Source organism: Neofelis nebulosa, chromosome 2 (assembly GCF_028018385.1).
Source record: "Neofelis nebulosa isolate mNeoNeb1 chromosome 2, mNeoNeb1.pri, whole genome shotgun sequence".
NCBI lineage: Eukaryota > Metazoa > Chordata > Mammalia > Carnivora > Felidae > Neofelis > Neofelis nebulosa.
The window spans coordinates 201,496,170-201,638,899 of NC_080783.1; the positions used below are offsets into that span (position 1 = coordinate 201,496,170).

Sequence of the window (142,730 nt, forward strand, 5' to 3'; positions counted from 1 at the left end):
CCTCTCTCTCTCTCTCTCTCTCTCTCACACACACACACACACACACACACACACTCTCTCTCTCTCTAAACATTAAAAAAAAACTTTGGTGACAGGTGGTAACGGTACCTTTGTGGTGACCATTTCATAATGTATATAGATATCAAATCACTATGTTATATACCTGAAACTTAGAATATTGTAGGTCAATTATGCTTCAATTTAAAAAACGAATGGAGGACACTTAGGGTGTTTTACTTTGCACTGATGCAATGGTAATTCCAATTTGATATTTTTGTCCAATGGTAGAAGGCAGTGTATCACCACCCCTTAGCAAAACAAGACAGGACAAAACATTCTCTGAAAGCAGGAGTCTAGCTGCTACCAAGTTCTTGTTCTGGAGCATTCCCAGATGAAGGGCCCAGAATGACGTTTCTACTTTACCCTATACAGTACTAGTTTTAATTCACTTGAGAGAATGGTAGTTCTGCTTAGTGTTTCTATAACATTCCATAAAGGAAGGAGAAAGGAGAAGAGAAAATGAAAATAATACAGAGACAAACAATTTGTTATGTTCAGGCCAAACCCCTGTGATCCTTATAATCAGAAAATTTTACAGCTGGAAGAGAGGTACTGAGAAAACTTGGGGCTCATACGTTAAAAGACTTGTCCAAATAACTACAGCGATTTAATGGCAGAGCCAAGATTCTTCAGTTTTTCTGTACTCCGGTCTAAGGGTTTTTGTTTGTTTAATGTTTGTTTTTGAGAGAGAGGGAGAGACAGAGCACGTGCAGGGGAGGAGCAGAGAGGGAGACACAGAATCGGAATCAGGCTCCAGGCTCCGAGCTGTCAGTGCAGAGCCCGATGTGGGGCTCAAACTCACAAACTGTGAGATCATGACCTGAGCCGAAGTCAGAGGCTTAACTGACTGAGCCACCCAGGTGCCCCTGTTTGTTAAGTTTATTTATTTTGAGAGAGAGAGAGAGCGCAAGGGAGGAGCAGAGAAAGAGAGATCCCAAGCAGGCTCTGCCCTACCAGTGCAGAGCCTGACATGGGGCTCAAACCCATGAACTGTGAGATCATGACCTGAGCAGGAATCAAGAGTCGGACACTTAACCGACTGAGCCACCCAGGCACCCCACTCGTCTAGTTTTTGACCTCCAAACTAATGGTTCTCAACCATGGTTACACATGAGAATTATCTAGAGCTTTTAAATGCCCAGGCTATATATACTCCAAGCTAACTGAATTAGAATCTTGTGGCAGGGGCACCTAGGTATCAGTATTTTTTAGTTTCTGATGGGAAGCCATGGTTAAGAACCACCATCCTAGACCATGATGCCCCCTTCCCCCCCCCCTCCCAAAGACAAACAAGGCACAGATAAGGATTCTGTGAACACGTTTATTAAGACCACCTACCACAACCTCTTGGCAACTACCACAAACTCCAGGCCATTTGAAATCTAGCCAAGGTCATATTTGCTACCCATGACCACTAGGTACCACGACCACTAGATTACATAGTATTATAGAACAGAACTATGATAGCTTCATTTAACCCAAACTGAAATTGTTTTTCACAATCAAGAATGTTTTCTTGCCTGAAATGTTACAAATGATGCATTCGAGTCCAGCTTTAATCTGGAGCTGAAGGGGCCATAATTGTAGAACCAAGCAATTAGCCCCGAAGCTGCTGCTTGGGCCACTGACACCGCAGTAGCTCCATTCTGTTTTCCAAGGAATGGGCAGCAGCGGCCCTTATTCCACCTCCAAACCAGCCCTCACCCGATCTCCAGCTTCTTGCAGGTCTCGACGTTTCTCAGGACAGCACATAACCTCATAGCTACTGCATCAGGACGTTAACTCATAAAAACTTACTACAAAAGTTTTTAAAATGTTTATTTGTATTAAGGAGTGCAAGAGTACAAAGAAACTTAGGCATTTGGGCCCTTGTTTCCCTACTATTCACATTAGTTTGGTAAAAGGAGATTAACATTAAAGGGAGTGGAAGAAATGAATATAAATATATCCAGGGTAGCCCAATCCTCTAATTCACTAAAGGATGAACTGAAATTGGCCCAAAACACATTTATGTGTGAGTCTACAGAAATTACATTCCCTTTAACTTCTCTAGACCTGTGTGGAAAAGGGAAGTGGACAACATTTATATTACAAGACAGCAATCTTTTATTGAAACATTTTTTTTTTTTTTTGTCTAAAACTACGCATGGAGATTAATCTCTTGTTCATAAATTAGGGTAAATCTAACATCACTATTCCAAACCAGTATTATTTACAAAAATGAACCTTTTCTGTATCACCAGGTTCATGGAAATAAATTTTAAACCAACTTCAGTCTAGCCTTTAAAAATCTTCCTGCCATCAAAAGGCCAGCAACCCTCATGGGTAAGGGGCAGCCTTCTGACAGCAACATTCATCATTCGCCAGGAATGTAGAACCACAAGTGAACAACAACAAAAAGTTTAAATCATTCCAAACAATTCCTATTTGCTTTCCAAAAGCATGCTTTGTCTAATTCTCCCTTTCTATACAGACATGGGGAGAGGGACCCCAGAGAGCATAGTAACGTTAATTAAATTAACCTCTTATAAAAGTGAACAAGATGGTTTAGTGTGTGTACAGATGAACTGCTGCGGATGACATTAGGAAACAATAAAGTAAACTTTAAGCCCCAGTAACAGGAACCCCAATAAGTGGCCAGCTCACATAGACACTTTTAATCTGGATCAAATGTGCAGTGTTTCACTTTCCAGTTAAATACACTGTCATAATCTTTCAAAGCAGAAAGAGAATAGGCTTCTTGGGAATTCAAATTAAAATGTTAAATAATAAAAAGTACTGGCTTATAATATAGTTTCTGACAGACTCCGCTGCACTGGGTGTCAGAAAGAAATTCTATCTCAGTTGCTAGTAAAAAGGTGAATCTAGTATACACACAAAATGACAATATTACAAGACTGTAGTGTCACCTGTCAAAACAAGAACATCTAGAATGGAATTTTCAGTAAACACTTGGGATGAAGGGTGATCAGAACACAAGAGAAAGCAAAATCCACATAAATTAATTCTGAATTTGAGAAATCAATAAAATGTATATGTAAATTGATAAATACTGTCTCCATAGGTCACTAATTCCAAGGACTAGTTAGTAGTTATTTTCTAACTAAATTATTACAGGACATTCTGGTGTATGCTCTCTTCTTGTGATCAGTTTGTTCTGGCAAGACTCCATGAAGCACGTGCCCTTGAAAACAGCTCAGCAGAAGGCGGCTCTGAGGCAATCACTTCATTTATAAATTTGCCAGATAATAAGTACCAAGATTACAATAATCACTGACAGGACAAGCACCAGGATACAGATCTTCTTGCGAGATTTTTTCTGAGGAGAAAAATATGTAAGGAGACACTCGTGAAACAAGTAAAATTCTTCTTATCTAAGACTCCAAGATGTTTCATAAATCTGCCTCCTTGTAATTCAAAATGAATTCTATCCATGCATGAATACGGAGAGAGGCATGCCCCAAATCTCGACAGTTATCAGCAGCAGGAGGCAACAGTACGAGTTCTAATTCCTAACACATTTTTGCAAAGGGATTGTTTATACCTCTGCTGCTAGGCATTAGTTGTAATAAAATAAGTTACTTGTGCATGTGTATTTTAATAAACGTTTTATGCCTGTTATAAAATTTTATGTTTGTTGTAAAAAAATACAGACAAGCAGAAAGAAAATAATCACCTACGGATAAAACTGCTGACATTTTGATTCTATTTCCTTTCCTTATGATCTTTTTTATCGATGCATATCGTTATTTGACAGAATTGGGATCATACTGTATGATGTTTTTCTCACTTAACATTTTAGCATAAAAATTTAATTCCCACACAATATAATATTGAGTGGATGTGTGTAATTTACTTCATAATTCCTTTACTGTTTGACACTAAAGTTGCCATCACTCAGTTTTTAAAAGGAAACACTATTATTAAATACAGATTTCTTTAAGAACATTTCTGGGTAAAATATAACTAACCCAGGAACATGGAAAATGGCTGAAATGCCGTCTATTTCTAAAAAGCGATATAGCACCAAACAGAGGAAATGAACAGTAGCTCCTTCAGCGTGTTTGAACAAAGATCCAAATAAATGTCACAAATCCGGAGTTTCAGCTAATATGTAAAAGAGTATCACTTCATACAAAGTACAACAATTAACTTCTACTTATTCATAGGAAAAGAACCCCCAAATGATAAACCCCTAATGATTCACAAATAGCAGCTGGAATCGATTTTATGTCCATCCTCTGTAGCAAGAGTCAACACAAAGTATCTGCAAAGTCCTACTTTGTACCTATTACTATACTAATCGAAACAAATTTTAGCTGCTCATAATATAAAATTAGCCCTATGCCAGATTTAGGTATCATGCTACCTTATGGGGTTAGCCTCGTAGCAGTGAAGCTCCTGTGTAAGTTTATTCAAGGTTTGATGTCTTTTTGTAGATTTCTCTGTGGAGGAAAATACTAAAAACGGAACTGGGACAGCAGTTATGACCACTTGCCTCCAGCTCAAGCCTAACAGGCAAAAGGTTGCAGCTGTTCTGAACGTGTCAATGAGCCGTGATGGCCCATAAATCTGCAGCACAGTGACTTTCTTTGGTACCTGCTTTTACCTGATAGTAGGCAGCTCGCTGTAACTGATCAGTGGCTCTTTCTACATGTACCTCTGAGCTTTCCACATTGGCTTCTATGCTGTCTGCAAAGAAAAAGAAGGGCAGTGGATGTTTTTACCACACTCGATGTTTCAAGATGGCAAATTAAACACACTCCTGATATTGTGGGTTCTGGTTTGACCACCATCTATCCAGCTATCCAGCCATGAAATCAAAAGTTACTAACTGGGTAAGAGAATAGCTCTATTCTTTGGAAATAAATAGTGAACTCTTTTTGTGGTAAAGGGTTATGAAGTATGCAACTGACCCACAAATGCTTCAGAAAAAATCGTGTATACACATATATATTTAGAGAGAAAGACTTAGAGCAAATATAAAGCAAATGGGGTAGAACGTTAATAAGAGGTAAATCCAGGTAAAGGTTACAAAAGAGTTCCTGTAGTATTTTTATTTTTGCAACTTTTCTAAACTTGAAATTATTTCCAAATAAAAAAGCTTAAAAAAAGAGTTACTAATCCCAAAATTGTGCAAGTTTCTGGAGATAAAAGCTGGGAAGCCAACAGCTATTTTCCTAAACAGCCAAAGACTTAAAAAGAGGCTATGGAGGGGCGCCTGGGTGGCTCAGTCGGTTGAGCGTCCGGCTTTGGCTCAGGTCATGATCTCACGGTTTGTGAGTTCGAGCCCCGAGTCGGGCTCTGTGCTGACAGCTCAGAGCCTGGAGCCTGTTTCGGATTCTGTGTCTCCTTCTCTCTCTGCTCCTCTCCTGATCACATTCTGTCTCTCTCTCGCTCAAAAATAAATAAACATTAAAAAATAAATAAATAAATAAAAATAAAAAGAGGCTATGGCGAGTTGAGCTGAGTACTCACGGGGGTCTCACTTTTGCATCTACATTTGACACTATAAGAGAAGGGCTAAGAAAATGAATTTAATAATTTTAATTTTTATTTATTAAAAAAAATTTTTTAAACATTTATTCATTTTTGAGAGACAGAGACAGAGTGCGAGCAGGGGAGGGGCAGAGAAAGAGAGGGAGACACAGAATCTGAAGCAGGCTCCAGGCTCTGAGCTGTCAGCACAGAGCCCAATGCGGAGCTCAAACTCGTGAACCATGAGATCATGACCTGAGCTGAAGTCGGATGCCCAACCGACTGAGCCACCCAGGTGCCCCAAATTTAATAATTTTTAAATGGCATTCCTAAATTCCTAAGACACATCTTACTGACTTCCTCATACACAAATACTACTATTAACTCACCTTATGGTAAAGGTATCAATGATACATACCAATTAGATCACCCTGATCATGGATCATCATGGCCAAATCTTTAAATATCTGATTGACATCCAAAATGTCAGCCTAAGGAACACAAAAAATAATTAATATTAGGCAACATGTTAGACAATTCAGTTCCTCTACTTAGCTAAAATTTTGGCTATAAACATAACACGTGTTTCTAAGGCTCATAAATCATGCTTTCTCCACAAACTGAAAATGAAAATAATGTTAATTAACATTTACTAAATGCCTACTATGTGCCAAGAACTATACCTGGTAGATAATTCAGCACAGACTCTTAGAGTCTGAATGTCAGCTAGAAAGGACCCACAGTCTTGCTGTGTGAAGTTAATCCTCCACAGTCTTGTACCATCTTGGGCCAGCCTCTCTAAAATGTGGATAATGATGGTACCCATCTCATACTAAAGCACAGAAGTACTAAATAAATTGATATAAAGTTCTCAGAACTGTGTGATAAGCATTTCATAAGTGTTAGCTATTATTAATCATTACTTAGTTGGTACCCATGACAACAAAATGAAACATATATTATCCCCATTGTACAGAAAACTGGGGCTCAGAGAGGTTTATGACTTGTCCCGAGGTCTCAAAGATAGCTAGTGGCAGAGCTGAGAACGAAAAGTTCATGATATTTTTATTATGTTACTATGCCTCTATGATATTTACATTAACTATTCAGTAACTGTATGAAGTCAAGTATCTCTGAGGATAATAAGGCTCAGAGAGGTTATATAACTGGTCACAAAGCTGGTCAGTGAGGAAACTAAGCATTGGGGCCAGAATATCTCTACAGCCTACGCTCTTTTTTTTTTTTTTCCTTATAAGTAGGCTCCAGGGAGCCCAGCATGGAGCCTATCACGAGGCTTGAACTCATGATTCTGAGATCAAGACCTAAGCTGAGATCAAAAGTCGGACGCCTACCTGACTGAGCCATCCAGGTGCCCCAAGTCCAGGCTCTTTCAATTGCAATATACTGCTTCTCGGAATGGCACGATAAAAAACAATGCCTTGAAAGCCATGACTTCCTAATCATAGCTTAGCAAGACTAGTTCTTACCAGCACCTCAAAACCTCAATTACTTGCTAAGAGTCTACTGTGGTTGGCACAGTCTGCTAGTTGCTGTAGATACAGAAAGACTCACTAGCTACTGGGGTGGGATGGAAGGGGGTGGGATCAGTACTTTTCTTTATAAGTCATTATATAGGAAGTGAGTAGTAAATAGTACAGTAAGGAGTGTAGAGAAAGGCTTGCAGAAGAAGTAGGACTTGAGTTGTACCTTAAAGCAAAAGAGAAGCCACATAAACAAAAAGTTAACAGAGTTAAAGAGCAAAGAGCTCAGTTTGGTTACAACACAGGTATGCAATTGTGATTTATAATAAGAAGTATATATTTAGTCTTCATCCTGTTCCTGGAGCAGAGCTGTTAAAACCCTTGAAATTTCCTGAGTGATAAGAGAGATAAAATTATCTCTCGTTATTCATAAGAAACCCCTTTCAACCACACCTGAGCTTATGTTAAGAACAAGGCTTTTGGGGGCGCCTGGGTGGCTCAGTCGGTTAGGCGGCTGACTTTGGCTCAGGTCATGATCTCGCGGTCCGTGAGTTCGAGCCCCGCATCGGGCTCTGTGCTGACAACTCAGAGCCTGGAGCCTGCTTCGGATTCTGTGTCTCCCTCTCTCTCTCTGACTCTCCTCGTTCATGCTCTGTCTCTGTCTGTCTCAAAAATAAACGTTAAAAAAAAAAAAAAAAAAAAAAGAACAAGGCTTTTGGAAAGCCCCTCAGGATGGGGGCTGGTTGCCAGGGGAACCAATCTTCTCATCAGAGGGGCTGGAGGTTGACTCAACCACCAATAGCCAAAGACTTAATCAACCATGCCTACATAACGAAGCCTCCACAAAAATACTAAACAGCAGGACTGAGAACACTGCTGGGTTGGTGAGCACAGAGGTCCTGGGAGAGTGGTGCACGTGGAGATGGCATGGAAGCTCCACACCCATTCCCCTGTGTATCTCTTCATCTGGCTGCTCCTGAGCTGTAACCTTTTATGATAAAGCAGTAACCTACTGTTTTCCTAAGCTCTAAGCTGCTCTAGCAAATTACTCAAAGCCAAGGCCATGAGAACCTCCAATTGACAGCCTGTCAGAAGCACAGGTAACAACCTAGACTTACAACTGGCTTCCCAAGCTGTGGAGAGGATGCAGTCTTGTGGGATTGAGCCCTTAACCTGTGGGATCTGATGCTAACTCCAAGTAGATAGTGTCAGAATTGGGTTAAATTGTAAAACACCCAGCTGGTGTTACAGAATTGCTTCATGTGGATAAAGCCCACGTTTGGTGGCCAGAAATGTTAGAAATGCAGTGTGAGAGTCGAGGAGACACATTGTTTCTCCATTAGAATAGGGTTTGTGGGGCACCTGGTGGTTCAGCCCGTTAAGTGTCCAACTTCGGCTCAGGTCACAATCTCACGGTTTGAGGGTTTGAGTCCTGCATTGGGCTCAGCACTGATGGTGCAGAGCCTGCTTGGGATTCTCTCTCTCCCCCTCTCTCTCTGCCCCTCCCCCACTTGTGTGCATGCGTGTGTGTGTGTGTGCGCACGCGCATGCGTGCACGCTCTCTCTCAAAATAAATAAATAAACTTAAAAAAAGAAAAAAGAATAGGGTTTGTACAGTAGATGTAGGAAATGACTGGAGAGGAAAATCCAGCCCCAGTTAAGGCATCTGGACTTAATGTTGCTGAATCTGTCAAGTGCCCACTATGCTCCTGACATCCACCACCTTACACTGCTTTCCTTAGCTCCATGTCTCACTCGACTCTCTGCTAGAACAGTATTTCTAATGTCAGAGAACCAAGTTGATGATTAGTTGTAGTAGGTGAAAAAGAGAAAAAATAAGACATCTTTGAAGACAATAAAATCATCACAGTTGAGGATGAATTGTTCCATCTCAACACAGACACTTAAAAAAAAATTAAAAAAGAAAATAAAAAAGTGAAAAAAATTACAAATAAAAATTAGTAAAAATTATATACGTGTGTGTGTGTGTGTGTGTGTGTGTGTGTGCGTGTGTCTCAGTCACTTAAGCTTCCAACTTCGGTTCAGGTCACAATCTCACCATTCATGAGTTCAAGCCCCATGTCAGGCTTTGTGCTTACAGCTCAGAGCCTGGAGCCTGCTTTGGATCCTGTGTTTTCCTCTCTGCCCCTCCCCCACTTATACCAAAAAAAAAAAAAAAAAAAAAATCCATGCCCAGGGCTTCTTGTGGATATCTGCCCATTTTTAACATACAAAAAATAGGAATTTCACAAAATCGAAACTAATAGTTGGTGGGTAAGGGAGGACAGCTGAGCGTTTGGAAAAAAAATCTCCAAGTGACACTAAGGTACAGTCAGAGTTCAGAGCCACTGCCACAGCTGAAGGTCATAGAGGCGCTCCAAGTTTCTCCTCTCTACAGCCCCCCTCTCCCCACTGCCCCCAGGGATGGCAGTCTTTTAGCTGCGTGGAGGAGAAAACTCCTTAAGTTTAAGAATATACTGGTCATGGGGTTGCTGTGGGTGGCTCGGTTGGTTGAGCATCCGACTTTGGCTCTGGTCATGATCTCCCAGTTTGTGAGTTCGAACCCCACACTGGTTCTCTGCTGTCATTGCGGAGCCTGCTTCAGATCTTCTGTCCCCCTTTCTCTCTGCCCTTCCCCCACTTGTGTGTGCTCATGCTCTCTCTCTCTCTCTCTCAAAAATAAATAAACGTAAAAAAAAAAAAAAAGAATATGCTGGTCACTACGTAAGTTAGGGTTAACCTGAAAATCAGGTAAGAAAGGCCTCAAGACCTTTCCCTCAACCCCCACCTCAAAAACTGTTCCTGTTTCTCTGCACTGAACTATATCCACAACCTGGGACTGGACTTTGGGAGGCACAAAAATTAAGCAAACTTTTTGGTCTGCCTTTATTCTGAGGTACTCAGATTAAGCAAAGGGGCTCTCTCCATAGACTCCTACCTGATCTGGAAGTTGACATAGAGGTCTAGGGGCAAAGTATTAACGAGCAATAAAATATATGTTTGCCTTGCTCTGTTCTTCATGCCTTGCTCTGTCGTTCTCGTGGATACCATGTACGATATGGTAATTGAAGAAAGGATTTGAGTCTTTTTGGGCACCGTGGCCGGTACTGTCGTAAGAGTAGTTCAAATTCGCCATGATTACACTGAGATATAATATACAAATCACATAAGGGCTCATTTCATGCTTTTTCATAATCACTGAGAGAAAATCCAGGTGGGTTAGAGTGCAGATACACGGAGTCAAACAAACATCACAACCTGGCTCTCACCTCCAGCTGCCGAATTGCTGTTTCTCTCTCTTTAATAAGTTCCAGATCCTGTTCAGTGATGGCCACCTCATCCTCCTGGCTCTGCATCTGGTTCCACTCCTCATGGCTGCAAGGAGACAAGCACATTAGTTGATTCCTCCTCTCTAAGGTGTACACGAGACGCCTACAACATCTCGACTACCAGCAGAGCCTATCCAAGGACACTACTAGGGCTCGAACGCCTCTGGTATCAATACAAAGTCCTTGAGGGCCATGTTCTTCCTATCTGGAGGCGAAGAGCTGATAACACCAAGAAAACAAAGTCTCAGCTCCCATGGGCAAAACAGAGATGAAGCAGGATTATAAGGGACGGGACTCCTTGCTGTTTTCCAGCTGGGGGTACACGTTCTGCAATCTTGCCAGGGCTTACTAGACAAGGAAAGCAGACAGAGACTTAAAGTCAATGAAGCATACTGGCCCATCCCCTCTCAAAGTGCAAGCTGTGTTGGTCTCCCGGGTACTAAATGAGTGGAGGAGAGCAGGCTAAGCGATCTGTCAGTGCTTTTCCAATTTGTCTAACAGAATCACATCCTCTGGTTTTCAGAAAATTCCTTGAGGTTATGCTTTGGGTTAAATGCCTCTCAAAAGAAAACTAAAATAAAAAGCTAGTGAAATGTTTTAACTCTTCTTTTCAGGTACCATATTTAGAAAAAAGGCACACTACATATTATACTAGACATAAAACACTTTGGAAATCCAGTATTAAGCATTTTCCCAATAGTAGGCATAAATCAGACATCATCTCCACAGTATTTAAAGGGTTTCCTCCATGCGCGAGAGATACAAAACTGAATAAAACAGATCCCACCAGGCACACCTTTGAGGTGCTCACAGTGTAGTGAGGAGAGACAGATACGTACCTATGATAAAGCATTTTAAGTTCTGAATACCACAAATACATTTCTATGCAATTGGTTAATTCAGTTTGGAGAAGTGAAAAAAGAAGATGTCTTTCAGGTGCAAATTGTTTGCTTTTTTTCTTGTACTGCTCCTAAAAGAATGAGTTGCTTCCGTTTTAGAGATGGGTAGACAGAGACCCAAGAACTTTGAAAAACTTAAATCTGAATTAGAGGTAAAATCCTAATCTGTAGATTCATGTGTTAATACTTACTCCTAGGGAGCCAAGCTCTCTTCCCAACACAAAGACATCAGGGATTCCTTTGGCTTTTTTATTCACCTTGAAATTATTCCTTCCCTAATTCAAAGATCTTAGAAAAGCCCACGGTTTTGACTTTTTAACTTTATTTGGTGGATTATAAATTACTCACCCCACATCTCCCTTTATTTTTCCTTCTTTTCTGTATTGTTTTTTTAAATTAGAGGGAAGTAAAACGTACAGAATCCCATCTCTACCAGCCAGCAGGCTGTATGGATAATTCCTTACCCATCAAATGAGACAAGCTGCTCCTCTCTTTGCCTCTCCTCCGCCTAGAAAGCAGATGGCATTATTGCTGCTGTTATCCAGAAATACGTCACAGACACACAAAACAATGCTTCCTTTCGCTACAGTATAAAGAAGCAACATTCCTTGGCTCCAACAGGATCTGTAAGATGACACAGGCCTCTGGCAATCTGTCTCGACTAGGAAATGATTGTGAAGTAGCTAAAAGCATATCTGGGCTCAGAACGGCACCCCTACTGAACAGGACAGAGAGAACATGGGTAGGAGAGAGGAGTCATGATAACCTATTTTACAATCTATATGGAGGCAGAATAAGGGAAAGAGTTTGAAAACTTGCAAGGAAACAAACTTTCACAACATGTGAAGATTTTTTTAAATGGACATTTATGGCATATCAGGCACTAAAGTGGCAGACTCAGTTCAAAAATCTGTCTAATGCATATATTAAAAACAAGAAAAGATTTTAAAAGAGCAATCTATTCCAATTAGAAAAATTGCCTTTTTATAATAGCAATAATTAAAAGAGCAAACAAAATGGAGAAAATTTCAAAATTCAACCCATCCAGAGGAACACTGTGAGGTTTTTTTGGTTTTTTTTTTTTAATTTTTATTCTTTCCCCAGATCAAGAAAGAAACAAAAACATTGCTAGTGTCCTCAAGCCTACCTATGTGCCCTTCTCCAATTACAAACCCCCTCCCTTGCCCTTAAAGTAATACTACCCTGACTTTATGGTGATCACTTTCTTGTATTTTTAATACAGTGATATGTATCCGTATTTAATATCATTTTACCTGATTTTGAACTTCACATGGAGTTACACTGTTTGTATTCTTTCATGCTTTGATTGGATCACAACCAGATTGTGCCAGATCCATTCCTGATGCTGAATGTAACTGTGGTTCATGCATTTCCTTACTTAGCTGTATATTATAGTATGTGAACACACCATAATGCATTTATCTGTTCTACAACAGATGGACATTCGGAGGTTTCCAATTTTTGACTGCTACAAAAAATGCTGCTGTGAACATTCTAATACATATATCCTGATATAAAAATTTACAGTTTTCTCTAGGATAGAACTGATGTGTTCTGAAGTTACAGGCAAAGTGTTTTCCAGGGGTTGCTTCACTTCAGACTATAACTGGCCAGGTAGGAATGTTCCTGTTGTATCGTATCTATAACAACTACCCTCAGTGTTCACAGAACTTAAAATTTTTGCCCTACTTTTGGACATGAAATAGTACCTCATTGTGGTTTTAATTTGCAGTTTCATAACTACTGAAGAAGTTGAGTACCTCTCCATTTGACCATTATTTAAAATAATACTAAGATGTTATTTGCCATTTTCACTGTGTTGATGTTTACACTCATGGAACAAAAACAATGGTGGATAAAACTGCTGGCATTTTAATGCGAATGCAAGGCAGTGGCACCAAACTGCACTACTGTTATTGTATTCTTCATCACTATACACAAAAAAGCCAGTTCGTCCTTAATGAAGCCATTAAAATTATAAACTAAGTATATCTCAAGACCTCAATACAGGTCTTTAAAACATTCCGTATGAGACCTGAAGTACACACAAAGCACTTCTGTGCTGTACAGAAATCCAATGCTTGTCTCCAGGAAAAGCACATGTGTAATTGAGCTGCTGGCTGAACTAGCTACTTCCTTTTAGGGGACATCATTTTACATATTTAATATAATTTATATATAAAACTGTTACAAACTTTAAAAAATATGTAAACTTTTAATAAAATTTGTCTATATATATAATTACAAACTTCTGTATGTGTGATATATGTATAACAACCTATGGTTATTCACATGGGTATTTGGCAGATAAGTTCTTTTTTTCTTTTTTTATGTTTATTTACTTTTTTTTTTTTTAATTTTTTTTTTTTCAACGTTTTTTATTTATTTTTGGGACAGAGAGAGAGACAGAGCATGAACGGGGGAGGGGCAGAGAGAGAGGGAGACACAGAATCGGAAACAGGCTCCAGGCTCCGAGCCATCAGCCCAGAGCCTGACGCGGGGCTCGAACTCACGGACCGCGAGATCGTGACCTGGCTGAAGTCGGACGCTCAACCGACTGCGCCACCCAGGCGCCCCTATGTTTATTTACTTTTGAGACAGAGAGAGACAGAGCATGAGCGGGGAGGGTTAGAGAAAGGGAGACACAGAATCCGAAGCAGGCTCCAGGCTCCGAGCTGTCAGCACAGAGCCCGATGCGGGGCTTGAACTCCCAGACTGTGAGATCATGACCTGACCTGAAGTTGGATGCTGAACCAACTGAGCCATCCAGGCGCCCCTGGCAGATAAGTTCTTGAAGATAAACAATGTAAGCTTGTCACCTCAAGGACAACAACGGACAGTGTGTGTTGCCAGTGATAAAAAATCTAGCTTCCAGGGGCACCTGGGTGGCTCAGTCAGTTAAGCATCCAACTCTTGATCGCAGCTCAGGTCACGATCTCATAGTTTGTGAGTTCCAGCCCCTGATCAGGCTCTGTCTGAGCTGATAGCGTGGAGGAGCCTGCTTGGAATTCTTTCTCCCTCTCTCTGGCCCTACCCAACTTATGCTCGCTCGCTCTCTCTCTCTCTCAAAATAAATAATAAACTTAAAAAAAATCTAGCTTTCAAATAAAAAAACCAGAATGCTGGAAAATTTGTATCTACCACTTGTGAACTTAAGAGTTTCACAACTCTCTCAAAGTCTCTTAAAGATTTTTCTGATAAAACTGAAGATAACTATATTACTTTTTGATATTGTATACTGAAGTATATCAACATTTGGAAGACCTGCATAACTTGGGGAATCAATATCTTCCAAATGATAAATACATGATATAAAAATCATATGTGGATAAAAGATCCAATCAAAATACAAAACAGACCAACACATTTGGATGTACCAGAGTACATCCAAAAGCAGTTATTTTTAATGAAAATCTAATTTATATTTATGTTAATATGTAATGGGTTTATTTTTGGAAATGAATAAACATTTTTAAAACTTCACAGTTTTAATTTCTAGTATTTATCAGTAGATACCATTCATACAAATAAAAGCTCTCTGGCGTCCCTAAAAATTTTAAGTGTAATATAGGGTCCTGAGATCAAAAAGTCTGAGAAACCACTGCTCTATTGGGTTGTATCTTTTTCATATTGATTCATGGGAATTCTTTCTATATTCTGGTTACTACTAATCCCTTGTCAGGTATACATATAGTAATATCTTCTCTCTGTTTGTGGTTTGTCTTTTCACATATTTACCACTTTCTTTGCTCTTCATTCCTTTCTGCTTTTCAGACTTTCCATCTGAGCTCACCGTCCTTCTCCCTAAAGTACATTTTTTAGAATGTTAAGGTGTGCTGAGAGTAAACTCACTTTTGACTGAAAATGTCTTTAATTAGCCCTCATTCTGGATATGTATTTTCACTGGGTTTAGAATCCTACGTAGGCAGTTATTGTCCTTTAGGACATTAAAGACAGTCCTTAACTGGCTTCCACTGTTGATATTGAGAAATCAACTGCCAATCCGACTACTGCATCTTTGAAGGTATTCTATAGTTTCCCTGGCTATTTTTACAATTTTCCTTTTTCTTCGGAGTTCTGAAGTTTCTCTCTGATGTATCTACATGCAAGTCTTTTATTTATTCGTTTTGAGATTTGTTTGCCTTTTTGAAACTGAAGATTAGTGCCTCTCATAAGTTCTAAAATATTACCAGCCATTATCTCTTCAAATATCACCTCTGTTCTAAGTTTCCTCCGCTCTTACTCTGAAACTCCAATTAAAACTAGGTTAGATCCTTCACTTCATTCTCCATTTCTCATAATCTTTCTTCCTATTTAACTTCTTAACCCCGTCCTACATGCTAATACATAATATCGTAAGATAGAAAATATCAGGGCACCTGGGTAACTCAATTGGTAGAGAGTCCAACTTCGGCTCAGGTCACGATCACAGTTCGTGAGTTCAAGCCCTGCATCTGTGCTGTGCTGACAGCTCAGAGCCTGGAGCCTGCTTCGGATTCTGTGTCTCCCTCCCTCTCTCCCACTGCCCTGCTCATACTCTGTCTCTCAAAATGTGAATAAACGTTAAAAAAAAATTAAAAAAAAAAGATAGAAAATATCTTCTATTTTCTAGTTAAATCATCAATCAAGTTTTTAGTTTCCATATTTTTCAATTCTAGAAAATATTCTGACTCTTTTCCAAAGTTTTGTACAGTTTCCTGCTTCCTGTAGATGTTTTCAAAATTCTTTTACTTTGGGGCACCTGGGTGTCTTAGTCAGTGTCCGACTTGGGCTCAGGTCATGATCTCACGGTTTGTGGGTTCAAGCCCCGCCATTGGGTTCTGTGTTGACAGCTCAGAGCCTGGAACCTGCTTCGGAATCTGTGTCTCCCTCTCTCTCTCTGCCCCTCCCCCACTCGTGCTCTGTCTCTCTCTCTCAAAAAGAAAAACATTAGAAAAAAAATAATGACTTAAAAATTTTTTCTTTTATTTCTTTAAACCCAGTAAGTTACAGTTATCTTCTAATTCTAATATATGAAGTCTCTGTAGGTCTATTTCACCTCACTGTTGTTCCTCCTAGTTCTTGTTCAGAGTTACTTCTTTGTGTACTTGGTTATTTTTAACCCAGTGCTGGTCATTATGCTACAAAAATTGTTTGAGGGTATTCTTCCAGGGTTAGGCTTATCTAACAAGAAAGGATGTGTCCTCGCTTCTGCCTGGCACCTACGTACTCTACCATTGCAGAACCACTTGAAGCTTGAGGCTTTGGGGCCATTCATGTAGTATGAATTTGGGCAGTAAACTTGCTTCAAGGTTCCTTTGTGCTACAACTTATTGTCTGAATGTCCCCTCTCCCCTGCTGTCCTCCACCACCTGCTCAGCTCAGTGCTAATGCAATCTTTTTGTGGGAAAGAAGGGCTTACTTTTGGCATACCCATCCCGAAAAGAATATGGCCTTTTAGGGTCCAGTTTAATTGGAGCAGCACCTTCTTTTAGATTCCCCACCTTGTGTGTACTCTGGGTTTTGACTTTTGTTCCCCCTCAGGCCATAAAAACATCAAAATTGAAGTTCAAGTTTGTCGTCCATAAATGTACTCCATGCAAAAGCAGTTTCAGTGCTCAGCTTACCTCTCTCTATGGATTCTCACCTTCTCTTAGGTTTTGACCTTAATATTTTCGTGACTCTTTTATACTTCTGATAAAATTTCGTATTAGTTCATTTCAAAGAGAGGTCTAGTCCAAAAAACCTTGCCTGCTATATTCTAGAAAATAGATTCATTTTCTTCTTTTTTTAAGTCTTTAAGACAAATATAATAGCAAAGAAATTACATGCAATTCTACCTGTCACTTTTTCAAAACTTTGTGCATATTCCTTTCTGGTCTTTGACCATACGCATACATATTTTATTTTAGTTTTTATTTTAAGTAGGCTCTTCACCCAACGTGGGGCTTGAACTTATGACCCTGAGATTGAGAGTCACATGCTCTACTGACTGAGCCAGCCAGGCACCCTGCATACATATTTTGTATATAGGTTGTACCAATCTGGCATTTTCATAGCAGCTAATGTCTCTGTTTATTATCATTGAGGTGTGTGTGGGGGGGGAATGGGGATAATAAAAGCTAATGGTCAAAATGGTCAGAGTCAGGAGGAAAAAAAAACCCAACAACATGGAAAAGAACATCATGAAATTGCAGAGGTCTTCTTTTGGGAATAAACTTACCGAGAGACGAGATCCAGCTCTTGCTCTGGCAATACTCTCCTTTTCTTTTTCAGATACCCTTCTCTGCACAGCCTGGAAATTATTTAAGGCTGCAGAGAAGTCATTCATGAGGCGTTCTTTCTGAAGTTTCTGCTGGCGCTAAGGAAATAAATAAGGACTTGAAATTTCACATTAACCCTGAATAATTTGGTTTTAATTCCCATTAAAAGCAAAACTAGTCCCCCTCAAAATTTCTAACCAAAAAAATTACCATAAAATAAGGTCTTCCTTAAATGAATACATTTGTTCTTTGCTAATTTAAATCCCTCATGAATACCATAGGCCAAGTTTGAATTTTCCTTCTTTCCTCTGACAAACCTGGAAACTGTGTGTCATTTACCTTGTAAGGTAATTTCAGAGAGAATTGCAATTGAGAATTTTGGTTCCCTGGAGAATCTAAAAGCGGAATAAATAACTTTAGGCCCAGAATGAACCCCAAAGAGATTGTTTTATGTTAAAACTATTCATCTATATGGAGTACATAGCTTCCCCCCACCCAACTATGATAATCATTTTCCTTTATACTGTAATGAGGCTTAAAATCTTTGAGAACCTGAAAACTACTTTATTACAGGCTCTCTTTGCTAAGCTTACTGATTCTATGTCTCAAAAAACACATACTGAAAGGACTTGCTATGTGCTGAGAACACAGAAGTAAAAACTCATCCCTGAGCTCAAACGGCTTACCATCTACTTACAGATAAAGGATACAGACACACAAGTCACAACTCATTATAAATAACTGCTATAATCAATGAATACTATAGGAGTTCAGAGGCAGGTATAATCAGTAAGAACTCAAGTGGTCAAAGATAAATGGCAAGCTAATCAGTTTGGGATTCAACTTCTGAAGAACACAGAGCAACAAAAATGTCTGAGCAAGAAACGTTGATGGGTACAAAATGATAATTTAGAAGAAAACGTAGTCTGCCACGGTGTACAAGATGGGATGGAAAAAAGAAACAAGTCAAAAAGAGTATTGCAATATTCTAGGTTAAAGGTTAGGAGGACATTGTATCAGTAATGGGAACGCAAAGACATGAGTTTAATAAATTTTATGAGTTAGTGACTGGCTGTGCAGCAAGGGGTTAAAGTCAAGAATGACTCAAATATCACACATGGGAGAGTTATGGTAATACTGAAAGCAAATTTAGATGAAGAAAGTTTCTCCTTTTGTGGGATTTTTTATTTTCACATAAACATTATAACAATAAGTGGGAAAAGCCATAATTCCCTAATCTCACTATCCAAAACTAATTTTTTTTCTTTTTTGAGTAGGCTCCATGCCCAACGTGGCACTTGAATTCACAACCCTGAGATCACGAGTTGCATGCTCCACCGACTGAGCCAGCCAAGGTGCCCCATAAAAATACTATCTTTAAGTATATCATAAACATTTTCCATGTTATCATACTCTTCATAATTATGGTCTTCGTTACATAATATTCTACCAAGTTGATCTAGTAAATTTTATGTAAACATTCCTTCTAGATTGTTCCCAGTTTTTAACTATTATAAATAAAGTTAATGTGAGCCCCGCTGTAAGTGCTAATATTAATACAGTGTTTACAATGTATCAGTATGGTTATAAGTACTTTACATAATAACTCACTTAATTCATACAACAACCTATAAATTAGGTACTATATATATTTTACAGATCAGAAAACCAAGGCACAGAGAAGTTAACAATTTGCCTAGGATCACACAGTCAGTAAGTGGAAGGGGTAGACTGCAAATCCAAAAAAATCCGTCTCCAGACTATAGTTTTTTTTCTTCAAACTTTTTTCCTTAGGATAAATTTGCAAGAATGGGAATATTAGGTGAAAAGGCACAAACTTCTTTATGACAATAAGTATTATCAATCAGCTTAGTTAAGGGGTTTGGGTCAAATGGGAGGAATTCAGTATAAGACAACACATAATTTTTGATGAAAGCAGATTAAAGTGGGATATTAGAACAGGAATTGGCAATATGGGCCTAGTCCTTAGAGGTTAGGGGCTAGGGCTGGGAAAAGATCTGGGGGTCAAGTTCATAAAGGTCACAGAGAGCTCATAAAAGTAGATAAGCCTCTTGAAGGAGAAAGCAGAGGCTAAGAAAATTAGAGGGTCAATGGCAGAGCCTTGGGACATGCCCACTTCTAGGAAGACGGAGAGTCAGAGAAGGAGGCTGAGACTCCATCTAGGGAAAGAGAAAAGAAGCCAGCAAGGGATACCAGAGTTGGGGGACAGACTGAAAGGGGATCGTGGAAAGAAGAAGAAAGTTTCAGTATAGGCAAGATGGGCTGTTTCAAATGAAACAGAAGAGTGACTAAACTCTCCAAAAAAAGCCGGCGGGGGGGGGGGGGGGAGGGGGTGGTGCCTGGGTGGCTCAATCGGTTAAGCGTCCAACTTCGGCTCAGATCATGATCTCTTGGTTTGCAAGTTCAAGCCCCACATTGGGCTCTGTGCCGACAGCTCACAGCCTGGAGCTTGCTTCACAGTCTGTGTTCCCCCCTCTCTCTGTCCCTCCATGCTCATGCTCTCTCTCTTTCTCTCAATAATTAATAAACATTAAAACAAAAATAAAAGAAAAAAGGGGGTAGGCACCTGGGTGGCTTAGTCGGTTGAGCGTCCAACTCTTGATTTCAGTTCAGGTCATGATCCCAGGGTCGTGGGATTGAGCTCCGTTATCAGGCTCCATGCTGAGCACAGAGCCTGTTTAAGATATTCTCTCTCTCCCTCTCTCCCCCTGCCCCTCTCCCCTGCTCGTGCTCCCTCTTCTCTCTCTAAAATTAAAAAAAAAAACAAAACTCAAAAAAGGCCACTATATTTGGCAAATAGAAGATCACTGCTGATAGCACATAAGGGTGAAAAAAGACCGAAAGCAGGATATATGGTCTGATACACAGAACTGCAGCAAAAAGATGGTGGTAAGGCTAAGACTGATGAGATGAAAAAAGAATCGAAAGGGAAAAGGGTATTCAGCACAACAGGGGAAGGGAATCAAGGAATTACAATTGTAGATCTATTTTGTGTTCCTAGTGATCCAAGATAATGGAAGGGAACAACAGCATGCATGATCCAAAAATAACTTCTTTTTGATTTTGAAATACACTTAACCCTTTTTTTTTTTTTTTTTTGGTAGCAGATTTAACTATTTTTGTTTAGGCTACTATTTAACTTTTCAGTACTTTCAACACTCAGCTTTCATCAAACCCTTAGACTCCTTTTTCATTACTACTAAAACCATCCACAAGCCCAGCTGGGAAGAGGAAAGGGGTAATTTGGGAACAATATGGGGATATTGGACGGCAAGGGGAACTGGTCCCTAAGTGAAATATCAGTATGAGTAACAACTGAGCAGCACACACAAGGATAACCAAAGCTGATTACATTAAGATCACTTTTTATCGTAGCTACTTTGTAGCACGACAAAGCATCTAGTCTTGGCTCCTCTCCTGTGCAAGGGGGCGCCAAAACTCCAAAGACTAAACACAGGCTTCAGGTATGGGTTAAACTAACATTTTCAAGCTTTTTTTTTTTTTTAATTTTTTTTTCAACGTTTTTTATTTATTTTTGGGACAGAGAGAGACAGAGCATGAACGGGGGAGGGGCAGAGAGAGAGGGAGACACAGAATCGGAAACAGGCTCCAGGCTCTGAGCCATCAGCCCAGAGCCTGACGCGGGGCTCGAACTCACTGACCGCGAGATCGTGACCTGGCTGAAGTCGGACGCTTAACCGACTGCGCCACCCAGGCGCCCCTTACATTTTCAAGCTTTTTGATGGAGACATGCAGTAAGAATGAGACATCTTGAGGGGGGGGACCTGGGTGGCTCAGTTAGTTGAACATCTGACTCTTGATTTCCACTCAGGTCCTGATCTCATGGTTCATGAGTTCAAACCCCCTATCTTGGCTCTGCAATGACAATTCAGAGCCTGCTTGGGATTCTCGCCTCTGTCCCTCCCCAGCTCATGCGTGCACCCCACCCCCCCACTAGCACCTCTCTCAAAAATAAATAAACATAAAAAAAAAAAAAGAAGAATGTGACATCTTGACCTACTACCATATATACACATATGTATGAAATAGAAGCTTCCTGTAATATATATTTCCCTTTATTACATGGCACACATGTTTTTTCATGTTTTAAGTAATTAATTAATTTATTTTTAAATGTTTATTTTTGAGAGATGGAGCACGGGGGAGGAGCAGATAGAGAGGGAGACACAGAATCTGAAGCAGGCTCTGCGTTGACAGCAGAGAGCCCAACGCAGGGCTTGAACTCACGAACCATGCGATCATGACCTGAGCTGAAGTCAGACACTTAACCAACCAAGCCACTCAGGTGCTCCTATTTTTGAGAGAGAGAGAGAAAGAGCATGCATACATGTGCTCTAGTTGAGGAGGGGTAGAGAGTGAGGGGGACAGAGGATCTGAAGCAGGCTCTGTGCTGATGGCAGAGAGCCTGATGCGGGGCTTGAACTCAAGAACCGTGAGATCATGACCTAAGCCACAGTCAGATGCTTAACCAATTGAGCCACCCAGGTACCCCTACATGGTATACATTCTGATATTTCTACTCTATTTCATTTTTAAAAACATTTTTAATGTTTATTTGCTTTTGAGAGAGAAAGAGACAGAGAGACAGAGGCGTGAGTCAGGGAGGGGCAGAGAGAGAGGGAGACACAGAATCCGAAGCAGGCTCCAGGCTCTGAGCTGTCAGCACAGAGCCTGATGTGGGGCTCAAACTCACAAACTGAGAGATCATGACCTGAGCCGAAGTCAGATGCTCAACTGACTGAGCCACCCAGGTGCCTCTATTTCATTTTTTTAAATGATCACAGCACACTAGAATTATTTCACATTCCACCTAGCTACAACTCACACGATGAAAAACAATCCAGAATAGGGAAGTTGTAGGCCTTGTCTTTAGAGCCATCAGAGATAAAACATCATAAAAAAATTCAATAATAAAAAGCCAAATGGAATCACAGTAGGCTAAGGTAGATGGAGAAGGTTTTTTTCTAGGAGGAGAGGATTTGAGGTAGACCATGAATGATAGGGAATAACAGGTCAAACCACAATAAAGAAGGAGGCACACTGACTTCAGGAACATGTGAAGAAAAGGCCTGGCACATCAAGGGAACAATGAACTCCAGTAAAAAGTGTGTGTTTTTAAAGGATTTCAATGACCACTGAATAAAATAACTTGAAAAGAGACATCTTTTCCCCTGAGCACTTCTTCAACCTGAGGCCTATCAGTGACTCATGATGGGATATGAAAGTAACTGCAAAATAGAAAGGAAAAACATCTGATTGAAATTATTTACAGAGACTGCATGCAAAACAAAGCAGGACCAAACATAAAGCTGCTAGCCAAACCCCAGAGATGCAAACGCTGAGATTCCTTTCCAGTTAAGCTCATTTTATTAATATATTCAATGTTATTATTAAAAATAGCCGCAGATATTGAGTAGCTACTAATTGCCAGGCACTCTGCAAGATCTGGTGCATACATTCTTCCTATCGTCACAACAGTCACATAACCCCATTTTACAGATAAGGAAACTGAGGGTCAGAGAAGGTCTACCTAGCACCAAAGGCCAAGTCACTTTAGTTTCACACACTGCCTTCCCGTTAAAACGAAGTCCTTTCCTATTTTTTCAAATTATTTTTAAATTTACATCCAAGTTAGTTAGCATATAGTGCAACAGTGATTTCAGGAGTAGACTCCTTAATGCTCCTTCCCCATTTAGCCCATCCCCCCTCCCACAACTCTTCCAGTAACCCTCTGTTCGTTCCCCATACTTATGAGTCTCTTCTGTTTTGTCCCCCTCCCTGTTTTTATATTATTTTTGTTTCCCTTCCCTTATGTTCATCTGTTTTGTCTCTTAAAGTCCTCATATGAGTGAAGATATAGGATTTTTGTCTTTCTCTAATTTCACTTAGCATAATACCCTCCAGTTCCATCCATGTAGTTGCAAATGGCAAGATGTCATTCTTTTTGACTGCCGAGTAATACTCCATTGTATATATATCCCACATCTTCTTTATCCATTCATCCATCAATGGACATTTGGGCTCTTTCCATACTTTGGCTATTGCTGATAGTGCTGCTATAAACGTGGGAGTGCATGTGTCCTTTCAAAACAGCACACCTGGAGGCGCCTGGGTGGCTTGGTCGGTTAAGCGTCCGACTTCGGCTCAGGTCATGATCTCGCAGTCCGTGAGTTCGAGCCCCGCGTCGGGCTCTGTGCTGACAGCTCAGAGCCTGGAGCCTGCTTCCGAGTCTGTGTCTCCCTCTCTCTCTGACCCTCCCCCATTCATGCTCTGTCTCTCTCTGTCTCAAAAATAAATAAACGTTAAAAAAATTAAAAAAAAAAACAAAAAACAGCACACCTGTATCCCGTGGATAAATGCCTAGTAGTGCAATTGCTGAGTCATAGGGTAGTTCTATTTTTAGCTTTTTGAGGAATCTCCATACTGTTTTCCAGAGTGGCTGCACCAGCTTGCATTGCCACCAACAATGCAAAAGAGATCCTCTTTCTCCACATCCTCGCCAACATCTGTTGTTGCCTGAGCTGTTAATGTTAGCCATTCTGACAGGTGTAAGGTGGTATCTCATTGTGGTTTTGATTTATGTTTCCCTGATGATGAGTGATGTTGAGCATTTTTTCATGTGTTGGTTGGCCATCTGGATGTCTTCCTTGGAGAAGTGTCTATTCATGTCTTTTGCCCATTTCTTCACTGGATTATTTGTTTTTTGGGTGTTAAGTTTGATAAATTCTTTATAGATTTTGGATACTAACCCTTTATCTGATATGTCATTTGCAAATATCTTCTCCCATTCTGTCGGTTGCCTCTTAGTTTTGCTGATTGTTTCCTTCACTGTGCAGAAGCTTTTTATTTTGATGAGGTCCCAGTTCATTTTTGCTTTTGTTTCCCTTGCCTCTGGAGACGTGTTGAGTAAGAAGTTGCTGTGGGCAAGATCAAAGAGGTTTTTGCCTGCTTTCTCCTTGAGGATTTTGATGGCTTCCTGTCTTACATTGAGGTCTTTCATCCATTTTGAGTTTATTTTTGTGTATGGTGTAAGAAAGTGGGTCTAGGTTCTTCTGCATGTTGCTGTCCAGTTTTCCAAGCACCACTTGCTGAAGAGACTGTCTTTATTCCATTGGATATTCTTTCCTGCTTTGTCAAAGATTAGTTGGCCATACGTTTGTGGGTCCATTTCTGGGTTCTCTATTCTGTTCCATTGATCTGAGTGTCTGTTCTTGTGGCAGTACCATACTGTCTTGATGATTACAGCTTTGTAGTATAGCTTAAAGTCTGGGATTGTAATGCCTCCTGCTTTGGTTTTCTTTTTCAAGATTGCTTTGGCTATCCAGGGTCTTTTCTGGTTCCATACAAATTTTAGGATTATTTGTTCTAGCTCTGTGAAGAATGCTGGTGTTACTTTGATAGGGATTGCATTGAATATGTAGATTGCTTTGAGTGGTATTGACATTTTAACAATATTTGTTCTTCCTATCCAGGAGCATGGAATCTTTTTCCATTTTTTTTTGTGTTTTCTTCAATTTCTTTCAGAAGCTTTCTATAGTTTTCAGTGTATAGGTTTTTCACCTCTTTGGTTAGATTTATTCCTAGGTATTTTATGGTTTTTTGTGCAACTGTAAATGGGATCGATTCCTTGATTTCTCTGTTGCTTCACTGTTGGTGTATAGGAATGCAACCAATTTCTGTGCATTGATTTTATATCCTGCAACTTTGCTGAATTCATGAATCAATTCTAGCAGCTTTTTGGTGGAATCTTTTGGGTTTTCCATATAGAATATCAGGTCATCTGTGAAGAGTGAAAGTTTGACCTCCTCCTGGCCGATTTGGATGCCTTTTATTTCTTTGTGTTGTCTGACTGCAGAGGCTAAGACTTCCAATACTATGTTGAGTAACAGTGGCGAGAGTGGACATCTTTGTCTTGTTCCTGACCTTAGGGGGAAAGCTCTCAGTTTTTCCCCATTGAGGATGATATTAGTGTTGGGTTGTTCATATATGGCTTTTATGATCTCGAGGTATGCTCCTTCTATCCCTACTTTCTTGAGGGTTTTTATCAATAAAGGATGCTGTATTTTGTCAAATGCTTTCTCTGCATCTATTGAGAGGATCATACGGTTCTTGTCCTTTCTTTATTGATATGATGAATCACATTAATTGTTTTGTGGATATTGAACCAGCCCTGCATCCCAGGTATAAATCTCACTTGGTCACAGTGAATAACTTTTTTAATGTATTGTTGGATCCAGTTGGCTAATATCTTGTTGAGAATTTCTGCATCCACATTCATCAGGGAAATTGGTCTACAGTTCTCCTTTTAGCGTGGTCTCTGTCTGGTTTTGGAATCAAGGTAATGCTAGCTTCATAGAAAGAGTTTGGAAGTTTTCCTTCCATTTCTATTTTTTGGAACAGTTTCAAGAGAATAGGTGTTAACTCTTTCTTAAATGTTTGGTAGAATTCCCCTGGAAAGCCATCTGGCCCTGGACTCTTGTTTTTTGGCAGGTTTTTGATTACTAATTCGATTTCCTTACTGGTTACGGGTCTGTTCAAATTTTCTATTTCTTCCTGTTTCAGTTTTGGTAGTGTATATGTTTGTAGGAATTTTTTCATTTCTTCCAGATTACCCATTTTATTGGCATATAATTGCTCATAATATTCTCTTATTATTGTTTTTATTTCTGTTGTATTGGTTGTGATCTCTCCTCTTTCATTCTTGATTTTATTTGGGTCCTTTCCTTTTTCTTCTTGATCAAACTGGCTAGTGGTTTATCAATTTTGTTAATTCTTTCAAAGAATCAGCTTCTGGTTTCATTGTTAGACTGGTTTTTTTGGTTTCGATAGCATTAATTCCTGCTCTAATCTTTATTATTTCCTGTCTTCTGCTGGTTTTGAGTTTTATTTGCTGTTCTTTTTCCAGCTCCTTAAGGCGTAAGGTTAGGTTGTGTATCTGAGATCTTTCCTCCTTCTTTAGGAAGGCCTGGATTGCCATATACTTTCCTCTTTATGACCACCTTTGCTGCATCCCAGAGGTTTTGGGTTGTGGTGTTATCATTTTCATTGACTTCCATATACTTTTTAATTTCCTCTTTAACTGCTTGGTTAGCCCATTCATTCTTTAGTAGGATGTTCTTCAGTCTCCAAGTATTTGTTACCTTTCCAAATTTTTTCTTGTGGCTGATTTCAAGTTTCATAGCGTTGTGGTCTGAAAATATGCACAGTATGATCTTGACCTTTTTGTACTTGCTGAGGGCTGATTTGTGTCCCAGTATGTGGTCTATTCTGGAGAATGTTCCATGTGCACTGGAGAAGAATGTATATTCTGCTGCTTTAGGATGAAATGTTCTGAATATATCTGTTAAGTCCATCTGGTCCAGTGTGTCATTCAAAGCCATTGTTTCCTTGTTGATTTTTTGATTAGATGATCTGTCCATTGCTGTGAGTGGGGTGAAGTCTCCTACTATTATGGTATTACTATCGATGAGTTTCTTTATGTTTGTGATTAACTGATTTACATATTTGGGCGCTTCCACATTTGGCACATAAATGTTTACAATTGTTAGGTCTTCTTGGTCTATAGACCCCTTGATTATGATATAATGCCCTTCTGCATCTCTTGATACAGTCTTTATTTTAAAGTCTGGATTGTCTGATATAAGTATGGCTACTCTGGCTTTCTTTTGTTGACCATTAGCATGATAGATGGTTCTCCGCCCCCTTAGTTTCAACCTGAAGGTGTCTTTAGGTCTAAAGTGGGTCTCTTGTAAACAGCATATAGACAGACCTTGTTTTCTTATCCATTCTGTTACCCTATGTCTTTTGATTGGAGCACTGAGTCCATTGACATTTAGAGTGAGTACTGAAAGATATGAATTTATTGCCATTATGATGCTTGTAGAGTTGGAGTTTCTGGTGGTGTTCTCTGGTCCTTTCTAATCTTTTGTCGCTTTTGGTATTTATATATATGTATATATATTTTCATCTTTTCTCCCCTCAGAAGGTCCCCCTTAAAATTTCTTGCAGGGCTGGTTTAGTGGTCACAAACTCCTTTAATTTTTGTTTGTCTGGGAAACTTTTTCTCTCTCACGAAGTCCTTTCCTATTAAACAAACATACACACATATACACCCCAGAAAATACCTACCTGTTCCGAAGCAGATAAGGGAAGAGGCAAGGCCCCTAACTCCTTCAGTAACTCATTTGTTTCCTTGGCAAGCTGATTTGTGGAGTGCTGTAACTGCTGCCTGAGAGAGAAAAGACATGATTCAGGGTATTCCCACCGCTCAAGAGCTGTCACACTTTGTGCCAGCTTGTGCTCACAGTGCCTTGCGATGTAGGGAGTGAAACAGTACTTGAAGGAATGGGTTCCCAGAGGCCCAGGTCCCCCCACACACAAAATTCCACAAATACGACTCAGTCAAAAACATGTCACTCAGTAGAAAGAACCTGCCTCGGTGAAACCTGCGGATCAGGTATTTTAACTCTTCACGGAGACAAGAAAAGCCTATCAGCAGTTCTGATAGAAATTTAAGAGCAGCTGCCCCCACACCTAACTCGAATAGTTGGAACACACTGAGTTCTCACAAAATTTACGTTGAACTGCCCGGCAGTTCTGCACAGCTGCTGCCTGTCACAGGCCACTGACTGGAGACAAAATCCAGACACTGGGGGTTGGAGGAAATATGCACTAAAAGCACAGTTTCCACCCTAGGGAACAACCTCCAAAGATCTACACCCACGTTCTTGCTTAAAGCTGGTGCTTTTTCAGCTTTATACTTGGCTCCCTACTGTCCTTCATGCTTGACTTTCTGGCTCTTCCCTCCAAAACAAAGAAGCCCTGTACTGTGTAAAAACACATACAGAGTATAAGAGAAGGGAAATTAAAGAGGAAAGAATATGCATTATATTAAGCGGGATTGGAAAGTAGTGGAAACCCTAAAAGAGCTCCTTTTAGTCATGGTTTCCTCTACTCTCTCGCCATTTCTACAAAGGTTTTAAGGGAGGACAGAGAAACCACGCTACTAATCGTTAGTGTTTTTTCACTGCAAAGGGGCCTCCAAGATTAAAAGACAAGGGAGTCAAAACAAGAGGCAGTCAATTAAGGGCCTGAACCTCCCAGACATGACTAACACATGACCAACACGAAGATTTTTCACATCTCCCTAGAAAAAGCTCAGAGTAGTAAGTCAGTCTCTCAATTCACACCATCAAGGACAGGAAACAAAGAATACCCTTCAATATATCTTAAAGATGAAGAATAAAACTTCTGAAAGCAGAAACGGGGTCAAGGAGGATGTAATAAAAAGATTCATGAGTCCCTACTACCAGTCCATTCTCCTCTCCCTCAGACGCCCCTCCGGTCATTCAGAATACATTTTTCTAGTGTTTATAGTTGGAAATCCCACTAGACTAGATGACCTCTGCAGATCATCAGGAGTCCTGTGCCAACAAGGAGGCTCATTTAGGCAGAATATAGTTTAACAGTGGTAGGAGTTCCCTTCTCTACTTCCTCAAATTCCTAAACTGCCCAAGGAAGAAAGAATCGGAGTTCAAGGATTTTGAAAGGCAATGGAGATCACAAACCATGAATATATTTTGGTGCCCCTCTTCTAGATCCAACTATTACTTCATGTCCCACTGCCTGTCATTCTGACTCCATAGGCCTGAAACCTAAGTGAGCTGCCATGCAGCAAGGACAGTAAGTGCATCCTAGAGGGCCCTCACCAAACCCAACCTTGTTAGGAAGCTACTCACAGATTTTCCTGTAGTTTGCTTGAATCCTGCTTAGTTCCTAGTTGGCTCATCAAATTCTTTATCTGAGCAGCTAGGGAAAGGGGGAAAAAGATTTATTTAAAAGAAAAATACATTCATCATGAGCACCCTACTTCTTAGATCGCTGGTCTCTCTCCACATTCTGAATAAATTCATGCAACTAACAAAAAGTATGCTGTGATCAAAACTGTGGCATATACATTCCCTTCTAAAACTAACCGAGGTTCACCTTTCTCCTATAGAGTAACTATGTCACCAAGTAGGGGGTGGCAGTTTCGTTCATCATTCTCAAAGAACTTCCAAAATTTTCTAGATTTCCCATGGTGCTGGTTTAATATTTCAATACCTTTGGAAGGGGCCTTAATACCAAATATCAACTCCTAACAGTGAAAATTTAAATTCATAATACAATAATTTTTCTATAGCAAACATTTTGGGAAAGACAATGTACATTTGTTATCAATAATAAATTACTATCAACTGAGCACCTCTATGTGCCAGGCACTATATCAGGAGCTTTGTAAGCGTTATTTTATTAATTTTCATAGCAACAATCCGAAGTAGATATATCTTCATTTTGCAGATGAGGAAATACATTTAGAAAAGTTATATCAGTTAAATTTACAGAAGTTAATTATGTCAAGACACACAATAAGTGTTAGGGCAAAAAATTCACTCACAGGTACATCAAACTCTAAGGCCTATGTTCTTTTACTTATGTTGTCTTATAGTCAAATATGTGTTTTTGTTCACATAACGTTCTCCATCTTTTCCTAGATATTTTGCTAACACTAGCTCATGTTTAAATTCTAGATATTTAGGCCTCTAACCCTGGACTAGGAAAGCAGAGGTCCAGAGGAAGTGATCCTCTATCAGTAAGAAGAAAGACTCTAACACCAGCCTGCCTGGGAATGTGAATGGCCCCGTATACCTTACTGATTTGTGTAACAGAAGTAGAGTGCTGATTTCTTTTCTTTTTTTCTTATTCTAAATATTTTTGGGTTTTGTGGGTTTTTTTGAAGTGTAGTTGACCCTTTGATTTCCTTTTTATCCTGCTCTCTGTTCTTTTGCTGGTTGGCAGGGAGGATAAAGAAAATAGATTCATTCATTCATTCACTTGAAGAGATTGGGATTTTGTTTTATTTATTTTCTGTTGTTTGCTTGCTTGTTGTTTTTTTCTTTTAATGTTTATTTTTGAGAGAGAGAGAGAGACACAGAGCACAAGTTGGGGGGAGAGGCAGGGAGAGAGGGAGACAGAATCTGAAGTAGGCTCCAGGCTCTGAGCTGTCAGCACAGAGCCCAACACTGGGCTCGAAACCACAAACTGTGAGATCATGACCTGAGCCGAAGTTGGACGCCTAACCGACTGAGACACCCAGGCACCCCTTGCTTGCTTGCTTGCTTGCTTAAGAGCATTCATTATCTTCTATTCCAAGTTGCTGGGGTATAGAACATAATAACAGTATATTCTTTTACCAGAGGAATCGTGGTTATATTCAAGTTTCACCAGAACTTTAAGAGATAATATAACACAATAGGTATATGGCTCCTCCAACCAAAACACAGTTTCCTTTGTGAGGGGCTTTCCTATTCTCTCAGTATTAATGCCAAAGTTTCATTTGTGAGATATCAGACTGCTAAATGACTGGCTTAGTGGAAGATGAGGAGGAAGTATATAATATATATTATAGGGGCAACGTATACAATGCTTCCATATCCAGTAAGAAAGAATCTTCACTTACTAGAACTTTGAATTTTAAAAATTAGTAGTTCCTGGGGCACCTGGTTGACTCGGTTAAATGTCCAACCTCAGCTCAGGTCACGATCTCATGGTTCGTAAGTTGAAGCCCACATTGGGCTCTCTGCTATCAGTGCAGAGCCCGCTTCAGATACTCTGCCTCCCTCTCTCTCTGCTCTTCCCACCCCCCCCCCCAACTCTCTCTCTCTCAAAAATAAATAAACATACAAAAATAAAAAATAAAAATAAAAATAAAAATAAAAATAAAAATAAAAATTAGTAGTTCATGGGATGCCTGCATGGCTCAGATGGTTAAGCATCTGACTCTTGATTCGTGGCATCCAGCCCCATGTTGGGCTCTGTGCTGACAGCACTGAGCCTACTTGGGATTCTCTCCCCTTCTCTCAAAACAAGTAAATAAACATTTAAAAAAGATTAGAAGACAGAAGAATTTAAAAATTAAAAAAAATTACTGTTTTCTTATGATAGGGTGCTCCTTAAAATAACAAAATTTGGGGTTTGGTCTTTTTTTTTTCATTTTATTTTTTATTTTTTTAAATTTACAATATTAGTTAGCATATAGTGCAACAACGATTTCAATAGTAGATTCCTTAGTGCTCCTTACCCATTTAGCCCATCTCCCCTCCTACAACCCCTCCAGTAACCCTCAGTTTGTTCTCCATTATTTATGAGTCTCTTCTGTTTTGTCCCCCTCCCTGTTTTTATATTATTTTTGTTTCCCTTCCCTTATGTTCATTTGTTTTGTCTCTTAAAGTCCTCATATGAGTGAAGTCATATGATGTTTGTCTTTCTCTGACTGACTAATTTCACTTAGCATAATACCCTCCAGTTCCATCCACATAGTTGCCAATGGCAAGATTTCATTCTTTTTTGATTGCCGAGCAATACTCCATTGTATATATATACACCACATCTTCTTTATCCATTCATCCATCGATGGACATTTGGGCTCTTTCCATACTTTGGCTATTGTTGATAGTGGGGCTAGGTCTTAATCGTGCCCCTAATTTGGTCACCAAGAATAGTAAAAATGCAAGCTGAGGTTTATTAAGTACCAGTTACCTTACAAAAACACTGATAAACTAATAGCTTCCAAGTCTGATTAGAAACAATGATTAAGCCAAATCTGATTGTTGGGTGACTCTACTCCCAAGTAGAAACTGAACAAACTCATCCTTAGCAATATGTACAAGTTACTTCTCTCTAGCCAAAATCGCTGTATCATACGTGTTATAAAACAAAAAATTCCAAAGTCAAGAATATATAAACTTGTAGCACTTCAAATTATGATTTTATCTTATTTTGGGACTGTTTTTTTTTTTTTTTTTTTTTTTTTTTTTAGCAAAAACGTAACTCCAATTTTATAACAGAAATATAGTGTTCAAGTGATTAAAATTGTGCCTTTTGACCAACTTCATAAAATATATTTATTCTATTAAATGAGGGTTCCTTTTAGCTTAATGGTTCCACAGGAAAATGTAAACACCATAATTTTGCTAAGACAGCATCCTACAAGATAAAATTTTTCATCACTGACATATGGAATTTCCCCTTATCTCAGTCAAATAGGAATCAGGATACCACTAGAGCTATCAACTGATTATCCATACAAATAATTTATAAGAGGGCATTAGCATTAATTGAGGATTTCTTCTGTGCCAGACAATTGGTTAGGTACTTGATGTGATATAATAGAAAATATATTGGGTCTTTGTCCCCAGATCCTGGCACAAAGCACCTAAAACCCTTGGAATTTTGTGCACAATGGGAGTGTCTTTTGTTATTCATAAAGACCCCCTTCGGAGCACACTGAGTTTATGCTCCTGGGGTGACTTAAAGTTAGATAGCCTTAGGCTGGGTGGGGCTAGTCAGAAGAATGACCAAGTGATTAGAAGGTTAGAACTTTCAGCCCCACCCACAGACTTTAGGGAAATGGGGGGCGGGAGGGTGATAGGCACTACAGATTAAGTTCTATAAAAACTCTTCAAGTACACTCGATGAACTTCTGGGTTGGTCAACAGCTGAAGATACACAGACGGTGTCAGAGGGTGTCCAAGCCCCTTCCTTGAATGGGCATCTCTTCTACCTGGCTGTTCTCGAATTATGCTCTCTTATAATACACTGGTAATCTAGTAAGCAAATGTTTTCCTGAATTATGTGAGGTGCCCTAACAAATTAATCAAACTCAAGGAGGGGCTCATGGGAACCTCTGATTTTACAGCCCACTGGTCAGAAGCACATGTGACAACCGAACTTGTAACTGGTATCTGAAAAGGGATAGTCACATGGGACCCAGTCCTTAACCTGTGGGATCTGATAATAACTCCAGGTAGAAGTGTCAGAATTGCGTTAAATTGTAAGAAATCCAACTGGTGTTTGAAGAATCTCAGAATTGTCTGGTGTATGGAAAAGCCACACATCTGATGTCAGAAGTATTTAAAGTGTAGGAAACACAGGAGTATTTTTCCTTTACACTTGATAAGCATTATCTTATTTGATTCCAAAAACCCTTTGAATAAGCATTATGCTCTCAATATTATAGATGGGCTCACTGAGGCTCACGAGCACAACAACACTCATTTATTCATCCATCCATCCGTCTCTCCATTCATTCAGAATACCAGTTTACACTGTCCTATGCTCTAGAAGAATCTGCTCTCAAGAAGGTAACATTTTAGGAGCACCTGGGTGGCTCAGTCTGTTAAGCCTCCAACTCAATTTTGGCTCAGGTCACGATCTCACTGTTTGTGAGATCAAGCCCCACATCAGGCTCTGTGCTGATAGCGTGAGCCTGCTTGGGATTTCTCTCTCTCCCTTTCTGTCTGTCTGTCTGTCTGTCTGTCTCTCTCTCTCTCTCTCTGCCTTTCCCCCAAGCTCGCTCTCAAAATAAATAAACATTTTTTAGAAAGAGAAGCTAACACTTTAAAGAGACAATAAGTATATATCTGGTGGTGATAAGTACTATAAAGAAAAATAAATTCAGGTAAGGGCTGGAAAGACAGGGCAAGGAGAGGGTGCTCGTTTTACATAGGGTGGTTAGAGAAAACCTCTCTGAGAAGGTGACACAGAGAAGAGATCTAAAGGAAGTGAAAGATCAAGTTATGCAAATATATGGGGGAGAAGCTTTCTAACAAAGAGAGTATTAAGGCAAAGTCCCGAGGCAAGAGTGCTTCCTGTGAAGGAGGAACAGTGAGGAGACCATTGTGGCTAAAGTAGAGCAAGCAAGAGAGAGGAAAAGTGGACAAAGAGGCAGAGGCCAGATTATATAGGGCCTTGTAAACTAGAGCAAGGACTTCAACTTGTAATGAAATGGGAAGCCACGGAGTATCGTAATAACCAGAACTCAAGCCCAGGGCAAATTCCAACGGCTATATTCTTCGTGCCGCATTATGTTTTCTCAAAAGGCTGACGCTAAATGGAAACAGAATGAAGTAACACAGGGCAGGTCTCAATTCCAGTGTTCCACTTAGCCCCACCCTGCTTATCTGATAACTCCCCAACTGAACAGCTCTCTGCTCCAGGTAGGCTGATGCCCTTGCTCTAACCTGTTCTCTTCCCAACTCCCTCCCACCTTTGGGAACACTCCTGTGTACTCACCAGAGTCCAGCAGAGTGCCAGGCACCCAGTGGGTACATAAGTCATTGCTGACTGAGTTAACCTCCCTTTTATATCATGACACTTTATTTAAGACAAAAGCTATGAATGAACATGAGCGAGGAATAATTGAGACCTGACCTCTAAGCCAGATTTGACCACTAACTAGATGTATGGCACCAACCAAGCTCATTTCATGTAGTTGGGTTTCTTGTCACCAAATGTCTGTGGCATTCAGGTTTAACTTGCATATATTGAGTACTAACTATCGTTATAATACTAGTTGTGGGGGTGAGGTGTTTTCTCATTATAAAATCTTGTTTTTTCTTTCTTTTTTCTTTAAACATTTTGTAGTATTTATTTTTGAGAGAGAGAGAGAGAGAGAGAGAGAGAGTGAGAGAGAGAGAGTGGGGGAGGGGCAGACAGAGAGGGAGACACAGAATCTGAAGGAGGCTCCAGGCCCTGAGCTGTCAGCACAGAGCCCGACACAGGGCTCAAACTCACGAACCATGACCAGAGCTGAAGTCAGATGCTTAATCAACTGAGCCACCCAGGCACCCCCCCCCCCTTTTTTTTTTAAGTTTATTTATTTTGAGAGAGAGAGACAGCATTAGTGGGGGAGGCACAGAGAGAGGGAGAGATAGAGAATCCAAGTAGGCTGTGTGCTGTCAGCGCAGAGTCTGATGTGGGACTCAAACCCAAGAACTGTGAGATCTTTACCTGAGCCGAAACCAAGAGTCAGTCACTTAACCAAAAGAGCCACCCGGGCGCCCCTCCTCATAAAATATTTACAACTATGTGAGAATGAAATGATCTCAGAGTATTCCCATCACTCCTCAGTGCTAAAATTCAACAATATGAATAAGCATAGTCCCAGAACGATGCTATGTAACCAAGGAGTGTTTTTGGCAAGCCAGAGTTTGGCTTAGAGAGGTTCCACGTGTGTACAGATGAGACTGGACTGAGTTTGTGCCTCTGGAGGGCAGGGACCACATTCTACTCATTTTTGTATTTGCGTAACCGCGCGCGCACGCACACACACACACACACACACACACACACCCCACACACTCCCCCCTCCAGAAAATAGTTGGTTGAATGTATGATGACACATTAAGGTAGATCTTTAAAAAGTTCAAGGAAACAGAGCTCCTATCATTGACTGTCTTTATAAAGTAGAGCACTCTCCTTAGAAACGCTAGAGATATGTCAAAGTATCAAGTTATTAATCATCTATCAAAACTTATTAAATACCCAGGGCACCTGGCTGGCTCAGTCAGACGAGCATGCAACTCTTGATCTCAGGGTCGTGAGTCAGAGCACCACGTTAGGTGTAGTGATCACTAAAAAATAAAATAAACTTTAAAAACTTTATTAAATAGGGGCACCTGGGTAGCTCAGTCGGTTGACTGCCCGACTTCGGCTCAGGTCATGATCTCCCAGTTTGTGGGTTCGAGCCCCGCATCAGGCTCTGTGCTGACCACTTGTTCAGAGCCTGGAGCCTGCTTCAGATTCTGTGTCTCCTTTGCTCTCTGCCCCTCCCCCGCTCATGCTTTGTCTCACTCTGTTTCTCAAAAATAAGTAAACGTAAAAAAAAAAATTTTTTTAACTTTATTAAATACCCTAGAGAGCAGTGGGAATTTTCTAGCACATGGGGGGGAAATCAATTAAAATCAGCTGTTCTTTGTGTATTCTCAGCTGAGAACTTTTTCATCTAGATTCTCCTGACTTCTCTTGTTTGTTGAGGTTACCTGAATTTGTTGGGGGAGGGTTATGAAAGTGCAGGAGAGGGGGACTTATAAGGCCATTTGCTAGCTAAGCACCAAAATCAATCTATGCCTCCAACAATTCTTTCTAAATTCCTGAATATTAAAGCATTTTCCTAAAAGTTTCCAGCAAGACTCAGGTATCAGATACCCCAAAACTCAAATCATAAGGGGAGTAGTGTCTTACTTTACTAGAATCCAAAGAAACAGAATTTTTTGTATACTGCCCTCCATAACCACCAACACCAGGGGGTTACTAAAAACTAATGACTCAATGAGGGGCGCCAGGGTGGCTCAGTCAGTTGAGCATCTGACTCTTGGTTTCGGCTCAAGTCATGATCTCAGTTTGTGAGTTCGAGCCCTGGGTCAGGCTCTCGGCTTTGGGGAGCCTGCTTGGAATTCTGTCTCTCTCTCTCTCTCTCTCTCTCTCTCTCTCTCTCTCTCAAAAATAAATAAATAAACATTAAAACACAAATAATGACTCAATGAGCCATCTAGTTTCCATTGAAGAATTTCACCCCTTAATGAGCTTAAGGCATAAAAAGGAATAGAATGTTCACATATATAGTTATTTTCACTGGAGTGTACATAAAATATCAAAAAGTAAAGTGATACTTTTTGGAAAGATTTTTATTAAATGGGTTGAATCTAAAAGGGTTTTCTGGTCATCTTGACTAATGAGAAAACCCTTTTTCTAAGCATTCTAGTAAATAAAACTTTTACCTTAGACTGATTTGCTACAACCTTTTGGATGAAAAGAATCCTCTATGAAATGCTGCATAATCCTGGAAACCAGATGACTAGGCCAAATGGAAAGACAAGTCCTTCAGTTCTGTGTAAGCAATTTTGTTATTTTTAAAACTAGACCTCAAGTTCCATCACCGATATCCTATTTTTAAAAGCATGTCCTGGCTAAAACTTTTATGAAGACTACAAAACAAATCAACTTATTATACATTACAGTTGATATCCACACTGCAAACTACTCTATACCGAACACTCTTTATGTACTTTCAGCTGGTATCAGTTTTAAGCAGAATCTGAATCTCCGAATGAACCTTAATCCAAATCAAGGTCTAGTCATATCAAAGCAACTACTGTCATAGTATATTAAAAAATATATATAAATTCAAGGAAAAAACATTATTTACACCAAATGGGAAAATGAAGGCCTATGTGGTGATTAAGACAACAAAGTCATCTCAGTGTGTTACTCTGAAAATTAGGTTTATATTCTGTTTTCATACAACGAAAATGACCTGACTTTAAAAAAAGTAGCCACTCTATTATAATAGGAAAGCTCTAAACCAAACTGAACATGAGCACTAAATATCAAAGGTCAAAATATGTAATGGTTAATTAAGAGCACAGGCTCTGAATTAAGACTGCCTATGTGTTACTCCTGGCTCCACCACTCCTTGGTGTTATGATCTTTTCTTTTCTTTCTTTGTTTTTTAAGTTAGCTCTATGCCCAACGTGGAGCCTGAACTCATGATGCCAAGATGGAGAGTCACGTGCTCCACTGACGGAGCCAGCCAGGCGCCCCGACTCAGCTTTCCTATCTTGAGCAAAACACTCCACTCCTCTGTGCCTCAGTTTCTTCACCTAAAAAATGGGAATAACAAGAGAACTCTCATACGGTTTTTGAGAGAATAAAATAATACGGGGCTAAATTTAGAACAGTGTCTGGCACAGAAAAGAACTCAATGAAGGATAGCTATTATTATCAGACTCAAGACCAAGAACGACATACTCAGCAATGATAACATCAATTAAGTACATACTGAATGCCAACAACATAACCATTGCTGTGCCAGACACCAGAGCTAAAGAGAACTATACAATGCATGCTGTCTCTATCCCCAGAAAACTAAAAGTAATCTCTCTAATTAGAATGACAAGGAAAAAAAAAAACAAAACAACAAATTAAAGAATACTGAATATAAATAAATGCTAAACTGTGAAAGAAAAGTGCCTGTAAATTCAAAGAAAAACAACATAAAAGGATAGTTAACATTTCTTAAACATTTACTATGTTGCAGGTGCTGTTTTAAGCAATTTTCATAATTACCTCATTCAACTCTCAAAGCCCTATGAAGTAGATTATTTTTTACTCTACTTTAAAGATGAGGAAATTGAGAAATAGAGCAGTAAAGCAGTATGTCTACACAGGTAAGTAAGAAGCAGATCTCGGATTCAAACCCGGGCAGTGTGACTCCTGAAACTGCTCACCTAGCTACTAAAGCGTAGTGGGGCAGGAGATTTGACCAATAATATCACCATTTACTGAATGTCTACTATGTGCCAAGCACTCTACTTTCAAATGCCCCATTTTAACAATTCCATTCATTTCACACCTGGGGTTGCAACAAAAAAGGGAAATAAGCTGCCCAAGGTTAACAGTGCACAGAGGGGCGAGGACTCAGTCACCGAAGGGCTGATCTGAAAGCTCATGCCCCTTCTGACTTCACTTTCTTTCAAAAGCAAAGGAAGGCTTAGTTGCAAGGGGTAGGATTTAAGCACAACTCAGAGGATTTGTATAATTTATATAGTGAGGTAGGGAAAGATATTAAAGAAAGGAGGAACAGAAGGTGCAAAAACTTGAAGCAAAAACCAGTGTTTAAGGATGTTAAGAAAAATAACCTGCTTATAGCAAAGAGTGAAGATAAGTAGAAAATACGGCTAATTTGGGTTAAGATGACAGAGACTGAGTCGGTAGAGCAAATGACTCTTTTTTTTCAATTTTTTTTAATGTTTATTTCTGAAGGAGAGAGACAGAGCGTGAGTGGGGGAGGGGCAGAGACACACACACACACACACACACACACACACACACACACACACACAAGCCCAAGCAGGCTCCAGACTCTGAGCTGTCAGCACAGAGCCCGATGCAGGGCTTGAACTCACGAACTGTGAGATCATGACCTGAGCCAAAGTTGGACGCTTAACCTACTGAGCCAACTGGGCGCCCCTAGAGCAAACGACTCTTAACCTTGGGGTGGTAGGCTCAAGCTCCACCTTGGGTGTAGAGATGGCTTAAAAATAAAACCTTAAAAAAAAAATGATGACAAAGAGTGAAAACAAAGCAAGTTACGATATGATGCAGCAGACAACAGAGAGCCACCACAGGCTCTTGAGGAGGTGAGTGGTATAATCAAAACAGGATTTTAGGGGCGCCTGGCTGGCTTGGTCAGTGATTTCGGCTCAGGTCATGATCCTGCAGTTCATGAGTTTGAGGCCTGAATCGGGCTCTGCGCTGACAGTGCAGAGCTTGCTTGGGATTCTCTGTCTCCCTCTCTCTCTGCCCCTCCCTCACTCACGCTGTCTCTCTTTCTCTCAAAATAAGTAAATATACTTTAAAAAACAAGCCAGGATTTTAGACATACTGCTGATACATTATCAGGATGAATAAGAATGGAAACAGAGACACTGAGAGTTTGATGCTGTGATACACATGTTGACATCTTGAAGATTTACGAGACGGCAATGAAATAAAAAGCAAATGGCAAATGCGAAAATAACTTTGAAAGACCACCCATGGGATTTCACAGTAATCAGTTTTAAAAATTCAACTGCCTTTTATTTATTTATTTTTTTAGTTAAAAAAGTGTTATCAATAAATAAGCAATATTAAAGAACAGCAATGCTGCTCTTGGAAGCAAAGCTAACTTGGAGGCTATTAGGTCTTTTCCTATATCTGACACAGCAATACTTGCCCAGACCCTTCACTCCATAATAGGCAGAGTTAAGTATATTTCTTCTGTACCCCACACATACTGATAACAACCCTTGTTGTACCAGGCAGTCAGCCTTAGCTGTATCTATATCAACTCACGTGGTGGCCTGCCATATTTCGGCTGATATGCTCAGTAATTCCAAACCTACATCTGTGGCTGGAGAGCTGAGAAAAAAGAATAGCTATTCTCTCAAATTTTCAATGGGTAGAGTGCTTGCAGGGCTCTCTGGACATGGGTATATGTCTGTGAGCTCAATTTCAGAGTGTATACTTAGTATGTCTGCCATGTCTGGGAGAGGTTTGGGGAAAGTCACCAACCTCATAACAGGGTAGAAGCAATGTCACCCTACTAACTTCAAATTCCCCATCCCTCATCTAACAACCCTAAGGGAAGAATTCCAACTCACGCTGACTAGGGTCATAAGATGTGGTAGGTACCACCCAGTACAAGGAAACTGAGGCAGTAAGAGTTCAAAGATGGTAGAAAAACCTCATTCACTTTAAATATACTATTTGTTAAGCATCAAAACCCTAGGGGTGCCTGGGTGGCTCAGTCAGTTGAGCGTCCGACTTCAGCTCAGGTCACGATCTTGTGGTCTGTGAGTTCGAGCCTCGCGTCGGACTCTGTGTTGACAGCACAGAGCCTGGAGCCTACTTCTGATTCTGTGTCTCCCTCTTTCTCTCTGTCCCCTCCCCCGCTCATGCTCTGTCTCTCTCTCTGTGTCAAAAATAAATAAACATTAAAAAAATTAAAAAAAAAAAAGCATCAAGACCCTAAATGATAAGATGTTTGACTACGTCCCTGACTTCTTTTCTTACTATGCTCCCCTTCTTTTTTTTTTTTTTTAATTTTTTTTTTTTTTCAACGTTTTTTATTTATTTTTGGGACAGAGAGAGACAGAGCATGAACGGGGGAGGGGCAGAGAGAGAGGGAGACACAGAATCGGAAACAGGCTCCAGGCTCCGAGCCATCAGCCCAGAGCCTGACGCGGGGCTCGAACTCACGGACCGCGAGATCGTGACCTGGCTGAAGTCGGACGCTTAACCGACTGCGCCACCCAGGCGCCCCGCTCCCCTTCTTTAACTGCAGTCCGGCCACACTAGCTTCCTTGCTATTCTTTGAACACATTAAGGTCTTTGCTCTTACTATAACCTCTGCCTAGAATGCCTTCCCCCGGCTACTCACATGGCTCTCTCCCTCACTTCATTCAGGTGTCTATTCAAATATCACCTCCTCACAGAGCCCTTCCTTAACCATCTGATCTAAAATACAGAACACCCACCCTCTTTCTCTCTTCATTCTCCATCCCCTTACCCTATTTTCTTCATGGCATTTAATCATTACTGGATATTTATATACGTATATACACACACATAGGTACACACACATTCTCAGGGCAGCAATTTTGTCTGTCTTGTTCATCACTCCAATCCCAGCGCACAGAGGGTGCTCAAAGAATATTTGTTGAACAGTACATGTATGAATCTATCATATATTTGGGACTGAGATAAGTACTAGAAATAAAAAGATGAATAAGTCATGCCCCATGCTTCTTCAAAGGAGCTAACAATCTAGCAAGGGAGGTTAGACACACCACATGAGAAAGTTCTATGGCCTCAGGTATTCCCCACTTTCCTATGGAGAGTTAAAAAAAAAAAAAGGGGTCATTTGTAAGTTGAAGGGCTTCTACAAACTGTAATATTAATTAAAAATTATAAAAAAGCTAATTACTGGTCATAAGAGACAGATGTGGTTTCAAATTCAGGTATTGCCATTTATTAGCTCGGTAATTATTTAAACTTTCTCAGTCTGCTTCCTAACCCATACAAAGAAATAATATTGGTAGCTACTTCACAGAGTAGTTAAAAAAAAATAAGATAATGCATATAAAGCACTCTTTGCATTGCCTGGCACACAGTATGTACTCAAATATAACCTATTAATGTTATTAACAGTTGACTCCAATGATCCCTTGAGCCCAACACCCAACCAACAGCTAAATCCTGTCAAGTCTATTACCAAAGAAGCCTATCCTTTCCTTCCTTTTCATTTTCACAGCTCCTAATTGGTGTCTCTAATTCCAGTCCCTTCCAATTCAATATATATACTCCTAAAGAATTAAATCCAAGCCCCCTTAGTTTAACACTTATAGCCTTTCAGGTTTGGGCCCCAAATTAACTTTTCCAACCCAATTCTCCACTACTTTCTGGAGTCCACTCCCGCAGCCAAATTAAATCACTCTACTTTCCTATATATACCCCATACTTTCCCACCAGCATGCCTTGTGCATTTTATTCCCTTCTCTACTGTCTAAAATTCGAATCCTTTCCACCACTTTCTGGACCTAGCTCAAATGCCATAATGCCTTCCCAGGTTCCTCCCAAATGAAAATGGTATCTTTCTCCCCTGAACACCTGCACAGTGTTATTATATACCTCTTCTGTAGTACTGATCACTTGCAACTTTGTATTTCGGTTGTTACAACTCCACAGGCTCCCTGTTGAAAGAATCCATGCCAGTTCCTACACTTACCACATGCCTAATACTAAAAAAAAAAACCAAAAACAAAAACAAAAAACACCTAGGATGAATATTTCAGACATTAAGGTTACATTTAGCCTCAACAATAAACTTTCAGCCTTGAAGTAGACTCTTGTGACCTAACTGGTATTACAGCTCCCTCACAAAAGGAGGAATTAGAACACAAAATACTATACTTTCTAACCAGTGGTCATATTAATTTTTTTTAATTTCTATATTATACAGGCCACATATTTATTCTTCCTTCCACTGCCATATCACCCAGTCTCACACTCTTCATCAGAAACTTTCCCCCCTCTTTATATAGAACGTAATTATAATTCAGGACCAGCTGAGTTCTACCTATTAAAAGAGTACAGCCAAGCTCACAAAAACACAATAATAAATGAGGATTCTTTCCAAGTCAAGTTGTGCTGCTGACCTGTTTATAAGGCTCTGAGATGATTTGCAAGCACAAGAAACAGGCTGTATTTGACTCAATCAGTTCAATCAGTCCTACTCAGAACCTAACGATGGGGAGGTGGTTTTAAGACAAGCAATGACATTCTGAAATCCGCCACTAACTCTGTCATGTCTTACTTGCTGTGTGAATGTGGCCAAGTCCCTGAGCTTCTCTGTGTACGAGATTTGTTCAAAAAAGCGGCTAAATAGGGAAGGAATGCAAAAACTTCATCGGCTTGAAATCCAAAAATACATGCACATCTTTTGCTACAAAAGACAAAATCATGTAAATCCAAATGTTTTCGGTGAATTCTCTTTATTAAAACAGAAGTCACCTCGTCCCTCAAATACAAGTTATTGTATCTGATTTCCAAATTCATCACAGGGAGAGCTGGGTATTAAGTCACCCAAACACATGCCCTCTCCACTTCCCTTAATTGAAAGCTGCTAATTTCCAAGGAGCAAGAAGCTGAGCGGAATGTAAACCGAAAATCTACATCAGTAAACAACTCCTGATCCAAACTGGCCAAAGAGGAAAGAGAGGTGGGTGGGGGGAAGGCGGATGACAGGAAAAACTCGGCTGACCACTGCGCCGCCAAGTCAACTCACTCACTCACTATTCCCGAGGTGACACACACACTCCTCCCACCCTAGGGCTGTCAGGACTGCTGTTTCGGCCCCAAGACCGTGAGAGGAGAACACCAGAGAAGAAACTCAAGCTTCAGCTGGGGCTCGGGACCCTCGGGGAGGCTGGGCCTGATAAGACTCGGGGATGGCAACCCGCCGCCCCCACGGGAGAGAGCCCGAGATGGGCTCAGGTGTGGCCTTGGCCGTAGCCTCGGCCGGGCTCCGCGTCCCGGCACCCTCACCCAGGCCTGTCCCCGGGACGGCCCCTGCCCCCCAGCCCTGTACCGCGGCTCACTGGCTTGGCTGATCCGCTGGATGTTGCCGCTGCACGTCTGGATGATGCTGTTGAAGTCCCGGAGCTGGGGCCCAGAGGACCCCGGGGTCCGATACATGTCTAAGGGACCGTAAGACATGATGAGGAACTGAGGCCGACTCGCCCTGCAGCCCTTTCCTACCGGAAGCAGCCACCAGACTGGACCCGCACCCTGACGGGGGAACCGAGAAGAGAAAGGGCGGGGGAGGGGGCTAGGGCTGCGTGCGCACTAGCCCCACCTCCCTGCAGCGCGCATGCGTCCGTCCCGCCCCGGGCCACTGCGCAGGCGGCGCTGGATCTGGTGCCCGAGACAGTAGCTTAGAGACAGGACGCATCCGCTTTGGAGGAATGGGGCGGGGCGATGACGTCATACGGTTGGGGCTCGGATTGGAGGAGCTGGTGTGACAGTGTTGTTGCTCGCCAGAGCACGGTGACAGGAGGCAAGAATTTTTGATTAGCATAAAATTGTACCGATGATCTCAGCCCTAACATCCTAGTCTGAGAATTCAGGCCCAAATATAGGAGAATTCGACAACCTTGACCCTCAGATCCGTAACCAAACTCTTGAAATCCCTCACACTACTTCCAAACTCTAGGGCTTTCATAGTATTTGCGGAGCACTTTTATGGTTTACAGACGGCTTTTATTTCTTCCTCCACCCCTCTTCTAATCTAAACAATAAAGCGATGATAATATTTTTTATTGAGAACATACTATGTATGAATCTTCACTGCAATTCGCTGTTCATAAGCTCTATCATAGCAAGGGACAATGTTCTAACTATATTTTTACCTTCGGGATAAATAATAGACAATCTTTTTTTTTTTTTTTTAATGTTGAAGCAAAGTAATTCGACAAAGTAAGTTCTTTTCTTTTGCAACACTTAGAAAATTAAGACCACAGCAGTCAATTTGCTTTTCTGAGATTTGACTGCAAAACCCAAACACTAAGACAACTCCATCCTCATGTTGCTTCTTCCCTAAAATGCATTCTCATATTCCTAAACTCATTCTCCATCTAAATCTTTCCCGGGGCGCCTGGGTGGCTCAGTCGGTTGGGCGGCCGCCTTCGGCTCAGGTCATGATCTCGCGGTCCGTGAGTTCGAGCCCCGCGTCGGGCTCTATGCTGACAGCTCAGAGCCCGGAGCCTGTTTCAGATTCTATGTCTCCCTCTCTCTGACCCTCCCCTGTTCATGCTCTGTCTCTCCCTGTCTCAAAAATAAATAAAACATTAAAAAAAAATTTAAATCTTTCCCAAATAGCCTCTTAATTTACTATGTATCTCAAACCAGGATTTTTGGGAGAACTAGACTCTCAAATTTTAAAAATCATTCTGTAAGTTATTTGGAATGTATGACCTCAATGTTCCCACAGAAGACTGCATTTTGTGAGCTTATCGTAAATGGGCAGACGTCGGTAGGATTTTGGTTTGGGAAGAGATCAAGATAGGGAGAAGTGAAGGGGGAACTGGTAGCGTTTATTTCCTGAGTTCTCCACCCATCCCCACCCCAGCCTATTTTGAAATGTCTGGGAAAGGTCAAAGAGAGGAAGCTGTTTGCCTGTTTGGGAGGAGACCCCAAATGAGGGAATAAGCCTGCGTTCAGCCTTAGAGATTTTGTAAGCAAAGCTGTTTCTGTGCAGCATTTATAAGAGCATTTCTTTCTGTACAGAAAGGGACAGATGACATTTGGGGGCTCTGATTCTGGTTAGTAAAACGCTACCATTTCTTAGATCCATATGTCAAATCTTATAGCAAATCATGTCAATTGTACTTTTTTACCTATAAAATAGTCTTGAGTGTTTTTCATTTACATTTGACTCTATTTAAGGTGAACTTCAGTAAAGGTATTTTTAATCCTAGGAACTGAAGACATAGGGTTTTGTTATTGTTGTTTTTTTGTTTGTGTTTTTCTAATGTTTTATTTTTGAGAGAGAGAGAGAGAGAGAGAGAGAGAGAGAGGCTGGGGGGGAGGAGCAGGGGGCGGGGGCAGAGGATCAGAAGCGGACTTTGTACTGACAGCAGCCAGTCCAGTGCAGGGCTCAAGCTCACAAACTGTGACATCATGACCTGAGCCGAAGTTGGACACTCAACTGATTGAGCCACCCAGGTGCCTGTATTTTCTCCATCTCAATAAAAAGTGGTTTTCTATCTGTGTCTTGTGCTATTGTGTGCTATCTGCCAAAGCAATACATTTATGTCTTGCAAATACTAGATGTCAAATGCACATTTATTATATTTATACATAAATAATAAAAAATAACTACCATTTTTTAAATACCTATCCAGGCAATGTGAACACCTTTTACAATTCTTATCGGTAACCCCCAAGATAAAGCCTATCTGATAAAGACCACCTGTGGTCTGACAAACTTAGGCTTATCAACTTCATGCTGCAAGGGAGACTGCACACCAGAGAAATCACGGGGCATCTCACCTAGCACAGGAGGAGATAGAGTTATTCTAGGATTTGGGGGAAAGATGGGGTGTAGGTAAAATTTAAAAGCAGTGTTTTGATAGCCTCAAAGCACAGCAGGCTACATGTAAGGGGATTATCATCAGGCCTGAGCTAACAAGAGGACTCGGGATCTTGTTGCCTTGGAAACTACAACGTGAGGATAAATGTGGAATGTTGTATCTGGAAACCCCTTATCTGAAGCTCTGCACCTGGGTTGGAAATCGAGGCTGCTCCTCTGTGTCAAAGTAACTCAAATCCTCCAGGCAGGAGTGGAATATTCCATTCTTACTGATCTTTTAAATGGCAAATATTCTGAAAATCTGTGATTTTTCTGCATTATGTCCTTTTGTTAATTGACAAAAACAATTCTCATGGTTTGCACCCATCAATGTGAGATTAACTCCTTGGTAACAGATAAGGAATCTGGTGTTCTCTAGAGGTTCTGGGTACTTGCCCAATGCTGTACAGCTATTAAGTTCAGAGCTGGGATTCATACATATTCTATGACACAACAATTCTACCCCTAACTAAATACTCAACAGATATGAATACCTATGTGTTCCAAAAACCAAGTATAGGAATGTTCATAACAGCATTTTTTAGGACTAAGCATTTTTATGAATTTATTTTTATTGAGTTATAATTGACATACAATACAATGTCATGTACAGATATTAAGTGTTCAGATCAGTGAATTTTGACATTTGTATGCATCCATGGAACTAGCACCCATATCAAGATATAGAATATTTCCTCATAGTCCAGGGAAGTTTCCTTGAGCTGTGCTCCTTTCTATCACATATTTTATGGGGGGGGGGGGGAAGGAATGTAGCAAATGGGTCAGAGTTGTACAAAAACAAAAACATCAAAAACTGCAGGTTTGTGCATGTTGCTATATCAAGTTGTGCTCCTTTCTAATCAATTTCCCTCATCCCCAGAAATCACTTTCTAATTTTTATCACTACAGATTTGTTTTCCCTATTCTTGGACTTCGTAGAGATGGAGTCATATTTTATGTATTGTTTAGTGTTAGGCTTATTTCAATTAACATAAGATTTTTGAGACTTATCCATGATATTGCATATATCAGTGGTTTGGTTTTTTTTATTGCTGGGTACTATTTTATCATACAAATATACTACAATTTGATTATCCATTCTCTTATTCATGGACATATGGATTGTTTCCAGTTTGAGGCTATTATGAAGAAGGCCAGAGAAGCATTTATTTTTACTAATTCCCACCTGGAAATAACCTGAGTGTCCATCAACAGTAGGATGGATAAATTGTAGTGGTATTAGAGAACACAAAAATAAATGTCCTACTGCTATGTGAGCAATGTGGGTGAACTCATGCAAACATAATACATAGTGGGACGCCTGGCTGGCTCAGTCAGTGGAGCATGCAACCCTTGGTCTCTGGGTTGTGAGTTCAATCCCCATGTCGGGTGTGGAGCCTACTTTAAAAAAAATTAAAAAATAACATAATGCTTAGCCAAAGAAGCCAGACAACAATGAGTACATTCTGTATCAATCCATTTTTCTTAGATTCAAAATGAGCAAAATCATATTATTAAAAGTCAGGATAGTATGTAGTCAGTTTTAAGAAAGAGAGGGAGTACTAGGAATGGGCACATGAGGTGAGCTTCTAAGATGCTGGTAGCAGTCTTTCTTGATTTGGGTGGTGATTATATGCATGTGTTTACTTTGTGAAAATTCATCAAGTCATATACATGTGATGTGTCCTCTTCTGAAGTATGCTATGCTTCAGTAAATAAGTTTCGTATTTTAAAAATAGAGTGTCATTATGACCAATATGGTAATCTTTCTAGGGAATGGGAAGGAAGGGTCAATGGAGATACGGTACTCACTTAGGTTGCAGTGAAGGCTGCATTCAAATTAGGACTCATCATACATTGCTAGTGGAAATGCAAAATCTTATAGCCCCTTTGGGAAACAGTTTGGTAGTTTTTTAGATGAAACAAATTTACCGTATGATCCAGCAACCCCATTCCTAGGTATTTTACCCAAGAGAAATGAAAACACATTTTTATATAAAGATCTGTACATAAATGTGTAAAACAGCTTTATTCATAATAAACCAAAGCTGGAAATAACTGAAATTTCCATCAGCTACTGAATAGGTAAACAAATTGTGGTACATTCATACAACGGTACACTATTCAGCCATAAAAAGGATCAGACTACTGAAACATGGAATGGATTAGTGAGACATGCCCAACACGGACGGATCTCAAAAGCATATGCTAAATGAAAGAAGTCAGGCACAAAAGTCAGGCACACAATCATATTGTGTGACTCCATTTATGAGACATTCCGGAAAAGGCAAAACTGTAGGGATAGAGATCAAATTAACGGTTCGGGGCGGGGGGTGGAGGGGGGAAATGGAGTTGGGGGCAGGGGATTAACTGCCAAGGGGCATAAGGGCAGTTTTGAGGTTGATAGAAATGTTTTATGTCTTGATTGTGGTGATTACACAACTGTATACATCCATCAAAACTCCTTAATCTATATACTAAGATGGGTAAATTTTATTGTATGCAAATTATATCTTATTAAACTTAAAAAAAAAAAAAAAAAGGCAGTGCGATGAGAAGAGCCAGCGCAATGAAGTGGCATTCATGAGGTGGGTAGTGTGGAGTTGCAGAAAGGATATACAAGTTGTGGGTTGCATGAATGTTCTGAGGGCCTAAAAGTGATCTTGGGATAAGGTAACAATGGAAGCAAAAAACAAGTGAACATCCATGTTTATTCCAATGTGTGACTCTATGACTTTCCCTCTCAGGAGACAGAAAATGTAGATTCTGTAGAAGCCATCCAAAATAATCGCTTGCAAAATCTAGCGCATGCTATGTGCCAAGTACTGTCCTAAAGACTTCTTATATTATTTAATCCTCACAACCCTAAGTAGAGACAGAACTCAAACCCAGGCGGTCTGACTTCGGAGCTAACCATAGCCTGACACGATGTCACTTTTCAAGTGGAATTGATAACCCTGTTGCAGAGACAACCTGGCAAACGGGAGTAGGCAAAGTAGTCGTTGATTCCGGTAAGAGCTAAGGAATACGAATTGCTTTCCCCAAATTGATAACTTTCATTTTTGGCTTCAAAATCTAGAGGTTTTACTCAATCGTATAGGCCAAAGGGCAATGTGGTAGCCAGCCTACAAGATGGACCCCAATGATTCTTACCTCCTGGTATGCACCCACATAGGTGACACCGTCCCACATTGAATAGTGTCAATAATTTGACCTCTGTAACCAGTAAGCTATTGTAGAAATGATGGAGAGTGGCATCTGAAGGTAGATCATGAAAGACATTGCAGCTTCTACCTTGCTCCTCTTGGTTTTAGTCTGATTCCAAAATCTACTCCCTTTCTTGGCTGATTATATTTTTTTTATTTTTTATTTTTTTAACGTTTATTTATTTTTGAGACAGAGAGAGACAGAGCATAAACGGGGGAGGGTCACAGAGAGAGGGAGACACAGAATCTGAAACAGGCTCCAGGCTCTGAGCTGTCAGCACAGAGCCTGACGCGGGGCTCGAACTCACGGACCGCGAGATCATGACCTGAGCCAAAGTCGGACGCTTAACCGACTGAGCCACCCAGGCGCCCCAATGGCTGATTATATTTTTTAAGATAGCCACCACAATAGCTATTCAACATGCTTTTCTACTTTGTCATCTTCTCATTGAGAAGGGATTTATGTCCGCTCCCCTCAAGTCTGGATGGACTTCTGTTCAACCAATAAGAGTACTGCAGAAGTAAGGTAATGTGACTTCTGAGGACAGGTCAGAAAATGTATACATCTGCAGCTTTGTTTACTGAATCCCTTCACTTGTGTTTGGGAGTCTGGAGCCACCACGGAAGAAGTCTGATTACCTTGACGCACCATGCTGGGGAAGGCCAAGCTATATATGGAGGGGTCCCAGGTCAGTGCTCCAGTCAGCATTACTGGACTTCCAGAATCCCAGCCCGAGCACTAAATATACAAATAAACAACCTTTAGAGACGATTCCAGCCCCAGGAAGTATCCCTCAGCTTTTGAATCTTCCCAACTGAGGACCCAGACATTGTAGAATAAAGACCAGTCAGCCCCACAGTGCCCTGTCCAAATTCTTGATCAACAGAGTCTGTGCGCATATTTAAATGCTTGCTTTAAGCCACTAAATTTTGGGGTAGTTTGTTATATAGAAACAATAAGCAGGATATCCTGCAACTCCTGACAGTTTGGGCCTTCCCAAAAACGGCCCCTCCTCCAAGACCTTTGAGCTGGCCGTTAGTCGAAGACAGCTATACTGCAGGTAACTTATGATCTTAAACCGAAAGAATGGAACTAAAGCCCTAAACTTTGAGGGTTGAGCGGCTGAAGGCCTTCCTGAAGAACTAAATATCCTTCTCTGTTTATACTCTATACTTCCCCTACAGTGATTTTTAAGGCTGAGAAAATGGATAAATAGATTTACACAATGAAGATGGTCATAAACATAGCCTACCGCCTTTTCTTTTTCGGGCTGCTGTAACAAAGTATCACAGACTGCATAGCTTGTAAACAACAGAAATTCATTTCTCAAGAGTTCTGGAGGCTGAGAAGTTCAAGATCAAGGGGCCAGCAAGGTTACACTCTAGTGATGGCCCTCTTTCTGGTCCACAGTCAGTGCCTTCTGGCTGAGTCCTCACATGGTGGTAGAGATAAGATATCTAATTCCATTTGTGAAGGCAAGGCCCAAGCACCTTCCAAAGACAGGCTCCACCTCTTAATACTATCGTCTTTGGGGGTTAGGATTTCAATACATCAATTTGGGGGGAGAACCCCCCCAAATTCAGGCCATAGTACCTACAAAATAAAACTTTCTTCAATTTATTGAGAGAAAATAAGTTGTCGCTGAGTCTACAGAATGACCAGGATGTGGCAGTGACAATGTCTGAGAGGCACCTGTTATTAATTTTAAAAATTACCAGCACCAAAGATTCAAACTAATACATTCCTCTCCTTGAGATGGTATCTCAAAATCTTCTCACTCATACCTTATGAAGATTCATCCTGTGTTGTATTTTGACTCATAATGGTGAATATAAAATCAAGGAACAGTGGTGGTGTCCAATATTTCACCAAATAGAAGCCCCATGAGGAAATAAATTTTCTTCACTGTTGTATTCTCATTGCCTAGCATAGCGTTTATAACAAAGCAAGCACTTAAACTGGAAAATAAAATCACAGAAGAAAAAAAGAGAATGGGTTTATTCTCTGATGGATATGAAGCTCCCTATTACCACAGTTAGGCTTTTAACTGTTTAAGTCAACAAGCAAGACAAACTGTTTTCTAGGCTGAAGGGCATAATGGGATATGCCTACTGGTAAACCGGCAATCAATCAATCAATCACCCAACAATACTTGACTCAATGTGAATTTTTATTAACACACGTTTTTCAAAGTTTGTACAAACCAAAACATTCCTGTGTTTCAAAGTGTCCATTATACAAACATACAAATAAACAAAAGGTGTTACCAAAAGTTAGCTACTCAATTTCATGGTAAAACAGTGTCATGATTTTTAAAAACCAAAACTTCAAGACTGAGGTTTCTTCCTTCACTTTTTGGAACTTGTGGAAAGTTAGAAAATGTGTGAATCTGCTTTGTATTAAATGCCAACACCTTAAAAAAAGATTTAGTATAAAACTAAGTATGTGTTTTTATATTGTCATTTCATGAAACAGAATTTCTCAAGTCTTCCAAATTAAAAAAAAAAAACAAACCCAAAACCATGACTGTAACTTTTTTTCATAATCTTTTCCCCAGAGTCAAACGTAAATGCATCTGAAAAATATTATCTGACAGTTTATCTTTACCTAAAAGTTTCTCATTCAAAAAGTTACAAAAGTGTTTAGCACTGTCGTCTCCCTTGCTTGGAAGGGAAAATGACCTCCCCTACTAGAGTGATAGATGAGCAACGTGGTCCATTGTTTCTTTTATCAGAAAGAAGCCACCCATTTCCACATTTCTGTCCAATTCTGTGCATGGCTCCACTTGTGAGAATGTTATCACAGATTACAAGCACTGGCTTTTAGGAAATGCCTAGCAAGTTAAACTGACTGCTTACAATTTTGGTGCACTGAGGTACAAAGTTCATCTGTCCTCATGGTTACCTCGAGCCTCAGGACCCCTCTGCATTAATGATTCCAAGGTAGTTGATTTTACTGTGTTTCACGGCACATCACACACCTCTCATTTCTTTCACAAACATCCCATGGAGAACCTGAGAGAATGGCGAGAAGTGCAAATCTATCTCCTCTCCCGGAAAAGTAAACCCATGTGCCTGCTCAGTCAGGAAGGGAAAGGTGGACACAAACAATTCTGGCTGAGGCCAAGCTGCTTCTGCCAAGCACCTGTCTTCAAGAAACGCCCTTTTCCCACTAAAAGCAGGGAGTGTGCAGGCTGGGATGGATGAGGAGGAAGGGGGAGAAGGTACAGTGACAGCATTTCTCCCGCTCAGACTCAAGAGTCCATACTTGAGCAGCTCGTACTAACCCCCAAAATGCTCTGTAGTTCAAATATTATCCATTTTGAATCTGCTCATTAAAAAAAAAAGCTCTCTGACAATGGCCCAATGTAACGACCGATATAAGTAAAGGGTATTTTTTTTTCTTTAAAAAGAAGTGGCAGTGTGAGAATTTAAAATCAGTCACATAAAACAATCTAGAAAGGGGTAGGGGAGGGAAACGTCCAGTAAAACCTGGACAACCTTTCTTTCTGCCCTTACTTAAAAAGACAGACTGTTCAAATCTTTGCTACCTCCCCTAAGCATCTCCTTAAATGCTCTTCCAAGAAGTCCTCCAAAAGGCACTTAACTCCACACTGATGCACTGAATTGTTGCACCATAGCAATCAGTTTTTAAGACTCCAAGGTAACAAGAAAAGGTCTTATTCCTTTACTAAAAGGTAGAGAGAAGGGCTTTTTTTTTTTCTTTTTAAGAGGCATCACTTTTACAAGAACAAGCTAGGCTACCATTATTCCTTTATCAAGAAAAAGTTTCTTTTTTTTAAAAAATAAATAAAATTCTGGCTATACATAGTACAAAGTCATACATAATATACCTGGAAAAAAACCCAAGAGTATACCCTGAAGCAAAAGGTTTATTGGAGAGAGAAAGCCTCTTCCATTGTACCAAGTCTTAAGGTGGCAGTTTTCAAAGTTCAGAGGGTGGCAGTGATATGTATGTAATTAATGCCAAACTATTTGCTCATGGGTATGGCAGGATGTGATGGACCAAAAAAAAAAAAAAAAAAAAAAAAAAAATTCTGCACATAACACTGAACAGTGACTGCCACACACACACACACACACACACACAGAGTAGTGCCAAAAGAGAGAGAGAGACAGAGAGTAGTACTCGGGGTGGGGTTGGGGGGAGTGAGAGTATGAGACAGAGAGCTTGGAACCCCAAACATCCAAGCATGCAGTCATGACACAGCATAAACCAGGTGTTTCCATTCAGCCCACCACAATCCCACAAAGAAGGATAACTGTAATAAAATAGAGATTTCTTAAGAAAGCTTGCAATTCACAGAGAACAGCCAGGTCACCAACCCTCACCCAGGAACCCCTTCGCTGTTGGCTGGGAGCCTCCTCATGGTCTCTCACGGAGAGGTGATAGCTCCTGACTTCTCAGACTTCTTGCTCTTGGACAAGGCAGCTGCCTGCTTCAGGAGCTCTCGGTTTTTGGCCTAAACAAAAAAATCAGTGCAAGGATATTTTAACAGGACAGGACATGTTTTTCATGCAGATGCTAAGGCAGACAACGTAAAGGGTCAGCAAGAGAACAAATTCTAGAGGCAGAAATCAACAGAAAGCTCCAGGGCTTGGTTCAGGGGAAGGAAGTATTTGCTAGAGGTTAATCAGCACACTTCAATCTCCTGGGATCCACTGTTACAAAAGGATGCTTTGTGCAACACAAACAAACCGTGGAGTGCCTTAACGTGTTGGATAAACAGAATTTATAATCCAGACATCTGGAATCACATCTGGCTTATCCAAAACTCAAAACGCACATTTATTAATTCCAGTTTTTGAGGGAAAGAGATCAGAACACACCCAACAACGAAATAGTAAAAGACAGCTAATAAGGTAGATTAAATATGATTTTGTCAATATTTTGAAAACAAAAAAAAAAATCTAAGAGATAAATCACTTAAAATACAATCAGCTAAATACACCAGGGTTATCACATAAAACAAGCAGACTCGGGGTACCCGGGTGGCTCAGTTGGTTAAGTGTCCAACTTTGGCTCAAGTCATGATCTCGTAGTTCATGAGTTCGAGCCCCACGTCAGGCTCTGTGCTGACAGCTTGGAGCCTGGAGCCTGCTTCAGATTCTGTGTCTCTCTCTCCCTGTCTGCCCCTCCCCTGCTCATGTTCTGTTTCTCTCTCTCTCTCAAAAATAAATAAACATTAAAACAAACAAACAGGCAGACTCACCTGTAATTGCTCTGTGACTTCTTTGTGGGTCTTCTCCATCTGGTTCATTTTGGCTCTCATCTGAGATTCTTGGTATTGAAAATCAGCCTTCAACTCTGTGATCTGAGAGGGGGGAAAAGGCAGACTGACTGAAGAAATCTCTGTGCAGTACAATGATGAATGTTCTGGCAGCAGAGAGCTAAATGGTTCCTCAAATTAATGAAATCCAGGGCTCTTCGGAAGATCCCTAACTAAGCCAAAGCCAGGGAATTCTGTATCCTATTTATCCTAAAGATTTCTTAAAAATTACACAAAATCCTGACACAGCCATTTCTGATACCTCATCACTGACAGGTTTTAAAAATTTTATGTATTTAATACCTGCCAATAATCCTCCAAATAAATCAGTGATTACAATATGACACAATATGACTGACTGTGAGAAGCCAGGAGAATAACAGCTATTGCCATTTACTAATTTTTTAACCCTGTTCTAGGTAAACTGTTTGATATTTACACACACACACACACACACAATTTTTTTTTTTTTGAGTAATCTCTACACCTAAGATGGGGCTTGAACTCACGACCCCAAGATCAAGAGTTGCATGCTCTTCTGAGCTAGCCAGGCACCCCAAACTGTTTGATTATATTATTTCATTCAATCCTATGATAAACCTGTCTGTGGCGGGCAATATTATTTTTCCCATTTTACAGATGGGAAAACAATGGCTTAGAATGGCTTAAGTTGGGGTGCCTGGGTGGCTCAGTCGGTTAAGCGTCTGACTTCAGCTCAGGTCATGATCTCACAGTTCGTGAGTTTGAGCCCCGTGTTGGGCTCTGTGCTGACAGCTCGGAGCCTGGAGACTTCTTCAGATACTGTGTCTCCCTCTCTCTGCTCCTCCCCCCACTCACACACTGTCGCTGTCTCTCAAAAATAAATAAAAAACATAAAAAAAAAAAAAAAAAAAAAAAAAAAAAAGAATGGCTTAAGGAACATGGCCATGCTCATACATGTTAGCAAGAGACGAGCTAGAATTCAAACCCCAGGCCTTCTTCTATTGACTATGCTATTCAAGGAGCAGGGAGGAGATATCTAAGAGAGGGAAGTGATGTGTGAGCTGAGTTTCGAGGTACATGAGGTACAGCTGGCACACAAGGTAAGGAAAACGACATCCAAGCACAGGAAACTGTACAGGCACAGCCAGAGAGTGTGAGGTAACTGACAGCTTGTTCAAATGACTGATGAGCGGGGTGCCTGGGTGGCTTGGTCAGTTAAGCGTCCGACTTCGGCTCAGGTCACGATCTCATGGTCCGTGAGTTCGAGCCCCGCGTCGGGCTCTGTGCCGACAGCTCAGAGCCTGGAGCCTGTTTCAGATTCTGTGTCTCCCTCTCTCTGTGACCCTCCCCCGTTTATGCTCTGTCTCTCTCTGTCTCAAAAATAAATAAACGTTAAAAAAAAAAAAATTAATCAAATGACTGATGAGCATGGAGAGTGACATTGATGCTGTAGATAGGCAGGTATGTTGTAGAAGGGCCTGTGTTCCAAGCCAAGGAGTGTGACCTTGATCCTGAAAGTGCTGAGAAACAATCTATGTTTTTGCTCCTTTTAAAACCCTCACTTTGCAAATCAGTAGAAACAAGTTGTTCATTTTGTCTCTTTTGCAAAAACCCTTTTATTATGTGCTATTCTGATCTTGTCTATGAAGAAAATATACTTGGGTCTGCTTTCATCTGACAGTCATGTTGTAAAGTGGAAAGTATACTGGTCTCGAACTTCCCATGAATCTCTATCTTACTGGCAGAAGAAAGCATAGCCTAGTAGAAAGAATGGCAGAGTCAGGAAGACTTGCCATTTACTAATTGTGTGATGTGATATGTCATTTAATATCTTTGGGTCCGTTTCCTCATCTATAAAATGAGGTTGAAATTAGATGGACAGAATGCATGTAAATATTTTAACAATATAAATGCCTTTGTTAGCCACTCAGAATGAATCCTAGCACTCCAAACTTGGCACAAGAAAACATACAGCCTCAGAGCAAAAAAGAAAACTAAGAGAAGGATTGGAACCCTAAGAGAAAAAATATTGGAGGATACTTTTCATCTACAAAATGATGACAATAGTAATTCCTATCTCAAAGGTCTGTTATGAGGATAAATGGATTAATACATAGAAGGCGCTTAGAACAGAGTCAGGCACATACTTAAGTATCCAATAAAAGTTTAGCTATTATTGTTACTAATATATTAAGACAAAAAGAAGATACTCTTTGGGAACTTAAAAGTAAGAGGGGCACCTGGGTGGCTCAGCTGGGCGTCCAACTCTTAATCTGGGCTCAGGCAATGATCGCAGGGTCTTGGGATCAAGCCCCATGTTGGGCTCCACATTGAGCATGGAGCCTGCTTGGGATTCTCTCTCCCTCTGCCTCTCCCTCTCTCTCTCTCCCCCTCTGCCACTCTCCCCCACTCTCTCTGTCTCTCTAAAATAAAAAAGAAAAGAAAAATAACCTAAAAATAAGAGAAATAGACCTGAATCTCAAGAAGGATGTAAAAAGTTCCCTTAAAGAAGGAGGATGACTGTTAGACCAGGGTAAGACTTAACTGAAGATGTTAATGTGTTTAAAGAATGGGTCACTCAGGGAGTTGTCAGTAATGGAAGCAAAGTGATGTAAGAGTCATGGAGGAAGGCCTACCCGACCATTGTCCAGGAAGGAGGGAAACCTGGCCCACATATTTTAAGTATTACTGTCTCACGGGCATGGCCATCCCAATACCAGAGACGGAGGTATCAGGTTCTCAGCCTGAGAGCATTAAAAATTCCAATTACATAACAACCTCCTCTTGTCCCAACTCCATGTTCATTCAGCGCCTTCTGATTACAACTTTCCAAGGCAGTTCATGCTGAGAAATGTAGCAGTCAGTTATGCCCCCCTGTGAATTAAGGGGGGCACTGTAGTTTCACACATCACCTCTGTAAGCCTGGTAAACATGAGTGAAACTTCCTCCGAATGTTGAGAAAAGTCAACTTTCTAAATGCACCTGACCAAGGCAGAGTGAGGGTTCTCTCTCACAGTAACAGCAGATCGCGAGTCACCTTGGCAGACAGTAAGCCTCTCCCACGATACCCCAACCTTGACACTGGATCCCTCAAAGCTTCAGTGGTCAGTACCAAGTAAGTATCAGTTAAACACAGTTAGCACCATGCCCTATGGTACCACATGCTTACCCTTGCACCATTCTGGTCTGAGAGGCATTAACAAAACTGTACCTTCTTCTCTTTCTCTAAAATCATTTGATCCTTTTGATGCAGCATCTTCTTCAGAGTGGCCACTTCTTCCTTCAGTTGGGCGATGATGACAAAGTGGTCAGTGCCTGGTGAGTCCAGGGCCAGGTCTGGGGAAAAGCTGAGTAGAAAAATGGAGAGGGAAAAATCGTAACTTGGAGGGATAAACTTTTTTTTACTTGAGGACACACCATGGACCACTTGACTACAAGCTCCAGAGTAGGAGCAACTATTTGAATTCCCAGCAGGAAGTACAATGCTCCACACACGCCACACTCAATAGCATTTGCTAAACTGCACAGGCGAGGCGATCATCAGATCTTGGTTCTTTATGTTCTGCTCCAAAGCACCATGTATGGTGCAGCTGTTAAGAAGCTGCTGCATCCCATTCCAGGAGCAGTCAGTCCCTTTTAAAAATTAGAAGAAGATGAAATTAATAGGAAGGAAGCCAACTTCCCCTACACTGCAAATGGCCTGTTGACTACCACTTCCAATATCAAGAATCCAGTGATAATCAGGAAAGAAACAGGTGATAAAATCCAGAGTCACACCATAACCTGGGGTTTCAACAGATTCTTCTCAGTAACAGTACCTGAGCACTTCATTTTGTTAAAGTGCCAGGTGAACTCTGTCTTTTTTGGAGAGTTTTGTAACCAGGCCTAGTTCCAGGGAATCTGTGAATGCCTGACGTTGCATATAGAATTCGGTGTATACATACAATGGATGGTTTCTAGGGTGAGGATCCACAACGTTCCCTGGTTGGTCAGAGATGTCTTAGGCCCAAAACAAGTTAAGGAATCACTGCCAGAAGAGTCAAGTCCTGCCCTTCTCCAGAGACTGCCCAAAGAAACCTCCTTACCCTTCCCAGGGCAACCTTTAAAGTAAAACACAAACCTGTTTTTCCTAAGCAGTCAGTGGAATATTGATTCGAGACTCCCTAGATCAATACAGCAATGACTCTAGTTCATCTTGAACTACAGCTAATAACCAGCATTTCTCTACATGGGCAGAAACTCCAAATAGCGAGTGGAATCACTGAACATCCTCAGTTACCAAGTCAAACATTTCTATGGCTAGAAGACATGGTTGACTGCTAAGAATATTCTCTCTTGGTCTACATGAGGCATGTAAGAAGAACAGCAGAAGAAGAATGAACTGGTGCTTTCTTAACTCATGAATATGCAGAATTACTGGGTGACGAAAAGTAAAAGCAACATAATAAAACAAGGTAAGCAGGAGAAAATGCTGAAAGGACCCATCAAAGTCTCCTCTACCAGTTTCAATACCTGCCAAGGGACTGTCTTCCCTCAATCCAAAAGATTTTCTTTAAACCCATAACTAGAGTGACAAATGAAACAGTGTAATGGGCTAGTATAAATCTTGTGCTCCCGAAAGCTTCTAATGCTCTGCCCACCTGCTTCTCAAGAGAGGATTTTTCCCATACCACTATTGTTGACAAAACCAGTCATGTCTGTCCTGTTAGGGCCTGACCTTTCTAACTGTCTAACTTCTGACTAATAAGAACTGTTGGAAATCAAATGAAAACAGATGGCTAGGTTAGCAAGGCAGAAAATCAGATCCAGTCTCTTTCCAAGTATCTCCAACAAAAGGGTAAGGCCACACAAAGTAAGTCTAATTTTTCAGGCATATTTCAAATGGAGAATAAAATAAAACTAGGGTTTTATGAGGAGGGGCACTTGGCTGGCTCAGTTCACGGAGCATGTGACCCTTGTTCTCGGGGTGGTAGGCTTGAGCCCCACATTGGGTGTAGAGATTACTTAAAAACTCTTAAAAAAAAAAAAACTACAAAGAAAGGAAAGGAATATCCTTTAGAAACAATCAACAGGTATGCCTTATCGCCAATGGAACAACAAACAAATAGATCAAAAACTAGCTGGTACGTTTTCTCAGGGAAGGAAAGCTAGAAATGAACTCAGATCTTTCTCAAAGTGAAAAGTTCTTGCTATGGAGCACCCGGGTGACTCAGCCAGTTAAGCATCCAACTCTCGAACCTGGCTCAGGTCAAGATCTTACAGTTCGAGGGGCACCTGGGTGTCTCGGTCGGTTAAGCATACGACTTCGACTCAGGTCACGATCTCATGGTTCTTGGGTTCGAGCCCCACGTCGGGCTCTGTGTCTACAACTCAGAGCCTGGAGTCTGCTTCATCTGTGTCTCCCTCTCTCTCTGCCCTTCCCCTGCTCGTTCTCTGCCTCTGTCTCTCAAAAATAAACATTAAAAAAAAAATCTTACACTTTGTGAGAGAGAGCCCTAGGTCAGGCTCTGCACTGACAGCATGGAGCCTGCTTGGGATTGTGTCTCTCTCTCCCTCTCTCTCTCTCTCTCTCTCTCTCTCTATCCTCTCTTGCACATGTGCACTCTTTCTCTCTCTCAAAATACATAAACTTAAAAAAAAGTTTTTGCTATGATTTCAGCAAACTAGAAAATATGAGAGGGAGGCTATGAATTTTGTGGGATACTAAAAAAAAAATGACCAAGGCATTTAAAATTTTTTTTTCAGTTTATGTATTTATTTTGAGAGAGAGAGAGAGAGAGAAAGCATGCACCCGCACATGCATGTGCGCACACAAGCTGGGGAGGGGCAGACAGGCAGGCAGAGAGAGAGAATCCCAAGCAGACTCCATACTGTTAGCACAGAGCCTGGTGTGGGCCTCAAACCCATGAACTATGAGATCATGATCTGAGCCAAAGTCGGCCGCTTAACCAACTGAGCCACCCAGGCGCCCCCAGAGGCATTGTAGAAGTATAAAACTATTCGAGAAAAGGTTTTATAAAAAACCTGAAGTGATGCATTCTCTCAGTACAATATGGAAGGCTAATGGAGAAAGAAAGAGAGGAAAAAAAAATCAAATATGTCTCAATATTTAAAAAATAGGAGTGGAAGGGCGCCTGGGTGGCTCAGTTGGTTAAGTGTCTGACTTCGGCTCAGGTCATGATCTTGCAGTTTTGTAGGTTCGAACCCCACGTTGGGCTCTATGCTGACAGCTCAGAGTCTGGAGCCTGCTTCAGATTCTGTGTCTCCCTCTCTCTCTGCCCATTCCCTGCTCATGCTCTGTCTCTCTCTCTCTCTCTCTCTCTCTCTCTCTCAAATAAATAAACATTAAAAAAAATAGTAAGAGTGGAGAATGGTAGAATAGAAAGGAGAATGGAAAGCTGTTAGAGAGCAGCTTGCAGAAAAGGGGATAACAATGAAAGGACAAGAGCCTATATGGATATTTTCAAAGTGGGGCCAGGAAAGTGGACTACGATCAACTGAAAGCTAAGAGGCGGCTACAATAGATAGTTCAGAAACAAGACCGGTAACCTTTGGTACAGAACTGAATTCAAGATAGATATTCAGTAAAAAAAAAAAAAAAAAAAAAAATGGGGGTTTGCATAACATTACAAAAGGACCATCAAAAAACAGCTTGTCAGAATGTTTTAAAAGTGAGGGAAAAGAAAGAAAAAACTACACAAAAGTAAAAATAAAGGAAAAATGTAACAACTTTTGCTATGAACTTTTAAAAGAAATGCAAACAAGTGGAATTGGTAAGTTAAGACTGCTAATGCAGGAACATTCAAATGGAACTTGTATGTGTATGAAAATAACTTTTGTAGAAGCAGAAAAGTTTTCCAAATTTTCAAGTTATCAGGGCAAGTTATTTTAATAAGCTAGCATCTACATTTCAAGAAAAAAATGATCTCTTAGATCTTTTCCAGATGAGATTGTTAAAGACCATGGTAAGGATCAGTATTTCCTACTTGAGGAAAACAATCATTGCTGGTGATTAGAAGTGATAAAACACTCTCAACAGGGGCACCTGGGTGGTTCAATTGGGTGGGCATTTGGCTCTTGATTCTGGCCCAGGTCATGATCTCCCAGTCATGGGACTGAGCCTTGCGTCAGGCTCTGCACTGACAGGGAGGAGCCTGCTTGGGATTATCTCTCTCCCTCTCTCTCTGCTCCTCCCCCACTCATGCTCTCTCTCTCCCCCAAAATAAACATTTTTTAAAAATCACTCTGAACAGAAAACTTATGTTTTTAGCTTTGTATATCCATAGCAATGGACAGCAAGAATAATGGCAGTATCTTAAGAACAAATAATCTAAAAGAAGGTAAGCTTTAAGGACTGGCTGGTTAAACTAAAGTTAAGAATGCACTTTTTCCAGGTCATTCAAATACAGCCTGGGTCATAAGTGAGCACAGAATCTAAAGGCTGTGGGTCTTGGCTTAGACCTTTATTTTATTTATTTATTTATTTAAAGTTTATTTAGTTTTGACAGAGAGAGACAGAGCATGAGTGGGGGAGGGGCAGAGAGAGGGAGACACAGAATCTGAAGCAGGCTCCAGGTTCCGAGCTGTAAGCACAGAGGCCAGTGCAGGGCTTGAACTCACGGACCACGAGATCATGACCTAAGCTGAAGTCGGAAGCTCAACTGACTGAGCCACCCAGGCACCTCTTGGCTTAGACCTTTATAAAGGCAGGGAATTCAGAAAGGTTCACTCCTTGACATGGTTTTTGTAGGATCAGGCATGCTGGCAGGGGTGATGGGACAATCTTCATGATGGTCAGGATATCTGCTCAAGTAACAGTGAAGCTGATGGTCTTTATGGTTCCTTTCTCCATATAATTTGAACATCCAAGTTAAACATTTCCAGAAGGTTCCATTTGACAAGTATAAAATCAATGATACTAGTGGATAAAAAGGTACCTTGTAGAATCTGAAATCAACTTAATAAAAAAGGTAACAGTAAAGAATAAACTTCATAGATGCTTTGTGTACCCCTAGATGAAATTCGGTCCTGGCAAGCCTATGTGCTAAGTCTACTCCCATTCCCACCACCTGCTGGGAGGGAGAACTGACACTGGGAGTTTTCAGAATGGAGAGGATTTCAAGGCTTTGGAGGAAGAGTATGCCAGTGTCTCACTTCAGGATGCCTGGGCCTGGACAAACAGGAAAATGGTGGCCCCAAGACTCAGCTGGGAAGCAGCCCACTGCACCAACACAGACGGGACACTGTGGATATTAGGACAAAGCAGCTTGCAAGAGGAAGCATCATTCAGATGGAGAGAGGAAGGCAAGGAGTAAATATATGCTTTTAAGACAGGCTTAAAATGCAGTGAAAATATTCAAATGCATCTCATTCTCTGCTGATTCAGTAGCTGCCCTGGGCTTTCTGCATGCTAAGGAAGCATGAATTAGACTAAGAACACTGCCTTAACTCCCAACTTGTCTCTGCTCCACCTCTCAATACCAACTCTTGCCCTGCATGGAGGAGGCCACAGGCACAGAACACAATGAAACGCATATAGCTCCTGACTTCTTAGAATTAGTGTGGGAGAGTTGGGGCGCCTGGGTGGCTCAGTCGGTTAAGCGGCCGACTTCGGCTCGGGTCATGATCTCGCGGTCCGTGGGTTCGAGCCCCGCGTCAGGCTCTGTGCTGACAGCTCAGAGCCTGGAGCCTGTTTCAGATTCTGTGTCTCCCTCTCTCTGACCCTCCCCTGTTCATGCTCTGTCTCTCTCTGTCTCAAAAATAAATAAAAACGTTAAAAAAAAATTAAAAAAAAAAAAAGAATTAGTGTGGGAGAGTTATATGTTGATCGCAGAATTCAGTTGCTACTAAATCGTTATATGTGCTTGTCTTTTAATGACAAGATTAGAGTTATAAACAAATAGCAGCACTGCTTGCTTATTCATAAGATATCAAGTGGCTAATGGAGTGACCCTCGGAGGCTCAATAACAACCCTAGACTAGGTCTAAGGCACACCCTGGAATGTATTCCTGTTTCAGGAACTGTATATGCAGTAACTCAAATGGAAGCATGCACACATACCAATTGGCTTACCTGTCTCCGTTGGTTGTGATTGATTCAAACTTGGATTTTTTCTTTGGGATTTCATTTTGAATTGAAGATGTAGAAAGTGTTTTCTGGCTTTTAATGGCAAAAACAGAGAAACACAAATTAGAAATCAAAGATTTATAAAACATCACAACAAAAGTTTGTTCAAACAGGACCAATGTAATATCACAGCTCCTCCATGAAAGAGCTAATTATTCTTGACTATTAAAATCCACTGAGGTGTTGATTTCATAGGTCCTGGATGCATGGGTAGCTCACTTCCAGAGACCTCCAAAATTCTTACCTTTAATTAAATATTATCTGCTTTATTAACAACTATGGGAACAGAGTCAATAAAATTTTAATAAGACGTGGGGTGCCTGGGTGGCTCAGTCGGTTAAGTGTCAGACTTCAGCTCAGGTCATGATCTCATGGTTTGTGAGTTCGAGCCCCTCATCGGGCTCTGTGCTGACAGCTCAGAGCCTGGAGCCTGCTTCAGGTTCTGTGTCTCCCTCTCTCTCTCCCCCTCCTCTGCTCATGCTCTGTCTCTTGAAAATAAATAAACGTTAAAAAAAATGTTTTTTAAATTTTTAATAAGAAGTAAAACCTACCTTACAGTTTAAGAAAGTACTTTCACATTTAATGTTTCATGCACATCTTCCAAGTCTGTGAGGTATATACAAGGCACTATTTCTACTCTGCAGAAACTGAGGCTCATCAAGTTTAAGTGACCTTCCCAAGGATATATAGCTAGTCAATAGTGAAGCGAGGACTAGATACCAGGTTGAACCCCTAATCCAGTTCTTCTTCAGGATAGTTCTGTGAATCTACTGATATCTGAGTCCCACAAACCACTAAAAATCGGTTATAGACTCAATGAGTTCACCCTCGAGTAAGACCCTTTCTTTCTTGATCTCTTTTCAATTTTTGATACCACTGACCATGCTATCCTTAACCCCCCTTCCAACTTTACTGAGAAATAACTGACAAATTGTATACATGTAAAGTGTACAACATAACATTTTGATAAACGTGTACGTTATGAAATAATCACCAAGAATAAGATAATTACCACATCCATCACCTCACATAACTTTTTTTTTTTTATGGCAAGAATGCTTACAATCTACTCTCAGCAATTTTTTTAATGTTTTTATTTATTTTTGAGACAGAGACAGAGCATGAGCAGGGGAGGGACAGAGAGAGAGGGAGACACAGAATCCGAAGCAGGCTCCAGGCTCCGAGCCGTCAGCACAGAGCCCGACACGGGGCTCGAACTCACGAACCGTGAGATCATGACCTGAGCTGAAGTCGGATGCTTAACCGACTGAGTCACCCAGGCGCCCCAGCAATTTTCAAGTATATAGTATCATATTAAGAATAGCCACTCTGCTGTATATCAGATCCTTAGAACTTACTCTTCTTATAACTTAAAGTTTATACCCCTTGACCTAAATCTCCCCATTTCCTCCTTCCCCAGCCCCTGGCGACCATCATTCTAGTCTCTGTTTCTAAGAAATTGGCTTTTTAAAAAGATTCCTTGTAAAAGTGATACCACAAACTGTATGTGTGTGTGTGTGTGTGTGTGTGTGTGTGTGTATCACATTTTCTTTATCCGTTCATTCATTGTAGGGCATTTATATTGTTTCCATATCTTGGCTATTATGAATAAAGCTGCAATGAACCTGGGGGTGCAGACAGCTCTTCAAGATACTGATTTCATTTCCTTGGGATATATATATACTCATAAATGATTGCTAGATCAAATATATAGTAGCTGTTTTTAATTTTTTGAGGAACCACCATCCTGTTTTCCACAATGGTTGCACCAATTTACCTTCCCACTAATGGTGTATAGGGTTCCCTTTTCTCCACAACCTTGCCAACATTTGTTATCTTTTGTCTGTCTGTCTGTCTGCCTTCCTTCCTTCCTTCCTTTCACAATCTCTGCACCCAAAGTGGGGCTCCAATTCACAACCCTGAGATCAAGAATCTCATGCTCCACCAAACTGAGCCAGCTGGGCACCCCTCTTGACTTTTTCGTAACAGCCATCCTAACAGATGCGGGGTAATATTTCATTGTGGTTTTGGTTTGCATCTCCCTGATGATTAGCAATGTTTAGCACCTCTGTATGTATCTATTGTATATATTCTTTGGAAAAATGTCTATTCGGGTCCTTTGCCCATTTTTTAATTGGATAATTTGCGCTTTTTTTGTTATTCAGTTGTATGAATTCTTCATATATTTTTGATATTAACCGCTTATTAGGTATATGGTTTGCAAATATTCATTCCATCCTTCTTGAGTGCTTCTGTTCTGAATTCTGTTCTCACCCTCCAACTTGAATTCTATCATCAAAGAGCATGGTTTAAACAACTACTTATCATATGGGCTGGAGATGGTGTTCCCCAGGTCACCTGTACCATAATCATCCAGGATGTTTGTAAAACAATGCAGATTCATGGACTCTATCCTAGGTCCTACTGAATTAAACTCTGGGATGACGTTGCAGGAATCTGTACTTTATAATAACTTCTATTCCTACTGACTCTTATGTGCTCCAAACCTTTCTTCTGAGTTTTAGGCTAAAGCTCCCACAAAATTGTTCTTGATGCTCCAACCTCAATTTAAAAAAAAAAAACAACTGAACTTCTCTTTTCTTCCTGTATTCTCTTTCAGTTAAAGAATATACCTATTCATCCAAGTAAGAAACCTGAGAATGATTCTTTACTCACCCAACTCCTGCCCATCTACCTGTTCATTAAATTATCTAAGTTTCTCATAATTCTCCCTCTAAAGTATCTTCTTGAATCTGTCTCTTTTTTTAATTTTTATTTTATTTTTGAGAGAGAGAGTATGAGCAGGGAAGGGGGCAGGGAGAGAGGAAGACACGGAATCTGAAGCAGGCTCCAGGCTTCTGAGCCTGACGTGGGGCTCAAACTCATGGACCGGGAGATCATGACCTGAGCCGAAATCGGATGTTTAACCAACTAAGCCACCCAGGCACCCCCTGAATCTGCCTCTTTGATCTCTGGTGCCATGGCCTTAGTTGAGATTCTAATATTAATACCTCTTACTGTGGACTCTTAAAAAACAGGTTCTTAACTAGCCTCCGGTCTCTTTTTCTTCCAATGTTTTCTCCACAATAATCAGGGTCAGCTTCATGCTCCTTAACGTTTTCAGAATCCCTTTCTCTCCCATTCCCTGGCTCCCAAACATAAGCTCCAGCAACATAAAAGGACCTGCAACTCCTCAGGGCCGTGTGGTCTTACGCCCTCCATTTCTCTGCACACACTATTCCCTCAGCCTAGGATGCTTCTGCCCATCCGTGATCTGATGGTTCCAACTCATCCTAAAATCCAGCCCCAACCCAGCTCTTCTCTGAGCCTCTCTTGCCTGACTCCCCAAGGCAGTTAATTACTACTGCCTCTCATGCCTGCATCTTGATGTTTCCACTGTGGTGCTCATCGAATTATAATGCAATGATTTGATTACAGGTCTGTCTTCCCTACCAGACTGCATACTCTTGGTGAGCAGCATGATTCTTTTATTCATCTCTGCCTTCCTAGCAGAGTCACTGGCCCATGAGAGTACTTAATAATAATGAACAAACAAAATCATAATGGTAACAATAACAAACAGTAATTAAAATATATTGAATGCTTCCCATATGCCAGTTATAAAGCAAACCACTATTCATGCACTATATAATTTATCTCCACAATTCCATGAGGTAATATTATTATTTCCCTATTTTAAAGATGAACAAGCTTGCCCAAGATCCCACACAGAGAACCTGGCAGAGTCAGGATTCAATCGAAAGCCAGAACTCTCAACAACATTACAGATACTCTGAAAGGAAGCTTAAGACAACAATGAAAGGACATCTTTTTGACTGGATTCCCACCAGGACAAACCTAGAACAGCTACCAACCTCCTGGCCAACTATGCATTAAAAAAAGCTGCATCCCTCAGAAAGTGACATGCCCAGTCTTCTAAGGAGATAATCCACTCCAAGGGTGAGGGGAGCATTATAGTCAAAGCAGAACAATTTCACAAACTTTCCAGACACAAGACAAACCAAGTCAGTAAATCCTAATACCTTATGGAAATCTCTCTGGCACTTGGAAGATACATGAACTGTCCAATGTGACAAAGGAGATTCCTCCTAAGGCTAGTAACTAGAGAGAAAAGAAGAGGAAAATTGATACCAAATGGTTTCTTCCATGGCTAATTGTGTATTCCGTCTGACCAATAGGTACCTCTAGTCCTATCTCATGCACCTTGGGGATACCTGTTATAATGGCTGCCACCACTCAGTCGACTATACTGTTCCTTCTCTTGGTGGCTGGCACGGGAAGAGCTGCTCAGGTGTTTCCTCTGCTCTTTGGTCTTCTGAAGGACCCGTTTGTAGGACAGCGTGCACAGCCAGCACAGCAATTTCCCATCTACCTGAAAGACAAGGAGACAAACATGAAGAAGAGAGAATGTAGTACAGAATGGAGCTACTGGGAGCTCCGGACCTCTGGGTTAAGTCCCAATTCTGCCACTTAGGAGGTGTGTGAACTTAGGCAAGTCCTCAACCTCAATTAAATCCCCCTATGCCCTTGTGAAGCAGCTACTGTGATTCCCACTGGAAAGGTGATGACATTGATGCCTAATAAGAGTAAGTAACTCGTCCAGGACCATTCAGCTAGCCCAGGTCAGTAGGACTGCAGAGCTTATACTCCGACTATCATCATATGCTACCTCGTGATTCCTAATTCAGCTTCTCCAGTATCTTAATTCAGGGAAAAGGTGCTCTGGTTGGCAGACAGGAGTATTCTGGTCACTGGAGAGTTAATATCCTCCCATGATAAATTAATGAATTTGGTTCACAGGAGTCAGTTCTCATGAGCCTAAGCATCTCTGAAAAGTACCTCTGGACACTGAAAAAGTTTCTGTACTGCATTCCTTCATTAAAAAAAATATTTACTGAAGAGATTGCTAGTTGCCAGAGGTGGGGAGTGGTGGGTAGGTGAAATGGGTGAAAGTAGTTAAAAGGTATAAACTTCTAGTTAAAGGATAAATAAGTCATGGGGATGTAATGTACAGTATGGTGACTATAGTTAGTAATACTATATTGCATATTTGAAAGTTGCTAAGAGAGTAGATCTTAAAAGTTCTCATCATAAGAAAAAAAATCCCATTAACTGTGTATGGTGACAGATATTTACTGGACTTATTGTGATGATCACTTTCCAATATATACAAATATCAAATCATTATGCTGTACATTTGAAACTGATATATGTTGATTATATCTCAATTTAAAAAATAATCACTTCACTTTTTAAAATTAATTATTTATTTTAGAAAGAGAGAGAGTATGGGTGAGCGAGACGCAGAGAGAGGAAGAAAGAGTATCCTACAAGGGGCAGAGAGAGAGAGCAAGAGAGAGAGAGAATTCCACGCAGGCTCCACACTGTCAGTGCAGAGCCCAAAGCGGGGCTCGAGCTCACCCGACATAGGACTTGAACTCATGAACAATGAGATCATGAGATCATGACCTGAGCCGAAGTCGGATGTTTAACCGACTGAGTAACCTAGGTGCCCCACTTCACTTACTTTTTAAAAAGTAGAAAATGAGAAGCACAATTTTTCTCAGTAAAAAACAGTAAGCTGGAGATATATTTCAGATTAATATTTTGACAGTGTCAGGTAAAAGAGGGGGAAGAAATAGTTCTCGATAAAGTATGACTCTTACCAAAACAAGTAAATATATATATATACATATATATGTATGTGTGTGTGTGTTGTGTGTATCTGTGTGTGTGTGTATGTATATATGTATGTTTGTTTGTTTTGGGCACTTACCATGTGCCAGGCCACTGGAAATGTGGCAGAGAACAAGATGGACAAGGAGCTCACGTTCTAGTGAAGGTAGACAAACATAAGCAAATAGACAAGATAATTTCTCACAATGTTATGCTGTGAAGACAACACAACAGGGTAATATGATAGGGGGTGAGTGAGTTAGTAAAGGGGCTCTGTGAGGAAGTAGCATCTGAGCATGAGGAACCAATTAAGACTGATGGGTGTTATCAGGCAAAATGATAGCCAGTGCAAAGGTAGGAATGAAACTGGCACATTTGAAGGGCTAAAAGGTGGTCAGTGTGGCTGAAACAAGGTGACAGGCGGGAGGTGTAACGTCAGGAGAGACTGAGAGGCAGGTATGGGCAATGTGCACCAGGGAAGGGGGTTGGGATTTGTTCTAAGTGCAGCTGGAAGCCACTGGACGGTTTTAAACAGAACAAATCTAAACCATTTTTAGTTTACTAAGGTACCATCACTCCACCTAGAGCTCTCCTCTATGTCATCTTGGAATTTTTAACTTCAACAGATAGAAACACTTGAAACAGTCAGATAGTGAAACTGGTAATACAAGTGTATCCTAAGTCACAATCTCTCCTTTACAGAGTTCTATAGAATTTTGCCAATCATCGCTTTACTTATACAGGGTACAGATCACTGTTAATTAAGATTCTCATGAAATACCAGCTCATGTAATATTAGAATATAATGGTCCAGGGACGCCTGGCTGGCTCAGTCAGAACATGTGACTCTTGAGCTCAGGGTCAGAAGTTTAAGCCCCACGTTGGGTGTAGAGATGACTTAAAAAAAAAAAAAAAAAAAATATATATATATATATATATATATATATTTTCATGTATATATATATATGAATATATATTTATATATACATGAATATATATAAATATATATATATATATATATATTTTTTTTAAAGAATACAATGGTCCATATTTGCTAAATGAAAACAAAGGCTGAAAATCTTCAAGTTCAAGAACAACTAGGACAGGAACGGAGATTTCTTTGTTATATGTCTTTTTTTTTTTTTTTTTTTTTTAAAGATTTTAAGTCATTTCTACACCCAACATGGGGCCAAAACCCACAACCATGAGATCCAGAGTCGCATGCTCTACTGACTGAGCCAGCCAGTGGCCCTGTTGTGATTTCTTTTTGACACAATTGACCAAACTTAATTTCTCAGAAAGGAAAAAAAAAAACAAAAAACACAACAACAAAACAAAACACAGAGATTTACCTTCTTTCGATCATCCTTCCTGTCAAATGCACATTGCTGCTTACACTGTTCACATGAATAGGGTGGTCCATACTTCTTCTCTGAATTTGTGCAGCGCTGGCATTTGTTGCCGATAAATGCTGCAATTATGTTGCAATACTGACAAGGTTTGGGCTTAAAGAGAGGGGAAAAAAAGGGTCAACTAAGTATATTATAAAATACCACTGCATTTTTTAAAGCAATAATTCCTATTATACAGTTCATCAGTCATTGTAAAAATGTATTCCCAACTTCATAAATTTCCTTCTACACTGATCAAATGAAGCCCAATTCCTAATACTATGTAAAGTGATTTTCTGCACAGGACTATTGATTTTAAAACAAATAAATTAACAAATAACAAAACCCCATTAGAGTATATGCTGGGACTTCTGTAAGAAATTCAACAGAACCAGTTCTTTGGAGAAACCAGTAAGTGCTTCCAAATTTCTGGAAAGGCCTCTTTGCCATTATCACCATATAAACAGGCTGGGAGAATGCCTGCAAGGACATAATATAGAACCCTAACACTGAGAAACCCCCTCCCCCCCAAAAAAGTCATCAAAACGAACAGTCAACTGCTACCAAAGACGTCACATTGTAGGATCCATCTTTCCCATCCTCTTTCCATACTGGTTTCCAAGGCTCTCAAGGAAAATTAGAACGACAATCCCGCCATCATGAACATAAACACAGAAGTTCTCAGTAAGTATTAGCTAGGTTCAAAAGCTCAAGGGCTAGATAAACTTTTCTGAGAAAGTATTTACACATAAGATATTCTAATAAAAATATGGTAGTTATATAAATAGTCCACAGAATGTAAGGTTCCAAGAGACCCAAGAACTCACTGTTAGGTACAGAGAAACTCTACTTACTGTTCCATATAACTGCACATTCTGTGCACACTTCTTGCATATTGTATTGGTTTTACTGTTAAGGAAAAAAGAGACACAATGCTTTTATGAGAAAAAAGTTGCTTCACTTACAATATCTGAAAACTGATTCCTCCTTAAGCCCACAGAATTTGCTCATTGCTAAGTGCCAAGGTGATATTTGGTCTGGACACCTGGTTAACTTAAAGTTAAGTATTTGGCCACTAACTCTTTTATTTATTAATTATTTTATGGTTATTAATTTTATTAGCTCAGATAAAATGAGGTTTTGGTTAAAGTGGACAGTGAGTTATTTCTGAGTATCACATCTCTAAGTATCACTAAACAAAATTAGCAAATATGGACAGGACCCTCAAAAGAATATTATGTTAGACTGAAATGGACTAGCAGTAATTCTCAATTTAGATGAACAGCTGAGAAACTTGAGGTGAGGAATGAAGTATATGCATTTGGAATACTAACTCAGAGATTCTATTCATGTCGACTTTACTCTGTCTACACCCTCCTCTGTAAGTAAAAGCATATGAAAATCCCAGATGTGGGGAAATGGATGCTATGATTAAATATTTTGTCAATATTTCCAATTTCTCTAAGAACTAAGCACTGATCAAAATAAAAACGTCTTCGGTCTTGTGAAGGTCCAGAGACCTGTATTATCTAAATACCTGAGCTGATAAACTGCCTTAGGGGAAAAAAATCATCTTCAAATAAAGTCCAATTCTTCACAAAGAGAGGTACAATAAATGCTTGATGTGCAAGAACAGTTAAAACAATATTCTGGGGCTGAAAATAAAATCACATAAAAATGCAGTCTCATTAGCTATCTTGTGATTATTTTCCCATAAAGTCCTATAAAAGTGACCATAAAGTTAAAACAAAGAAAGACCTCAAAGTACAAAATATTTAAATTAAAGTGAGATATTCAAGTAAAATATTTTCCAGGGCCATTTTCTGCCATTTTAAAGAGACAGGACAAGATGTGAGGCGTATCGAAAGAAACCTCTAGAAAAAGGATTCACATCGGTGATTCCGGAATGTTGAACTTTTAATTTATACTTAGATTTATTACTGAAGAAGTGGGATTTATATGTATCAATATATACAAATGCTCCTGACATCTTGGAAAACAAAGAAGTCATTTCGGAGCACGCAGGTGGCTCAGTCAAGTGTCTGGCTCTTGATCTCAGCTCACGTCATAATCTCGCGGTTTCTTGGATTCAAGCCCCACGTCGGACTCTGCACACTGACTGCGCCAGAGCCTGCTTCGGATTCTCTCTCTCCCTCTCTCTGCCCCTCTTCGACTTGTGCTCTCTCTCTCAAGATAAATAAATAAACTTTAGAAAAAAAGGAAAACCACTCCTATGATCCATCTTGAATCTTTTTTTTTTAAGATTTTATTTTTTTAAGTCATGTCTACACCCAACCTGCAGCTTGAACTTACAACCCCGAGATCAAGAGTTGCGTGCTCCAACAACCGAACCAGCCAGGTGCCTCCATCTTGAATCAATTTTTATGTATGGTGTAAATTCATATCTCACCCTACACCCAAAAATTAGTTCAAGGTGGATCATGGACCCAAATATAAAAGCTGAAACATAAAGCTTCTAGACTATGTTTTATATGTTTCCGTATCTATGAAGGGCTAAAACAGGTAAAACTGATCTACGGTGGGAAGGAAAATCAGAACAGTAGTTGCACGGGGGAAGCGAGAAGAGTGGAGATTGAGTGGGATGAAGCATGAGAGGACTCTGGGCTGACGGTAATGTTCTATATTTTAAAGGGTTGAGGGTTACAGGTCCATATACTGTTTGCGAAACTCATCGAATGATACACTTAAGATTTGAGCATTTCACTGTGCGCAAATTTTACCTCTAAAAAAATAAAGGACCATAAACAAATATCAAACTTTGTTAACGAAATGCATGCTTAAGTATTTAGGATCAAGTATACTGATGTCCACAACTTTAAAATGAATCGGAAATAAGATGGATTAATACACTGAAGGGGCACCTGGGTGGTTCAATTGGTTGAGCACCCAAATCTTGATTTCAGCTCAGATCACAGTCCCAGGGTCTTCAGATCAAGCCCTGCATAGGGATCCGCACTGCACATAGAGCCGGCTTGGAATTCTCTCTCTCCCTCTGCCCCTCTCCCCCGCTCACTCTCTCTCTCTCAAATTAAAAAAAATACATTGATGATAGATGATGCACATAAAGTAAATGTAAACTGTAGAATCGAAGTGGTAGGTATATGAGTGTTTACTGTTTAATTCTTTCAACTTTTTCTGGTTTGAAAATATCCATAATAAAATGTTGGGGAAAATGTTCCCAGAATTGAAATAAGGCTGATTAAAATTAGGTTTCTAGGTCTATGTGTGAGCTAACAAATAGACCCCACCCTGCTTCAAGGAACTGTGACCTACAGTTGCAGGCCCACAGAACTTAACTATACCCATAAACAACTTTGCTGCTATTGAAAACCAATAAACCACTCTGCTGCTGTTAAAAAAGTCTCCCAAAGATATGTGTTCACTTACAACTAAATGTTTTTCACATTTTTAAAAATGAGATTTACATAAGGCAAGTAAATTTCAAATGTGGCTAAGGCTAACAAACCCTTTAACAGAATAGGCACATTTCCAAAAGTGTCTTCTTTTGGCTTAAAAATTCTTCAAGCTTCGAGTATAAGCATACTGAAACCTAAGGCTCATGTTTTACAATTGTGGTTTCTTAGTGTCATAAAGATCATAACCACAATATAAAATGATCAAGGATCTGAAAAGTAACTTTAAAAACTTAAGCAAGGGGCACCTGGCTGGCTCAGTCAGTGGAGCGTTCGACTCAGTCTTGGGGTTGTGAGTTCGAGCCCCTGTTGGGTGCAGAGATTACTTTAAAAAGTCATGAAAAAATTTTAAGCAATCCATGGATAACTAGGGAACAATATGTGTGTTTTATATTCATCAATGTGTTATAATAAAAAAAAAAAACACCCTGCAGAATCCGGGTATAATGCAATCAATTACAGATCTGTACATTGAACAGCAACTAATTAAGAGGAAAAAGCCTGCAAACATCTTTCGTGGTCAATAAAAACTGTACCTCTCCTGCTGGTACTCAGTCCTACAGTAGGTGCACTTCACAACAGGGTGTGCAATCCGACATTCCTGAAATGAAATGAGGATATAATTTAAAAGGCAGTCAGAAATGGAAACAGCCTTCAGTAGGAGGCAGAAGACCTGGGTACTATTCCCAGCATAGCCACTGTGCTTGAGTGAGTCACTTGAACTTTCTGTGCCTTATTTTTCTCTTCTGTAATACTGGCATCACTGCCCTGCACTGATGTGGAAGTTAAGAAAGAATTTATATGGAACTAGTCATAAATTGTAAAACCAAAGTATGTATGAATAAGTCTCAGACTGGGAATCAGAAGCCCTGGATTCTAGTTCCGGTTCTGCCACTTCCACGGTTTGATTTTTGACCAGGTTCACTTGTGAAATGAAATGCTAAGTTAAAATCATTATTGCTGACCTATATGAAACTTCCTTGAAGTCAGTATATATATATCTCAAATGTATATATATTTTTATTTATATAAAGACCAAAAAAATAAAGGCACCCAAACACTTGCGTTCTCTCCTACCCAGTAAACAGAGTGACAAAGTCATAGCCATTTGAGGCAACGGTGACATACAATTACGAGTTACCCATACCAGAGACAAACTCTGGATTATCTGAGAATATCTCAAATCACTCGCAGGACGGCTTCGTGACTTTTAACTGTCACCTCACAGCACTTCTATTAATTTAAAAAGGCAAAGCAGGATGCAAACAACTCAAACGAAAAAAAAAAAAAAAGAACTTGGGCCTTCAAGGGTAAAAACTGAATAGTAGCTGATTAGGGCCAGGATCGAAGGTCACCAACTGGATGCTGAAAAATCCTTTTACTTCGTGCGCTTAATTTGGGGCTTTTCTATAAAGCCTCGCTACCTCCGTCTCTCAGACTGGCCGGAAAGTGCCCGTGAGGCGCCCGAGTTGGAGACTCTCGTCCTAGGCAGCACCCAACTCTGGAGTTCAGTCCCCAGGCAAGGCAGGCGGTTGCTCAGTGTGCAACCAGCGGCGGGGAAGCCAGCCCAAGAGGGAGCTCGGTACGGCCGGTCCGGGTCAAGCCGGGGACCCGCTGTCCCCTCCCCAGACCTTACGGGGTCCGAGAACAATCCCTCGCGGTTGCTAAGCACCCGGACACGCCTGCCGCGGGGGCCTGGACGGCGCCCGGGACTCCCCCACGTGCCCCGCTGGCCCCCAGCGGAGCGGGTGCGGCGCCTCAGCTAGGCGGGCCTGCCACGCCCCGCCCGGGGGACCCCGCCGGGCGGCCCCGCAGAACAGGGGGCTCCGGGCCGAGCCTCTAGCGTCCCAGCTCCCGGCCGCCGCCCCAGCCCGCGCACCTTGCACAGCTGCTGCCCCTGAGACAGCGCCTCGAAGGGGAAGCGCTGGTGGCACTTGGTGCAGGCGTAGAGCGCCGCCATGTCCGGCCCGGGCCACGCTCACCGCCCAGCCGACCGGCCCACCGCTTTATCTGACAGTCTAAGGGACAAGCTGGCGGCGGCGGCGGCAGCGGCGGCGGCAGCAGGCTGCGGGCTGCGGCGGGCGGGCGGGCCGGCGAGTGCGGGCGGATCTGGGCGGGCGCGGCGGCGCTGGTCGCCCGTTCACTGGTTCACTTCGACGTCCATCAAGCACAAAGGGGCAGAACACGGAGTTTGGGACAATTCTGATTCGGCCTGAACTGGAGTACGCCACTTATGACGCGCGCGGCCTCGATTATGTAAAGCGCAGTCACGCGGGGGCGCCACTAGGTGGTACCTTCCCCGCCCGGGACCTCGGAAGCTCCCAGGCTCCTCCCACTTCGCTCTTTGTTCCCGCCCTCGCTCCGCCTCTCCCCTGATGCGATCGCAACTGCACCTCTCGCGATACCTTAGCGGAGTTGTGATGTTTTGGTTTCCATGGAGCTGCCGTCTGGGAGTAGGAGGGGTGCGGTTGCGCCAAGAGCTGCGCATTGTTGAACTAGAACTCGAGCAAGATCCCGAGCCTGAGAAAGGTGGGGGGCTTGTGAGAGAACTCCACCATCATCTGGACAGGAGGGGCCCGCACTAGGGAGGGAGAAGAGGAAACCATGAGAAACAACGTAAAAGGGGTGCCCTCTGTCTGAGATCCCTGAAAAGAGGGGGGGACTGTAGGATCGTTGACCTCCAGAGAGAAAGGGGGAAGCCCCAGAAACAGGATCCCTGTGTTGAGAAAGAGGGATGCTAGAGTGATGACAGCCGCCCCAGGACGAAGTAGAAAAATACTAAGGCGAGGCTCTCCACCCCTTACAGTCTTTCCGCTCTGGTGGCCTCCCTCAGAGTGCGATGCAATTGGCCCAAGGCCTGCTTCCTACTTTGTGTTCCCAGTTGCAACCCCAGCTTCTCTTGCAGACAACCAGCTGGGCTTTCCCGGCTGCCCCTGCCCCTGCCCCCTCCCCCACCCCACCCCCTCTACCCCCTCCCCCACCCACCCCCCCACCCCCCAAGGCAAGCCACACCCTCCTGGCTACTCTGCCTCTCTTCAGCTTTCAGCTTGGCACACATAAGGGCTGCCCAAGGAATTATGAACTTCTTATTCTTGAGACTTTGGCAAAACTTCCTGCAATACTGACCTTTCCAAGTGCCTGCCCCATAGATGCTCCTGGGCTTAGAATATTTTTGGTTCTGCCAACCACCTATACAGTACTAATTGAAGTTTTCCTTCAACGTGCATTTTTTAACAATTGAGGACGCACTTATAGTTTCTAAGTCCCTGGCCCAACAAAATTTACTGTCTCTGAAACCCAAATCCAGCCCTTTTCTTGGGGGGGGGGGGCTGCCCAAAGATGCGTGTTAATCAAAGGATTAGGCTCTGGGGTCAGAAAACTAAGTATGGTTCAAAATCCCTGTCCCACATTTACTAGTTATATAACGTTGGACTTACCACTGAACTTCTCAGGGCCTCGCTTTCCTCAATTGTACAACCAGATCATTGTGAGGATCAAAAACAGTACCTGGAAGGTAACGGGAAGCTACTTAATAAGTTTGGTGTTTTAGTTTGGAGTGATGGAAATGTTTTGGAACTAGATAGAGGTAGTGATTGTATAACATTGTGAATGTACTAATTGCCACTGAATTGTTCACTTTAAAATGTTTAATGTTATATTATGTGAATTTCACCTTAAATCATTTTTTAAAAATGTAGCCTTTGTAGGCTCAGGAGCTAGACTGCATGGTTTTGAATCCCAGCTCTATCGCTTAGAAGCTGTACTACTTTGGTCACATTAACAACAAAATAAACAGACCAGAAACAGTACATGGAGGTTGGTACACTAGGTAAATGTTCATTATTAGAAAGAAAAACTGTGTTTCTTATTAAGGAAATGTTGGTGGATTTGTAAACACAGCATCATGTAAACACAGCATCCCTTCTACTCACATACATAACCCCACCCTGGGCTTTGGGCCTCTCTGTGTTCCGGTTCTGATCTCCAATGTATTACCTACCAGTTTTGTAATTGCCTATTTACACATTTTTCATCCATCAGACTATATAGCATTATGGAATAGAAGGACCCTATCTTGGTTGTCTCTGTATCCTCGTTACTCAGTTCAGGGTGAATTGATCCATTCTTTCAACAGATTCTTACTAAGTATTCACTATGTACCAGGCTCTGGCTTAGGCACCAGGTGCGTAAAACTGATGTGAATCCTGAGCTCGTGAAGCCAAAAGTCTAGTAACGAAGATAGTCAAATAGCAAGGACTATGAATGATGAGACGTACTGCAGGGATAGAGAACAATGTTGGGGTACAGGAGAAGGTAAGGGGAGTCACCTGGGTAGAGAAGGCCAAGGAATAATTTTCTGAGGAGGTGCCAAGATGTCAAGGTCAAGAAGAACTTAGCCATATGACTCAGCCAAGAATGTTCTGGGCAGAGGGAAAGCTGAACAGCCTGAAGTAGAATAGAGCTTGGCATGTTTAAGAATGAAGAAGAAGTTGGGGCGCCTGGGTGGCGCAGTCGGTTAAGCGTCCGACTTCAGCCAGGTCACGATCTCGCGGTCCGTGAGTTCGAGCCCCGCGTCGGGCTCTGGGCTGATGGCTCGGAGCCTGGAGCCTGTTTCCGATTCTGTGTCTCCCTCTCTCTCTGCCCCTCCCCCGTTCATGCTCTGTCTCTCTCTGTCCCAAAAAAAAAATGTTAAAAAAAAAAAAAAAAAAGAATGAAGAAGAAGCTACTATAGTTGGAGCTTAGCAAGATGGAGGCAAGGAGAGAGGTCAGCCGGAGGTGGCTGGGGCCAGATGTATAGACCCTGGTATGGACATGGGTTTTTTTTCCAAAGGACAATGTATGTAGTATAATGGGGAAGAGGCCATTGGCAGTGTTCAAGCAGACAAGTGTCAGGTTTGTATTTTTAAGATTTGTCTGGGTGCTATGAGGACAATAGACCGTAGGGGGGCAGCATAAATGCATAGAGCCGTGAGAAGGCTATTTCAGTCCTCCAGGTAAGAGGTGACCATTAAAATGTTACAGTGAGGGAGGGGTGTCTGGGTGGCTCAGTTGGTTAAGCGTCTGGTTTTGGCTCAGGTCATGGTCTCACGGTTTGTGGGTTCGAGTCCCCACATTGGGCTCTGCACTGACAGCGTGGAATCTGGGATTCTCTCCCTCTCCCTGCCCCTCCCCGGCCCCCTCCCCTGCTCACACACATACTCTCTCTCTCTCCAAATAAATAAGCTTTAAAAAATAAATCAAAATGTTGCAGTGAGAGAAGTGGACAGATTCAAGACATGTTTTAGAGAGAGAGTCAACAGGATTTAGGGATGGATTGGATTTAGAAGGTGGAAAGGGAAAGGAAGAAATGTACCCAGCTATGTGGATAGTGGTATCATTTCCAGCAAAAAGGAAGATTAGAAAGACAGATTTCAGAAAACCAAGAGTTTTATTTTTGACATACAGGCACGCATCATTTTATTGAACTTGGCTCTATTGCACTTTGCAGAGATTGCATTTTTACAGGTTGAAAGGTTGGGGCAGCACCACGTCAAGCAAGCCTGTCCTCACCATTTTTCCAACATTTGTTTACTTCTGGTCTCTGTGTCCCATTTTGGTAATTCTTGCAATAGCTCGAATCTTTTCACTATTATTATATTTGTTATGGTGATGTGTGATCGATGATCTTTGATGTCGTTATTGTAATTGTTTTGAGGTGTCACGAACCACGCTCATATAAGACAGCAAACTTGATTGAAAAATGTGTGTGTTCTGACTGCTCTATGAACCGGCTGCTTCCTCTCTTTCTCCTCAGGCTCTGCTATTCCCTGAGACACAGGAAACAATATTGGAACTAGGCCAATTTATAACCCTACAATGGCCTCTAAGTGTCCAAGTGAAAGGAAGAGCCAAATGTCTCTCGCTTTAAATCAAAAGCTAGAAATGATTGAGCTCAGTGAGGAAGGCTTGCCAACAGCTGAGATGGGCCGAAAGCTAGGCCTGTTGTGCCAGTTAGCCAAGTCGTGAATGCAAAGGAAAAGTTGTTGAAGGAAATTGAAAAGTGCTACTCCAGTGAGCACATGAATAATAAGAAGGCAAAATAGCCTTATTGCGGATATGGAGAAAGTTTGAGTGGTCTGGAGAGGAGATCAAACCCACCGCGACATTCCCTTAAGGCAGAGCCTAATCCAGAGCAAGGCCCTGGCTCTCTTCATTTCTATGAAGGCTGAGAGAGGGGAGGAAGCTGCAGAAGGAAAGTCTGAAGCTGGTAAAGGTTGGTTTATGAGGTTTAGGGAATGACGCCATCTCCATAGCATTGAAGTGCAAGACGAGGCAGCAAGTGCTGATGTAGAAGCTGCAGCAAGCCTTCCAGAAGATCTAGCTATGGTAACTGGTGAAGGTGGCTCCGCTAAACAACGGATTTTCAACGTAGATGAAACAGCCTCCTATTGGAAGAAGATGGCCTCTAGGACTTTCATAGCTAGAGAGGAAAAGTCAATGATCAGCTCTGAAGCTTCAAAGGACAGGCTGATTCTCTTGTTAGGGGCTAATGCAGCTGGTGACTTGAAGTTGAAGCCAATGCTCATTTTTGTTCCAAAAATCCTTAAAAACTATGCCAAATCTACTCTGCCTGTGCTCTCTAAATGGAAAAACAAAGCCTGGATGAAAGCACATAAGTTTACAATGTGGTTTACTGAATATAATTTTTATGTTTATTTTTTAATGTTTTATTTTTTAATGTTTATTTTTTAGAGAGAGAAAGAGAGAGAGAGCGAGTGACCACAAGTGGGGGAGGGGCAGAAAGAGAGGGAGACAGGGGATCCGAAGTGGGCTCTGTGCTGACAGCAGCGAGCCTGAGGTAGGGCTCGAGCCCGAGGTAGGGCTCGAGCCCATAAGAACCCACAGACTAGGAGATCAGGACCTAAGCCAAATTTGGGCACTCAACTGACTGAGCCACCCAGCCACCCCTGTTTACTGAATATGTTAAGCCCACTGTTGAGACCTACTACTCAGAAAAAAGATTACTTTCAAAATATTACTGCTCATTGACAACATACCTGGTCACCCAAGAGCTCTGATGCAGATATACAATGAGATTCACATTGTTTTGCTAATACATCATCCGTGCTGAAGCCCATGGATCAAGGAGTAATTTCAACTCTGAAGTGTTATTTTTTAAGAAATACATTTCTCGAGGGGCGCCTGGGTGGCTCAGTTGGTTAGGCGTCTGACTTCAGCTCAGGTGATGATCTCACAGTTTGTGAGTTTGAGTCCTGTGTCGGGGTCTCTGCTGACAGCTCAGAGCCTGGAGCCTGCTTCGGATTCTGTGTCTTCCTCTCTCTCTTCGCCCCTCCCCCACTCGTGCTCTGTTTCTCTCTCAAAAATAAATAAACTTAAAAACATGTTTTTATTAAATTAAAATTAAATGAATAAATAAATTTTATTTATTTAATTTATAAATACATAAATAAATAAGTAAAAATAAATAAAAAATAAACAAACAAATAAATAAAAATTAAAAAGACGTACATTTCTTGGGGAACTTGGGTGGCTCAGTCGGTTTAGCCTCTGACCCTTGGTTTTGGCTCATGTCACGATCTCACAGTTGGTGGGTTTGAGCCCTGCTTTGGGCTCTGTGCTGTAGAGCCTTGCTTGGGATCCTCTCTCTCCCTCTCTCTCAGCCTCTCTGTCTCGACCTCTCTCTCTCTCAAAAATAAATACATAGACAAATAAATAAATAACAACTTTTTAAAGTTTATTTATTTTGAAAGAGAGCATGAGTGCAGAACGGGGGGAGAGAGGGAGGATAGAGGATCTAAAGGAGGCTCTGTACTGACAGCAGAGAGCCCAATGCTGGGCTTGAACATACAGACCATGAGATCATGACATGAGCTGAAGTCGGAGGCTCAACTGACTGTGTCACCCAGGCGCTTCAAGAAATACATTTCTTAAGGCTATAGCGCCCCTAGAGAGTGATTCCTCTGGTGGATCTGGGAAAAGTACAATGAAAATCTTCGGGAAAGTATTCATTCACCGTTCTACATGCCATTAAGAAAGAACATTAATGATTCACGGGAAGAAGTCAAAATACCAACGTTGATAGTTTAGAAAACGTTGGTTCCCACCCTCATGGATGACTGTGAGGGGTTCAAGACTTCAATGGAAGAAGTACCTGCAGATGGGGTGGAAACAGCAAGAGAACCAGAATGAGAAGTGGAGCCCGAAGATGGGACTGAATGGCTGTGATCCCATTGATACAACCTGAACAGATGAAGAGTTGCTTCTTATGGAGGAACAAGGAGAGTGGTTTCTTGAGATGGAATCTCCTCCCCACGTGAAGACTGTCGAAATGACACAAAGGCTTTAGAACATTATATAAACTGAGCTGATAAAGCAACAGCAAGGTTTGAGAGGATCGACTCCAATTTGAAAGAAGTTCTACTGGGGGTAACATGCTATCAAATATCACTGCAGGTTCCAGAGAAATCATTTGTGAAAGGAAGAGGCAATCAATGCAGCAGATTTCATTGTCTTAGAAATCGCCACAGCCACCCTGACCTTCAGTACCCACCATCCTGACCAGTCAGTAACTGTTAGCATCAAGGTGAGACCATTTGCGACTATATGGATGGACCAGGGGGTATTGAGCTAAGAAAAATAACTTAAGAGAACGACAAATGTCATGTGATTTCACCTATATGTGGAATCTAAAAAGAAAACAAAACAACTGAACAAACAAAAAAGCAACAACAAAATCATAAATGCAGAGAACAAATTTGTGGTTGCCAGAGGGGAGGGGTTTGAGGGAATGGGCAAAATAGGTGAAGGGAATGAAGAGGTACAAACTTCCAGTTACAAATAAGTCAAGGGGTGAAAGATACAGCATAGGGAGTATAGTCAATAATATTGTAATAACGTTATATGTTGACAGATGGTAACTACATTTATTGTAGTGAGCAGAGCATAATGTATAGAATTGTCAAATCATGTTGTACACCTGAAACTAATATAACATTGTCACCTATACTTCAATTAAAAAAAAGAAGTGAGAAGGGGTAAGTAACTATTGAAACAGAAGAAATTTAATAAATTGTAAGAAACTAAAACAAAAGTCAAGACCTTCCACCAGCAAAAAGATTACAACTCACTGCAACCTCAGACAATGGTTAGCATTTTTTATCAATAAAATATTTTTTAATATTTATTTATTTCTAAGAGAGAGAGAGACAGAGTGCGAGCAGGGGAGCGGCAGAAAGAGAGAGGGAGACACAGAATCTGAAGCAGGCTCCAGGCTCCGAGCTGTCAGCACAGAGCCCATTGCGGGGCTCAAACTCATGAACAGCAAGATCGTGACCGGAGTCGAAGTCTGACACTTATCTAACTAAGCCACCCAGGCACCCCTCAATAAAATATTTGTATTAAGATATGCACATTGTATTTTTAGAAACAATGCTATTGCACACTTAATAGACTACAGCATAGTGCAAATATAACTTTTACATGAACTAGGAAACCAAAAAATTCATTTGACTCACTTTATTGTGATATTCACTTTACTGTGGAGGTCTGGAATCGAACTGGCAATACCTCCAAGGTATGCCTGTATTAAGTTCTAGATGCCTGTGGGACATCCAGGAGGAGATATTATGCAGGCAGTGGGCTCTAGTCTGTATATCTCTTATAGTAGAGGTCTGGGACAAAGATAGAGTTTGGGGGACATTATCAGTATATATGTAGTATTTAATACCCTAAGACTGGGTGATATTACCTTGGAAGCCCATAGAGAGAGGAGAGCAGTGTCTCCCTCCTAAGTCAAGGGGAAGTCCATCCAAAAGAGGTCTGGTCAGAAGGAGATGCCTGCAGAGGAGTCAGGAGCAAGAGAGTGCAGAGAGGAGAGAGTGGTTTTACAGAAGCCAAGAGAAGAGCGAGACACATTAGTCAATAGTGTCATCAGCTGCTGGGAGGCTGAAGTGAGGACAATGATGGATGTTTCCTGAACTGACTTGGACACACCTGTGTTTGCTGATGTCTACCCTGTCAAAACTTGTCCTCTTCCCTTATTGAGTCTTCCTCCATGTGTCTTTGTCTTCCTCCATGTGTCAGCAGCAGAGTGTACCCTAAGTGAGCAATAGGAAAAGAGAATTTTCTAGCAGTATTGTTCCTAGTATCAAAAAGAAAGGGGATGGGGTGCCTGGATGGCTCAGTTGGTTGAACATCCAACTCTTGATTTCAGCTCAGGTCATGATCTTACAGTTCTTGAGTTCGAGCCCTGCATCCCACTCTGCACTGATAGCATGGAGACTGCTTGAGATTCCCTCTCTCCCTCTCTTTCTGCCCCTCCCCAACTTGTGAGTGCTCCCTCAAAAATAAATAAACATTTAAAAAAAGGTGGGGAGGAAAAGGAAATAACTATTGGCAGGATAACAGATAAATAAATTGTGCTGTGCTTAGGGTACCATGACAGTCCAGAGAGGGGACACTTAACGTTAACTGGGTCAGCTCTCCTAGGGTGTCACCGCCTACCTCCTATTCACAATCTCCAGAAAATCTTCATGTGAAGGATGATGGTCTAGGTCTGGGGTGGAGAAGGGGGAGTTGACAAAAATTAGAACTGGTTTCTATTGCAGGTGTGAATTCTTGGTCCACAAATTCAAAAATAAAACTTAAAATAACCACAAATGTAATTTACTTTTCTGCCTTAAACATTATTTTTCCGGATTTATTGAGATATAATTGACATATAACTGGATTTAATTTCCGTTATTTATTCAGTAGATTGCATTGACAATCTAGTAAGTATCAGGCACAGTGCTAGGCCTTAAAAGTACAGCAACAAGGGGCACCTGGCTGGCTAATTCGGTAGAGCATGTGACTCTTGATCTTGAAGTCATGAGTTCGAGTCCCACATTGGGAGTGGGGATTACTTTAAAAAAGTACAGCAACAGATATGACTAAGTCCTTGCTGTCACAAAGCTTCCATTCTAGGGGTGAGGGAGACAGGTGATATACGAGTACACAAAAGGATAATATAATTGCAGGTGATGCTAAGGGCTCAGATAAAAAAAAAAATAAAGCAGGGAAAAGGGAGAGAGAATGATGGGAGAAGCTCTGTTTTAGGTGGAATGGTCAGGGATGACTTCTCCAAGAAGGTAGCACATGAGCAGGCACCTAAGTGAAGGATGGGATGGAGGAGGGAGGGAGTGGTAATCCAGCAAATGAGACTCAGAAGATGCAATGAGGTTAGAAAGAAAACCAGAAGTGAAGAAAGGGCTTCAAGAAAGACATGATCACTGGGGCACCTGGCTGGCTCAGTCGGAAGAGAGAGCGACTCTTCATCTCAGGGTCGTGAGTTCGAGCCCCACGGTGGGTGTAGAGATTGCTTGAGTAAAATAAGTAAATTTCAAGAAAAGAAGAAGAAGAAGTGATCATTTGTGGTAAAACCTGCTAAGAGCTTTGGTGGGATGGATGTTTGGTAACCCAGGCAAGAGTGGTTGCACTGGGTTGGCATGAGGAAAAGCCTGACTGAGGTAGGTTAAAGACAGAGGGGGCAGGAGAAAAAAGGAGATAGAGGGGCCCCTGGGTGGCTCAGTCAGTTAAGCGTCCAACTCTTGATTTCAGCTCAGGTCATGATCTCACAGTTTGTGGGATCGAACCCCGAGTCAGGCTCTACACTGACAGCTGAGAGCCTGCTTGGGATTCTCTCTCTCTCTCTCTCTCTCTCTCTGCTCCTCCCCCTGCTTGTGTGCTCTCTCTCTCTCAAAATAAAAAATAACCTTGAAAACGAAAAGCACAAACTATAAAAAAAAAAAAAAAAGGAAAAAAGAATGGGAGGTGAGGAAGTGGGAGTCAGTCAGTATAGGGAAGCATTTAGAGGATTTGGAACACAACAACAAAAGGATAATTAAAAAGGTTGTGGGGGGGGGGGCGCCTGGGTGTCGCAGTCGGTTAAGCGTCCGACTTCAGCCAGGTCACGATCTCGCGGTCCGTGAGTTCGAGCCCCGCGTCAGGCTCTGGGCTGACGGCCCGGAGCCTGGAGCCCGTTTCCGATTCTGTGTCTCCCTCTCTCTCTGCCCCTCCCCCGTTCATGCTCTGTCTCTCTCTGTCCCAAAAATAAATAAAAAATGTAAAAAGGTTGTGGGGGTCAAGAGAAGATTTACCTTTTTTTTTCCTCACTGGCGGCTATTACAGTAAAGGGGAAGATTGATGATGCAGGAGAGACTTGCAGGAACAAAGCCTTCGAGTAGGTGAGTGGGGATGGGATCCAGCATACAAGCTGAAAGTTGACCGTGAACAGTAGCAGCACAAATGACTTAGAGTCTGCCCCACACATTCCCCAGGGGCTGCATCTAAGTTCTAGGAGGTTTTTTTGTGTTTTTGTTTTTTTAAGTTTATTTATTTTTGAGAGAGACAGTGCAAGTAGGGGAGGAGGAATCCTAAGTGGGCCCCGCACTATCAGCACAGAGCCCGATGTGGGGTTTGAACTCACAAAACTATGACATCAGGGCCTGAGCTGGAACCAAGAGTCAGACACTTAACCGACTGAACCACCCAGGAGCCCCTTGGGAGGTTTTTAAGCCACAAACACAGGTGGAAGGATCATCTAGTCCTTGTCATCTGTCCATACTGACATCCTCTTTCCCAGCTGGTGTCAAGTCATTTGTCCATGTGGCTCGCTGCCATGTCCTCCTCATCTAGACCACAAGGCCTCTTCATGTCTGCCAGCGATATGTGCCATACCCGCTCTGCTCAAGGTGACTGGGGAAAATGTCCCACTGCTCCCTGCGCCTCCCTCCAGCATGAAGAGCCACACCCATCAACCATTCCTGTCTATAGCTCCTGGGCTATGTTGGGTATAGGGACCTCCTTGTGAGGTTTGCCACTTAGGGTAAGACTAGGCTTCTGCAACAATAAGAATGAACAAATTATTCAGTGGCTTGAACAAGGTAGATGTTTGTTTTTCTCTAATATAATTGCGATGGACAATGTTTATGTCCTCCCCAAATTCACATGTTGAAACCTAATCCCCAGCGTGACAGTATTTGGAAGTGGAGGCTTTGAGACGTGATTCGCTCATGAGGGCTCAGCCCCACGAAGGCTTAGAGCCCTTATAAAAGAGGCCCTAGAGAACTCCCTTCCCCCTCCACCAAGTGAGGACACAGTGGGAAGACAGGAACCAGGAAGCTGCTTCTAACTAGACACCAACGCTGCTGGTACCTTGATCTTGGACTTCCTAGTTTCCAGAACTGTGAGAAATACATCTCTGTTGATTATAAGCCACCTAGTCTAGGGTATTCTGTTGCAGCACCTGAAACTGACAATAATGGTCAAAGGACTAATGGTCCAGGCCAGCCGGTGGCTATGCTCCGTGTTGACATCCAAGCACCCGGATTTCTTCTAGTGAGTTGCTACAGTGTCTGCATGGTGAGGCTAGTTCGTGTGGGGTGCAACTGGTGGGGAATGTAAAAAGCCCTTGGACTTCTTCTTTTTCTCCCCTTATCCTATGAGATCTCAGGTAGCTCTTGGCTTTTCTACCACTGATGACTTTGAAGTTTGTCTCTAGTCTGGCTTCTCCCCTGAACTTGACATCTCTATTTGGATGTCTGATAAGCATCTCAGACTTGGGATCTCCCAAAAAAACGTCCAGATCCTTCTGCAGGACTTTGGCTTTCGGTTAACGACAGTTCCATTTTTCCAGTTGTTTGGGTCAAAGATCTTGGTGTCATTCTTGACTCCTCCCTTTCTTACCTCACATCGGATCTGTCAGTAAATGCTATTGATCGGTTCTATTATTGAAATACCACATAACCCTCGCTAGTTCAACTCCTGTGATCTAAACTCAGAAACCAAAGAGACACAAATAGAATTTGTGAAATATCCTTCAACACCTGAGACCTTACTACTCCTACCATTCTTAGATCTAAGCCCTGTGTTTTAGAGAACGCTGCGTATCACAAACACACGTCAGATAAAGAACATACGAGTGCTTCTGCTGCTCAGGATCTGAATCTCAGTACTGGCACAGCACAACCCAAATCATAAACATCTAGTATTAGCACAAGTCGGGCCCCAGAGAATGCTTCTAAAATCTTGTGTCCCGTGTTTCCAAAACACAAGCGAGTTGCGTCGATTGCTGTAAAGGTTTACAGGTTGTGTCACTGGCAACATCAGAGACAAACGCGGCTTCAGCGTCTGCAGGAGACCGAAGGATAGAGCTTAGGTAAGAGAGCGACAAATTAATTGCTGTGCCAAAAGTTTTCTCTCTGATAGCATGAATGTAATAAATTATGGCACAACAAAATATCATTTTCCAGGAGTGCCTAGTGTCCATTTTCTTGTTTCTCTTCCAGTTTCAATTCAAAACTGGAGATGCTCGTAAATTACCTTGGCAGTCACAACAGTTACACATGGCAGCTGAGGGATGTTTTCCAACTGAACAAATCTTATTACTCACCTGGGTATGCGGAGATCTAGATGTAGCATGTGTGAAGCACAGTACCAATTTTTTTCTATTGGCGTTTAGATGGATATTGAACACTAATTTAAAAAATTAGTAAGATTCGACAAAAATTTCAAAAACAATATATCAGCTTTAAGTTTTCATTTTAAGTGTTATACTAGTGTGTATAGCTTGCTTTTTATTTTATTTTTTTTTTAATTTTTTTTTCAACGTTTTTTATTTATTTTTGGGACAGAGAGAGACAGAGCATGAACGGGGGAGGGGCAGAGAGAGAGGGAGACACAGAATCGGAAACAGGCTCCAGGCTCCGAGCCATCAGCCCAGAGCCCGACGCGGGGCTCGAACTCACGGACCGCGAGATCGTGACCTGGCTGAAGTCGGACGCTTAACCGACTGCGCCACCCAGGCGCCCCTAGCTTGCTTTTTAAATTTTTATTCTTTTTATTTTAGAGCGTGAGCAAGGAGAGCAGGGGGGGTGGGGAGAGAGAGGGAGAGAATCTTCAGCAGGCTCACGCTCAGCACTGAGTCTGACAGGGGGCTCAATCCCATGACCCCGGGATCATGACCTAGTCAGACGCCCAGCTGACTGCGCCACCCGGGCATCCGGCTTTTTGTTTTGTTTTTTTATTTATTTTTTCATTTATTTATTTTTGAGAGACAGAGAGAGCACAGTGGGGAGGGTCAGAGACAGAAGGAGACAGAATCCGAAGCAGGCTCCAGGCTCTGAGCTGTCAGCACAGAGTCCGACGTGGGGCTTGAACTCACAAACTGTGAGAACATGACCTGAACCGAAGTCAGACACTTAACCGACTGAGCCACCCAGGCGCCCCCCACCCCCGGCTTTTTTATTTTTAATGGATGATTGAAATATTTTGGACTGGCCGCCTGGGTGACGCAGCCAATTAAGCGATCGACTCTTGATCTCGGCTCAGGTCGTGATCTCATGGCTCATGGGTTCAAGCCCCATACTGGGATGTGTGCTGATGGCTTGGAGCCTGCTTGGGATTCTGTCTCTCCTCTTCTCTGCCCCTCCCCCACTTGTGCTTGCTCTCTCTCTCTCTCTCTCAAAATAAATAAGTAAATTTTTTAAAATAAGTAAACATTTTGGAGTAATTTTTGAATTTTGAAATATATATGAGATTTTATTTTTAATTTTTGTATTTATTTTTACTTATTTTTTTGACAAAAATATATTCAAATTTTGTGTCTTGAAAATAATTATATTTGGAAATTAATTAATTTATTTATTTTAAAGGTTATCTTTTTAAGTGATCTCTACATCCAATGTGGGGCTCAAACTCACAACCCTAAGATCAAGAGCCCCAGGCTCCAGTGACTGGGAAAATAATTACATTTTAATTTTGATTTTTTTTAGACCACAGATTGGCAAACTTACCTGTAAAGGGATAGACTCTAAATATTTTAGACACTGTGGGCCATTATGGTCTCTGTCACTACTCTGCCATGGTAGCATGAAAGCAGCCATTGACAATATACAAATGAATGAATGTGTCTGTGTTCCAATAAAACTTTGTTTACAAAAACAAGCAGCAGGGCTGATTTGGCCTATAGGCTATCGCTTGCCAATGCTGTGAAGGGAACACAAATTAGGGGTGCCTGGGTGACAGTCGGTTAAGTGTCCGACTCGATTTCGGCTCAGGTCATGATCTCAGCGATTCATGAGATCAGGGACGACGAGGAGCCTGCTCGGGATTCTCTCCTCCCTCTCTGCCCCCCCAATAAACAAATAAACGTTTTTTTAAACAAAAAGAACACAAATTATGTGAAAATGTTGATGATTAAGAAATACTGGAGGGGCGCCTGGGTGGCGCAGTCGGTTAAGCGTCCGACTTCAGCCAGGTCACGATCTCGCAGTCCGTGAGTTCGAGCCCCGCGTCAGGCTCTGGGCTGATGGCTCGGAGCCTGGAGCCTGTTTCCGATTCTGTGTCTCCCTCTCTCTGCCCCTCCCCCGTTCATGCTCTGTCTCTCTCTGTCCCAAAAATAAATTTAAAAAAAAAAAAAAGAAATATTGGAATACACTCGTGATGAGTACCCGGTATTATATGTATGCAAGTGTTGAATTGCTATATTGTACACCTGAAACTAATGTTAGGCAGTTAGTTAGGCATGAGCGAGGAGGGATAGAGCAGATCCCGGCCATACCCTACGGGCCACCTGGAGGGTTAGCAGCCACACCTTCAGAGCAACCTCTAAGGGCCAACAGAACAGGAAAGGCCTGGCCGCAACGCTGGCTCAGAAGCCACAAGGGGATTTCCAGGAACTGAGCATGAGCACAAAAGGTGCACCTACACTGTACGTTAACTAACTAGAATTTAAATAAAAACTTAAAAAAGAAAGAAAGAAAGAAAGATTAGGGGCGCCTGGGCGGCTCAGTCGGTTAAAACGTCGACTTCAGCTCAGGTCATGATCTCGCGGTTCGTGGGTTCGAGCCCCGCGTCGGGCTCTGTCTGTGCTGACGGCTCAGAGCCTGGAGCCTGCTTTGGATTCTGTGTCTCCCTCTCTCTCTGCCCCTCCCCCGCTTGTGCTCTGCCTCTCTCAGCCTCTCAAAAATAAATAAATGTTTAAAAAATATATATTTAAAATTTTTAAAAAGATTAGTAATTTTGATGAAAGAAATCAAGAAAAATATATTCTAAGTATGTTAATGCTCTTCAGCCAAAGACCAGTAGAAACACACCTATAGATAAACAAATTGGATTTATTACTCATTGCAGTGAGAAGTGACACCACTGGGAATCATGGGATATCTCACAGGGTATTGCAGGGGAGGGGCAGAGAGAGAGGAAGAGAATCCCAAGCAGGCTCCGTGCTCAGGGCAAAGCCCCATGTGGGGCTTGATCTCACATACAGGGGAGATCCTGACCCGAGCAGAAATCAAGAGTCAGATGCTTAACCGACTGAGCCGCCCAGGTGCCCCTACAAATAGCCTTTTATAGGATCAGGCCTGATGGTGAATGACTTGGGGGAAAGTCTAGCAAGGTGGTCACGTTCTGGATGTTAAAAAGCAAGGGCAATTCTATGACTGGGAATCTCAATACATAAATCTTATCCATAGGGATAGGAGACTAGCACAAGGGTAAAACTAACCGTTAAGAAGTAGCAGGCACTCGGGGCGCCTGGGTGGCTCGGTCGGTTAAACATCCCCGACCCTCTTATCGCTTCTCGGCCTTTTGTCTAAGATCAAGTGAAGCATCCCCGACTCTTGATTTCGACTCAGGTTATGATCTCATGATTTGTCATGAGTTGGAGCCCTGCCTCGGGCTCTGCGCTGACAGCACGGAGCCTGCTTAGGATTCTCTCTCTCCCTCTCTCTGCCCTTCCCCTGCTCATGTTTTCTCTCTCTCTCAAAATAAATAAATAAGCATTCAAAAAGCTTTTTAAAAAAAAGATGTAGCAGTCCCTCATTTTAGCGAAGGGAAAAAGGGTAGTTTGATATTTTGTGGGAGGCACAGTGACTTTGTTGTCGTCTGTGTTAAGATAAAATATAAAGTAGCCTTGTTTTGTCTCATCATGGTCTCAGAGTAACATCTGAGATTGGTATTCTGTGAGATCATTCATGTTCAATAACATGGTCTAGCTGTGAGCTACAGGCCAGCCCTTTCTCTCTTTTATATGGAATAAATATAAAATAATTCACTAATTATGTATATGTTTTCTTTATTCCTTGTCCAAATATTTCCAGTCCATCACGAGAACACCCAAATAGGTGGTATGATAATGAAAGGCGTTTATTTTGATAGATTTTCACTCATATAAAAATTATAGGTCTACACATATTTCTTATTTTGTCATTATGAAGGTCTATTAAGATATAAAGATGGAATATATTTCAAATGATAGGTTGTGTCTTCATTTGGAGTTTTTTAATATTTAGACATGTAACAGGTGCATTTACACCTTTGTCCCAGGCTCTGTAGATGTGAATGGTGGACATTTCCTTTTCACTCAACACATGCTGATTTTCCCTCAGAACTCACCACCCCAGCTCAGAAAGCAAATGGATTCAGAATAGTGAGGATATCCAAGATACCTCCAGAATTCAAGCATTTCTCACACCCCTGTTCCCAATACTCTAGGGTTCAAGCCATCCTAATTGCTTGCCTGGTGTGGTGGAATTTGTTTTTGTCAGCTTAGCTGAGCTGGAACTGTGTTTCCCAGAATTCCCTTTCTTGTGTAGTTTTGGGTGAGAATTTGCCCCCTAGAGAGAGATTTAGGCAGGATTTGGAGGCAGAAGTGAGGCTGCGGCCAAGCTTACTCTTGGAAGGCTGGTACAGGGTCAGATGCTGCTGTAGCTCATGAACATTTTCTCCGATCTGCTGGCTCCCCTGGTCAGTGTCAGGCAGCAGCCAGGCCCACATGTCCTCTAGCAACCCCTGGTTCTCTACCTTCCGCTTCTCCAGCTCCAGGGTTAACTGTGTGTGTCTATGAAGGGCATCGGCTTCTATCACTGGTCATCAAAATGGAGGCTTGAAGGTGAGGAGAGACCAACAGGAGGCCTAGCTTGTCCTTGTGGGTTCCAGTTCATCTTCAGGGGTCCAGTTTGACCTTGACATCCACGACTTCGTGTCCATCTTTCAGAACCGCCTTATTGATTTCTAGCTCAACACCGGATACACAAGTAACAACTGTGTGGAAACCGCTTAACCAACCCTCATAATTGTGTAAGGTTAAATACCTATAATAAAACCTCAATTTTATATCGCTCCTAATGGTTCTGCTTCTCTGATACAACCCTGGTCAATATACCTGGACTTTTTGCAGTTGACTCTGTCCGTGCCCTCCTGGGCAGCCAGAGTCAACCTGTTAAAATTTGCCAGACATGTCCCTCTGTTCAAATCCTTCCCATCTCATTCTAAGTAAATGCTAGTCTTTATTCTAACTGTCCCAGACTCAGTTTAGATGTCTCCCAGCGGTCAATATCCTTGGCGTTACCGGATGCCTCAGCATCATCAGGAGGCAAATGCTAGCCTTTGGCATGAACTCAAATAAGCCTGCTATAGTGGAATCAGAGAAGCTTTGGCATTCACGTCTGACCCATCTGGACTCATAAAGGCTCTGGCTTGCCCAGAAACAGCCCAGTGGAATGAGTTCACACGATTCCAAAGCTCAGACTGTTAGGACCCTGTTCATGACCATGAGACTAGACAATGAAAAATGAAAAATTGCTGAGAGGTGAATTCCTCCCTATCCTTCCTTCTTATGGTCTATTCTAAGACATGGTGGCTCTGTGTGACCTCTTTGAAGAGATCCCACGTGACTGAACAACTGGCTTTGATTTTTGTGGGACCCTGGCCAGCTAAGTGATGCGCAAGCTTATATTTCTTTCCTTCCTTCTCCGTTTCACTTCTCCTTTCCCCTGGCTTTGGGGATTGCAACTCCCAAGAAAGTATTAGCATACAACCTTCAATTCAGGCTTCAATTCATTTTCTAGGGAACATAGGCTGACATTTAGTACCAGAAGAGGTCCTAGAAAAAAGGCCTTCAGAGTGTGAGTCTGTGGTGGTTCTTCTCACTTATGTGAAGGCAGTAGGGATCTCATTGCTGGTAGCACGTGCAGTGGTACTAACCTTGGCTTTCAGTGGGCATCACAGTTATGAACGCTTTCTCTTGTGGTGCAGGAAAGAGTAGGTAGAAAACTACATCCAGGATCAGGTAGGTGATAAGTGGCATGGTTGCAAAGAAGTCTAAATGTGCAACTTTAGCCCACCTCCTATGTCAGAGTCAAGGTCCTGACAAGGAAAAAGTAGGACCCTGAGACCCGGGATAGGGACATTAGAGTAGACAAATCTAAGAGCCTTTATCTCATAAATTCTCCTGAGTTTTCCTGGGTGGGAGAGCCACCCCTGCCCTCTTGCCAAGGAAGAACATTTTCCCCTTTCCTTGAGACTATGCAATAATTTCACATGAAGCAGGTGCCTCATAAGATGACACTTATTCTCCTCAAAACCTGCTCCCATTACCTCCTCAAATAACTAGGGTCAGTTCCTGGCAAATCCTGAGTGGGAAAACTTAAGTCCAGACCTGGGAAAAATAAGCTACACATCAGAGGAATCGAAAGACCTAGCTAATATATGTAGGAGAGATCTTGGGGGTTTTGGACATGGCAGTGAGGGGCAGCATGGCAGAATAGAAGACTGACTAATAAGGAACACATCATCATGGACCACTGTCCCGTAACTCAGGCTTCAATATATTTTTTAAAGATTTTATTCTGAAGTAATCTCTACAACCAATGTGGGGCTTAAACCCGTAAGGGTGAGTTCAAGAGTTACATGTTCCACCAACTGAGCCAACCAGGTGCCCCTCAGCCTTCAATAATCTTGCAAGGATAGCTAGACCTGGTCTCTGGTAGATAGTTTCCAAAGATGGTCACCATCAGTTCCTTCCCTTCCTCTATATACACGCCACTCCTCACATCAAGAGACGGAGTCTGTTTTCCTCTTCTCCTTGAACTTGGATTGGCCTTGTAACCTGCCTTAACTAACAGAATATGGCAGCTCTTTCGTCTGGGCTGCCAATATGCCATCCAGACTGAGGAAGACCCGGAAACTTGGGGGCCATGTGAGCCATGGCCATGGCCACATCGGCAAGCACCAGAAACACCCAGGAGGCCAGGGTCATGCTGGTGGCATGCATCATGACAGGATCAACCTTGACAAATATCACCCAGGCTACTTTGGAAAAGTTGGTAGGAGGCATCACCACTTAGAGAAGAACCAGAGCTTCCGCCCAACTGTCAATCTTGATAAACTGTGGACCTTGGTCCTTGAGCAGATATACCCATGTCTGCCAAAAACAAGACAGGAGCTGGTCCTCGCATCGATGTGGTGCGATCGGGCTACTACAGAGTTTTGGGAAAGGGCAAGCTCCCCAAACAGCCTGTCTTCGTGAAGGCCAAATTCTTCAGTAGAAGAGCCAAGGAGAAGATTAAAGGTGTGGAGGGAGCCTGTGTCCTGGGAACTTAAAGCCACAACAGAGGGAGGTTCATTAAATACTAACAAGTGCTTTTCAAAGAGAGAGAGAGAGAGAGCGAGAGAGCGAGAGAGCGAGAGAGAGAGAGAATATGGTAGAAGTGACACTGTTCTCGTTCCAGACCTAAAGTTTAAGAAGATCAACAGTTCCCATTTCCTCCCTCTTAGAAGCCAGCCACCACGTATGTAAGAAGTCCAACCACACTGAGACCCTCATACTGTGAGGGAGTACAAGCCAGCCATGTGGAGACACCATATTAAGAGAGATAACTGGCCAGTCCCTGGGTGTTCCATCCATTCCAGTTGAAGTGCTATTTGTGTAAGTGAAAAGGACACCTTGGATATTTCTTCTCCCACAAACACCTGCAAACACTGCATGAAGCATATGGACACCCAACTAAGCCTAACCCAGATTGCAGAATTGTGAGAAATGATAAATTGCTGTTGTTCTACGTCTTTAAAGTTTTTTTGGGGGGGGTTGTTATTCAGCAAGAAATAATTGAAATATGGTTTAATACTTTGCAAGGATTGTTCTGTAAAGCAGGATGATGGCTTACAACAAATGAGGTCAAGATGCCAGGACTTCCATGGTAGAGTGCTTAAGAAGAGGTCAGAAAGTTCAGGGAGAGGGGTGCCTGGCTGGCTCAGTCAGAAGAGCATGCTACTCTTGAGCATGAGTTCAAGCCCTACGTTGGATGTAGAGATTACTTAGACAAATAAAACTTAAAAAAAAAGAAAGAGAGAAATTTCAGGGAGGTGGGAATGAAAGATCTAAGAGCTCAGCACCTGACTATGTTCTCTAGAAGGGCCAAGAGGACACTCTTTTTACTAAGGCGATAAGGGGTTCACTGAGAAAGGGGACAGCAGCATCTCTAGCTCAGTGGTGTCTGTCTTCAGTAGGCTGAGAAGAAGAGTAGGAGATGATGCCGTGGAACTGGGATCCCTAATATCAACAGTCATGTTGGGATTCCAGAATGCCAAATGTGGCATCCAAGGCCAGGTCAATATGATTTCTATCATGGGCAGCAAGCTCAAAGCGACAATGAGGGTGCCCTGATCCGCAGGGACCTATGGCAAATTGACTATGGGGAGGGATGGATGGATGGACCGCTGACTGGGTAGCCCTCTCTCTCTCTCTCTCTCCACACACACACACACACACACACACACACACACACACACATATGTGTATACACATACATATATATGATTTTGTTTTATTTTTTGAGAGAGAGAGAGAAAGTAGGGGAGAGGCAGAGAGGAAACAATCTCAAGCAGGCTCCATGCTCAGCATGGAGCTGGACACAGGGCTCGATCCCACAACCCTGGGATCATGACCTGAGCTGAAATCAAGAGTCAGATACTCAACTGACTGAGCCACCCAGGCGCCCTTCTATTTCGTTTTGTTTATTTATTTGTTTTGTTTACATGTTTATTTTTGAGAGAGCACAAGCGGGGGAGGGGCAGAGAGAGAGGGACAGAGGATCCAAAGTAGACTCTGCACTGACAGCAGCAAGCCCGATGTGGGGCTCGAACTCATAAGCCATGAGATCGTGACCTGAGCTGAAGTTGGGCACTCAACCAACTGAGCCACCCATGTGCCCCCTTTCGATTTTATTTTTTTAAGTTTGTTTGTTTGTTTGTTTATTGGAGAGAGAGAGAGCAGGGGAGGGACAGAGAGAGGGAAAGAGAGACAATCCCAAGCAGGCTCTGCAATGTCAGTGCAGAGCCTGATATGGAGCTTGAACTCACAAACCGTGAGATCATGACCTGAGCCAAAGTCAGACGCTTTAACTGACTGAGACACCCAGGCACCCCTCCTTCGATTTTATTTTTAAGTAATCTCTACAGACTGGGTAATTCTCAGTATCTATCTATCTTTCTATTTATATCTAATTTTTAAGTAATCTCTACATCCAACATGGGGCTTGAACTTACAACCCCAAGATCAAGAGTCGCATGCTCTACTGACTGAGCCAGAGAGATGTCAATTTTTCATTTAAAAAAAAAAATCAAGAGCTGGGGAGCCTAGATGGCTCACCTGGTTAAGTGTCCAGCTCTTGATTTCAGCTCAGGTCATGATCTCATGGTTCATGAGATCAAGTCCCACGTTGGGCTCTATACTCACAGTGCAGAGCCTGCTTGGGATTCTCTCTCTCCCTCTCTCTGTCTCCCCCTGATGTGTGCACTCTCTCTCTCTCTCAAAATAAATAAATTAATTTAAAAAAAAAATCAAGAGCCGGCGTGCCTGGATGGCTCATTCAGGTTGAGCATGTGACTCTTAACCGGTTCAGGTCATGGTCCCGGGGTCATGGGCTTGAGCCCTGCGTCTGGCTCCCTCCTAAGCATGAAACTTCTTAAGATTTTCTCTCTCTTTCTCTCTCTACCCCCCTCCCCTGCTTGTGCTCTCTCTCTCTCTAAAAAAAAAAAAAAAAAAGGAATAGTAAAAAAAAAAATCGAGAGAGCAATCAAAACCTGATAAGCAGAAGACTGACATTAATTCCACAATGGAAAATCACAGTCCCTCATCCAGATCCTAGATCTAAGTTCACAGAATCAGAACCCCTTGACTATAGGAGAGGCCTTGCCCCATTAAGGAACAACTCTGAAGTGAGTCATACCATAGTTACATATAGCAAATGTTCCTCCGGGGTGATTGTGCGTTAGGAAAAGAAGAATGTTCACAATTTTCAAAGATCGTTAAAGACACGGAGTCTGCGCTGACACAGAAACTAGGAGACACAAAGCACCTACATAGCTTTCTGGCTAGAGTAGGAACGGAGAGAGGCCAGGTGATAGATGGGAGTTTAGCTTAAATCCAGTGGATCACATGATCCTGCAGATACAATGTGGCTGGAGGCGCCTGTGGTAGAACACGTTTCCATAGGGAGCTTATGGGAGTTCAAAAAGGAGAGCTGCAGCGAGGACTCCTGAGATTCTGGAGTAAGGACATACTACTCACCATGGTCCATTTGAACAAAAAGGTCCATTTCCCCCCCCCCCCTTTTTTTAATATTTATTTTTGAGAGAGAGAAAGAGACAGACCATGATGGGTGAGGGGCAGAGAGAGAGGGAGACACAGAATCCAAAGCAGGTTCCAGGCTCTGAGCTGTCAGCACAGAGCCTGACACAGGGCTCGAATTCACAAACCGAACCATGAGATCATGACCTGAGCCGAAGTTGGACCCTTAACCGACTAAGCCACCCAGGCGCCCCTCCCCCACTTTTTTCTATTATTTACTTTTTTTTTTGGTAATTTACATCCAAGTTAGTTAACATAATGAACAAAAAGGTCCTGATGTGTCACTGGGCCCCAATGTGATCTCTGGATGCCGGGTAGCTGTATGTCTTCAGCTAGATGTTATCAGACAGGCAGAGCAGCAATCCAATATGATGAAGGTGGTAAATTCAGGGCTGGGCTCATAGGGTTCAGAAGACACAAGTAAATCAAATGAATAAACAGCTCAGACTCCCATGGCATCTAACTCTGTTGATCTGACACCTCTCTTTTAACCCATACCTATGGTCTCATGAAGGGTTCCCTGCAACCAATTTATAAAAGAGGAAAGAAGTCGGGCGCCTGGGTGGCTCAGTTGGTTGAGCGCCTGACTCCTGGTTTCGGCTCAGGTCATGATCTCACGATATGTGAGTTCAAGCCCCACACAGGGCTCTGTGCAGCTCAGAGCCTGCTTGGGATTCTCTCTCTCTCTCCCTCTCCCTCTCTCTGCCCCTCCCCCCATTTACGTTCTCTCTCTCTCTCTCTCTCTCTCTCTCTCTAGATAAATGAATAAACCTTAAAAAAAATTTTTTTAATAAAAAAAAAAAAGAGGAAAGGGGCGCCTGAGTGGCTCAATTGGTTAAACGTCCAATTTCAGCTCAGGTCATGATCTCATAGTTCCTGAGTTCCAGCCCCACGTCGGGCTCTGTGCTCACAGCTCAGAGCCTGGAGCCTGCTTCAGACTCTGTGTCTCCCTCTCTCTCTGCCCCAGTCCCACTCGTGTTCTGTCTCTCTCTGTCTTAAAAGTAAATAAAACATTTAAAAAAATTTTTTTAAAAAGAGGAAAGAAGTCAAACCCATTTCACAGATAGGTCAGTATGATATTTTAGCACCAGCTGGGAATGGACTACTCTGTTACAGCCCCATTCGGGGTAGCCTTGGACGGTGGTAAATCCTCTCAGGGGCCAAACTATGAGCAGCATACTCTGTAGTCCCCCTTTTGTATGGAGGAAGAGGTGGACTGAGGTGCAGACAGACACTAATTCCTAACAAGTGGCAAATGGCTTAGCTAGTTGGTCAAGGGCATGGAAAAAGCAAGATTAGAATTTAGAAGGAAAACAGGTCTGGGTAAGGGGCATACAGATGGACTCATACGAACAGGCACGAGACACGCAGATCTTTGTGTCTCATATTGATGCTCACCAGAGACCATCTACTGCAAAGGAGGCCGTCCAGCCAGATGGTCATATGTCCCGTATTGTGGATGTCAGCCAGTCTCTAAATTTAGCAGCTCTATTGCTTTGCAAAAGACTCATAAAAGAATGGCCATGGTGGCAAAGATGGAGGTTATGATTGGACCCTCCAACTCGGGCTCCCTCTCAGCGAAGTTAATCTAGCAACTACCAACAAATAGCCAACGGTAGGGAGCAGTATAGCAACAAAAGTCAGGGAGAACAGCTAGCCATCTGGTGGCAGGTCAGTTATATCAGCACCCCGACCCGTTCCACTTTGGAGAAGGCAATGATTCATTCTTACTAGAACTGTTATGTACTTGGAGCGCCTGGGTGGCTCAGTCGGTTGGGTGGCTGACTTCAGCTTAGGTCATGATCTCATGGTTCCTGGGTTCGAGCCCTGCGTCGGGCTCTGTGCTGACGGCTCTGTGCTGATGGTTCAGTGCCTGGAGCCTGCTTTGGAATCTGTGACTCCCCCTCTCTCTCTGTCCCCTTCCCAGCTCATGCTCTGTCTCTGTCTCTCAAAAATAAATAAAACGTTAAAAAAAATTTTAGAATTGTTATGTACTCCAACCATAGGTTGCATTTCTTAACCATAGTGCTTCTACAGGCATTACTAACCAAAGGTTCAAAGAATACACAGAATCGAGTGATTTCATTTCCACAAGCTTTAATCTCTTCCTCTGCAGAATGAGGATTATAAACAATAGATACTTCACAGGACTGTTGTGGCATAGGAAAAAGATCACGTATATAGAGCCTTTTCCACAGGCCCCGGCATGCAGAAAGTTCCCAATAAACGGTAGGCATAATTATGAATTGAATTGAATTGAATTGTGAAAGGCTTCTGCGCCCCAAGAGGAGCTGGTGTTCCGGCTTCACTAAGCCCAGCAGGACCATGGATTCCGCTCTAGCATGATCTGCTTTGAATACTCTCAGCTATTCAGAAAATCCCTGGCTTGAATTACATGTTTCTGTTAATGGATACGGTAGAGATTCTGTCACTGAGCAGAGCTGGAGGAAAAGAGAAAAGAAACTACAGAATGAGTGCAGGAAATGGAAAGTCTGACAAGGATTGGTTGGTTGCCTGGGGAGGAGAGGAGGCAGTCCAAATGTGATTATAAAAAGCCAGCCTTCAGCCCCAGAGCTATAACCTCACTGCTGTTCCCATCTACCATCAGGCTCCGGGAAGGAAGATTCCTTCTCTCCCCTCCTCCAAGGTAAACCCAAAAGCCAGGAAGTATGGATGTCAGCTGCCAAGCCTCTGCCAGGCTGTCTGCCTGTGAGCCTTATGCCCCGAGAGCCACGATACCCATTCTTCAGGGAGGCTATACCCCTGGGTCCCTTGTAGTGCCCTGGGCTAAGACTGGTCTGAGGAGGTGGGTTGGGGCTTTTAGGGGGTTGGGGTGCCAAACCCCAGACTTAGGTTATAGGCACCAAGGCATAAGTCTACGGCCTTAACCCTGGCACTTCACTTCTTTGGGCTTTAACTTGTCATCTGTAAAATGGAGATCAAGCTACCTTGCCTGCCCAAAGGACTGGACTGTGTCTGAAACCCCTTTAACGCAGGATCTAATGTGACAGTGAGTTTGTCTTTGAGGGCAGATGAAGGTATCTGGAGTGGTTGTTAAAAGCGTGGGTTGGGGGGGGGGCACTTGGGTGGCTCAGTCAGTTAAACTCAGACTTCGGCTCAGGTTAGTGAGTTCGAGCCCTGCGTTAGGCTCTCGGCTGTCAACGCAGAGCCTGCTTGCCATCCTGTCTCCCTCTGTCTGCCCCTTCCCTCCCCTTTTTCTCAAAAATAAACATTTTTAAAAAGTGTGGGTTTGGGCATTAGTCAAGTGTGGGTTTGAACCCTGACTGCCACTTCCTAGCTGGTCAGACTTAGGAATGTTACTTAACTTCACCCGGTTTCAACTTCCTTATCTATAACACATGGTTGAGAACAATGGCATGTATTTCAAGGGATTCTTACGGGGATAATTGACCTCGTGCCATAAAGTGGGAAGTCCTCACTATATGGGAGGTTGTTTTTAATTCAAGGAAAAGGCACTGAACGGACAAAGATCACACTGGAGGTGAGTTTGGGGGCATACGCCTTTTCCTATTCTGTGCTACGATGGAAAGAGCATGAGGTTTGAACTCGACAGTCTTGAGTGCTTGTCTAGGCGGCAACTATTTGCTGCGTGGCTGTTGTTGCCACGAGGAAACCGAAAGCCCGCGGCTCCTCAGGGGGGTCCTGGGCTCAGTCCAGAGCACGTTGCTGCTTTTTATGGACTCCTCCACGAATAGAAAGGGAAAACAACCACGCGGGTCCAAAAGGACTCTGGAGACTCATCTCCCCATCCCCTTCTCTGGGCCAGTGACAAAGCCTGCGCGCGGCGCCACCATGCGGCGGAAGGCGGGATCGCTCTTCTTGTGCCACCTGCTACTCTTCGCCTGCGGCGGGGTGGAGGCAGGTAAGCATCCTGGCGCAAGGCAGGGCTGTGAGATAAACACACCGAGAGTTTCGGAAGCCCGGCGTAGACTTTCAGGAACCCTGGCTCCGGGACGAGAAGGGCTATGCCAGTGGACAGCTCCAGGTCACTGTAGCCAGAGTCCCAGGTTCGACTCCTTACGTATCAATTCCTCCATTCCACCCAAGTGTGCTCAGTGCCAGTTATGTGCCAGGCACCGCGCCTTGGATGAAGTCTCTTCCCTTCGGCGAGGCTCCCCGAAATGGAAGGATGGGGGTGGTGCTGAGCACCAGGCACAGTACAGGGAACCCTGCTCCGCATTCCACGCTGTCCCCTCCCGATAGGCAAAAGAAGACAGGCAAAAGAAGAGCGCTCGGAGGACGGCGGCTCCGGGGTCTGGGGCGCCCTGACCTACATGGCTGTCGGAGGAGGTGGGTCCAGAGGGCGGAAAGCTCCGGAAGGTGGGGGCCCCTGCTGCGGGCGCTCCCTCACCGCCTCCCCTGTCCTCCAGGGCTCCTGGCCGCGGGGCTGCCCGTTCTGGGCTTCACGAGCGCGGGCATCGCCGCCAACTCTGTGGCCGCCTGGTTGATGAGCTGCTCCGCGGTGGCGAACGGGGGCGGTGTGCCCGCCGGGGGGCTGGTGGCCGTGCTGCAGAGCCTCGGTGAGTGGGCGACCGGGCCCGCGGGCGGGGATGCCAGGGCCAGGTGACTCCATGAGCCGGGTGTCCTTACAATCTCCGTCATGCAGTGGGGAAACCGAGGCAACGAGGGATTACGTAATTTACTCAAATGCTCCCCGTCAGTTGGCACCAAAGCCAGGATTCGAACCTAGTCGGACTCCTCGCTCTTAGCCACCAAAGCGGGGTGCCTCACTGATGCTTTGGCCAGATCACAACAAGCCTCAGTTTCCTCATCTGTTAACAGGGATGACCATCCTCAATGTAACATTTTACGAATCTGCTCAAACTCAGAGAGCCAGAGTGGCAAAGAGAGGTGGCAGAGAGGGGCGCCTGGCAGGACGCGGTCGGTGGATATGCATCTCTTTGATCGGGGGTTGTGAGTTCCAGCCCCACACTGGGTGTAGAGATTACCTAAAAATAAAATAAATCTTAGGGGCACCTGGGTGGCTCAGTCGGTTAAGTGTGGGGCTTCGGCTCAGGTCACCATCTGACCATTAGTTGGTTCCAGCCGCCCCTGTGGGGCTCTGTCCTGACAGCTCGGAGCCTGGAGCCTGCTTCGGATTCTGTGTCTCCCTCTCTCTCTGCTCCTCTCCTGCTCATGCTCAATCTCTCTCTCTTTTAAAAATAAATAAACATTAAAAAAAAAAAAAGAAAAGAAAAGAGGAAAGAAAGGTGGAGTGACCCACTCAATTCAATCTCATACCAGCCCTGGTCTTGAATTGTATTTCCTGAACACCATGAAAGGAAAAGCTAGAGTTCAGAATGACCCTTCTAAAAGAATGTGCATTGGGGTGCCTGGCTGGCTCAGTCAAGGGATCATGAGACTCTTGGTCTCGGGTCGTGAGTTTGAGGCCCACGTTGGGTATAGAGATCATCAAAAAATTTTTTTTAATTAAAAAAAATGTGCATTTACTTCTCTCTTTCTCTCCTCCACTCCTTTCTTTTTCATTGCTTCCTTCCATCTCTCTCTCTCTCTCTCTCTCTCTCTCTCTCTGAGGCCTCAAAATCTTGGAGAAAAGTTGCCCCTGACAGACTCCCCTCTGCCTTCCTGAACCTTCCATCATCTGCTCTCAATTCTGGATGACAAAAGCTCAGAGAACCAGCCCAGAAGAATAGAGCCCTTCTCAGAGGGGGCAGAAGGGAAGCCACACCCCAACAGTGGGAGGTAGGGTGGGGGCAAGGCTAGGAACAGTCAGGTGCTGTAAGACTCTCGCACTCATGCACATCACAGGGTTGTGACCACGATGAAATCTCTTACTTGTGAACCCCCAGCCCCCACAGGGAGGTCTCCACAAAGGCGGCTGTTATTAGCATTATTAATAACACTGTGTGTTCACCACAGACGTGAAAAGATGAGCTGTTATCTGTGTATTTTTCTTTCTTTTTTTTTTAATTTTTAGTTTTTAAACGTTTTTATTTATTTTTGGGATACAGCATGAGCAGGGGAGGGGCGGAGAGAGAGGGAGGCAGAGGATCTGAAGCCGGCTCTGCACTGACAGCAGAGAGCCCAATGAGGGCTCGAACTCACGAACCGTGAGATCGTGGCCTGAGCCAGGAGTGGATGCTTAACCGACTGAGCCACCCAGGCACCCCTGTGTATTCTTCTTCTATGGAACACGTCTCTGATTGGAGGCGGCAAGTCAAGGGGGAAATAGGATTCACTTTGCAGAACTCCTGTCCCCTCTCGGGGCCTCTGTTTCTCTAACTGGAAATAAAGAGGTTGGGCTTAACTAATGATTTCCAGACCTTTGGATTCCCAGGCCTCGTGCCTGGGCCCCAAGTGACCTGACTATATTTGCTTTACAGGGGCTAGTGGTGGCAGTGCCCTCATGGGCAAGATTGGTGCCTTTCTGGGCTACACTGTCCACAAACACCTTGAAAACAGCCGGGAGAAGGAGAAGGAAGTGGAGGAGGAGGAGTAGGCGGAGGCTCCCAGAAAACCCTTCCTTCCAATTGTAGTCGAGAGCTTTCTGTCACGCTCATCAATGACCTAAGTGGAAAAAGCAGAATAAAATCCTGTCAGAAAACACTCTGTCGTTCTGTGAGTCTCCCAACAAGATCTGGCTCCAATTTGCCTCATCCGCACACCTCCAAACCCCTTTCTCCCCTCGAGCCAACCGCAGCTCCCGGAACACCACCAGGTGGCTTTGTCTCTGGGCCTCAGCACATGCTGTTCTCTCTGCCTAGAATGTCCTTCTGAAGCTCGTAACCCAGCTCAGACATCCCCTCCTCTGGGATTCCTTCCCAGCAGAGCCTCCTGCCACAGCGTGAACACTCAGGCTCAATTTCACAGGGTGCCTGGGGAGGCAGAGCTCAGTCTGTTCTCAGTGGGAGAAGCTTCCAGCTACTTTTCTGACGAGGCAGAGATGGAGAAGCTGGATCTCCATTCTCTGAAGAAGCGCTAGGTGGAGAATATAGGCCAGACCTTTGCCTTGGGGAAGTGTGTGACAGCAGCTTTTCGAGGGACCTCGGCAAGGTCTCCTTCCCTTCAAGATAAAGTGGGATAAAGTGGACAGTTGGCATACGGAGGCTTTACACCCTCCGGGTGGGAAAGGAAGGCCAGACCAAACCTAGGGGGGAGATCTGAAGTTAGGGAGTCCTGTCCAGGGGAACCTGGGTGCCTGGACCCAGGTAGGGGTAGGCCAAAGAGGCCCTCGAAATCAAGTGGCAGTGAGGACAGAAGGGTCCCAGCCCTGGTTCTGGTTTATGCCAGACTGGCCTCGCTGGGAGGTCCGCATCCCTGGGAAGCGGTCACGTGCGAACCACGACATCTTGTCACAAAAGGGCCACGTAAGCTGTCCTCAGGCCTCCCCCACTTATAACCCAGAAATTCGTCTTCAATTAGCAATGTGTGTGGGTGGGCAGGGAAGAGGTCCCCTCCTGCCTGCTCCTGCCCCCAGATCTAATGCCATCTGGGCAGATGGCAATTGTCTGCCCCCGCTGGCTTGCCCCAGGCCCCGAGAAGCACTGCTCGTGGAAAAGGCACACAGGTAGTAGAGGCACCAGCTGCTCCACACACACTCTCTGTGGTTTGTGTCCCAGAGCGAAAGCTGGGCTGGGTCCCCTGATACTTACCATAGGACCTCTGCAGAGTCCCGCCTCGGCTGGGGCCATCCACAGACGGGTAGACAGCGGACTTCTGCCTACAGAGGAAGGCGGGGTCTCGAGCATCACACTCTACTGAAGCCTGCACCCCAGTTTGTCTAGAAGGTTGACACCCCAGAGACATGAATGTGTGTCCCTCAACACTTTCGGGGAGAGTGCTGTCTCTAATTTGTCTCTTCTCCCCAATGCCTGGGACAGGCCTCGTATAGGTGCTAATAGATGTGGGTAGAATTGAACCTGAGGTCAGTCCTTCCATCTGCCTGTCTGTCCCATCACCCTCACCAGATCTCATGGGGAGGATGACTGGACCTCTTGTTCTTTCCCTTGGGGACCCTTGATAATACTCACTGTCACTCCCATGTAGGCCTGGGGATGAGGGGCCTGACCCCCTTTTAACACTGTGGTCTGAGTAAACACAGGCCCCTAACCTTTTACTCAGCATTTCCCGGCATAGATGAGGCTGGGGTTTTCACATAAGGCAGTGGAGCATAGTAGCTAGGAATGCCCTCTGGAGTCCTACAGATGTAACACGCATTCCGTCACATCGTGCGACTCAGTTTCCTCCTTTGCAAGATTAGAGCAGAAAGCAGAGAGGAAATAGCCAAATAACAACCAGGAACTAGATCATGTGACTTTGGGGTCAGGGTTTACTTTCTGGAACTCACAGACCCTGTTCTTCCTTTCTCCCAAGGTTGGTGCCCTGCCCCCAGGAGCATACACACACACACACACACACACACACACACACACACACAATTATTCCCTTGGCATCTTATTGCCTTGAACAGCGTCAAGGCCAGAGAGAGACAGCTCTGCCCCCAGGATTTCAGATTTGAGGCCTCAGCACTTCTCAGGCTGAATGACACTGAAAATTACCCATCTCTAAGGGGACACTCTTCTTACCACAAGATCCCATGGGTCTGTGCAGGATAACTCCTGGCTTTCATTCTGCGGGCATTTCCTGGGCACTCAGTCTGTATCAGGCACTGTGCCAGCTGCTGAGAACACTGTGGTGAAAGAGACCCAGTTCCTACCTCCTTGGAGCCCACAGTGCACAAACTAGGAGCCCCCCCAAAGTATCCATGGACTCCTTCTCCCTCCCTGTCACCACCTCCTTGCCCCTGTCTCCTTTCACCCATCCTGGCCCTTGTTAGCCATCATGGACCACGATCATCCCGTCTACAACGTGTGAGGCAGAACGATGGACACAAACCCGAATTCGTTAATGGCAGCAAGTCAGGAGATGCTAATGCACTTTCAGACCCCTCCTTGGCAATGGCCTTCAGAGAGACAAAAAGCTGAGTCCCGGCCCAGCAACAGGGTGGGGGCGCCTCCGGCAGCTTACTTGCCCTCTCTGAGTCTTAGCTTCCTTGCTTTTAAAATAAGGGGGCTCAGATATTATGATCTCTGAGGTCCTTCCTGGTCTAAAACTGCTGAGTCTGAAGCACATGCTTCGGAATCCTCTCGGTCCTGTCTGATCCAGGCCCTCTGAGAGTGGATTTTATTTTTAGAAGCTGCCAAAAGCCACCTTGTGGTGCCAACTTTGGTGACTAAGGTGGGTGATGGTGTCGAGGATGCCATGTTTGGTCACAAATGAGGGTGACTAGAAACCAGCAGGGCAGATCCTCACTCTGGGACCACACCCTGAGGCAAGTCCAAAAATAGATCCCATCTGCGTGGCTGACTTTATGGAAAACAACATTGAGGTCCTCTGTCCTCATCATTTCTCTCTGGGCCTCAGTGTCATAGTCTGTGAAATGGAGGAGGGGAGCAGTGAGACTCTCATCTGGACCTAGAATGTCTTTCCCAAGCGCTCAAGTTGGAGGTGTCTTTCTCTTTAATAAAATCCGTAGGGATTTCTTTTATTCGTTAAGGGCTTTCCTGGCCGGGTCGGTACCCTGGAAAGTCCCCTCACTCCCTCTAAGAGCCGACCTCCTACCATCCCATGGTGCTATGTGCGGCTATGGCCACCAGGTGGCAGTGCAGTCCTACCCTGAATCTCCCTCTGCCTGCATCATCCTTGAGCCGCTCCCCAATTACCAACAGCTCTCCCTGGGGCGGACGGCACCATGGATGCTGAAGACCAAAGCGAGTCAGACGTTGTCCCTGCTTTACAGAAGGAGCTCCTGAAGCTCACGGGAATGGTCAGTCCTGAGGATCCCTGCAGGGCCTGCTTCTCCTCTCCCTTGCAGGCCCTTAGTCCTCCAAGGCTGGGATCTCCAAACTCCCGAGCACAGCATTCACGACCCTCTACAGTCAGGTCTCACCTCCAGGTCTACAGCCTGTGCTTCCAGACCTGGGCCACAGAGATTGAAAGGAAATGAAAAGAACAGTCCACACAAGGAAATGAAAAGAACAGTCTCCTTGACTGGGTAGCAGAGAATGATGCCAGGTACAGGGCATCTCTGGACTCAGCCTTGAAGGGGGCCTGGGCCAGCAAAGGGCCTGGGTCAGCGGTAGCTGGAGGGAGCTGAAGCAGAGGAGGCCTGTGGCTTCCTGTGAAGAACTAAAGAGCCACTTCCTTTAAGCAGATGGCTGTGGGGGAGGGGCAGAAGATAAGGGAGTGTGGGCTTCCTGGCTCAGGCAGAAAAAAATAGGGGCCCCAGAAAGGGTCCATGAAGAGGCCCAGAGCAGCCTTCTATTTCCCTTCCTTCTGAGGTCTCCGTGGAGCAAACAGTGCAGACAGGTAGGGTCACACCCTTATCATGTGCTATGAAGCCACTGAGAAGAGAGTCAAGTTAGGGGCAGGTTCATTTGTATAAGGCCAGTAAAGAAATGGAGGCTTGATTACTCCAAGAAGCAGGCCCAAGCACTCAGCCCCAAGTCCAAGTACCGAGCCCCAGAGCCCAGTCCCAGACCTCCAGATCCAAGGTTTTACATTTATAACTCATTTAATCCTGACTACAATCCTCTGGGGTGTTATTAGAATCCACATTTTATAAATGAAGAAATCAAGGCAGAGAGAGGTTAAATGACTTCCCTAAAATAAACAGCTAGCAAGTGGCAGGGGCAGGATTTGAATCTCGACAGTCTCTCTAGAACAGTACTTGGCACCCAGAGAAGACTGTATAAATAATTGTCCAATGAAGGTACTTAATCTTAATCTTCCTTGGTCCCACCCATCTGCCTGCACTCAATCCAGCAACCAGGCAGCCTATAGATCCTATCTCCTAATTATTTCTTGAGTCTGTTCACGACTCTCCACCCACATGGCCCCCCTCTCATCATCTAGTTCAGGCCTAGAGGACACCTACAAGGTCTTCCTAATGGGTCTCCCAGTGTCCACTCTTGTCTATTATCCACACAGAGCAAGGAAGATCTTAAAACAAAGCGAGACAAAGTGACACCCACCCCACCCCACCCCACCCCCCCTGCCCCCCCGCCCCTTCCAGCTTTAAGCCCATCACACTTAAAATACAATTCTACTCCCTTACTCTGGTCTTCAAGGTCTGGAATCATCTGTTCCTCCAAAGCTCCAGAGTCTTATCTCACCTCGCTTTCCCTCCCCCAGCTCTTTTCCAGCCACGCTGACCTCTTTTTTCCTTTCCAGAACCCTCTAAGTGCCTGCCAACCTCAATGCCTTTCCACAAGCTCTTCCCTCTGCCTGGAACACTTTTGTTGCTTCAGGAGTCAGCTCGAACGTAACTTCTCCAGAGACCCGAGCCCCCAATCTAAATTAAACACTCCGTTATCCCAGCAGCCTGTACCTTATGTTCCTAGAATGGATCACGATTGTAATAAAAGCATGATTGGTATAAGCATTTGTTACTGTCAGACTTCTTCACTAGCCTCCGAGCTCCGTGAACACAAGCACAAGGTTCCTCGTTATTTATCACCAGCACCCAGCTCAGCTCCTGGCACCCAGGAGGTGCCCAGTAGCTATGGTTGAGTGGATGGTGCAGATGGATGGACAGACGGACGGATGGGTGGTTGAAGAGCGATTCAGGGAATAAGCACATTTTAAAATTAGGAAACTGTAGGGGCGCCTGGGTGGCGCAGTCGGTTAAGCGTCCGACTTCAGCCAGGTCACGATCTCGCGGTCCGTGAGTTCGAGCCCCGCGTCAGGCTCTGGGCTGATGGCTCGGAGCCTGGAGCCTGTTTCCGATTCTGTGTCTCCCTCTCTCTCTGCCCCTCCCCCGTTCATGCTCTGTCTCTCTCTGTCCCAAAAATAAATAAAAAACGTTGAAAAAAAAATTTAAAAAAAAAAAATTAGGAAACTGTTTACCCTGACTGTATTTCTCAGGGCAGGTATAATGTGTGCGATTCACATGGCGGTTATTTTCACCCTTCGAGAGCCTACAACCACTGCCCTCTCCCAAGACCTTTCCCAGGTAAGGCCACCGGGCGGGGCTTCCTGGGCGGTTGCGTGACGTCATAGGGGAGGCGTGCCCGGAGTACGCCTCTGCTTCCTGATTGGTTGGCGCGGGGCGGCGGCAGCCACACTCTGCGCCGCTGCCGTCGGGAGTAGCTGCGCTGGGAGCGCAGGAAGGCGGAGGAGTGAGCCGAGGCGTCCCCGTAGACGGCCACGAGGCTGCGTCGCAGTAGCGGCGCCGGCTTCAGCGCGCCGGGCTACCCCGGGGCCCGTTCACGTCGCTCCGAGCGTTTGGCGAGGCTCGCGCCATTATGCGGGGAGAGGGGATCTGTGTCTAGACCGCTCCCCGCAGCGGGCGGGGCAGATAGTGTGGCCAAGCCTGGGGGCGCCCACTGGAGCGCAACTATTTCAGGCCTCAGACCTCAGAGAGGAAAGTCCCAGAAACACAGCCCCGCCGTCCTCTCACTCTCCTGGACACAACCCCCCCCCTCCCCCTTAAACGCAGACCCGAAAGTGGTGCACGACGAGGTCTCCAGCCCTAGCTCTGCGTGACCTGGCACAAGAGTCGTGCCGTCTGCACCTCAGTCTGCTCATCTGCAAAATGAAGCTGTACTTGCAGTCAGTGATGTGGTGTATGCGGTGCCTAGCACCGGACTGGCACATACTAGGTGCTTTGCAGGTACTAGCTTCCTTATCCCTGACCCTGACCTTGCCATAGATTTGCTCTGTGGTCTGGAGCGATTTCATTGAACCTCCGTCTGGGGGGCCTCACTTCCGCATCTTGTGATGAGAGAATGTCCTGCCAGCCCCTGTGGTCTGAGAGCTAAGATTTACTGAGTCATTGAATCAGTGATGAGCTGAGACCAGACCTCACTCACCTCCAGGTGTCACTTTTCTGTGTGGTTCCTCTGACAAATGAACTTCCTCATCCTCCTTGAGATGCCTCTGAGGTTGTGCCTAAGAGAGCTGGACTCCCCAGAGCTTCTGCGGGGTCTTAGGGGGTCTGCAGGGACCTTAAAGGGCATCCCAGACAACCTTCCTCAACGTTTCTACTGACTGGGGTTGGGTCACCACCACTACCCCCCTCCAACCACCATGTAAAACCCTTTGGGGACTGCCGATGGCCTTCAGGCAAGTCAGCAAAACCCACAAGGCCATACCTGGGTCTCTAGTCTCAGTCACACCTCCTCCCCCTCTCCCAGCCTGGCTGTAGTCAGACTGATCTCCTCTCAGCTGTCTTTCCTCTTCTCTGGGTGTTTGCACAGATGATTCCCTCTCTGCCCCATCTTCTTTCACCCGGCTCACTCCTCATTCATGTCCCTCATGGGACAGAGTGGATCCTGACCCCTAAGATGGGTCCCCTTTTAGATGAGGACTTGTGACTTCTGACATCATCCAGCTCAGCCAGTGCCCTTCGCTTCCTACCCTCCTGCCATGCTAAACTTTCAGCTCCCTGAAAATGCAGGGCTTTCGCTTGCCTTCAGGCATTGCACCTGCTGTTCTCTCAGACCTAAACATGCTGCTCTTCCCTACTTTACTCATATTTGTCCTTCAGCTCTCAGAAGTCCTTGGCCAGCCCCTACCATACCAAGTACCCACTTTCTTGCCCCTATCTAATGTCCATCGATGAGTGATTCCTTGCCCAGTGCTTGTCCAGTCTCTGCTTACATACCTCAGAGACAGGGAGCTCACGACGATCGAAGCAGCCTACTCCATCCGCCCAATAGAAGGCCTCCAATTCCTGCCCACCCCCAACCATTGCTCAAGAGATTCCCTGGAACTGAGGCCCAGAGTGAACAAGTACTTTGAGATACTTGGGGAAGAGCCAGGGATGACCCAGCTGTCCTAAAGGCTCTGCGGGCTCACCTGGCCCTAATAGGGCACATAGGTATCAGCACTGGCCAGGTCCCACATAGTCTGGATCCATTTGTAGGCCTGGGACTTGAGATGCTGTCACAACTCATGTTCCCTTTCACCTAGGAGCAGTGGATCAGCCTCTGCTGGGGACAGGGATACCAGCACCCTGGTCTGGGTGGGGGAGGGTCAGGAAGGAAGCACTTCCAGGTAGCATTGGACCCCTGTTGCTTCATTCAACTGCATGCCAGCCCTGTAAGGGAGAGAGGCTGTCCTCAGTTTACAGATGCACAAACTGAGGTTTCTGGACAGATGCAATTTACTTAAAGTCACACAGTGAGATAGTGGCAAGGCCAAGATGTATTTCAAAGCCCAACCTCTTTCCTCCTCCCTTACTTTGGTGCCTCTCATCTACCTGCTGCGCTCTGAGGCCCATTCTGCTCAAAGCATCATGAAGTCCTGAAGGGCCCCATTCTCCTGTTCCCTACAGCTGGGTCCTACCCCCAGTGGGGCATCAGTAGCTGTGCCTGGGCAGCAGCTCGGGGCTGGCTGAATGCCAGGAGTCACCTCCTCCTCTGCCCTTGGTCACTCCCCAAAACTGCAGAGGAACCCAGACCAAAATTAGGCAGTGGCCAAGGAGGTGTCTTATAGATACCAAGCCCCGGAAACTGGGCTGAGCCACTTATTTGCTGTGTGACCTTGGGTGAATTCCTTTCCTTCTCGAAGCCTCAATTTATCATCTGTGAAGAGGACAAATTATCCCTTCCCAGGGCCTCAGTGTGCTAGAATTAAGGAAAGCTGCTCTCTCTCCCAGGCTACCTCACCCTTGAACCCTCTCACCTTGAGAAAGAGAGCCCCCCTCCAGGGTCCCTGTGGTAGCAAAACTCGAGCATAAGCTGCACATAGCCTGTCCTTGATGGGGGTCATAGATCCTGGGCTGGGTGGACACCAGCTTGGGAGGACTAGCTTTCCTGGCTTCTGCCCCCTTCAGCCTCCAACCCTGCTGGGGAGCTGGCTCTGTCATCACATCTGCTCCCTCCACTGTCTGTGGCCTTTGCAGAGCCATTCCCCAGGGGACTCTGCCTCTCCTGCCTCCTCCAATCTATCCTCCCCGCCTTCTTCCTCCCACAAATGTTTACCCATGCCTACTCAGTGCATAGATCACTGAATAAGCTCCGTGCCTGTCCTTGTAAAGCTCAGTTTAGTGGGGGAGACGGACAAGGAAATTGAGTTACAATCCACTCACCCATCCCAAATTCTATTGCCCCTCCCCCCCCACCCCCCCCCCCCCCCGCTGCTGCCCTCACCTGTACAGTCTGTTCTCCACACAGCAGCCTGAGCCATCCTGTTAAAAGGGAGGTCAGAACATGTCACTATGCTGCTCAGTCCCCTCCCATAGCTCCCCATCTCAAAGGAAAAGCCAGCGTCCTTGCTGTGACCTGCAAGGCCTCTGCACGATCTACCTCATCGCCTCCCACTCTCCCCTCCGAGCTCCCCATTCCGGGGGGCACCGGCTGCCTTGTTGTTTTTCAACATGCCAAGCATGCTCCTGGCTCAGGCCTTTGCATTTGTCCTTGGTCCTGCTGGGACTGTCTCCCCCCAGGTATCCCTGTGGCCTCCATCCCTTCGCGAAAGTATATTCACCTCCCCGGGGGAGCCCTCCCTGGCTGCCCATCGAAATACTAGTCCCTACATGCCTCGGTCCTTTTATCTGCTTTGTTGTTTTTCTTGGCACGACCAAGTGACATGTAAGAATTGTTTTTTTTTTTAACGTTTGTTTGTTTGTTTATTTTTGAGAGAAAGAGAGAGAGAGAGTGGGAGGGAGACACAGAATCTGAAGCAGGCTCCAGGCTCCAAGCTGTCAGCACAGAACCCGATGCGGGGCTCGAACCCACGAACTGCCAGATCATGACCTGAGCCAAACTCGGGGCACTTAACTGACTGAGTCGCCCGGGCACCCCGACACATGAATACTGTTTATTGTCTGTTCCCCTATAGAGTATAAGTCCTATGAGATCTCCTGAGGTTCCCCACCCTCAGGAAAAAAAAAAAAGGGAAAAGAATACCAAGAAACTTTTCAGGGTGTGGGGGAAGAGGACACCACTAACTTAACTACTATAGGTAATATTTAAAGCGTCAGTAATTAAAACAATTTGATTTGGGTGCAGGAGGAGACAAGCAGACCAAGGGACTGAAATAGACTGTCCAGAAATAGACTCAATGGACAGTTATTTAGTATTTGATAGAAGCGGCATCTCAAAGTGGAGAATGGACGCTAGTAAACAGTGTTAGGACAACTAGGTAGCCAACTGGAAAAAAAATTAGATCTGTATGTCACATTGAGTACCTCACTGAGGATAACTTCCAAAGGGATCAAAGATTTAAATGTTAAAAAAAAAAAAATCAAAACAAAACCATAAAAGCACTAGAGAAAGACACCGGAGAATCTATCATCTCATAGTGGGAAAAGTCTAACCGTGACTCAAACCCAAAAAGTCATAAAAAAGGATTGGTTAAAGTCAAATACATAAAAATCAAAAACTTTCACAAGCTAAAACACAAAAAAGCAACTCATGAGACAAATGACAAGCTAGAGGAAAATATTTGCAACTCAGATCATAGACCAAGGATCAGCTCTCTAATTGATAAAGCATTTTTGGAAATTCATTAAAAGGACAGAGGCACCTGGAGGACTCAGTCGGTCAAGCGTGGGACTTCTGCTCGGGTCATGATCTTGCGGCCTGTGAGTTCGAGCCTCACGTCGGGCTCTGTGCTGACAGCTCGGAGTCTGGAGCCTGCTTCAGATTCTGTCTTCTTCTCTCTGCCCCTCCCCCACTCTAGCTCTGTCTTTCTCTGTCTCGCGAAAATGAATAAATGTTAAAAAATAAATAAATAAATAAATAATAAAAAAATAATAAAAGGAGCAACAACCTAATAGAAACAGGCGTAGGATATGAATTGACAGTTCTCAGAAAAGCAAATAGAAATGGCTTCTCAACATGTGAAAAGAAGCTCAAACTCAGAAGGAATGAAAATCAGGGAAACCACAGTGGGATACCATTCCTTATCAGTCTGGCAAAAAATCTCAAAGTTTAGGGCTGCCTGGGTGGCTCACTCGGTTGAGCCTCTGAGTCTTGATTTCAGTTCAGGTCATGATCCCCAGGTCTTGGGATGGAGCCCAGCGTTGGGCTTGGTGCTGAGTGCGGAGCCTGCTTAAGATTTTCCCTCTCCCTCCCTCTGCCCCTCTTTCCTGCTCTCTCTCTCTCTCTCTCTGTTAAAAAAAAATCCCAAAGTTTAATAATCTAGTCTGTGGCTATTTCTGTAAGGAAACCACACTCTTGTATGTGCTGTCACAGAGTGCTCTCACGCACGTGAATATAAATCGGTACAGGCCCCCAAGAGGGCATTTTGGCAAATTCTATCAAAATTCTAAATGCATCCAGATGTCCTGATTCTGGGAATTTATCCTTCAGATGCGCTTGCACAAGTGAGAAATGAAGTTTGTATAACGTTATTCACTGCAGCACTGTTGACAATAGCAAAAGGCTCAAAATAACCCAATTGTCCATTAGTAAGGTGTTGGGTTAGGTAGAGGACAGTCCACCCATTAAATGGAACACTATGCAACCATGAAAAAGAATGAGGGAGATCTGTGTGTCCTCATAGGGCAAGCTTGCAGGGGACATTAAGTTTAAAAAGCAAGGTATGTGGCACCTGGCTGGCTCACTGGGTAGAGCATGCAACTCTTGATCTCAGGGCTGTGAGTTCAAGCTCCACACTGGGTGTAGAACTTACTAAAAGAAAAAAATAGGGGCGCCTGGGTGGCTCAGTCAGTTGGGCGTCCGATTTTGGCTCAGGTCATGATCTCGCGGTCCGTGGGTTCAAGCCCCGCGTCGGGCTCTGTGCTGACAGCTCAGAGCCTGGAGCCTGTTTCAGATTCTGTGTCTCCCTCTTTCTCTGACCGTCCCCTGTTCATGCCCTCTCTCTGTCTCAAAAATAAATAAATGTTAAAAAAATTAAAAAAAAAAAAAGAAAAAAATAATAAAAAGTGAAAAATAAAAAGCAAGGTACAGAGAAACATGTGATATTCCACTGTCTGTAGAAAAAGAGTTTTAATATTTTCTTATGTCTCTATATTTGTGACCTTACTGAGTGGCAGCATAACCAGTGATTAAGAGCACAGACTCAGAAGCCAGACTGCCTTAGTTCAAATACACATTCCCGTGTTGTAGTGGGTTGAATAGCGTCCCGCCGAAATTCACGTCCACCTGGAACGTGTGAATGTGACCTCATTTGGAAATAGAGCCTTTGCGGATCAAGTTAAGGTCATACTTGATTAGGTTGGGCCCTGCATCCATCATGACAGGTATCCTTATAAGGAGAGGAATATTTGGACCCAGAGACAGACACACAGTAGAAAATGCCGTGTGAAGACAGAGGCAAAGATTGGAGAGACGCATCTACAAACCAAGGATTGGAAGAAAGTACCTGAAGCTGGAAGAGAGGCATGGGACAAATGCTCCTGAGAGCCTCTAAAAACAATGAATCCTGCTGGCACCTCAATTTTGGATTTCTAGCCTCCAGAACTATGAAAGAACAAATTTCTGGGGGCTCCTGGGTGGCTCCTTCAGTTGAGTGTCTGACTTTGGCTCAGGTCACGATCTCCTGGTTTGTGGGCTTGAGCCCCATGTTGGGCTTTGTGCTGACAGCTCAGAGCCTGGAACCTGCTTCAGATTCTGCATCTCCCTGTCTCCCAGTCCCCCCACCCCCCTGCTTGTGCACTCTCTCTCTTTCTCAAAAATACAATAAATTAATAAATAATATATATTTTTTTTTTAAAAAAAGAAAAAGTTTCTGTTGTTTGAAGCCATCCAGTTTGTGGTAATTTGTTATGGTTATAGCAGCCCTAGAGAACTAATATGGTTACTTAAAAGCTGTGCAATTTGGGGCAATAATTTAGCCTCTCTGTGCCCTAGTTTCCTCATCTGTAAAGTAGGGCTAACAGTACTTAGGTCATAGGGTTGAGTCATAAAGATTAAATGAGTTAATCTTTTAAAGATAAGAATGAGGTCAGGGGCACCTGGGTGGCTCAGTCGGTTAAGCGTCCGACTTCGGCTCAGGTCATGAGCTCGCGGTCTGTGAGTTCGAGCCCCACGTTGGGCTCTGTGCTGACAGCTCAGAGCCTGGATCCTGTTTTGGATTCTGTGTCTCCCCATTTCTCTCTGCCCCTCCCCTGCTCATGCTCTGTCTCTCTTGCTCTCAAAAATAAACAAAACATTAAAAAAATAAAGATAAGAATAAGGTCTGACACATAGTAGTGCTATATAAATGTTAATTACATATATGCTTGTGTTTGTGTAAAGAAGTCTTAGAAGGACGATCAAGAAACTAATACGTGGTTGGTGGAAGGAAGGGAATAAAGGCATGAAGGGGAACAATACTTTGCATTTTGGGGGCTTTTAAATTTTTTTAGGGAGAGAGAGAGAGGATAGAGGGAGAGAGAGGGAGAATCTCAAGCAGGCCCCACGCTCAGTGCAGAGCCTGACGTGGAGCTCAATCCCACGCCTCCAAGATCATGTCCTGAGCCAAAGAAATCAAGAGTCAGGCGCTCAACCGACTGAGCCACCCAGGCGCCTCATAATATATTTTACTCTTTGAACCATATGAATGTATTAGCTGTTTAAAAAATAAATTAAGGAGCGCCTGGCTGGCTCAGTCAGTAGACCATGTGACTCTTGATTGCGAGTGCAAGCCCCATGTTGGGCCTAGACCTTACTTCAAAAAATTAAGTCAAAAATTATTTTAGGGGCATCTGGTCGGCTCAGTCAGTGGGGTGTGCAACTCTTTTTTTTTTTTTTAATTTTTTTTTCAATGTTTTTAATTTATTTTTGGGACAGAGAGAGACAGAGCATGAACGGGGGAGGGGCAGAGAGAGAGGGAGACACAGAATCGGAAACAGCCTCCAGGCTCCGAGCCATCAGCCCAGAGCCTGATGCGGGGCTCGAACTCACGGACTGCGAGATCGTGACCTAGCTGAAGTCGGACGCTCAACCGACTGCGCCACCCAGTCGCCCCATGGGGTGTGCAACTCTTGATCTTGGGGTTGTGAGTTTGAGCCCCATGCTGGGTGTAGAGATTTCTTAAAAATAAAATCTTTTGGGGGGGGGGAAATAAAATCTTTTATTTTTTTTATTTTTTATTTTTTTTAAATTTTTTCAACGTTTATTTATTTTTGAGACAGAGAGAGAGACAGAGCATGAACGGGGGAGGAGCAGAGAGAGAGGGAGACACAGAATCGGAAGCAGGCTCCAGGCTCTGGGCCATCAACCCAGAGCCCGACGCGGGGCTCGAACTCACGGACCGCGAGATAGTGACCTGTCTGAAGTCGGACGCTCAACCGACTGCGCCACCCACGCGCCCCAAAAATAAAATCTTTTAAAAGATTATTTTAGGGACACCTGGGTGGCTCAGTCAGTTTAAACATCTGACTTTGGCTCAGGTCATAATCTTGCGGTTCAAGAGCTCAAGCCCCACGTCCAGCTCTGTGCTGACAGCTCAGAGCCTACAGCCCACTTCAGATTCTGTGTCTCCCTCTCTCTGCCCCTCTCCCACTCTAACTCTGTCTCTCTCTCTGTCTCTCAAAAATAAAGCGTTAAAAATTATTTTAAAACACAAATCACATTACTCTCCTGCTTGAAAACCCTCCAATGGTTTCCTATCACATTTATAACAAAGTCACATATCATGCTGTGGCTGACCAGTGCACACCAGAATGCAAGCTTCTCTCTCCGTTCAGCTCTGGTTCGTGCCCCTCATTCACTCGGACAGGCGGCCTGCTGTTCCCAGAGCCTGCCAGGCACACTCCCACCTCAGGGCCTTTGCACTGGCTGTTCCCTCACTTCATTCAGATCTCTGCTTAAAGTCGTCTCTGCAGAGGCCTTCTCTCACCTAAAAAAATAAAAAATAAAATCAAAAGCAGCCCTGACTCGCAAATGCCACCATGCGCTATCCCCTTCCCTGCTTTACCTTTTTTTTTTTTAATTTTTTTTTCAACGTTTTTTTAAATTTTATTTTTGGGACAGAGAGAGACAGAGCATGAACGGGGGAGGGGCAGAGAGAGAGGGAGACACAGAATCGGAAACAGGCTCCAGGCTCCGAGCTGTCAGCACAGAGCCCGACGCGGGGCTCGAACTCACGGACCGCGAGATCGTGACCTGGCTGAAGTTGGCCGCTTAACCGACTGCGCCACCCAGGCATCCCTGCTTTACCTTTCTTCAAAGCATATATCAGCCTCGATATTACATATGCGTTGATTGTCTCCTCCCCCTTCTAAGTTCCAAGACGGGAGAGACTGTGTCTGCCTTGTTCACAGCTCAGCCTGCGGAGCCACCCACGGGGACCACTGTGTCATTTTCTAACTCTAGCAAGGAATCCCAGATCTGCTCCCCCTCTCTGTCGGTAAGTCCCTTCTGCAATCTAGCTGAAATCACTCCTGCTACAATAAAGAATGAATTTCCCTTGGGGTGCCTGGGTGGCGCAGTCGGTTAAGCGTCCGACTTCAGCTCAGGTCACGATCTCGCGGTCCGTGAGTTCAAGCCCCGCGTCGAGCTCTGGGCTGATGGCCCAGAGCCTGGAGCCTGCTTTTGATTCTGTCTCCCTCTCTCTCTGTCCCTCCCCCGTTCATGCTCTGTCTCTCTCTGTCTCAAAAATAAATAAACGTTAAAAAAAAATTTAAAAAAAAAAAAAAGAATGAATTTCCCCTTAGTTCCCTGGGACCTCTGAGAGAGCAGCTGGGCGACGTTTTCCTATACTCTTTGTTGGTTGTCAGAGATTTGGAGATGGGCCCTCATCATGGAATTTCCAGGTCAGGTTCTCAGGCAGAGGCACACTGGCCAGATGCTTGGCAGGAGAGATTGCTCCTTTATTCGGCTCAGAGGATCTCAGCAGGCCCTGCAGAACTGCCAGCTCCCTAGGACTGTGTCCATCAGGTGATGGGGGACCAGGCACAAGGTGTGGTGGACACAGTTGTGGCAGCTAATAAAGATGGATGAGGGGAGAGGTGAACACTTGTGACCTTGACCTCCTTGCTCCCGCCTCCCCCTTCTTAATTCATCCATCCGTCTGTTCAGCCTTTCAGAGCGAAAGTCAAGAGCACCAGCTATGTGCCAGACACCCAGCTCTTATCTTCTCTAATGTCATTTTCCCTCTCTGTAAAATGGGTGCCCTCTTTCATGGTCATTGTGAAGATCTAAATGAGCTAACGCACAGAAGGCCCTTAGCATCACCCTTGGCTCATTGTAAATACTCAATAAATAAACATGTTGTTTTTCAGTGTAACCAGCACTGAGAGATGCCAGCTCTGGGCCAGGCTCTCAAGGGTCCAGGGGAAAAGGCTGATATATAACATACACTTCAAGTAACCGAGTGCAGTGCTTAAGGGCAAGGCGGGGCTGGGAGCTTGTGGTCCATATGCCTTAATGTCTTCTCCCTTCCCCTGGACCTGGAGAACTTATAGATGGGGTGACTTCTGCCGTTTTGCTTTGTCTCTTCCTTCAAACTCGGGGCTGCACCATGTCTCTTCCGTATGTTTCAAATGTTGGCGTTATCTACCCTTTACTCTGCACGGTAATACAAGACAACAGGCACTTCATTCACATGCATTAATCTCAGTTCATCATCGAACACAGATTTTGTTAATACCCCCATTTTACAGATCAGGAGGCTGAGCCTTCAGGAGGTTAAGCAACTTGGTCAAGGTCATTCAGCCAATAGATGGCGAAAGGAGGATTTGTCCAGTGGCCCACATCAGGGCTATGGAGAGAAGGCAGTGTTAGTTCGGGTAGACCCTGAGCCCAAACCCAGCTTTTTTACTCATTCACTAGCTGTATGACCCTGGGCAAGTCTCTGGAGCTCTCTGGCCTCGGTTTCCCTATCCCTGTAAAAGGAAGAGCAACTCTAGGGGCACCCGGGTGGCTCAGTCTGTTACTTGACAGACTCTTGATTTCGGCTCAGGTCCTGATCTCACGGTTCGTGAGTTTGAGCCCCTTGTCAGGCCCTGCACTGACAGTGTAGAGCCTGCTTGGGCTTGTCTCTCTCTTTCTCTCTCTCTCTGCCCCTCCCCCGCTCGTTCTCTCTAAATAAATAAATAAATAAATAAATAACAGCTTGGGGCACCTGGGTGACTCAGTTGGTTGAACCGACTGACTTAGTCTCAGGTCGTGATCTCACGGTTGGTGGGTTTGAGCCCCACGTTGGGCTCGCTGCTGTCCGTGTGGAGCCCACTTCGGGTCTTCTGTCTCCCTCTCTCTCGTCCTGTCCCCCACTCACACTCTTACTCTCAAAAATATTTTTTTCCACTGCATTTATTGCTAACATAAAAAAAATGTTAAAAAGAAAAAAAAAATTCGTTCTCAGTTCCCCAATGGCTCTCATCCTTCCCTTTTGCCCACACAACCCCTGACCCATTTCCTCAGGGCCAGTTCAAAACTCACTGCCGCTTTCACAGGAAACAACCAGTGCCAGGGATGCAGGGAAGAAGGTTAGACGAAGGCGACAGTGCTGTCCAGGTTCCACCCAAAGGTAGGCCGGGTGGAGATTCACAGAATTCAGACGCAAGGGCTGGTGGCCTCACAATGACATAGTCTAGCTAAAGTGGGCTGGAGAGGAGATAGGGTTGCCCATCAGAAGCTTTAGAGGACATCTCATGGGCTTGTGTCAAACTCAGAGAAACCGACACCAGGATGGGGAGACCAGGGAGGCAGTCTTACAGAAAGGTTCACAATTCTCCCACCGTGGGGAGGTGTGGAAAGTCTAGAGGGCACCGAGTCTCACTCGTTTGGGCAGAAAAACTTACTCTAGTGTCGGGAAGCCACAAAGATGCCCACAGACACTGAGAGAGGCTGCGTACGAAGGGATGCACAGTTTCACAAAGCACAGTGATCACAGACCAGAGAGGTGGGGATCGTGCTACTGACGCAGAAACTACAAAATCCAAAAGCAGGGAGAGTGGCCTTTCAGGAAGTAACACTACACGGGTCATCCATACTTGACCCCAGATCAACCTGGTGAGTTTCACAGAGTAACTGGCAACTTTGAGGGTAAGGTTTGTCACATAAAAAGGACTTAAGCAGCCAGAAGGCAATGGTAGGAAACTGCTCCAGAGCTTTCTGGAATCGAGGGCAGTACCGGGGGCTGGGTGGGCAGGTGCACAAGAAATAGCACCAAAGAGGTTTCCTGTTCAGCAGTCCGCTGGTGAGGGGGAAGAGGATCCAGGAGGCAGTTGAGGGGAGCAAAGATGGGGTCCTGAAGGCGAGTCACTGGAGGCTGGATCAGAAGAAAGACGACACCCTGGGCCCCAGTGATGAAACACAACTCTGGACCCCAAATGGGGAGGTGGCGGATGGGGGTGGGTGTCACTGACTGAGTGAGGGTGGTGGGTGGAACAGCCTCCCGGTAGCCATCCCAGGGCCACAGGGAAATATATGGCCGCTAGGTCACAGAGGGCTCCTTCCAGCCCAGATGGGAAGGCACAGTCTCACAGAGGAGGTCCATTGACGCCTGGGTAGTAGAAGGCACAGACGTCCTCATATCGACAGTGACCCTTTGCGGCAAAGTGTCAGGGCCGTTGGATTTGTCTTCCATAACTTGGGGGCCATCCTTGGGTGGGCAGGTATTTTTGATAAGAGACCAACTTTTGAGCCTTCGAGGATTTCTCTGCTCTTTGTGAAAGCCTCCCCTGGAGGGACCCCCATGGCCTGGTCCAGGAAAAGGAGGTCCAGTGTTGGCCCCCCACCAACCACGACCATATGGGCCACATCTGGGGCCTAGGCCCCCCCCGAATTGGGCATCTGCCCCGGGGAGGAAGTGGGAGACTCAGCCGTGGTGGAATCATCGGTCCCCTTGAGCCTGGAGGACCTCTGTGAAGAGAGTCTTCATTCCTTTCTGTCTGGCTCCTTTCGCTCAACATCGTGTTTGTGAGATCCATGCAAGTTGCCTGTAGCAGGAGTTCGTTCATTTTCATTGCAGTGTGGTATCCCACCGCAGGCACACGCAACAACTTATTTATCCATTCTACTGATGGTGGACATGTGGGTGGATCCCAGTGTGGGGCTGACTTGGGGCCACCAGGCTTTCCATTGGCCACGGGGGGAGGGCCCAGAAGGCTGGGTGGTCCTATGGGACTCCCATCCTCCTCGTCTCCAGTCTCTTCCCGCGGGGGCTGCTGCGGTGGAGGCGGCTGCTGCTGACTCTGCCTCTTTCCTTTCGGCGTCGTGGTTGAGGCAATGGCTACAGCGGGATTTGGAGGGCAGTGAGGAAGGGCAAAACTAAATTTTAAAGAATGAAAAAAAAAACCACATAAATTTTTTTAAAAAAAGGAACAGAAACTCTATGCATGTAGAACGTCTAGAATAGGACCTGGCATGCAGTAGGTGCTCAATAAAAGGTGATCCCTCTTCCCTTTCTTCTCTCCTTCCTCTGGCAGGGACTCCAGGCTTGGGCATATGCCAGGCCAGGCTGACCTAGCTGTCTCAGAGACAGTATTTGCATTCTTTCTTCCCATTCTGATAAGGCCTAGAGGACTGTCGGGAGCCCTCCACCCCCATCCCCAAATTCTCCATTCCCAGGGAGCCTCAGTCTGCTGGGGGCGTGGGGAGGGGGGAGGTAAGAGGATAGTCTTCAGTTTGATGGAGACACAGGGCATTCAGAGAGGCGAGATACCAGCCCCAGGCCTGACGCTGGGTGAGAAACCACAGCATTGTGCCGCCTCATTGTACAGGGTGTGCGGCCGGGGGTGTGGACACAGAAGGTAGAAATGTGGGTGCTCGGGCAGGGAGGGTGTCTGGGGCTCTGTCCCATGTTAAGTGAGCTGGGGCCAGTCGCCCTTTGGAAGGGGGAAGGTGTCATGTGTAGCAGTTGGAGAAGTTGGTGACAGCCCAGTAGGTAGCTGAAGCTGTACATAGTAGGACAAACAGGAATTGGCCCCTGAGGGCCTGAGCCCACCCAGAGTTGGCACACACTCTTCTACCCACCACCTACTGACACCCTCTCGAGCACTGAGCGCTCCTGGCCCCCCGAGGGCCTCAGATCTCACAGGCTGCGGGAGAGTAGGCTCCCCCACCCCAACAGGGTTCCCATACTCAGGAAATAAGTATGCCCTCCCCCATCAGTGCAGAAGGGACTGTGGCTAGACTGCAGAGACCCCTGGAACCAGAGAGGTCTGTGTCCATCAATGCCCCCTACCTCAACTCTTGGGAGAGGGCTGCTGAAAAGGGGAAGGAAGTCCTGCCCAGAGGCAGAGGAATGGTCAAGTTGGCCTGACCCTTATCTGGAAGCCCCAGAGCTCAGGCAGGATTCTGCACTGGGACTGGCTTCTCTTTGGTGTCATTGACTTGGAGTCAACAGTGGACGTTGGCTCCCAGGGCCACGGTCACCAGCATAGCCCGTACGTCAGGACTGCTGGTGGCTGAAATGGAGGTGATGGCCTGCCGTGGGAGGAGGCAGGAGAGAGCACGAGCCTGGACTCCCAGGGACGCCCCTGGAATCCTTGGACTACCGACTCAGGGCTAAGGGGGCTCTCCGGACAACCTCAGGGTCACACACCGTCCCCACCACCATACTCGCTCACCTCTGAGACAATCTCGTTGCACCATGTGAAAGAGTCCGGCCCCCTCTGAAGTACCCCTGCTCCCTCAAATAATCGAGCTTCTCCCAGGAGACTTTAGCCTCCTCTGTAATATTCCAGCCTTCCTCTGAGATACTCCAAATCTTCTTCACTCCCCATAATCTTCTCACACCTTGTGAAATAACCCAGCCCTCAGTGAAGTCCTGTAACCCCCACTGTACCAGAGTCCATCATCTCTGAAGTACTCCAGACCCTGCTGTGAGGGTCCAGCTCAACTTTAAAATTTTTCAATGTTTATTTTTTATTTTTGAGAGAGAGAGAGAGAGAGAGAGAGAGAGAGAGAGAGAGAGGCACAGCGTGGGAGCAGGGGTGGGGCGGAGAGAGAGGGAGACACAGAATCCGAAGCAGGCTCCAGGCTCTGAGCCGTCAGCGCAGAATCCAACGCAGGGCTCGAACCCATGAGCCGTGAGATCATGACCTGAGCTGAAGTCGGGACGCTTAACCGACTGAGTCATCCAGGCACCCCAACTCCAGCTCAACTTTAAAATGTGTGCCCCAACTTTCATATCCCAGTCCCCCTGAAACATACCAACACGCCTAATACTCTGCACCTCACTTTAGTACTCTAGTCCTCCCTCCCATTAGAGCTCTCCACCCCTAGTGAAAATCTTGCTGCCCCTTCAGGAACATTCCAGGCCTACTCTGAAACCCAGCACCTCCATAATGCTCTGTCCTGCCCTCAGGGACAGTGGTAGTACTTGAGTCAGCTCCTGCTGGTTCTCACGTCCTCCGGGGCTTCAGACGGCTCCTGGACATCAGTGAAGTCCAACGTCAACACCTCTGGTGGGAGGAATCTGTGAGATGGCTCCACTGCCTTCCCCGTGGTGCTCCCAGCCAAGTACTGCCCTCCTCTAGAAACACTCCCCCTGCCCCAGGATAAGAGCCCCACTAACCGGAAACATGGTAGTCCTCACAGAAGTTGGGAGCACCTAGGCCCTGGGGTGGCATACCCCTGACCTCCCACGTCAACTTGTCATGAGCCCCCTGGCTGGGTCAGCTGCCCGGAGGCAGTCCCACAGTCTCAGACAGCCCCGTACTGTGCCAGTTTTCCCACTGTCCTGCTCTGGGACACCTGTCCTGTGGCTCCATGGATCTGTTGATAAATGGGCAGCTGAGCCAAGGCCAAGCTGTCTCTCTGTCCAAGGAGCATACTTCTGGGCCACCAAAGATCAGAGTTGAGCCCCTGGATTGGGGGGGGGCATACTTGCCCTGCTCTGTGTTTGTCCAAGTGCCACCCACCAGGTCGCCCTTATGTGACGGTGAGTATAGGCAGAGACTGGCAAGTCCCTGACCACAGATGGCTGCATGGGAGGGGATCTCAATTATGGGTTCTGTAAGCAGAAGGTACTAGGTTCCAAACCCAGCTCTTCTGTGTTACTTTTGCCAAATCGCTTTACTTCTCTGAGCTGCAGTGGCTTTACCCTTGCAACAGAGAAAACCATTATCTTGCCCCTTCCCATTTTGCTTCAGGGCTCAAGCGAGATAGTGGTTATAGAATGAATCTTTCTTTTAACAAACATTTGAGCGCCTACTATGTGCCGGGCCTGCTTTAGACATAGAAAGTATTTATTATTTCTCCCTGCATCAATCACCTTATGAGAATGGAGGGACTAGGGTAAGGAGCGGTGGGAAAGATTCTAAAACTGATCAGACCTCCCTCCCTGGCTCCTGATGGCTCTTTGTACATCTGGTAGAGGTGCTTTCAAAGCCATCATTTCTTTTACTCCACCTCCTGGAAGATAGCTATTACTGTTCTGGTTTTATTGATGTAGAAACTAAAGCCTAGAATTGTTAAATCACTTGCCTAAGACAACACAGTTAGTAACTTGTGGGGCCTGAATGACCCACGCTGCCTTTGACAAGGAAGGAGGTCAGAGGATCACCACACACCCCACAGCCACCCCTGGCTCCTGTGCTGTGCAGAGATGAGTCGGGTCCCTTCCTGGGGGTCCTGGCAGAGGGGCTTCAGCCAGTACCCTCCCTGTCCTCCAGGAGTCCCCAGTTATATACAGGCCAAGAGGACCAGACAGACTTCAAGCAAGACATCTGGAGATTGAACAGCCCTCACTGGACGTCTTGTCCCACCCTATCCTTGTACAGATCAGGAAACAGAAGGCCAGAGACAGGCACTTTCTCAAGGTCATACAGCGGGTCAGAGGTCCTGCCTCTTAACTAGGTGAAGACGTGCCTGCCCATAAAAGGCCAAGCGTGTGAAACGCCCCCTACGGTGCAGACAAGAAATGCTCAAGGTTCAGAGAAGGGAGAAAATACCACCTGCTTAGAAGGCTGAGCCTGGGCAAAAAAAAAAAAAAAAAGAGGAGAGAGGCCACCACATGGGGAGCACCATGGATCAAAGGCTTGGTGGTGGGACTGGTTGTGCATCCCCATGGAGGCCCACCCCCTGCCCACATGTGGATTTCCTCCACCTGCTCACTCTGGCGCCTCCTGAGACCAACCATGCTGCTGCTGAGCTGTCCTGACCGTTGTCGTTCTTCCTCTGCTCTTGAGCTGAAACTCTGCCTGCCTGCCTGAGCCTCCACCCACCAGTCAGAGTTCTGCTTGCTGTCTGGGGCCCTCAGAATGGGTGTCATCCCTGCCCCCAGAGCCATTGAGCGGGGGGCTCTATTAGAAGTTTCTCCCGTGGGCAGTCTCCTATTTATGTTTCAGAACCCACTCGGACACTCCCTCCTCTGTGAGGTCATCCCTGTCCCTCAAGCGAAAGTGATTCCTTCTTTCATTCCTGTTTGCCACCAGCGTCTATAAAGCACCTACTAGGTGCCGGTCACTTGCAAGGTGCTGGGTAGACTTAGAGACAAAACTCCTGCCCTAGTGGAGCTGAAAATCTAGGAGAGAAAGAGAAAAACATTATCAACCACTACTGGCTTTTAGCAGGTTTTCCTCCAAAAACATCTAACCAAGGTTCACACACTATATTTGGTAGTGATGTCTCTTTGGTCTCTTTCAGTATAGAACAGTCACCCCCCCCCCCACCCTGCCCCCCCTTTTTTTTAATGACAGCAACTTTTTAAAGTGACCAGGCCAGTGTTCTCATAGGATGTTTCACACTGTAGATGGGTTTGAAGTTCCCCTCATAACGCTGTTTACCTTAGTCCTCTAAGCTCTGTGTATCTTGTACCTGGAAGTCAGGTCGAGAGCAGGGATTGGCAAACTTTCTATAAAGCCAAGTAAATATTTTTGGCTTTGTAGATCATACAGCATCTGTTGCAACTATCCAACCCTCATTGTAATGTGAAAGCAGCCACGCACAATACGAAAGCCCCTGGAGCATGGCTGTGCTTCAATACAACTTTATTTATGGACACTGAAATTTGGATTTACCCTAATTCTCGTATGTCAAGCAGTATTATTCTCCCTTCGATTTTTCGACCCACTTAAAAATGCAAAAGTCATTCTCAGCTCAGGGGATGCACGAAAACAGGCAGAGGTCATATATGACCAATAGTTTGCTGACCCCTTGATTGCTTTTAGGTTAAGCTTCTGTAGCAAGAATTATTCACAGTGATGACGCATCCTTAATAGTCATCACCCAAGGAGTCACATGGTGCCAGCTTACTTTAGTTACGAGGTGTCTACCAGACTTCTCCATTAAAAAGGAGAAATCCCTTTTGCAAATAACAGATCGGCTGTGCCGTGCTCCTTCCCAGCGCCGTGTTAACTGTCTGTTCCTTAAAACCTTTCACCTGGCATTTTTGGCATCTACAGTGCACTGGATTGTGTCCCCCTTCCCCCCAGTTCACTCGTTGCAGCCTTAATCCCTGTATTTGACTGTATTTGAAGATAGGGCCCTTCTGGAAGTAATTAAAAGTTAAATGAGGTAATAAGGGTGGGGCTGGAATCTGAGCAGACACCAAAGAGTTCACCTTCTCTCTGTCCTGTGAGAATGTACCTGGAAGGTGGCTGTCTGCAAGCCAGGAAGAGAGCTCTCACCAGAAGCCAATCCCACTAGATCTTGATCTGGGACCTTCAGCCCACCAAACTGTGAGAGATAGGTTGTTGTTTGAGCCACCCTGCATTTGGTGATGACTGCCCAAGCTGACTCACACATCACTGATGATTCTTTTGCCTAAATTGATTATCTAATTGAGGCTGCAAAATGGGTTTTTTTCTAGTTCTCACATCCCTTCTAGTGTATTAGTTGGCACTTTTTTCTGCAAAGAAAAGCTTTCCCTCATCCGCTAGGAATGAACTGCAGATCCTCCTAAGAAAGCAGGATAAATGCTTAATTCTCTAAGGGAAGATATTTGTTTTGTTTTGTTTTTTTCTTTTTAAATGGGAAATTCTAGAACCTATTTGTATGCTGCAAGGATAATTCTGTGCGGAGGGAGAGATAGATGATGCTTGAGAAGGGGTTACAGAAGGTGGAAGGTATGCAAAGGGTGAGGGCATTTAGAGTACAAGTGAGGAGGGAAGAGGGGGGAAGGTGAAAGACAGAAGAAAGGGCGTGAACTGGTCCTCTGGGCAGATCTATAGGGCCAGCTTATTAGGAAATGCACTGGATGGTTGCTGGGGCTGGCTCATGTCCTTTTGAGGCTGGGAGTTGTGACCCTGCCTGCACAGCAGGTGGTTGTCTCCTCTGTGCCCAGAGAAGGTAGGTGGTTGGATTGCTGCAGGCTTGGGGACTTCTGGGCAAGTACACTGGAAGGGAAGGGAGGCAAAGCAGAGCACGGTCTTTGCCAACAAGGATACTGGGACTGACAACGGACACTATCTAGGCTGCTTGAAGGCAGCAGTGAGAACAGGAGGAGAGTGACGGCTAGATGGGAAATGGATGGCAGGTCTCAGCAGGCTTGCTGGACTTTGATTTTTGGTTTTGCTCGGAGTTTTCAGAAATGTTTTAAAGGAAAATGTGAGGGGGGGGGTTAGGAGGATAGTGGGGGGTTTCAAACAGGCCCCTCCTATGGCCTCTGGCCTCTCTGCCCCTGTGCCCACCAGTCTCCTGTGCCACATAGAGGTCAAGGACTGGAGCCTGATTCCTATTTGAGACACCAGCACCCAGCCTGGCATAGGGTAGTCACAGGGAAGATCTGAGGTTTGATCGAATGGATGAGTGAATGATAGCAAACACTTTTATGGCCCTTACTATGTGCCAACAGCTCATTGATTTTTCCCAAGACTCCTGTAAAGTGGGGTCTACTAGTATTCCCATTTTACGGATGGTGAAACCAAAGCACGGAAAGGTAAAATAAGTTGTCCAAGGTCATAGAGCTAGGAAGAGGCAGAGTTGGTCCACAAACCAAGTAGTCTGGGCCACAGTCTGTGTCCCTACCACCAGATTATCCTAAATGGATAAATGAGAGTCCTAGACTCTGTCCATCTGTCCCGAGTGATGCCAGGTATCTCTTGAGATCAGAGCCCTGGTCTGGTCAAGAGAGATTCATAGGCAATAAACAATGAACTGAGAAATAAACCATTTCAGATTGTGACGACTGCCATGAAGGAGACAAACTGGGTCAAGGGCAAGAATAAGGGGGACCCTCCCTGAATGGGGTGGTCAGAGACAGCTTCTCTGAGGAGGGTACTTCAGGTAAAAGATGGAAAGGAGCCAGTACTGTGAAAAGCAAGAAGGGTGTCCTAGGAAGAGGGAACAACATGTGAGAAAGCCCTGAAGCAAAAATTCAATGTATTCTGGCAACCGAGAAGGATCCCAGTGTAGCTGAGGAGGAAGATGGCCCAAGTGGGACTGGAGGGGTGGACAGGGACAAGGCACACAAAGCCTAGGGGGCCATGGCAAAGCATTTGAATTTTGTTATTCTTTGTTATTATGGCATTTTATTTTATTCTTATTACTCCAAGCAAACTGGGAGGGAGGACCCAGGAGAATTTTAAGCAAGGAACTTATGTGGTCCAATTGGTATTTAAAATTTTTTTTTAATGTTTATTTATTTTTGGAGTGAGAGAGAGAGTTTGTGGTGGGGGGGAGGGCAGAGAGAGAGGGAGACACGGAATCCAAAGCAGTCTCCAGGCTCTGTTAGGCTCTGAGCTGTCAGCACAGAGCCCTATGAGGGGCTTGAACTCACGGACCGTGAGATCATGACATGAACTGAAGATGGACGACCAACTGACTGAGCCACCCAGATGCCCCTCCAATTTGTATTTTAAAGCATAAACAGGGGACCTGGCTGGCTCAGTCAGTAGAGCACAGGACTCTTGATCTCAGGGTTGTGAGTTCGCGCCCCATGTTGGGTGTAGGGATTACTTAAATAAATAACATTTATATTTAATTTTTTTAATATTTATTTTTGAGACAATGAGAGAGACAGAGTGCAAGCAGCAGAGGGGCAGACAGAGGGAGACACAGAATCTGAAGTGGGCTCCAGGCTCTGAGCGGTCAGCCCAGAGCCTGATGCAGCGCTCAAACTCACGAACCTTGAGATCATCACCTGAGCCGAAGTCGGACGCTTCACCGACTGAGCCACTCAGGCGCCCCTAAATAAATAGACATTTAAAACACATAAAAGCATAAGCAGTTTTGCTCTTCTATTCGTTTGTTTATTCAGTCATTGAGTCCTGAATTTTTCATTCATTCTTTAATTCCTACCTTCATTTATTTATTTTTCCATTGGGCTTTCATTTGTTCACCTGTTAATTCCTTTGTTCCTTGATGGATTCATGCATTCCTGTGCCCGGACAACATGTTACCCTGTGCCAGAACTACTCTAGGTGCTGGGAGCATTGATAAGAGTCAGACTCTTGCCCTTGAGGAAAACCCAGGAACCAGTGGTCATCAAGTAGCAGGTGCTGCCAATGGGGGTGGCAGTCAGAGAAGGCCTCCTGAGGAGCCAGAACTGGACGGATGACAGAGGGAGCCTGATGGATTGGGAATCCCTTAGGGACAGGGACCAGTCTCATTAATCTCTGCGTTCCCTAAGCCTGGTACCTGACAGGCAGTAACTAATATTTGTTTGTTTGTTTGTTTGTTTGTTTGTTTGTTTGTTAAGCGAATATGTGGACCAATAGCCAGTTAGGTAGCATTTGCTGTTGGCTGTGAAGCTGCCCAGCCAACGTGAGACCACCGTTCCCAAGTCCCTGTGTCTCTGCCTCCTCCCGTTTCTCCCTTCCCATCGCTGCTTTCCCTTTGCTAAGAGAAAAGCATTCTTACCTACATCCCACAATCACAATGGGACGTACCTGAGCGTGTGTGCACAAGCACACTCTCACACACATACACCCACGTCATTCACACACATCCCCGTTCGTACATAGAAACACATGTGCCTGCAAAACGTGTCCCAGTTGTTGATTCCAACATTGCAGTCATCGATTTCATTGCCTATAATCACTCACCCAAGCACACACACACACACACACACACACACACACACACACACACACACCTGGGCTCACACACCCTCCCTGCCTTCCTACCATATCCTGAACACACCTACTTCACCAAATGGCCCTCCCACACACATCTCCTCCCCAGGGGAGGAGGGGTTTTCCTGGTCCTTGGTTTAAGGCTGAAGAAGTTAACAGTGGAGGGAGGGAGGATTGAACCTCTCCCCTGCCCGCCCCCCCCCCCCCGTGTGTGTGTGTGTGTGTGTGTGTGTGTGTGTGTGTGTGTGTGTGTAGGGGTCAGGGATCCCTCCTAGTCAGAAAGGCTGGAACTGAGGGTGACACTCAAGTTTCTCTAAATCTTGGGTGTTTGGGGGAAGCTGACACTGTTCCCTCCCTCGGTGTGGCCTGAGGGCTGATTCCTCTGAAAAGCAGCTTCCAACAAGGGTCCCCACCCTCCCCACCGCCCTACATCCCTGTGCCCCCACGTCTCCGACTCCTGAGATAGGCAAGTCAAGGCGATTGGATCCGCAGTGGCTCCGGTGACAGCAATCTGAAGTCAGCGGGCTGTGGAGAACTTGGGTAAAGCCTGCCTGCATTTGGTCCTCAGTTTTCCCAGCTGCAAAAGGGGGTGGGGGTGGGGGGTGGGCTTCAGTGATAGAGAACAGCTGCTTCTTCACCTGAACTCCAATCAGTCTAAAAGAGCAGGTGCTTCTGGGGGGGTGGTGAGGAACCTGCCCCTTTGGAGGGACCCCTCGGGGAGGCTGTGCTAAGGGGTCCGGGTCTGGGGGAGGAGCTGGGGAGCAGGGCGAGGGCTGGGAGAGCCGAACCCCGGTAACCCGGGGGAGGCGGGAAGTGGGAGCAGGCGGGCCCGGGATTTGAGGGCCCCTCCCCCCCGGGCAGCCGGCTCGGGGCTGGGGCGGGCCTGTGAGTTCTCCCCGCCGCCGCCGCCGCAGGGCTGCAATAAGAGAAGTCCGAGGCGGCTTCCTCCTCCGGGCCCAGAGCGGGCGGCGGTCTGAGGCCGGCAGCTCCCCAGCTCCCCGCCCCCGCCCCCCACGGCGTCGGCACTCGCGGCTGCTGGGAGCCCGGCTGGCTCTCCCGGGGTCTGTCCGAGGCGGCCTCCCCTGGGACCAGGTAGGCGGCCGTCAGGTGGGGCCGGACGGGCAGCGCGGCGCCCCGCCTCCGACCCGCCAGCGCCCTGGACGGAGGGCTGCGGGAGGCAGGCTGAACTTGAGCAGAGCTGAGCGAGCCGAGGGCCAAAGGGACCTCACCCCCCTCCCAGGACCCCGGAGAAGGACTTGAGGAGGAAAACTGAGGAGACCTGGAGAAAGAGACTGATAAAATCTGGAGGGGGGGGGGGGGCTGAAGGAATATTGGGGAAAGCAGACCGAAGGGACCCTCTCCGCCCCCCCCCCCAAATGGTAGGGAAAACGGAGGGAACCTGTAGAGTGAAAGTAATAGAATTTGGAAAGGGGGCTGAGTCAGGGCAGAGGGACTAAGGGGACTCTCCCAACAGGGGCTGGGGGATAAACTGAGGGGACCTTGAAAGTGAGGAACTGGGAAGAAGCTGGAGGGTCTGGAAGAGGGGAACTGGGGGTGGGGGAGGGTGCTGGGAGGACCAGGTGAGAGAGTTTGCTGGAGGAGGTCAAGGAGAACCGTTTCTGGAGAATGCACAATGTGGGGCACAATTCTGGGGGTCCAGGAAGTCCCCCTATCCCAAATCAGCAGAAGTCGAGGGTGAGGCCTGCAGCCCAGAGGGCGGGGAGGCAGCCGAAATCGCAGCCCCCTAAACTTTCCCGCCCCTGGCACTGGTGGGAGGGTCCCGGACGACTAGGGGACTCCTCCGAGGCGCTAGAGGCGTGGGTCCCGGCTTCCTGGGGAAGTCCCCGCCCTCAGCAGGGATGGGCCCCTCTGGGTGCCCCCTGCTCACCCCCGCCCCCCCCCCCCCCCCCCCCCCCCAGTGGCGGTCTCGGTCCGCGTTCCCCTCGGGATCCGGGAATTGCTGGCAGCCCCGACGGAAATCCTGCTTTTGACCGCGATTGCCCGGAGGGGCTGTCTCCGTAGCAACCAGAGGGTGGAGAGGGAGAGACCAGCGCTTGGCTGCTGTTGGGCGCCTTGCCCACGCAGTCCCCTTTGGTACCCCCTCCGCCCCCATTTTGGGTCCTCAGTCAGGGGCAGGCTTCTGGACAGAGGAGTAAGGCAATGATGCTAAGTGTTCAGACATTCTGGGGTGAGGATCTGCAGTCGGGGGGAACTGAGCCAGACTGGGCTCTTGATTGCTGTCTGACTTTGGGCCAGTTACAGGGCTTCACTGGGCCTCGTTTTCCTCATTTGGATTATGGGGGGCGGGGAATTACCTCTGCCCCCACTCAGCCCCCATCCCCCCATCCATCCCAAATCCCCAGAATCAGGTGCAGAAAGCAGTTTTTGCACAGTGTCCTTAGAGGGGTTATGAATTATTACTGACCTAGGGGGATGCTTTCCTTCACCTTCTCAAAAGCATGGAGGGGGTACAGAAAGCCTGACAGGGTCTCCGGGAACAGCACACAAGTGACATCTAGTAAATAAATGTTTATGGATCTGTTGAAGCCCCATACTGGGAAAGTCAGCAGGTTTGAGGTTCGGTCCCCCAACCCCTCTGAGGCCGCACCCAGTGACCCCTGAGCCTTTAGGCATCCTTCCATCTGTGGGACCGTGGAAAAGCAGGGCTTTCCGTTCTCACTTTACAGACAGGAAGATGGAGCTTCAGCAGTGAAGGACTGACAGGGCCAGCAGTAGGGATTTGAATCCAGGGCCTCTTGTCCCTGACGTGGTGAAGGAAGTAGCCAGAGCTGAGGCCTCGGTTCCCCCCCTCACTCCTACTAAATCCCCTGCAGCCCTGTGGAGAGGGGAGTGGGTGACTGGGGAATGGGGAAAGATGGTGCGGTGTTCCTGGGCTGCATGGCTGGTTCCTGCTCCCCAGTGGGCCCGAAGCTGTGAGCGAGGTGTCAGGATGTTTGTGAGTATGGTTTGGACTTTGAATGAGCATGAGCCTGTGAGCATATGTGTGGGTGTTAGACTGTTCTCTACAGCCACCTGGGGCTAATGTGGCAAAGGAAGTGGCCAGACCTTGGGAGGCTGGGTAGGGGGGACCCCAGAGCTGGGGAAAGAGAAGCCAGGACCCCTTGTGCACCAAGCAGCCCAGCAGCCCAGCAGACCCCCTAGTTTAAGGGTGTGGGCTGGTTTAAGGTGGAACCAGGAAGGAGGCTTCCTGTCTGGAAGACTCCTATTCCCTCAGCAACCCCTGAACCACCCATGGCTCCCATCTCCCCAAAACCTTGAATCCCTAAAGACCCTTATTTTAGAAGCTGGTGGGTGACTTTTCAGCAATAGATGAGAAACTACCATTACCCACACACATGGAGAAAATTCAGCTGACACATTTAGGATCATGTGGAGTAAGATCAGTGTGACAAAGATAGGCCCCCTCCTCCACATCCACCCCCCCCCCCCGCCCCCTCCACCTGGCTCTACCAGGTGGTAGAGTCTGACCAAGGTATGTCTTCTTAGGCCCCGGGTGTTCAGAGGTAGAGGGTTGTTAAGGCCTCAAGAAAGGATGGTGTGGGATGGTTAGAGGTTCAATGAGAGCCAAAGGCCTCAGTGAAAAAGATGGGGGTTAGTAAGGACCCTGGAGTTCAGTGAGGGGGGGCAGGGCCCTGGCAGGTGAGAGACACGGAAGCCTTCGGGAGGGTCAGGTCTTGGTGAGGGGATGGGGTTCAGTGGGGCCAAGACTTGTGTCCTGCCCCTGGCTGGCCCAGAGCCCCGAAGAGTAGCCGGAACTCTTGCAGGATGGTGGTTTCCGGCTGCTGCCCAAAGTCCCAGTTCCCTCTTTCTGAAATCCTCCCCCCCACCCCCCATTTGACTGAACCAGCCCAGCCCTCCCACCTCACCCTGGGAACTTCTCTTTCTTCTCCACCCTTGCCTGCTCCACCTCCCTGGGCCCTGGAGGGGCTTCCTCATGGGAAAGGAGCGGAAGTGAAAGTTCACTGAGCACCAGCTGTGCGCCTGGTGCTTTCACAGTTGATCCTCAGAAGCAACCCCACGAGGTAGAGATTTATATTCCTATTTTCTAGGCAAAGAAACTACAGCTCAGAGAGGTGAACCAACTTCCCCAATGTCTCGAGCTAGCTGTCAGGCTGTGTAGAATTCAGCTTAAATCTGTTTCCAGGTCCCACTTGGATACTTGGCAGGGGTTGGGAGGGGGGTGGGGGGAACAGGACATCCTGTGTCTACATCAAAGCCCTGACATGGCTTGGAGAAGTGTGGACCTCAAGAGAGGGTGGGTGGGCCCGGGGCTCCTATGTCCCGGAGTAGGGCTAGGCTGGAGGCAGGCTCCCTGCTGCGTGGCCAGCTGCCATATGGCAGGGGTGGTATGTTCAGTTGGCCAGGGGCTAGAAATATGACGTATACGAGTCAGGGACAGCGTGACCTCCTGCACAGGCTCTGAAGAATGCAGCCACGGTGTGAACTCAACTCTGGACCTGAATTAATGGTCCTGGCTTTGAATCCCCTGTGTGGCTGTTTGACCTTGAGCGAGTCACTTCCCCCCGCTACACGCTAGAGGGGGATGAACTGATAAATGGTCTCTGGGGGGCCTTCTAGCTTTGCTGCTTGTGGTTTTCAGCCTCACTTGACCACTGCACATTGGTCAAGGGCCACATCTCTTCAAGCCTTCCGAATAACTGCACGGATGCAAATGCTGAGGCTCAGAGGGGCTTATATCATTCATCCAACGTCCCAGAGCTAATAACATAAAGAACAGGGACGCCTGGCTTGCTCAGTCGATACAGCATGTATCTTGATCTGGGGGTTGTGGGTTCAAGCACCATGTTGGGCATAGAGCTTACATTGGAAAAAAAAAAAAAAAAGCAAAAGAACAGAGTCGGGTAAGGCCACACAGAGGGAAGTGTTGAAGGCAGGAACACCTTGGTCTAGGAATAGACCTCAGCTCTGGTACCCACAACCTGATTTTGACACAGATGTGGCTATAGACACTGACTCCTGTCGACCAGCTGTTTAAGGGGCATACTCATAAACCGACCCGAGTTCCTGGGGTGGCCAGAAGGCTTGTGGCCCCTCTCTGAGCTGCTGGCTCCCTTTCTGGTGTTAGCAGGCAGCCAGTTCAGCTCTGAGAAGAGAAGAGCCTGGGTTCAGATTCTACGGCTGTGAAAATGACGACCGTCCGAGAGAACCTGGGCTTCGCCTCTCAGGGCTGTAGTGAGGATTTAGAACGTGTAGCACAGGGCCCAGCACCTTGTAGGTGCTCGTTAAGGGACACACATTATTGCTTCTACCAGGGCTACGAAATAGAACGGTGCCTACAGTGGAATTAGAGCCAAACTGATTGGGGTTGCATTTTAGTCTCCCTCTACTTACTGTGTAATCTTGAGGAAGTTACTAAACCTCTCTGTGACTCAGTTTGCTTATCTGTAAAATGGGGGTAGTAATAAAACCTACTTCCTCAGGTAACCAAATGAGATCACGCATGGGAATTGCTTGGCACAATGCCAGGCGCTGAGTAAGTGTTTAATCAATTGGACATTTTAAAGCATAATCGTTATTAGCCAGACTTCGAGGAAGTCAAATACCCTTGGCTTTGCACCAGTTAGGATCTGCGGGAGAGTCCTAGGGGCTGTCCGTATGCAGATACCCAAGCACAGAGGACCCAACCTGCTTCCTCTGCCTCTTTCCCTCTGCCTTGGAATGTTTCGTTCTCGGTCTTTCTCTTCATTCCTACCTTTCACTTTTTCTGTTTCTGGCTCTCTGTTTTCTTTCTATTTCTCATTTCTATCTCTCTTTGTCTCTTCCTTTTTCTTTCTTTCTGTCAGCCGGCTGCTGGAGCCAGCTAGGATTGGCTCTGGGGAGCTGACTGTGTGAGTCTCTTCCCAGCCCAGTGTTCGGGAAGTCACCTCGGCTACTCGAAATCAGCCATGGTGGGAATATTTATACCATGGAAATCAGCAAGTGCTACAAATCAGGACCTTTTTTTTTTCTTTTCTTTTGAGAGTCAGTGTACCAGCACACTGCACTGTTTCTCTCTGTGCCTGTCTTTCTCCTTGTCTCTCTGTATCTCTCAGTCTCTGCCTTCTCTTTCTTGGTTTCCCCCATTTCTTTCTTTCCTCTGACAAAGCTTCCTGAGTGAGGGCACATCCAGTGTGGCCCCCTCAATGCCTTGGGCCATGCAGATGCCAAACCCTTGCCCCGCCCCCTCACCTCACTTCCCCCAAACCCCTTGGCAAACTGGTGCCCAGAGAGCCGTGCCTGGCCCTGGGCTTCAGTCCCCATCGGGGAGTTCCAAGTCCTGAGAGCTGTTCCCCATTGCCTGCGCCCTTCACTGTCACGTCTTCCTCAGCCCACACAGCCCTCTGCCTCTTTCTAGAGGCTGACGGTTCCTAAACCACCCCTCCCACCCCATTCCAGTCATGCAGAATTTGGGGCTCCCATTAGGCTGATTTAAAAATGTTGTGGTAGGGGGTACCTGGGTGGCTCAGTCGGTGAAGCATCCAACTTCGGCTCAGGTCATGATCTCAATGTTCGTGAGCTCGAGCCCCACGTCGGGCTCTGTGCTGACAGCTCAGAGCCTGGAGCCTGCTTCAGATTCTGTGTCTCCCTCTCTCTCTGCCCCTACCCTGCTCACACTCTGTCTCTCTCTCTCTCTGTCTCAAAAATAAATAAACATTAAAAAATCTTTTTTAATTTTTCAAAAATGAAATAAAATAAAATAAAAATGTTGCGGTAGGGCGCCTGGCTGCCTCAGTCAGTGGAGCGTGTGACTCTTGATTCCGGGGCTGTAAGTTCGAGCCCCCCATTGGGTGTAGAGCCTCCTTAAAAAAAAAAAAGAATTAAACAAAATAAAAATAAAAATGTTGTGGTAATATTTATCTGGGCATTGTCGGAAGTGGCAACCTTGTATCTATGTGGGGACCCAAGAGGTTGTGCGAATTTGTGTCTCTTACAGAGAGGCGCTCTGTGTGGGTCTGTGACCGGGGAGAGGGGTCTGCAGATCTGTGTCCCTCTGGGGGCTCCGTGCATCTGTGCGTGCTTGCACGGTTGGCTGTAATTATCCGTGTCTGTGACCGGGCAACGGAGAGAGGTGCTTCAGATGCTGGAGCCCAATGTCAGGATTCATCCTGTTGTGTGACCTGGGGCCCAAACTCTCTGTGCGTCGGTTGCCTTATCGATATTAGCAGTACCTCGTGGTGGTGTTATGAGAATAAAACGTGGGGATATACGTAAAGTGTTTAACGCGGTGGCTGGCGCATAGTGAGGGCTGTAAACTCTGGGTACGCCATTCTTGCGGAGAGGCTGTGTGTATGGCTGTGTGTGTGTGTGTGTGTGTGTGTGTGTGCGCGTGCGTAGATGGGTGAGGGCCGGAGGTGTGTGTACGTGGGGAGGTGGGTATCCTTGAAGAGGTATGTGTGGAGAAGAGCTCAGAGTCTCTGTGAGGTGCTGTGTGTAGGCGAGGTAATGTGCACGTCCAAGAATGTGTCAGGAGGGCTGTGTGAATCCGGGCGTGGGCCCCGTGTGCCATTTGAGACGTGTGTGTGTCTTCCTGTGAGAAGACCTCCATTCTCACCCTGCAACGCTTGTTTTCATCTTGTCCCCATCTGTCCCCTCGGTGCCTGAAATCCTTTCCCTCCCTGGGCCCTGGGTGGCCTCACCCTCTACCTGTAAACTCTCCCCGGCCCTGACCAGCCTTCAGTGTCCTGGGGCCTTTCAGACACACTGGTTGCGCCCCAGGGGAGGGGTCCCGAGGTGAAGATCCGCAGCAATGGCTTAGTGAGCACGGGCTATTTTAGGGCTCTTACCACAGCCCGCCTTCGCAGTTCACCAGATGGGTGTCCCTCCCCTACACACACAGGAGAACAGTGACGGTGAAGAGTGAGAGGTGCTGGTAGGTCTAGAGTGGGGGTCGGGGCACTGATGTGACAGAGCCATCGGCTAGGCAGCTGGATCTGGTGGAGCCAGGAAGCCTTCCTGGAAGAGGTGAGTGTGCTCAGTAGGAGGGGCAGGATCCAGAGAGAAGAGGAGGAGGCTATCCGTAAGGGAACTGGACTTAGGGGTCAAGAAAGGCAAGACGAGGGCACCCGTCACCAAGGTCCTCAGCCCCTCTGGGAGAAATCAGGGTTCACTGGGTTGGCCCCACCCTACAACTCACCATTCCTCTCACATCTTAGGAAACCGAGCCCTCTCCCCAGCAGTTCCTCTCTAAGTGTTGCAATGGCAGAGTTTCTGGCGGGGCGTGGGGAGCCCTTGCTCAATGATCTGCCTGCCCTGTTGCTCAGAGGACATAGCTACCGGGAAAGCCTTGGCTTGTTTAGGGGCTCCCCAAGGGATCCTGGTGGCCCTGGCTTCTGACCTGGGCCTTTTTTGACGTGGGGGTAGGAACCAGCTCTGGAGGTAGGTGTCCCCCTTCAGTCTGCCACCAGACGTAACCCTGGGGCTGCTGGGGGTTTACGGAGCCTGGGGTGGGCGCGGGGGCATCGTGCAGAGGAAGGGCCAGGGACTGGGGGCCTATGAGTGAGAGAGCACCGCTCGGTAGAAATCCAATGAGAGGGGCCAGTCTAACGCAAAAATATGAGCATCTGACTCCGAGTCTGTCAACCCGAGAGGCAGCCTGTGTGCCTTTGCGCGTGTGCGTGCGCGTGTGTGTGTCCACGCGCGAGAGCTTGGGCTCGTGTGAGAGTTGGTTCGTGTGAGTGTATTGGTGTCGGCGGGCACGCCCATGCAAGTGTGTGCGGTGGGTGTTGGTGTGTGACTCTGTGCCGGGGCGTGTTACTGTCCGTGTTGGTGAGCCGGTGTGTCAGGTGGATGTGAGTGTGAGAGAGTTGGTGTGGGTGATGTGTCCTGCGTGAGGGTGGATGTGTCAGCTTGCCAGGGGCGGCAGGAAGGAAAATGAAGGCAGAAGTCATGCCGGGACAGAGCCCAGGCCTGGCTTCCCGAAGAGGGCAAATCTGGCAGCTGGCTCACAGGAACCTTGGCCGAGCCTCCGTCTTCCACGTCCTTCTCTCTCGCCCTCAGGTCTCTGGCCCCTCCCGAGGACCATGCCGCAGCCCCACTGACCCAGGAGTAGGGGCCTGAGGGGTGAGTGGGGAGAGCGGGGACTGAGGGCTTTCAGGGTCAGGAAAAGGGGTGGGGGGTGGCCTTCCCGAGCCCCACAACCCATCACAGCCCCCTCCTCCTACGTGGGCCCTGTTGCTAGGTAACAGATGGGGGAACCATAAAGAAGCAGCCTGAGAGGCCAGAGGCTGGACCCACAACAGGAAATGGCCTTGATCCCCCTCCGCAGGGAATCTCCAGGTGCAGACACACACAGCCCTCACACACGCTCACGCGCCAATACGCCTGGATACATAGACATGCACATACGCAGAGGGAGACACACATATACACCCAGAGACATCCAGACGTACTTATACACACACACGGACACCCACACACACAGACAGGCATATATGCTCCCGCACAGGGCTCTACACCTGGTCATGACGCACAGACACGGAGGCACCTACTCACACAGACCACCTGCATGCACGGAGAGATACACACACACGCACACGCACACACTTGCACAGAAGCACGTACATACGTGTGCAACTGATGAGACATGAGCACACCCGGTGCCATCACGTGCGCAGACACGCACCCACACTCATACCCGCACAGACACACAAACACTCACAGGAGGCTGCACAAACACATATA

The 142,730-nt window shown here is 44.8% G+C and overlaps 4 protein-coding genes and 2 pseudogenes across 10 annotated transcripts in view; 3 read left to right on the top strand and 3 right to left on the bottom strand.

Moving 5' to 3' along the window:
* Positions 1–1,861: 1,861 nt before the first annotated feature.
* STX12 (syntaxin 12) lies at positions 1,862–44,311 on the bottom strand. Its single transcript, XM_058718432.1, has 9 exons — positions 44,072–44,311; positions 29,291–29,360; positions 27,681–27,780; positions 17,471–17,608; positions 11,712–11,755; positions 10,289–10,394; positions 5,957–6,029; positions 4,670–4,752; positions 1,862–3,379 (listed from the first exon to the last, which is right to left on the bottom strand). Exons 1-9 carry the CDS (start codon positions 44,187–44,189, stop codon positions 3,287–3,289), a joined length of 825 nt encoding a protein of 274 aa, XP_058574415.1. The 5' UTR covers positions 44,190–44,311; the 3' UTR covers positions 1,862–3,286.
* A 7,650-nt stretch (positions 44,312–51,961) lies between these two features.
* On the bottom strand, positions 51,962–77,045 carry FAM76A (family with sequence similarity 76 member A). Its single transcript, XM_058718433.1, has 9 exons — positions 76,610–77,045; positions 75,267–75,331; positions 72,151–72,205; positions 71,258–71,410; positions 68,444–68,601; positions 64,155–64,241; positions 58,293–58,428; positions 55,043–55,144; positions 51,962–54,292 (listed from the first exon to the last, which is right to left on the bottom strand). Exons 1-9 carry the CDS (start codon positions 76,688–76,690, stop codon positions 54,206–54,208), a joined length of 924 nt encoding a protein of 307 aa, XP_058574416.1. The 5' UTR covers positions 76,691–77,045; the 3' UTR covers positions 51,962–54,205.
* An 18,662-nt stretch (positions 77,046–95,707) lies between these two features.
* LOC131493629 (large ribosomal subunit protein uL15-like) lies at positions 95,708–96,160 on the top strand (annotated as a pseudogene).
* A 5,544-nt stretch (positions 96,161–101,704) lies between these two features.
* IFI6 (interferon alpha inducible protein 6) lies at positions 101,705–105,769 on the top strand. Of its 2 annotated transcripts, none has more exons than XM_058718435.1 (5): positions 101,705–101,828; positions 102,969–103,064; positions 103,406–103,492; positions 103,573–103,722; positions 105,547–105,769. In XM_058718435.1, exons 2-5 carry the CDS (start codon positions 102,995–102,997, stop codon positions 105,660–105,662), a joined length of 423 nt encoding a protein of 140 aa, XP_058574418.1. In that variant the 5' UTR covers positions 101,705–101,828; positions 102,969–102,994; the 3' UTR covers positions 105,663–105,769. The 2 variants fall into 2 exon arrangements, with proteins under 2 accessions (XP_058574418.1, XP_058574417.1); XM_058718434.1 differs by lacking the exon at positions 101,705–101,828 and adding an exon at positions 102,168–102,191.
* Positions 105,770–122,426: 16,657 nt separating this feature from the next.
* Positions 122,427–124,324, bottom strand: LOC131493638 (proline-rich protein 3-like; annotated as a pseudogene).
* A 9,637-nt stretch (positions 124,325–133,961) lies between these two features.
* FGR (FGR proto-oncogene, Src family tyrosine kinase) overlaps positions 133,962–142,730 on the top strand; it is a 19,155-nt gene continuing 10,386 nt past the window's right edge. For 2 of the 6 annotated variants that reach the window (XM_058718437.1, XM_058718440.1), the window contains exons 1-2: positions 133,962–134,120; positions 142,047–142,109. The gene's annotated coding sequence lies outside the window, so the exon portion shown is untranslated. Of the gene's footprint in view, positions 134,121–140,864; positions 141,012–141,257; positions 141,426–142,046; positions 142,110–142,730 lie in introns of those variants that run through there. The other 4 variants (XM_058718439.1, XM_058718442.1, XM_058718441.1 and 1 more) reach the window with 3 other exon arrangements.

What these genes read in the sequence shown, in the direction of transcription:
- STX12 (XM_058718432.1), bottom strand. Translation starts at nt 44,189, where the DNA reads ATGTCTTACGGTCCCTTAGACATGTATCGGACCCCGGGGTCCTCTGGG. An exon ending in AGCAAACTACAGGAAAATCT is followed by an intron (nt 27,781 to 29,290) that starts GTGAGTAGCTTC and finishes TTTCTCTCTCAG; the next exon opens with GCAGCAGTTACAGCACTCCA. An exon ending in CAGCAATTCGGCAGCTGGAG is followed by an intron (nt 6,030 to 10,288) that starts GTGAGAGCCAGG and finishes TGTGTTCCTTAG; the next exon opens with GCTGACATTTTGGATGTCAA.
- FAM76A (XM_058718433.1), bottom strand. Translation starts at nt 76,690, where the DNA reads ATGGCGGCGCTCTACGCCTGCACCAAGTGCCACCAGCGCTTCCCCTTC. An exon ending in AGGGGCAGCAGCTGTGCAAG is followed by an intron (nt 75,332 to 76,609) that starts GTGCGCGGGCTG and finishes ATTTCATTTCAG; the next exon opens with GAATGTCGGATTGCACACCC. An exon ending in TTTTAGAGAAAGAGAAGAAG is followed by an intron (nt 55,145 to 58,292) that starts GTACAGTTTTGT and finishes CCCCCCTCTCAG; the next exon opens with ATCACAGAGTTGAAGGCTGA.
- IFI6 (XM_058718434.1), top strand. An exon ending in CTGCGGCGGGGTGGAGGCAG is followed by an intron (nt 103,065 to 103,405) that starts GTAAGCATCCTG and finishes CCCTCCCGATAG; the next exon opens with GCAAAAGAAGACAGGCAAAA. An exon ending in CTACATGGCTGTCGGAGGAG is followed by an intron (nt 103,493 to 103,572) that starts GTGGGTCCAGAG and finishes CCTGTCCTCCAG; the next exon opens with GGCTCCTGGCCGCGGGGCTG.